Source organism: Pseudophryne corroboree, chromosome 8, assembly GCF_028390025.1.
Source record: "Pseudophryne corroboree isolate aPseCor3 chromosome 8, aPseCor3.hap2, whole genome shotgun sequence".
NCBI lineage: Eukaryota > Metazoa > Chordata > Amphibia > Anura > Myobatrachidae > Pseudophryne > Pseudophryne corroboree.
Genome location: NC_086451.1, coordinates 93,033,724 through 93,177,902, shown reverse-complemented (window position 1 = coordinate 93,177,902; position 144,179 = coordinate 93,033,724).

The window sequence follows — 144,179 nt, the reverse complement described above, 5'->3', positions numbered from 1 at the left end:
TGGAAGGATCTAGATTGAATCCTGATGAACTTGAACTGGCTGGGACCAGAGGAGACTGTACCGGATCTATGGACGAGACCAAATTAAGTCCAGACAACCTTGAACCGGTTGAGACCGGCGGAGACTTTAGACCGACGGATAGGACCGGATTAGATCCGAAGGTATTGGAATCGGCTGGAACCGAAGGAGGCTGATCCGGACAGACGGATGGGACCGGATTGGGTCCAGAAAAGCTTGAACCGGCTGGGACCGGAGGAGTCTTCGGATTGACGGTTGAATCAGCTGGAACTGAAGGAGTCTTTGGACCTACGGATGGAACCGGATTGGGTCCAGAGATATCGGAATCGGCTGGAACCGAAGGAATCTTCAGACAGACGGATGGAACCGGATTGAGTCTAAAGACAGTTGAATCAGCTGGAACTGAAGGAGTCAGAATCCGGTTAGAACCGGAATGAGTTGTATCCGAGTGTTCAGTTAGACCATCCTGGACCTGGTCCATGCTGGATGCCAACAGGGTGGTGCTCTCTGAAGACGGCAAACAGGAGGTCATAACTGCATCTGTAGCACAAAAATTTCCATCTGGGAACTTGGCTCTGGATACTTCCCTTGGGACTGAAACTTTGGTGACCCCTCCTGGGGTTGATGAATCAGACACCTCTCTCAGGGTTGTTTTCTCCAGCACCCCTCCTGGGGTTGACAGATCAGAAACTCCTTTTTGAGAAGACTCATATGCCCCTACTAGAGCTTAAACATTGGATACCCCTCATAGGGCTGTAGACACAGACGCCCCTCCTTGGGCTGTAGACACAGACGCCCCTCCTTGGGCTGAGTAAAGAGCATCATCATTCCAGGAAAGTTCGGACGCTAGGATCTGGTACTGTACCAGATATTTACCGACTGTTCGTGTCCCCTGACGTAGCCGGAGGATATCAGAGGAGGCAGAGGTCACACGATCTGGTTCATCAAAGATGCGCCTGAAGGTTGCCACGAAATCTGCATATGAAGAGAGCAGGGCATCAGACTTCTCCCATAGAGGTGATACCCAATCGAGGGCGGAGCCACTGAGGAGGGAGATGATGTAAGCAACCTTGGTGTGGTCAGTTGGGAAACTGCCAGGCTGTAACTCAAAATATATCTCACACTGATTTAGGAAACCCCGACAGGCTTTTGGGGAACCATCAAACTTGGCAGGTGTCGGTAAATGGAGACAAGGAGCAGAAACGGGAATGGTGGGTGGGGATACCACCAAAGGTACTGCAGGCGGCACACTGGACGCCCCTGAACCACGGAGGGTTACTTGTATTCCATCCAGCTGAGAGGAGAGGTCCTGGAGACAGCGGATCACATGGCCCTGTGCAGTCTCCTGACGTTCAAGGCAGGCTGCAAGTTCTTGCATCTGCCTGGTCGCTTGGACCTGGTCTCCGGCCGCATCCATTAGGTCAGTGCTTACTGTCACAACTGACGGCTGGTGCTGACCAGGGGGAAGCCTCAGTTGTAGGGGCTGAGGTATATGTGTACCTGGGAGGCAGTACAGGGTTCTTGGACATGCAGGGAACCTTTAGAACAAATGCCCGAAGGCGTGACCACGACAACAAGGGAAAGTTCAAAGGTTTTATTAAACACAGTTCAGAGGATACTGATGACTTGGTACTGGTAATAGGAAACACAGTTCAGAGAAATACTTGGGATTGATGATGGAACACCGATGGTGACTTGGAATCGATGACGGAACACCGACGGTTACTTTGGGATCGTTGGTAAGCTTTGAGTGAAGCTGGGGTTCGCAGATAGAAATGCACTATTGTACTTAGAAGCACAGGTGAAGCATGAAGTGATGCTGGGGATCGCTGGAGAAGAAGCTGGAGAATGGCTGCTGGGAAGCCGGAGTTCAGACACAGGTGAATCAGGGTAGACTGTAGAGGGTTAATCACTGGAGTGTCGGGTTACACTGCAGAGTATAATCACCAGGGAGTCAGGCTGTACTGCAGAGAAAGTCCATGGGAGAACTGCACACTGGAATCACTGAAGACAATTGAAGCACTGACATCTTTCCACCCCAGGAACAGGATATTTATACCTGCTGGGAAGCAGGGATTGGCTGGCTGATTAACCAGAGACCAGAGTGCAGCTGCTGTGTAATCAGGCTGAGAGCAGAGTGCAGCTGATAGGCTGAAAGGTAACATGTGATTAGGAAAACATGGCTGTGCCCATGGTAGCTTTTGGAGAGAAAGATTGTTTGTAACTTGAATGTGAGCTTTAACCATGAAGCTGCCAGAATCACAGTAAAGAGATTTGAGACAATGAGATGCAGCGTGCTGCACACAGACAGTGCAGATGGAATCCAGGCTTGGAACACTGGGACAGTCTCAGGAGGCATTTGGAAGGTAAATACCGATAAGGAATTACCTAGATCGTGACAAGCACCTTGTGCTGAGTGCGGTGGGTCCAGGGGTTCAGCTTCTATGATACCTCTGTCGTCTACAACTGCGTATCCAGTACACAAGTCTCCCGATTCTGTCTGTCTGTGGCAACTACCGTCAGTGTAAAAGGTAAAGTCTATGCCTTCCAGTGGGTTGTCACTGATGTCAGGTCTCGCAGTGAAAGTCTGATTCAGGTATTCCATACAATCATGCGTATCAGTCTCTGCACTTAATCCTCCTTCACCATCATTCTCATCCTCCACCCTTTGTGCCTGTCCAGGCACACTTGGCAAGTACGTTGCAGGATTTAGTGCGCTGCATCTCTTAATGGTGATGTTTACAGGGGCCATCAGTGATAATTCCCATTTTGTAAACCGTGCCGATGAGATATGTCTGGTTTGGGCGGAGTTTAGTAAGGCTGATACTGTATGAGGTGTATGGATGGTCAGGTTGTGTCCTAACACTACGTCTTCGCTTTTACTTACTAGCAAAGCTATCGCTGCAACACTTCGCAAGCATGTGGGGAGAGACCGCGCTACAGTGTCCAACTGTGCACTGTAGTAAGCTACCGGCCTGCTGGCATCACCATGTCTCTGGGTTAAGACACCTGCCGCGCACCCTGCACTTTCTGTACCGTATAATTCAAAGGGCTTCCCATAATCTGGCATACCTAATGCAGGTGCCTGTGATAGGCACTGTTTGAGTCTCTAAAATGCCAGTTCGGACTCATCTGTGTGCGAGATCCGATCTGGTTTGTTCGAAGAGACCATTTCTTGCAAAGGTAAAGCCAGCATGGAGAACCCTGGGATCCAGTTTCGGCAGTACCCACACATTCCAAGGAAAGTGCGGATCTGTTGCTGGGTTTGTGGCAGAGTCATGTCGCGAATCGCCTGTATTCTATCAGCGGTGAGATGTCTATGTCCTTGAGTCAAGCAATGTCCCAAATATTTTACCCTGGTCTGGCACAACTGCAACTTATCCTTAGAAACCTTGTGTCCTGTATGAGAAAGATGAAACAGAAGCTGTTTCATGTCTTTCAAGGACGATTCGAGTGAATCAGAACACAACAATAAGTCATTGACCTACTGTATTATCACTGATCCACTCTCAGGTTGAAAGGATTGTAAACAGTCTTGCAAAGCCTGGGAGAAAATACTTGGGCTGTCAATGAAACCTTGGGGGAGACGAGTCCAGGTGTTCTGTACTACCCTGTATGTAAATGCAAAGAGGTATTGGCTGTCAGGGTGCAGAGGGACAGAAAAGAAGGCAGAACAGAGGTCAATGACAGTGAAAAATTTAGCAGTAGGGGGAATTTGCATGAGGATGACAGTTGGATTGGGCACTACGGGGAATTGGCTCTCAACTATCTTGTTTATCCCCCTTACATCCTGCACTAGCCTGTAACCCTTCCCCCCACTCTTTTTCACAGGGAAGATGGGACTATTGGCCATGCTGGACGTCCTGACTAGTATGCCTTGTTGTAGCAACCGCTCTATGACCGGGTACACTCCTAATTCTACCTCTGGCTTCAGAGGATACTGGGGGACTTTTGGAGCTATCCTACCGTCTTTTACTTGCACTACTACTGGAGCTACATTCGCCATCAATCCATTGTCTTGTCCATCTTTGGTCCAAAGGGAACCTGGTATTTGTGAGATCATTTCCTCTACCTTTGCTGGACACTCGTCTATAACAGCAGAATGCGATATTAGCCTTTGAGGGGTATCTAATATATCTTGTACTTCCTGAACGTGATTCTCAGGTATATCCAAGAAGACACCCTCAGGAGTACAGTATATGACACACCGCATTTTACACAATAAATTTCTTCCAAGCAGGTTAGTCGGAGCCGCTGCAGCCAGCAAAAAAGAATGCTTGGTTTGCAAGGGCCCTATCGTAATCTCTGCAGGTCTACTCAAAGGGTAGTGTTGCACTGTTCCTGTTACTGCCTTTGCCGCAATTGTTTTACCCGTGGTTTTTATACCTACAGTCGAATTTAACACTGACCTGGCCGCCCCTGTGTCTACAAGAAAAGGTAATGGTATACCAGCTACATCAACCGTGACTTCAGGTTCACTACCAAGGCTAGCAATCAACTTCACTGGCTGCAGACTACAGGTGTGGCCCAACCCCTATTGTGTGGTGAGACCCTCCCGCAGCGCACTGGCAGCTACCATATGTGAGGGGGGTAGCTGAGAATTTTCAGAGGTCTGCCAGTCCCTCCTAGGTGGGTACCTCCTTGTTTCCCCTGCGTGTGGCTCGTAACTTCTCCTATGCGGTCCCTGATCCCAATTATGTGTATTGTAGTGTGGTCCATATCCTGGTCTAGGGGGTTGGTATACATTATGTGAACCTTTATTCCTACATTCCCTTGAGTAATGTCCTACCTTGTGACAATTATAGCATGTTGCTTCACGTGACTTACCATCTGGGGTCTGGGGTTTCGGCTGATGTCGCTTTGTGGTAAGTGCACCTATACTTACAGTCATCAGTTTTTCCCCCTGTGACTCCCTGTGTTTAACGATGTTCCTATCATGCTCGACAGCGGACTCTCTCAATGCAGCCACTGAGATACCTCTCCAGTTTGGTAGAGAGGTCTGTACCCTTGTCCTCAGTGTGTCCTTCAACCCGTCCATTAATACAGAAACGGCTACTTGCCTGTGATGTGTATTGTCCTTAATATCCTCAACCCCAGTGTATCTAGCCATTTCCTGCAGTGCTCGATGGAAATATTCAGATGCCATTTCACCTTCTTTTTGTCTTATGGAAAAGATTTTATTCCATTTGACAACAGTAGGAAAATATACTCATAATTGCAGATTTATTTGCCGCACATTCTCCTGAGTGTACTCCTCAGTGAGAGGTACCTCTGTGTCTAGGTTACAATCAGTTATGAACTTTGCGGGGTCAATATTGGAGGGTAAACATACCCGTAGCACTGTTCGCCAATCTTTGTTTGTGGGTTCGGTGGCGTTACCTAACTCTTTAATGAACCTCTGGCATGCGACTAGATCTTTTCTGGGATCAGGAAATTCTGACATAATTTACCTTAATTCTGTCCGGGACCGGGGACAATGCATGGCAATGTTCCTGACGGGAGTTACTCCCTGAGCGTCAGTCTTCCCATTGGGGACTGCAATCACCCTGACAGGATTTAATTCAATTACATCACTCTGGTTTGATTCTACAATGTGGGGTGCTATGGTTTCTGCATAATGTACGGTACCGTACTTACCTGTGGACACGACCTCACTTATCCCTCCGCTAGGGGGCCTGACTACTGCTCTTGTTGGTTGGGCTGTGCCCACCTGAGTTTCTTGTATGGTGGCTGCTAGAGAGAGTGCCGATATCGTGCTGGGCTCATCTTCCTGCTCGCAGTCCTGGGGAAAATTTTAAATAGGATACAACTGGCAAGGGTTAGCATTAGTACATTTATCAATTACACTCTTATCTTGTACCAATGTGCCATTGTCTGTAGCCACTTTCTCCCCCACAATATACGGTGGTGGTGGTGGTGGTGGTGGTGTGGTCGCCATTATTTTCCCGCTAGGTTTGGAACCTGCTGCACGAGCTAATTCTCTTTGTATATCCCCCTCTTGTTGCCATAAATTTAAACAATCTGTATGTCTAATCCTTTGTTTTCTGGATTTTATTAGACATATCCTTATCCTTAAATTCTGCAATACCTCTGGTTCAAAACTGCCCACTTTAGGGAATGGTACCCTATCTTTGTCAGTTATACGTACCCATTCAGACAAAAAGTCTTCAGTGTGTGATCCATATTTACCACACATAACAAACCTCGCTGACCCCTTGGGCCGCGGCACCTCAACCTGAACCCTGGTTAAACGTCCACCGCTTGTGCAATTGGATCCCATCGCTGACTTTTTCCTAATACGCAATCCCCAATGCACAATACGAATAGACGGTGACAGTTCTTAAAACGCTTTCACCCACTCCTTCTCCGCCGGGTACCACGACTCACTCCAAGAATGACCACCGCGTACCCAGTGAGGTCCCTATCTGATTTCTATTCACTGGAAGTGTTTAGGAGCGACTTACCTATTTCCAGTGAATATACACCGTTGGAGATTTTCCCGAGAGAGACCAGCGAAAACTCCCTATACACTTATACACAAATCACACTTGCGTATGCTCTATACAGTGCTAATGGTACCGCGATTTTACGCAAAGCACGTAAAGGGGTATCCAGTTGCGCTATATATATCGCATCCACAAATGGCGGTCCAATCGCACAGCATATAGGTACTTGTTACCTTTTCTGCCGTACGATCACGGGTCGTTGTACAAACTGGGACCCTCAGTCTGGAGCGTAATACTAAAAACCTTTTAACTTCAATACTTCGCAATACAATGCACTATCATGCTCCTTTACAAATCACCTCACGATTTGCGTTTTAAACCTTATACTAACGTGAGTCAGCCACCTCACGCCACCAAGTCTCCACTCACTTGATGTACCGCACGACGGGATCCCGAATTCCGGGGTTCAAATTTCCACTCGCTCCTACGTTCGCTCACTCAAATACACTTTGGCTTTTCTGTGCAGAAAATTATCATTCATTCAGACAAGCAGTTTTACTCCCAGAGGCAATACAGTAAATAAGAGTTTTATACTAAACTTTGGAAACTGGGCAATCTTGTGCTATTGTAGCGTGGCTACTGTCCCACCTTTAAACTAAACGAACTATCGTGTGGTTTTATTATGCGCACACCGCGCTACGCAAGCTTGCGTAATTACGCAACCTTGTGTACCTCTATGCCACGTGTGCGACCTTGCGCCACGTGCACGTTTTGTGTACACTGTCCTCACGTTCCGTACCACGTGTACCAATGTGCGGACGCAAAAAAACAACTCACACAATTTCTATAACTGTGAGCAATATTAACTATAATCGTTCACTTAAAACGCCACACAGTTTCTTTCTGTATAATCCTTTATAACTAGGCCAGACTGCGTTTGTGTTTTACACTTACTTCCTTAATATTTATATTATGAATCTAGCAATCAGTCCTATGGCAACAATGTGAGCGGGTGTACAAAGAGTATGGGTGTACGCTTTTGTTGTGTACGCATTTAGCGCCAAAAATAAATTCACAGATTTTAAATAGCTTTTTTTCTGTTTACCTTACGAGTTCTACCAGCATCCCTACAAACCATACAGAGCAGACGTCATCTAATCAGCAAATAAGTAGGGTTTCTCAGTACATCCACCGACCAAGAAAAGGATACGTAGGATACCTGTCCACCGTTTTGCTGATAGGTTAAGTCTGCTGTGACCTGTTAGGCTGTGGATATGTGGAAAACCGGACGATGCCCCCAATTGATAATGCCGATTTATAAATAGGAATGAAAAGCTATACCTTCTATACACTCTAAACACACTTTAAACCTTTAGCCGCTGCGGCCGCTATACTTGGTACACACGCTACGTACTTTTTACGCTATTAGCGTACATAGTCCCGTACGATGTACGGACTCTGTGTACAAATGCCTTGCTGACGGTACAATGCACCCGCAGCGCATACACACCCAATGAATACGCTTTAAACCTTATACAGCAATGCGTTACTAATACACTTTTAAACCATAGCGGGGAAAGGAAGACACAACACAGATTTGTAGTTAAATCACTGGGTTCCGACACCACAGCGTAATATTGCTGAAAGGGGGTTACAATATATATAATACAATATAAGACAATATAACAGAATAATGGCTACAGTCAATGGTACATACGTGAGTATATTCGCATGCGCTTCCCGGTCCGGTCCTCCGTAATCTAATAGATAACGTTGTGAGTCTTGTGTCAGACCAGGCTGCAGCAGGCTTTATTTATACAATTCTTCCAAAAGCATTACAATGGATACTGTAATCCCTTTGTCCATTGGACACAGGAATGCACTTTTACAGTACAGGAGAGGTCATAGGTCGATTTGAATTGGTGGGCGGTGTCTGTTCTAACTGCTCTTGTGGGTGGTCTCCTCTGGATTCCCGCCGCATACATAATGTACAGTAAATACAGTTTATATCTATATTTTGCTTCTGCACATAACTATCCGCAGGAACATGCGATCTTCCTCAAACCAACACCGGAATGTTACCCTTAAAATACCCTACAGCTGGATACCAAACACCACCTAATGACCTTGCTCTGTCCCCTCCTATTCTGTAAAGGTGAATCCCCTTGTTCTGAAACCATTTAAACTGTTGTTATTTTCTGGTGTGGTGCAGGGGGACTGTGTGTACATTGTGCACTATTTGGATTAAATATGTAATGTGTTTCGATAGCTCTCCATGCGTTCACAAACTCTACCGTAAATACCCATACCACGCACTGATGCGCACGACCGCGGGAGCGACCATATGCAAGTTGCGAATATGTGCATGCACAGCAGAACAAGTACACGCGCGGAGTCCATCTGTGTGTAGTTCGTACGTGATGTGTGTACTGCAATATTTTTCGACTTTGACACAATGTTGGCCTGGGTTCAGTGGGATGTGTGAGTGTAGAAAGAGAAACGTAGTTAATGTAAGTGGTTCTGGAATACGAAAGCTGCCTGAAGAGGTGAATTTTCAGGGAAGCTTAAAGGTTTGGAGACTAGAGGAGAGTCCTGCATGGGACCAGTGGTGGATTTCTCACTAGCACACGAGGCACGTGCCTAGGGGTGACACTTGCTTTGGGGCGGCACAGCATAATCACTTGCATGAGGACTCTACTAGGCTGATATATAAATGAGGCCCGGTGAGTCTTTCTGTTTTGTTTTTGTCATTCCGATTTTTTTTTTTAACTGGTGAGGGAGGAGGGAGCAATGGTGGTCATTCCCAGTTGATCGCTAGCTGCATTCGTTCGCTGTGCAACGATGATGCAAAAAAAGGCACTTCTGCGCATGCGTACGTATGCGCGACGTACTATTACAACTAACGATGTAGTTTCACACAGGGTCTAGCGAAGCATTTCTGTCGCACTGGTTGCCGCAGAGTGATTGACAGGAAGAGGGCGTTTCTGGGTGGCAACTGACCGTTTTCAGGCAGTGTTCGAAAAAACGCAGGCGTGGCTGGAAAAACGCAGGCATGGCTGGGCAAACGCAGGGCGTGTTTGTGACGTCAAAACGGGAACTGAACAGTCTGAATTGATCGCAAGCGCTGAGTAGGGTTTGAGCTACCCTGAAACTGCACAAAAAAACTTTGTAGCCACTCTGCGATCTTTTCGTTCGCACTTCTGCTAAGCTAAAATACACTCCCAGTGGGAGGCGGCATAGCGTGTGCACAACTGCTAAAAACTGCTAGCGAGCGATCAACTCGGAATGACCACCTATGTTCATTAAATTGTGGTGATGGAGAGGGAGTGAGGTTGGTGCTGCTTTGGTAGTCAGGAGGCCCCAACGTGAAGGGGTCAGTGACATGATGAGGGGGGGGCGATAGATAATGTTGTGCCTAGGGGCAACATGACTCCTAAATTCGCCCCTGCATGGGACCGCATGAAAAAAGACCTGTAACCACACCTGGGAGCAGGTAATGTGTATGTATGAGAGATTCAGATCTTGGGCCTAATTCTGAGTTGATCGCAGCAGCAATTTTGTTAGCAGTTGGGCAAAACCATGTGCACTTCAGGAGAGGCAGATATAACATGTGCAGAGAGAGTTAGATTTGGGTGGGGTGTATTCAAACTGAAATCTAAATTGCAGTGTAAAAATAAAGCAGCCAGTATTTACCCTGCACAGAAACAAAATAACCCACCCAAATCTAACTCTCCCTGCACATGTTATATCTGCTCCCCCTGCAGTGCACATTGGCCCTCATTCCGAGTTGCTCGCTCGCTAGCCGCTTTTCGCAGCAGTGCACACGCTAAGCCGCCGCCCTCTGGGAGTGAATCTTAGTTTAGCAGAATTGCGAACGAAAGATTCGCAAAATTGCGAACAGAAATTTCTTAGCAGTTTCTGAGTAGCTCGAGACTTACTCTGCCATTGCGATCAGTTCAGTCAGTTTCGTTCCTGGTTTGACGTCACAAACACACCCAGCGTTTGCCCAGGCACTCCCCCGTTTTTCCAGCCACTCCCGCGTTTTTCCCAGAAACGGCAGAGTTTGTGCACACACACCCATAAAACGGCCAGTTTCCGCCCAGAAACACCCACTTCCTGTCAATCACACTCCGATCACCAGAACGAAGAAAAAACCTTGTAATGCCGTGAGTAAAATACCAAACTTCTTAGCAAATTTACTTGGCGCAGCCACAGTGTGAACATTGCGCATGCGCAGTTAGCGGAAAATCGTACCGATGCGAAGGAAAATAACGAGCGAACAACTCGGAATGAGGGCCATGGTTTTGCCCAATTGCTAACAAACTTGCTGCTGCGATCAACTCAGAATTACCCCCCTTGTGCAGAATAGAGGGGAGAGCTGGGAGATATTGTGAGATATTTTACACGGAAATCTGTCAAATACAGGCAGCCAATGAAAGTACTGACAGTAGAGCAGCAAAAGATTAACATTTTGCAAGGTGGGCAAGAAGGGGTGGGGCTAGGGGCATGGTATATGAAAGGTGGGCAATAAGGGGAGGGTCTGGGACACGGTATCCACAAGGGAGCGCTGCTAGATGCGGTGAGTTCCGCCACCTCTCTTGGACCACTTTAAGCATTGCATATTCCGAATATAGGCTCCAAAATTTTGATTTCTAAGTGAATCTTTGACAATTGTTACTGAATATGGCTTTTGTGTGTATGGACACAACTGAGTGTATCACAACGTGGCAGAATAATCAGGTTTTAACAATATATACTGTATAAGTTGGGAACATATGACCTGTAATTTCAACAGTGTATTATACTTACGGCATGAAGACATGGATAAATGGGAAAGACATTTATACCGCCCAGAGTGAGACAAGTCTTATACTGACAAGTATTTATTTTTCTCTCCCTTTCACAATCATTTCTGCCCCCAAACAGGTGCTATTAATATGTTTGATGTTCATCACTGCCTTCGGTTGGAGAAAAGTTTCCACCTAGGTTAAAATATTATATATCATGTTTTCACAATGGTTTGGGGAATATTCTCATCTCTTGTAATTGTTTTTACATATTTTAATGTGTGTACAGGCTGGTGTTAAGAAATAAAAGTGTGTATTATGGTTTTAATAAGCATTCCCTAGTAGGAAAACTGTTATAAATTAGAATATATAGTACAATGTTAGATAACTATAGTGGCAATTCTGTCTTATCTGAATAGTTCTCACGGGCGCGAATCCTAGGGGAAATACTTTGTAAGCGAAATAATTGTTATAACGTTTTCTCTAAAAATCAGTGTGAATATGCAGAAATATGTTTGTTCTGTATTTTGGTTCATCTTTAATACAGCTTTAATACATGAATGCTACTAAATACAAATGCCCTTGTGCTATATTTACTATGCCAACTTTGACTGATACTGTAGTTTTATTAAAGCAATAGAAATTAATTCTAATCCAGGCAGGGACGCTTTAAGGGAGGAGGCCCGTATGCTGCCTCCTCCTTACGGGCCCCCTCCTCTCTGCAGGAGCGCTGTAGAGTCTGAGCACTAGAGGGCTCAGACTCTACTGCGCATGCACAGATCTCCGGGAAAATGACGCAGTGGCCATTTTCCCAGAGATTTCTCTACTGCGCATGCACAGAACTCTGTAAAAAAGGCAGCTGCGCCATTTTCATGGGGTTTTAACAGCGCCAGTGATATCGATGCGGGACTCTGGAGGGGTGAGTATTAAAAAAAATGGGTGCTGTGTGTGCGGTGTGGACCCCCTCTGGACTCAGGGTCCCGTGTGCACTGCACACACTGCTCCCATTATAGAAACGCCAGTTAATCCAGGCTTGTTTGGCATTGAGAGGGTTATTCAGAGTCCTTAGCAGTTATTGCTGAATTAGCAAAAACTGCTAAGGATTAACTCGCATGCTGGGGACTGCCCAGTAGAGGCAGAGCCGGATTAAGGGGGGGTTTCCGGGGGTAAGTACCCCGGGCCCCCCTGTCAGAAAAGGGCCCCCCGCCATGCGCCGGAGATCAGATCTCTAAATCGATCTGCTCCGCGGCACTGCACTTCCGTGCATTGCGCTCCCCTCCCCACTGACAGGTGACAGCGAGCCCAGCCACCGGCGCAGCAGAGCTAAATGAGCTACGGCCAACCAATAGGATGAAGTAAAGCTGCAGCCTGCGGCTGTGTAAAGCGCTGTTCTCGCTCACAGCCGCCAGCCGCCCTGCACTCTCCCCGCCGCGGTCCGTCTGCTCTGCTCCCTCCGGCCTCAGTCAGCTGCCGCTCAGGGCTCCAGGCTCCCTCCTTCACACGCAGCGCTGCATATAGCTGTTGCCCTCGGTTATATACATTGCTGGCATAGGCCAGCAATGTATATACCGTACCACTGGTCACCAATGGTTATGCTTTTTTTTTTTTTAGCCAGTAATGTATACATTGCTGGCACAGGCCAGCAATGTATATATTCCTTCTGTCACCACTTGCCACCAATGATCAATAAAGCAGTAATATATACATTGCTGACACAGGCCAGCAATGTTTATATTACTGGCACCACTGGCCACCAATGATCAATACAGCAATAGTCAGCCGCTCACTGCCACCAGGCGCCCGCCGCTCACCGTTGCCAGCCGCTCACCCGCAAAAAATGGCGGTCAGAGGGACCTCACCGCACCAAAGGCCTCCTTACCACCGCCGCTGCCCATGGGTGCCTCCGCCGACCGCAGTCAGGTAATGTTCCCCTGCTGTCACCCTCTCTCCCTGTCGTTACTGTCCCTGTCCCTACTGTCACTCTCTCTCTCCCTGTCGTCACTCTCTCTCCCTGTCGTCACTCTCTCTCCCTGTCGTCACTCTCTCTCCCTGTCCCTGCTGTCACTCTGGCTTTCCCTGCTGTCACAATTTCAGCTCATTCAGTGTGCTACAATGTGAATTTCGGCTCATTCAGTGTGCTATAATGTGAATTTCAGCTCATTCAGTGTGCTATAATGTGAATTTCGGCTCTCACAGTGTGCTATAATGTGAATTTCGGCTCTCTCAGTGCTACAATGTGAATTTCGGCTCATTCAGTGTGCTATATTGTGGATTTTGGCTCATTCAGTGTGCTATAATGTGAATTTTGGCTCATTCAGTGTGCTATAATGTGAGTTTCGGCTCATTCAGTGTGCTACAATGTGAATTTCGGCTCATTCAGTGTGCTATAATGTGAATTTCGGCTCATTCAGTGTGCTATAATGTGAATTTCGGCTCTCTCAGTGTGCTATAATGTGAATTTCGGCTCTCTCAGTGCTACAATGTGAATTTCGGCTCATTCAGTGTGCTATATTGTGGATTTTGGCTCATTCAGTGTGCTATAATGTGAATTTTGGCTCATTCAGTGTGCTATAATGTGAGTTTCGGCTCATTCAGTGTGCTACAATGTGAATTTCGGCTCATTCAGTGTGCTACAATGTGAATTTCGGCTCATTCAGTGTGCTACAGGGTGAATTTCGGCTCATTCAGTGTGCTACAGGGTGAATTTCGGCTCATTCAGTGTGCTACAGGGTGAATTTTGGCTCATTCAGTGTGCTACAAGGTGAATTTCGGCTCATTCAGTGTGCTATAATGTGAAAGGGGCACCAGTACTATATTGTATAAAGGGTTTACTACATGGGACACGCCCCTATTGGATGACCACGCCCCCTTTTGGGTGACCACGCCCCTTTTCTGGAGCGCGCCTTGACTTTTGCATACCCCCACTTCAAAATTTCCACTTCGACCACTGTATATATATATATATATATATAGTACTGTATATGCAAATATGTATGTATATATACACTATATATATATATATATATATATGTATATACAGTATATGTGTATATATATATATATATATATAATAGATAATTTATCCAAACTTCCCGATACTCCCCTACTTCAAATGATACAGCGTGTATAAAATATATATATATATATATATATATATAGACGAAGAGAAATGGGAGCACTCACCAGTCTTCATTATAGTGGTAATTTATTTGAATATCATGTCAGACAGAGCATCTGCTCTGTCTGACATGATATTCAAATAAATTACCACTATAATGAAGACTGGTGAGTGCTCCCATTTCTCTTCGTCTATATAATTTACTGGTGATTCTGTTTAAGATCCCCAGTTTTGGAAGGCACCCCAGCAGAAAATTTGAAAACGTGAGTGTGGACCAAACGTTTGATATATATATATATATATATATATATATATAAAATTTACACCTTAGGGCCCCCCTGTCTTAAGTACCCCGGGCCCCCCGATGCCTTAATCCAGCTCTGAGTAGAGGGCAAGGCCGCCCAGCATGTATGGCGCCACACTGTGTTGTGATCGCAGAGCTGCGTATACAGAATCACCGCTGACATGTTTCCCGTCGCAGGAAATGCAGGTGACGTCATCGGCCCACCCCAACAATGGCCGTGACACCCCTGAGTTTCCTGCTCCAGCCCCCACCAATGCCACGTTGCCACCCCTGAACACCCGTCAGCTTTCAATCATGGGTGGTCATTCCGAGTTGTTCGCTCGCTAGCTGCTTTTAGCAAACGCTAGGCCGCCGCCCTCTGGGAGTGTATCTTAGCATAGCAGAAGTGCGAACGAAAGGTTAGCAGAACTGCTACCAAATATTTTCTTGCAGTTTCTGAGTAGCTCCAGACCTACTCCTAGATTGCGATCAGCTCAGTCCGTTTAGTTCCTGGTTTGACGTCTCAAACACGCCCTGCGTTCGGCCAGCCACTCCCCCGTTTCTCCAGACACTCCCGCGTTTTTCCCTGACACGCCTGCGTTTTTTAGCACACTCCCGGAAAACGCTCAGTTACCACCCAGAAACGCCCCTTTCCTGTCAATCATTCACCGATCAGCAGTGCGACTGAAAAGCGCCGCAGGAACACCAGCAAATCTACTAAGTTTTGTATTAAATAACTTAGCGCATGCGCTCTGCGTACCATGCGCATTTAGCAACAAATCGCAGCATAGCGAAAATCGGCAACGAGCTAACAACTCGGAATGACCACCATGATGCGATCGCATAATGAAAGTTTGCACGATGCGGACGCAGATGGCCAAAAAAACATCCGTCTGCGTTTTCAGCAAAAGGCCAATCAGGTCTGAATACCCCCCTGAGCCTATTGCTGTTTTGAAACCATACGTAAATATAGTATACGTATATGTTTTTTACGCTTTGCATGCTTTTAGGAAATTAAAAGGAAACATATTATAAATTTAAAAAATGACTATAGGTCAGAAACCTGACCTTAAGATTTAACGTGGGATTTGGGGGTATATTTACTGGACTGCGGTTTATCAAAGCCAATCGGTGCCTTTGACCAATTGTATTAAAACAGCAATAGGAATCAGTGATAAGGCAAGCCTGGATTATCAACGATCTCTGGTGTCAATAATCCACAGCATGGTGTCACAAAAAGCAAACCGTTTCTACCTCACCTCTTTTTACTTGGGGCTGATTTACTGAAACAGTAATTTTGCACCAGATCATGGATTTACAGTATGTTCACCTTCCCTGTTTTTCTCATACTGGATAGGACAGAGGTGAACCAAGAAGACAAAATCTACCAAGAAGACAAAATGTAGGGATCAATATACTGTACATCACCAGGGCAGTAGAGAGTCTGGCTGCGCCCAGGTACTTTTCTGGGGGCGTAGCCTAATCACAGGAGGCGTGGTCATGCACCTGTAGGAAAAAATACAGAAAAAATAGTACTTTAATCCTTGGCTACACTGCATCCCAGCACACAGAAGTAAGAAGGGCTGCAGCTGCTGCTGCTGCCAGGTAATGGGGAGATGGACCTGGGCCCCTCCATCAGACCTGGGCCCAGGTAATTAGTACCCTCTCCATCCCTCTCGGCGCCACTGTACATCACCCACAATTGATCTGGTTTCTGACTTGCACCAATAAAACGTCAATGACACTGCAACAAAACCCTAGTGGAAGCTTGATTTTAGGTGCCACAGGGTAGGCTTCAGAATTACTTGTTAATATATTACAGAATTAGCATACCAAACTTTTAGTGAGCAGTGTACACATAGTAAAAGTAAAACATGACTTTTATATAAGATTAAACCAAAATAATGTATATAATAAAATTCTATATAGAAGTAGCTAAGAAAAGAAAGAGAAGGAATGGAAATAAAGCAGTCTAACAAATAAACAAGAATAAATGTAAAAAAAAAATGTTAAAAAAAAAATCAAATTGAAATTATTCATAGACAAATAGGAAAATAGTTGAAAGTTGAAAGCCCCCCTCCCCCCCCAAAAAAAAAAGCTTTGAACAGTTAAAGGTATAGAATTAAGTATTGCTTGGATAATTCACATTGGCATTGTGGTCATGCATTCTGCCATTTAGGGTAGGCCCATCCAGTAGATATGGGGTTAATGCAGGTTCTATAAACTGAGATCAAATGTTCATATTGCGTAGAGATGCTTACCTAAAGGCATGTCAGAATCCCAGGAACATAAAACGAGCAGTGACAACTGAAAAAGACTATGCATTTAAGAAAGGAGAGTAAATCAGAGGTTTGGCAGCCTGTTCAAAGAGAATTCCTATGCCCTCAAACAGAATTTGGAGATGTCTTATTTAGGGATGGAACTACAGAATGGTAAGGCGTTTCCACCTGTCATCACAAAACAGGTCAAAAGAAACCCAACAACTAGGATTTGGTGTCATTGCAAGCAGTTATATAATGAATTACAAGGATGTTCCATGGCCAGTGCTGTGGTATTGGGGTAGCATGTATTTAATCAGAAATAAGATATTCGGTGAATATACAATTGCAACATTGATAGAAACAGTTCTAGGAGTTAGTATTGGGGAAAATAAAGTATTATCATGTCAAAAGACTACAAGCAGGCCTGACGACAGGGGGGAAAAAGGGGACACACTTACCGGGCCCCAAGGTTTAGAGGGCCCCAAATATCAGGGTGCCAGGATTGGGACACGTGTGCTGGCAGATCTGCTGTGTGCTGTCAGGCTGCTGGGCGGATGCCCTAAGGAAGATTTTGGCTGGTGCCCGCTAGCACTGCCGCTACTTCCGCCTCAGACTCAGCACCACTCTCCTAGCACAGCACCCTTCACCTAGCAGCATAGATCACAGCAGCAGCTAGCATCACCCATCACCCCTCACCCATAGTAATCCTCATTTTGATGCCCTGTGTCAGCAAGAGCATTGGTGCCCCTATATTTAAACCTCCTATATAGTGAAATACAGTGCACGCCAAAGGCGTGTGGCCCAAAAGAGGGGCATAGTCTTGCTGGGAAGGGATATGGCCACACAATAGTACCTCCAATTCAAATTATTTCCTACAGTAGTGCAACCTTTTTCATATTATATCACATAATAATGTCCCGTATTCACGCTATGTCACACAATAGTGTCCCTTATTCATGATATGTCTCACAGTAGTGCCCCTTATTCATGTTACACCACACCGTGGGGGGTCATTCCGAGTTGTTCGCTCGTTGCCAATTTTCGCAACGGAGCGATTAAGGCAAAAATGCGCATGCGCATGGTACGCAGTGCGCATGCAGTATTTTAGCACAAAACTTAGTAGATTTACTCATATCCGAACTAAGAATTTTCATCGTTGAAGTGATCGGAGTGTGATTGACAGGAAGTGGGTGTTTCTGGGCGGAAACTGGCCGTTGTCTGGGAGTGTGCGGAAAAACGCAGGCGTGTCAGGGAAAAACGCGGGAGTGACTGGAGAAACGGGGGAGTGGCTGGCTGAACGCAAGGCGTGTTTGTGACGTCAAACCAGGAACGAAACGGCCTTAGCTGATCGCAATCTGTGAGTAGGTCTGGAGCTACTCAGAAACTGCTAAGAATTTTCTATTCGCAATTCTGCTAATCTTTCGTTCGCTATTCTGCTAAGCTAAGATACACTCCGAGAGGGCGGCGGCTTAGCGTGTGCAATGCTGCTAAAATCTGCTAGCGAGCGAACAACTCGGAATGACCCCCCGTATTGGCCCTTATTCACAATTACACTACACCATATTGCTCCGTATTCCCCGTATATACAGGAGTAATTCCAGAGTACTAAAAAAGAGCGAACGTAGTCCCACTGCACAAAAGTGGCTTCAAATGCTTATAGGAACTTGTTTCCATGTATCCTGTTGTGATATTTGCATCAGCAGTCTGAATTACAGGACAATAAATATTTTGTGGTGCCCAGCCAAGTAACCCCATATCATTTAAACGGGATGCGTTTAGCATTCCGGCCGTCGGGATGTTGGCGGGCATGTGACCAATGCCAGAATCCCGACACAAGGAGACCAGCGCCGGATCACCAACAGGTGACTATTGGGGTATGAGTTAGGGCCCAGAGGGAGGGGGTGGTAAGGGTTAGGCACTAGGGGGGGTTAACATTAACACTAGGGGGGGTTAGCCCTAGCTGCCACCCTCCCGAGGGTTAGCCGTAGCCGTCACCCCCCTGAGGGTTAAAGTTGAGGTAGGGGTCAAGGGGTGGGTGTAGAAAAAGTTACCTCCTCTGATATCGGGATCTTCAATATCAGGATGCTGCGGTCGGTCATGTGACAGCCGGGGGGGGTACAGTATGTTTCCCATTTAAACGACGAGTCCATTCAAAGGAGTCTGCTACATTTTACAATATACATTTTTTTGAGTCTAAAGGGCCAATTCGGGCCGATATATTGGGTGAAATCGGGTATTTTTGAGGTGTCTCCGGGCCGATCCGATCCAATGCGTGTACCCGTGAGCATTGGATCGGATCCTCCAGATTGAATGTGCTGCACATTCAATCTGGTCCGACCTGGGGGCATGGCTGGGATCGCCCAGGATACATCGGATGCAAAAGGACAGCATCCGATGTATCATGGCTAATCCTGCCCCCAGGGAGACTTCCGAGGTGATCACCTGCGATTGCCTCCAACATGAGGTCAGACAAGTGTATGGGGCCCTTTATACTAATTTTGTGTGGGATGTGTCTATTACTGTTGGTGACGGTGCTTGTGCCATGCCATCACACTTAATAAAGCTGCAATTGTGATATTGTTTTAAATGATGGTAAATGGAAGAGAGGGATATATAATGACATATAATATGAATAAATTCTAGACATTGACTATATGTCATAGAAGGTTTTAAGTGTAGGGAGAGGACGTGGTTTCTTCTATTTGTCCTTGCGGGGTAATCTGTTCATCCCCCTCATAAACTTTTCACTTGACTCAAGATCACACAAATTTGTTATTGCTTTAGGCATCCACCTGGCTCTTGCAGTTACGCAGATATGGTGTTCTCGCAGGAGAGCGGTGATCTGACAGCATAAATGCTATAAATAAAGTATTAGAGGTTCAAAGACAAGCATTGTACTTGTCAGCATTTACCTGTGCTAATTATCCATGCAAGGAGGGGCGGTGTTGTGGTTAGAGTGGAACAGCAGACAATCAGTATCAATCTAGCTGCTCTGTCAGACCTACCTAAAAAGATGACTTTCTTCCCAGTTCTCCACCCCATATATAACCATGTTCCCAGAGGCATAGGCAGATAAAGGAACTTTGTGTTTGTTAATAAAATGATTCTTTAAGACACTGCCCTGCTACGTAACATCTTTGTACTTGGCATACATTTAACATCATAAACTTAGGATTCTAATGTAGGCAAATGATTTATGTAAACGCTAACAACTTCATTGGTCACAACTCAAATATTGATATTACATATAGAGAGAGGAAATGTATTATAATGCGATGTGTTCAGCATCCCGGCGGTCGGGATGCCGGCGGCCATGTGACCGGCGCCGGAATCCCAACACCATTCAGGAGATCGGTGCCGGAACACCGACAGCCGTCACCCCGAAGGTAAGTGTTGGGGATCAGGTTGGGGTTAGGGCCTGGGGAAGGGGGATGGGGGGGTGAGGGAGTCTGGGGGGGAGGGGGGGGAGGGAGACACAAGGGGGGGTTTAGAATTAGGCACTAGGGTGGGTGGTTAGCCCTACCCAACCCCCGACCCCCCCCCCCCCCCCCCAGGGTTATCCCTAGCCAACACCCCCTAAGGGTTACGGTAGGGGAGAGTGAAAATACTTACCCCCTCCGGTGTCGGGATCTTCAGTGTTAGGATGGTGCTGTCGGTCATGTGACCACCAGCATCCCGACCACCGGTATGTCATACCGGACCCATCATAGTACACCATGGCTTAGGATTAATTGAAGAGTGTCTGCTCTCTTGTGATAGATCTCTGACTAGGTTATCCCAGGATATTTGGGGGAAAGATGTATCAAACCTTGGAGAGAGATAAAGTGGAGAGAGAAAAAGTACCAACCAATCAGCTCCTAACTGTCATTTTTCAAACACAACAGACTGTAGAAAGGTAAAAACCCTGCCTCCTACCTTACAATAGCTAAACAACTACATTGCTATGTAAGTTCTGCTGTTTCTACTAAAGCAGAAGACCACTACTCGTACTGGCCACGCGTGCAGGCGCTACTATTAGACAAACGTAAGTAGCTGCCACGGTTGCCAATGGTAAAAGGGTATCTAAGACATTGCATGCCACTCACCCATTGATTTTAATGTCTCCTTGGGGCCCACACACATATTGCCGGCCGCTGACATAAAGGAAAGCAGCCAGCAGATTATTACACATGATGCTGTTGGCGGTTGCTCCTCCATGCTGATATTGTTGTACATCCCAGCACCAGACTCCCAGTCTGAGAAGCAGCGAGGGTGGTTGCACCGCTTGAGTTCACTGACTATTAGGCTGCCTAGGGTTCACCTGGGTTTGCACCACACCTAGATCCCACTTGTAGTGACAAACAACACCAGCCTACACTGGTTGTGCTGTTTTAACAGAGAGAAAGCAAACATGTATCTCACTATATAAGAGTACATTGTACAGTCTAAGAGTACATAGTACAGTCTATTATGCTTTAGACTCATTCCACTGTTAAAAATACGATAATTATGAGCAGGCCAACCCCCTTTAACCTATAGAGTATTGGTCCAATGGTGAGTTGCACAGTTGGGTACCAGGGTGATCTACATAAAATAGAATGATAGACTATTTTGGCACTGCAAGGGCTTCAGTGGTCCCTATAGCACTCACATTGGAAGGGAAGAAGGATCTTTTCATACAGTACTATGATGAATTAGATTATATATGTACTATATATGACATTTGTACTGATTTGTGCTTGGAAGGTATTTCTGTAAAAACACCATAAAAATATTGTTTATACATGTGAAAAACACTGACCAGGGCGTTTATGTCATGGTCATGGTCCTGTTACGGTGTAGCCATGTCCCTCATCCTGAATTATCATCATCTGCTGTTGGAAGATATGGAGGCAATCATTGCTTTTCTGCAAATACCGAGGAGGGAATTGGTCACATGGTCAGCTGTAGGGTGTGTTTATGTCTTGTACTTAAATATGTAAATTTCATATTTCTTGTAGAAAATAAAGGAACACCATTTTGTTATTTACTCTTGTTTCTGTAGGATATGGAAGCCAGGCCTGGCTGTTGGTACTAGAGATGAGCGGGTCCAGTTCTCCGAGAACCGGCCCATCCGAACTTTGCATTCCCGCCAGACTCGGATCCCAAAACGAGGCAAAACGTCCCAGTGATCGGCCCCATTTTCACTCCAGATGCGAAGAGTGCACTTAATGGACGTGTCTGTCTCAGTGCTGGGGTTGTGTGCAGGGCCGGTTCTAGACCTTGTGGTGCCCAGGGCGAAAGTTTACTTTGGCGCCAGTAGTTGGGCCCCCTGCAACTGTGCCCCCATTAGTTGTGGCCCCAGTAGTTGTGCCCCCCTTAGTGTGCCCCCTGCAGCTGTGCCCCCATTAGTTGTGGCCCCAGTAGTTGTGCCCCCCTTAGTGTGCCCGCTGCAGCTGTGCCCCCATTAGTTGTGCCCCTGCAGCTGTGTCCCCATTAGTTGTGCCCCCTGCAGCTGTGCCCCCATTAGTTGTATAAAAAATACTTACCAGCCCCTTCCTGTTCCTGACCACTGCACTGTCTCCGCCGCCGGCGCCGCTCCTCTGATCTATTGGAGAGACATCATGACGTCTCTCCCATACCGCTGCACAGAAAGGTCCTCTCCGCAAAAGGAAACTAGACGCTACCTCACTGCGCGTCTAGATTCCCTTCGCGGAGAGGACCTTTTCAAACCCGCCGCCGCCAGCCTAGTTAGTAGCGGCTCTTGCCATGGCGGCAGCGCCCCTGGGACAGCGGCGCCCCGGGCAAAAGTACTGCTTGCCCGTGGCAAGAGCCGTTACTGGTTGTGTGGCGTGGGCGTGGGGCTGCTGGCTGCTGTAGGGCTGGTGTATCAGTCCAGGGGTGCTCTGTCTGCCGTCTGTTCAGGAGGGATGTAGTTATGTGACCGACGGTCACATAACCTCCCCCTGCATCCCACCCACTTAAAATACCGACTGTCGGCATGTCGACTAGAAGGGATGTGGACCGTCGGGATCCCGGCCGCAGGCGGCTCCAACCTGTTCAGAGCATCCTTAGGTTTTAGGCAAGATTTCAGCTTTTTAGCTCTTGTTTTAAAGATTTGTTCTGCAGAACAGTTTCTTCTTGTTCTCAGGAATTCACTTTTGAGTAGTAATTTTAGCATGATTGGATGGTGAGAGCTTTTGGCGTGGAGGATGCTATTGGTACGGTAGCTGTGGCTTACTGTACATATAGCATACCTCCCAACTGTCCCGAATTTCGTGGGACTGTCCCGCTGTCCCACCCGTGGGCAGCAGTGTCCCGCAGTGGGGGTGCAGTTGGGAGGCTCTGTCACTCGCTGCGATGAATAGAAACTGTTTGCATGCACAGAGAAAGGAGGGACAGGGGGCATGCCAGCAGCTCACAGAACGCTGGCCATGCCCCCATAGTGATGTGAAATGGGGGCATGGCTCGTGGTTGCAACTTTATCGCTAGGGCACGCCAACTTTTCTGATGTCATGCCTCCTACTCCGCGCAGGGAGTCCCTCTTTCTGCCTCCCAAAAGTTGGGAGGTATGCATATAGGGCCTAATTCAGACCTGATCTTAGCCCTGCAAAATTTTGCAGGGCTACGATCAGGAACACTGACATGCGGGGAAACACCCAGCACAGGGCTAGTCCGCCCCGCATGTCAGGCCCCCATCCCAGCAGAAGTACAAAAGCATCGCACAGCGGCGATGCTTTTGTACTTCAGGAGTAGCTCCCAGCAGCGCAGCTTTTGAGTGCTGGCCGGGAGCTACTCGTCGCTGCCCGGGTCGCAGCGGCTGCGTGTGATGTCACGCAGCCGCTGCGGCCTGCCCCCGCATGGTCTGGCCACACCTGCATTGGCCGGACTGCGCCCACAAATCGGTGGCTGCCGTGCCGCACCCGCCCAGCAACCGCCTCTGCCTGTCAATCAGGCAGAGGCAATCGCTAGGCAATGAGAGCCGTAGGCTATCAGCCATGCGCCTGCACGCTGCGGCGCGGGTGCATGCGCACTTCTGATCTGATTGCTCGCTGTGATGAACGGCAGCGTGTGATCAGGTCAGAATGAACCCCATAGTAATGCCCCGATAGGCTTCTATCCTTAGTTAGGGGTCTATTCATGAAACAGTGAAAAGAGAGGTGAAAACAGTGAAAAGAGAGGTGAAGTTGCCCATGGCAACCAATCAGCTATGTATAATTTTATAGAATGCACTTGCATACCTCCCAACATGACCCTCTCCAGGAGGGACAGAATGCTCTGCTTCTGATCTTCCCTCATAATATATGATTGCCGGCACCTGTGCAGAAACATTTTTTCTTATCCATTAACCTGTTCAATACAGGTGATGGCAATCATACATTAAGAGAAAAATCCAGAAGCAGAGCATTCTGTCCCTCCTGGAGAGGGTAATGTTGGGAGGTATGCACTTGCGCCAGCCCTCTGATGCCATCGGACTCTGGCTAGCAGGTTGATCAAGCGTGCCCTGGTGGGTTATTCCATTGTTATTGGTTTCTCACTGCTGAGCCTTTACTTCCAGCCCACGGGGCTGCTGCTGCTGCACAGCCTCATATACTGTACGAAGCTGACAAGCTCCTTCTGGCTCATATTCTAAGGGAAGTACTGCATACGACACCTGACCAATTCAGCTGACACTACCTTATCAAATTATGCAGACTATTGTCAGATATACGGACATTGCAACCATTCATTTTGCATTACTAAAGGGCCCTACACACCTACCCGCCGCCGATACAGCAGACAGGCGACCCGGCGGCGGTGGGGAGGTGATGCATACCTCCCAACATGACCCTTTCCAGGAGGGACACAGTGCTCTGCTTCTGGTCTTTTCTCTCAATTTAAGATTGTCAGCACCTGTGTTGATCAGGTAAATGGATAAGAAAGGTGTTTCAGCACAGGTGATGGCAATCATAAATGAAGAGGGAAGTCCAGGAGCAGAGCATTCTGTCCCTCCTGGAGAGGGTCATGTTGGGAGGTATGGAGATGTGGGGAGTGAAGTTTCTTCACTCTCCCCGTCACCCGGCTCCATAGCACTGCATGCTAATATGGACGAGATTGTCCACATTGGCCTGCATGTTTAAATGAGTCAGCACCAGCGATGAACAAGCGCGGGGCCGTTCATCGTTCATTGCTGGTGCCTACATACTGAAAGATATGAACGGTATCTCATTCCTTAATGAATCGTTAAGAGATCTTTCATACTGTGGGGCAGATGTATTAACCTGGAGAAGGCATAAGGAAGTGATAAACCAGTGATATGTGCAAGGTGATAAAGGCACCAGCCAATCAGCTCCAATATGTAAATTAACAGTTAGGATCTGATTGGCTGCTGCCTTTATCACCTTGCACATATCACTGGTTTATCACTTCCTTATGCCTTCTCCAGGTTAATACATCTGCCCCATTATCTTTCACTGGTATCGACCAGTGTGTAGGGCCCATAACACTTACACCAACTAATTCAGTACTGTTTCCTTTATAAAAACACTGGAATTATTCTTTCACGTTAAACAGAGCAGTCTTTTGGAGGATTAGTTACATCTTTACTCTTTAATATGTTTGTTGCAATATAATTGCTGCCACTTTAATACCTGTTAACTCTTGCAAGTGAAGCTCTTTATGTGTGCATAGCATATCAATGTTAATGACATTTTTACTCTTTTATTATATACATTCGTCCAGTTCTACCCTTCGGTAAGCCTACTATCGTGATCGATATTATTGTGGGGTTGATGTTTTCCCCTTTGCAGCTGCTGGTAAGCCCCATTATTATTATTATTATTATTATCCTTTATTTATATGGCGCCACAAGGGTTCCGCGGCGCTCAATTACAGAGTACATATGCACATAATCAAAACAGGAAAACATCGATTTACAGTTGAAGACAATATAGGACAAGTACAGGCAGAGTCGGACTGGGACATAAAGGGCCCACCGGGGGAATGCAGTGATAGGGGCCCATATTTATGGGAGTGGCCAGCCTACAAAGGGAGAGTGGCCAGCCTCCACAGAGACTTTAAATACACTATTGTCTTTTGCAGTGTAATGCAACATATCTACCATGTATAATACAAGTGCACAGGCTGGAATCTGATCCCTAGAGGAAGGAGTGGGCCCTAAGGCAGTGGGGCCCACCGGTGGTTTCCCCTGTACCCCTGTGGGCCAGTCCGACCCTGAGTACAGGGTAACTAAGCATAACTACATCAGTAGACGACATAGAGATAAGTTTCAAGGTGGCGGTACAAAAACTGCAGGATTTGGGCAGTTGGGATTATTAAAGTAAGAAAAGGATAAGCACAAGAGGGAAGAGGGCCCTACTCATGAGAGCTTACATTCTAAAGGGGAGGGGCAGACAGACAGGGGTGACAGAAATGGGGTAGACCGAGCATGGGACAGAGGATTAGGATGAGATTTGGGCTCTCATTCCGAGTTGATCGCTCGCTAGCTAATTTTAGAAGCCGTGCAAATGCATAGTCTCCGCCCACGGGGGAGTGTATTTTCACTTTGCAAGTGTGCGAACGGCTTTGCAGCCGAGCTCTGCAAAAACAGTTTGTGCAGATTCTGAGTAGGTCTGGACTTACTCAGCCCTTGCGATTACTTCAGTCTTTTTGGTCCCGAAACTGACGTCAGACAATCACCCTGCAAACGCTTGGACACGCACGCGTTTATCCAAACACTCCCAGAAAACGGTCAGTTGATACCCATAAACACCCTCTTTCTGTCAAACTCCTTGCGATCGGCTGTGCGAATGGATTCTTCGTTAAATCCATCACTCAGCAACAATCCACTTTGACGCGCCTGTGCATTGCGGTGCATACACATGCGCAGTTTTGCCGAGTTTTGAGCTGATCGCTGCGCAGCGAAAAATGGCAACGAGCGATCAACTTGGAATGAACCCCTTGGCTGGGTTTGGTAAAGAAGTGGGTCTTCAGAACCCGTTTGAAGTTCTATAGGGTGGTGGAGAGGGGATCCGGTCTGAAGATCGACAGTGTCTAGGTCGACAATGTTTAGGTCGACCACTATAGGTCGACAGTCACTAGGTCGACATGGATGGAAGGTCGACAGGGTTTCTAGGTCGACATGTACTAGGTCGACAGGTCTAAAGGTCGACATGAGTTTTTTAAAAAAATTTGGGGGGGGGATTTTTTCATACTTAACGATCCACGTGGACTACGATTGTAGCGGAGCGAAGGCACCATGCCCGAAGCATGGCGAGCGAAGCGAGCCATGCGAGGGGACGCGGTGCACTAATTTGGGATCCCGGTCACTCTACGAAGAAAACGACACACAAAAAAAAAATCCTTATGTCGACCTTTAGACCTGTCGACCTAGCACATGTCGACCTAGAAACCCTGTCGACCTTCCATCCATGTCGACCTAGTGACTGTCGACCTATAGTGGTCGACCTAAACATTGTCGACCTAGACACTGTCGATAAAACGAACCACACCCGGTGGAGAGTCTGAGGGGAGAGGTAAAGAATTACAGAGAAAGGGAGCAGCACATGAAAAATCTTGGAGATAGGAGTGGGAGGAAGTAATCAGAATACAGGAAAGTCGGCGTGCAGTAGCAGAGCGAAGAGGACGGGTGGGAAAGTAAAGGGAGATAAGGTCAAAGATGTAAATGGTAGAGGAGTGGGTGAGTGCATTGTAATCGAGTGTGAGAAGTTTGAATTGGATTCTCAAAAGGAAGGGAAGCCAGTGAAGGGCTTGTAGGAGAGGGGAGGTGGATGTAGTGTGTTTGGTGAGGAAGATGAGCCGGACTGCAGCATTGAGGATAGATTGGAGTGGAGAGAGGTAATTGTCAGGGAGGCCAGTTAGGAGGAGATTACAGTAATCCAATCTAAAAATAATCAGTGAGTGAATAATGGTCTTTGTAGCATCCTGGGTGAGAAAGGGTCTGATCCTGGAAATGCTTTTGAGATGAAAATGACAGGTTTGTGAGAGGTGCTGAATGTGTGGTTTGAAGGAGAGGGAGGAATGAAGGATTACACCAAGACAGCACACTTGGGGGCTAGAGGAGATAGTTGTGCCATTAATGGATAATGAGATTGTGGTAGGTGAGGTTATGCGGGAGGGAGGGAAGATGATCAGCTCAGTCTTAGACATGTTGCGTTTAAGAAAGTGCTGGGACATCCAGGAAGAGATAGCAGAAAGACAGTTGGAGATACGAGTGAGGAGAGCCGGGGAGAGATCAGGGAAGGAAAGGTAGATTTGAGTGTCATCAGCATAGAGGTGATATTGGAAGGTAAAAGAACTAATGAGTTCACCTAAAGAGGACGTATAGCGAGAGAAAAGGAGAGGACAAAGACCAGAGCCTTGGGGGACACCAACAGTTAGTGGAAGTGGGGGGGAGGTAGTGTCATGAGAGGAGGCATAGAAGGAACGATCAGGACAGCTAGGAGAGGGCAGTATCACGCAGACAAAGAGAGTGAAGTATTTGCAGAAGGAGAGGGTGGTCCACAGTGTCAAAAGCAGCAGGAGGTCAAGAAGAATAAGCATTATCTAGTTATATATTTAGAGGACATTAGATGCTACCGTTTTTTCTTTTTTTGTGATGATAATGTTTAGCACCCATCCATTCTCACCTACTCTGTCCAGGAGGGATGTGGTTACCATCCCGGAGGTCAGGATCCCGGCGGTCAGCATAGCGATGCCGGGATCCTGGCCGGCAGAGGGCCCATGACTATTTCCACTCATGGGTGTCCACGACACCCATTGAGTGGGAATAGAACCTGTGGCAAGCATAGCTAGCCACCGAGCCCGCAAGGGGTTTCATTGCGCTCGCCCCCCTGCCGGCATTCTAGTCACCCAGTCCCAACCAGTCCGGGAGACTCCAGAGGTGGCTCCCCAGGGAGAATAGACCAGTGTAATGCATTCTGCTTACTGCCACTGGCAAACTCCTGAGTGAAGTGGTCAGTCCAGGTGGCTTGATGATGTGCATCATTATGTCTCCACCCTCTAATTCACAATCACAGCTGTGGATGAAGCCATCTTGGCACCATGCCACCTGACCCACCCCCGCATTATCCGCATTAGCAAGTACGGTAACCACATTTTTGACAGCGAATTAATTGCCAGGAAGTTCAGGTTTGGTTGGAGATACATTGGAAATAGTGTACACTGATTTACATCTGCTTTTTGGCACCAAAATCTTCCTGCCTTAGTGCTGTTGGGAAACCTTGCTCCTTCTACTGTCTCACGGGCTATGGAATCCCCCCTCCCTATTCTCACCCTCACATTGGGGCAGATGTAGTAAGTCTAGAGAAGTGATAAAGCAGTGATAAGTGGAAGCTGATAACGCACCAGCCAATCATTACAGGTTTGAAAAATGACAGCTAGGAGCTGATTGGCTGGTGCGTTATAATCTTCCACTTATCACTTCTTTATCACTGCTTTATCACTTCTAATGGATGAGTAAGATATGGAGAGGTAATATATCAAATCTAAAGAGTGGAGAAGTTGACAGGTGGAGAAGTTGGCCCTATCAGCCAATCAGCTCTAGCTAGCATTGTCAAGTACATTCTATAAAATAATAAGTAGAAGCTGATTGGGTAACATCTCCACTTTTCTACTTCTCTTTAGAAGGTTTGATACTGTACATCTCCTCTGAGACTTGCAACCTTCAACCTTAAACACACTCTGGGGTACATTTACTAAGGTGTGAGTTTTTTTTAGAAGTGGAGATGTTGCCTATAACAACCAATCAGATTCCACTTAACAATCATCTAGCAGCTTCTAGAAGATTTTAGCTAGAATCTGATTGGTTGCTATGGGCTCACACCATAGTAAGTATACCCTCTGTCTCTATACGAGGTGCCATTTGCGATAAATATATTTTGTCTACAGTCTATTTGTCTACAAAATTAACTATATCTATGAACAAACATTGTAGCATTGTAACATTGTAGCAAAGAATGTATTTTGCGCACTTTCATAAATGGTTTTGCCCAGAGCCAGCCCTAGGCATAGGCAAACTAGGCAATTGCCTAGGGCATCTGGTATGCCTAGGGGCACAAGCAGCTTCTGCTGATTAAAATGATATGCGGCATGCCTATATTCTGTGTGTAGCATTTCGTATGCAGATACAGCCACAGTCGCACACAGTATAGAGGCATGACGCATATCATTTTAATCAGCAGAAGCTGCTTGTGCATCCAAGCCACATAGCAATGCAAATAAGATGCATTTTCATAAAAAATAGGCACCCGACATTAGCAGAGCTGCCGGTTGACTCACGCCAGGAACTACATGTGTCATTATGTATATAAGGGCATTAATAATGTGTAACATATGTGTAAGTGGCACTATGTGTGTCATATTTGTGTAAGGGCACTAATAATGTGCGGCATATGTGTAAGGGACATTATGTGTGTCATTATGTGTATAAGGGCATTAACAATGTGCGGCATATGTGTAAGGGAAATTATGTGTATAAAGGCATTAATAAGGGTTGGCATAATGTGTAAGGCGCATTATGTTTATAAGGACATTAATAATGTGTGTTATATGTGTAAGGGGCATTACTTTGTGGTATTATGTGTATAAATGCATTACCAATGTGTGGCATTATGTGTATAAGGTGCTCTACTGTGTGGCGTAACGTATAGAAAGGGCACTACTGTGTGGTCTAATGTGAATAAAGAAGCAATATGGTGTGGTGTAATGTGAATAAGGAGCAATTCAGTATGATGTTATGTGAATGAGGGGCACTACTGTGAGGAGTAACGTATATAAGGTGAAGTGGTACTACTGTGTGATGTAATGTGAATAAGGGACACTATCGTATGATAAATTGTGAATAAAGTTGCACTACTGTGAGGCATAAGTTGAATTGGGGGTACTATTGTGTAGCCATGCCCCTTACCAGCAAAAACACATACCTTTTTGGGCTGTACGCAGAATGTGCACACTGTTCTTATTTAATTTACAGGGGGTAGAGGAAAAAAAAAAAAAGGACTGCTATGGGTGGGGGGTGATGGTGCTGGGAAAGGGGTGCAGGGTCAGAGGCGGAACTAGCGGTGGTGCTAGGGGGCACCAGCCAAAATCTTGCCTAGGGCATCAAATTGGTTAGGGCCGGCTCTGGTTTTGCCATGTAGGTGCATGAATTCAGAGTTATGCAACAACATCCATGGTTTCAAAACCAACCTTATAGCCAGCAAATAAATTGTGTCAAATACTGTAAGTTATACAGAAATCATAAATCTCAACACAAAATTAATTGTGTAATAAAGGATTCTGTTGTGTTTACAAAATAAGTTTAAACCAGCTAAAGAGAGCAGATTCAAAAATGCCAATTGCCCAACAGTGTCATACAAAATCTATATTATACTGTACACTACACTGTGATGTACATCATCACATAATAATTACTGCCCAGTAGATTAGGGATTTCTGCAGATGGCCTTGAGCCATTATTGTAAAAAAATAAAAATATTTTTTTTTTACTTTTGTTTAACCATTGCTTGAGGCATGTTTCCATAGATTTCTACATAATCAATTTTGGTATAGATTTTCTTGTACAAGGTCAATCAGTCCAAGAAGCCAAACAAAATCTAAGTATATTTGGTTGTTATTTAGAAAGTGAAAATCTGAAAATGTGAATGTGATGTTCTATCCTCATTCAGGTTTTTCACCTTGATAACAATGGCCCTCATTCCGAGTTGATCGGTCGGTATTTTTCATCGCATCGCAATGAAAATCCGCTTAGTACGCATGCGCAATATTCGCACTGCGACTGCGCCAAGTAATTTAACAATGAAGATAGTATTTTTACTCACGGCTTTTTCCTCGCTCCGGCGTTCGTAATGTGATTGACAGGAAATGGGTGTTACTGGGCGGAAACACGGCGTTTTATGGGCGTGTGGATGAAAACGCTACCGTTTCCGGAAAAAACGCAGGAGTGGCTGGAGAAACGGGGGAGTGTCTGAGCGAACGCTGGGTGTGTTTGTGACGTCAAACCAGGAACGACAAGCACTGAACTGATCGCACAGGCAGAGTAAGGTTGAAGTTACTCAGAAACTGCAAAGTAGTTTGTAATCGCAATATTGCGAATACATCGGTCGCAATTTTAAGAAGCTAAGATACACTCCCAGTAGGCGTAGGCTTAGCGTGTGTAACTCTGCTAAATTCGCCTTGCGACCGATCAACTCGGAATGAGGGCCAATATGTCTCTGCCAGCGGTGTAGCCAGAACCATATGGGTCCCATAGCAACATTCTGAAAGGGCCTCCACCCTAATACTTCTAGAAAGACATCTGCCGGGTATGGGTTGTTGGGTCGACCCAACTTAGGTCGACACTCATTAGGTCGGCCACTGAATGTCGACATTGTCATTAGGTCGACATGGGCATTAGGTCGACATGTACTATGTCGACAGGTCAAAAGGTCAACATGAGGTTTTTGACTGTTTTTGGTGTCGTTTTCTCTGTAAAGTGACGGGGAACCCAAGTTAGTGCACCGTTTCCCCTTCGGGCAAGGTGCCTCGCTCTGCTACCGCTTTGCTTGGCACAGGTTACCATTCCAATCGTAGCCCACGTGGATCATTAATTATGAAAAAATCCAACAAATGAAATTTTTTTGTGTGATATACTCATGTCGACCTTTTGACCTGTCGACCTAGTACATGTCGACCTAATGGCCATGTCGACCTAATGGCATTGTTGACCTTCAGTGGTCGACCTAATGAGTGTCGACCTAAGTTGTGTCGACCTATTGACCGTAACCCACACTGCCCTCATTTCACATTACACCATACAGTGTCCCTAGAACATATTATGTCACATTGAAGTGTCCACAGTTTATAATGTCAAAGTGCAGTACTTCTAGTTCATATTATTCCACATTGCAGTGGCCCTAGTTAATTTTAGGACACACTGTTGTACCCCCATTTAATAATGCTACACTACAGTGCCCACAGTTCATATAATACAACATATTAGTGTGTATGCCACATATACAGTGCCCTCTGTTCATATTATGCCATACTATAGTGCCTCTAATTCATATTGTGCCACATCATAGTTCCCCCAGTTCACATTATGCAACATTACAGCGTGTCCCCCCTCCTCTACCATTATAACATCCGCTACATATACCATTTCCCCCCCCCCCCCCTTCATTTTCTAGGCCTGGCAATGGTAAAGACCCAGTTGCCTAGCAGCCAAGTCTGGGAAATTGGTAGACAACTACTGTATATGATCTGTGTCTGTGCCCCCCTAAACCTCTGAGTCCCGTCAGAGCTGGCCATAGGCATAGGCAAACTAGGCAGTTGCCTAGGGCATTTGATATGCCTAGGGGCATCAGCAGCTTCTGCTGATTAAAATGATATGCGGCATGCCTATATTCTGTGTGTAGCATTTCATATGCAGATACAGCCACAGTCTCACACAGTATATAGGCATGCTGCATATCAGTTTAATCAGCAGAAGCTGCTTGTGCATCCTAGCCACATAGCAATGCAAATAAGATGCATTTTCATAAAAAAAAAAAAGGTGCCCGACGTTAGCATTGATGCAAGATTTGTGAGGACACATCTGTATCCAAGCAGAGGCAGAGGTCACAGTGTTAGTGGCAGTGTGAGTGCTGTGTGCATGTGAGTGGGTTGGTTGTGCAGTAGTGTTCGGAATATGTGTTAGGAGCATTATGTGTGTCATATAAAAATGCATTAATAATGTGCAACATATGTGTAAAGGGCCACTATGTGTGTCATTATGTGTATAAGGGCATTAATAATGTGCGGCATATGTGTAAGGGACATTATGTGTAAAAGGGCATTAATAAAGGTTGTCATAATGTGTAAGGTGCATTATGTTTATAAGGACATTAATGTGTCTCATATGTGTAAGAGGCATTACTGTGTGGAATTGTGTATAAATGCATTACTAATGTGTGGCATTATGTGTATAAGGTGCTCTACTATGTGGCGTTGCATATAGAAAGCGCACTACTGTGTCGTCTAATGTGAATAAAGAGCAATAAGGTGTGGTGTAATGTAAATAAGGAGCAATTCAGTGTGATGTAATGTGAATAAGGGGCTCTACTGTGAGGAGTAACGTTATAAGGTAAAGTGATACTACTGTGGGATGTAATCTGAATTATGGACACTATCGCAAGATAAAATGTGAATAAAGTTGCAGTACTGTGTGGCGTAATTGGAATTGGGGTTACTATTGTGTGGCCATGCCCCTTCCCAGCAAAAAGATGACCCTTTTTGGGCTGTGCGTCAAATGTGCGAACTGTTCCTATTTAAAATATAGGGGTACAAGGACTGCTATGGGTGAGGGGTGATGGTGCTGGGAAAGAGGTGCAAGGTCAGAGGCAGAACCAGCGGTGGTGCTAGGGGGCACCAGCCAAAATCTTGCCTAGGGCATCATAATGGTTAGGGCCGGCTCTGAGTCCCGTCGCAATGGTACTCAATGCACCTTCTATTGCTTTGCCCATGGTCTCTGTCAGTCTTACCTTGCTCAATTTACCTTAATGTTGGTGGAATGCAGAAAATAATGACTATACGTGGAATCGAGTTCATATAAGACTTCTGTTCCATGTAACATATTTTAGTAGGGATGCTTATGCATCATGTTATTAGCAGCTGAAATTATCACACATTAAACTGTGACATCAAGATAACAGGATTAAGACAAGCCAAAGCAGTACAATGCCAATCCAGTAATGTACCATTAGAATCTATGCTACTCAATGTCTCGGCAGCAGGGCAATTATGATTTTATTTGTTTACCAATTTCAAGTAATCAAATAGGATTACATTCTTATCCTGGGGTACAAAAGGGTGTGAAAATAGTTGTTAATGAGAGGATAGTGCTGGTAATTATAGCTTTCTAGCTGTAATCACACAGTGATTCATTCAAAGGGAATGTAGACTGCCATATATTTTTCTATTTATTTATTTTTTACAACTGTGACTATTATTGCCATTTCTATTATCTTATTTAAATTAGCACAGAAAGTAGTAATCAATATAGAACTACAACCAGGGCCGGATTAGTAATGGGGCAGTTGTGAGGCTATAGCACCTTCTCAACATAAAAATAGGCCCAACGTCATGACAGTATAATGAAGACCCGCCACCAGGTCTGCCACCCACCGTTGAAGCTGGAACAGCTTGGCAAATATATGTGACTTAGACCCCTTTCACATCGCACAAATAACCCGGTACCGACACGGCATATTGCCGTGTCGAACCGGGTCAGTGTGCGATGTGAAAGCACACTGGGTGATTTAGCGGGTCGCCTGACCCGGTAAATCAACCCGGTAAAAAAGAAGGGTTTTACCCGGGTTGATTACCGGGTCAGGTGCGGTGTGAATGGGAGCCGTGTCGATGCGACACGGTTCCCATTCACAAGATAGGGAGAGGCGGCGCTGGAGATGAGCTCATCTCCCGACGCCGCCTCCACCCCCGCCCCTGCTGCTGCTGCGGCCTCCGTTGTCATGGCAACCGACCCGGTATATTGCCGGGTCGGGAAGCCTGCAACGGAGCGCAAATGCCGGATCCCACCCGGTAAGTACACGTTTGTCTTACCGGGTAGGACCCGGCATTTGCGGTGTGAATGCAGCATAAGGGGGTAATTCCAAGTTGATCGCAGCAGGAAATTTGTTAGCAGTTGGGCAAAACCATGATCACTGCAGGAGGGGCAGATATAACATGTGCAGAGAGAGTTCGATTTGGGTGGGTTATTTTGTTTCTGTGCAGAGTAAATACTGGCTTCTTTATTTTTACACTGCAATTTAGATTTCAGTTTGAACACACCCCACCCAAATCTAACTCTTTCTGCACATGTTACATCTGCCCCCCCCTGCAGTGCACGTGGTTTTGCCCAACTGCTAACAAATTTGCTGCTATGAGCAGGTCTGAATGACACCCTATGTAATTTCTGCACCCTACAAGGCAAATGTTGCTAGGTGTACCCATTCTTTCATTCCCCTGCACAATTGGGGCATGCTACCTATTTTCATATAGAGGATGTATGCAATATTTTCATAATGGGGCACCCAAGCACAGCATCTCCCTGTGAATAGAATGTGGCCCCTTAAGAGGACTTCTTGCATGTGGAGGGATCTGATGGACATTTAAAGGGCATGTAGGGACGCCTGATCGCATTATATATATTGCAGATTTTACACAAAGGCACACAGTGTGAGGGAAACCAAAAACAATGAAGCAGGTCCACAATTTTTTTTGTAATTTATTTAATTATGCACCATGGTGGTCATTCCGAGTTGTTAGCTCGTTGCCGATTTTCGCTATGCTGCGATTTGTTGCTAAATGCTCATGCGCAAGGTTCACAGAGCGCATTCGCCAAGTTATTTAACACAAAACTTAGTAGATTTGCTGGTGTTCGTGCGACGCTTTTCAGTCGCACTGCTGATCGGTGAATGATTGACAGGAAAGGGGCGTTTCTGGGTGGTAACTGAGCGTTTTCCGGGAGTGTGCTAAAAAACGCAGGCATGTCAGGGAAAAGCGCAGGAGTGTCTGGAGAAACGGGGGAGTGGCTGGTTGAACGCAGGGCGTGTTTGTGACGTCAAACCAGGAACTAAACGGACTGAGGTGATCGCAATCTAGGAGTAGGTCTGGAGCTACTCAGAAACTGCAAGAACATATTTGGTAGCAGTTCTGCTAATCTTTCGTTCGCAATTCTGCTAAGCTAAGATACACTCCCAGAGGGCGGCGGCCTAGTGTTTGCAATGCTGCTAAAAGCAGCTAGCGAGCGAACAACTCGGAAAGACCACCCATGTGCAATCACTGAGAACAGTGCACTCTACTCTCCAGAATGTCAGTCCTCCAGTTTAGTGACTCAGATTCAGCTTACATCCTGCAGAGTCTCATCGCTCGATGATGACACTGCCATTATTTGTAGATGGAAGAGTATCCAACTGACAGTACAGTAGAATTCCTGTCCAGATATCCATAAATCTTAAATATTTAAATAGTATTTCTATTTTCCTTACAAACCTAAGCAACTTTCTCAACTGTTACAGGGCTGGTGCTAGGTTGTTTGACGTCCCTCTGAAAACTTTAAATTTGCGCCCTCCCATACGTAATAAAGAGGTGTGGTCTCACAAGGATTTGGCATGGCCACACAATAGTAACCCCAGTTCAAATTACACCACACAGTAACACAAATTACACCACACGTAGTGTCCCTGATTCATATTGCACCGCAAAGTAGTGTACCTTATTCACATTACAACACACAGTAGTGCCCCTAATTCACGTTATGACACACAGCAGTGCCCCTTAGTCACGTTACGCTACACAGTTGTGCCTCTTATACAGGTTACACTACACAGTAGTGCCTCATACACAATGCCCATAGTAGTGGTTCCCCTTACAAATAACGCCCACAGTAGTAGTTCACCTTACATATAACACCCACAGTAGTAGTAGTGCCACACATAATGCCCACAGTAGTAGTGCCACATATAAAGCCAACAGTACAGGGGCATTTTAACAGAGGATGGGTGGTGGGCACCCTCCTCTCCATGGCACAGTAGGCGTTGGCAATGTGTCAGAGTCAACAGCGCATGCGCAGGTTTGCGGAAACATGGCACCCACCATGTCCTGGAGACTAATTACTGCTGCGCATGCGTGTCATCCATTTTGCCATTTATTTTGTCACAGCTGCATCATCTAACGCACACATTTCACCCATTATAGAAATGTCAGTGCCACAGTAGTAGCGGCCCTTACACATAACACCCACAGTAGTAGTGCCACACATAAAGCCCAAAGTAGTAGTGCCCCTTGCACAAAATGCCCACAGTAGTAGTGCCACACATAATGACCACAGTAGTGGTGCCCCTTACACATAATGCAACACAGAAGTAGTGCCCCTTACACATAATGCCCACAGTAATAGTGCCCCTTACACATAACATCCACAGTAGTAGTGCCACACATAATGCCCACAGAAGTAGAGCCCCTTACACATATGTCCACAGGAGGGGAGAGAGGCGGGGTGCGGTACTTACATGGGAGCTCAGCTTGAAGCTGCTGGCACCGCTGCCTGTCATAGAACTTCAAATCTGCAGAGGAGACTGAGAGAAGAGAGCCGGAGGGCAGGGCCATTTTTAGACAATATGGCCTCCAGTGTGAACAGTACAGTAAAAATGTGCACCCCCCTGGATATTTTCAAAACCCACTATAGTGAGAAATATTTGCATGCGCCGTAGGCATGCACTCTGAAAAATGGGGATGTCCTCACTACAAGGGGCGTGGCCTCTCAAGAAAAGACTACCTTACACTCCAGTTTTGAACTCTGCACCCCCAGACATTAGCTCCAACAGGATTAAGGGAACAGAGTAACTGATCATAGAAAGTGGATCTTAAAAAGTTGTTAGTAAAAATAAGACAGATGGGGAACCACAAACAAAATTAGTACCGGAATGTATAAACAGTCTTCAGACGTCTGGGTCCCCCATGCAGTCCATGAACCCTATGCAGAATCAGCAGGTGTTTGAAACTGAATCAGCACGGGTGATCAGTCAGTCAGCTCCGCAGCCCCACCGACCAGTCTAGCTCACCAAAGAAGCAGACAGGCAGCTGAACAAGCAATCGCCCCCCCCCCCCCCTTCCCTCCACTGCTGAGAACAGGCAACGGAATTCAGCACCAAACCGCAGCTGTTTGAGACCTGCAGTCACCCTCCAAACACCAGGGTATGGAGTGAGATTCCGAGGAGATGACAGGGAGATCTCTGCTGCAGGAAGCCAGACGGAGAGCTGCTGAGGGACCAGACACTGAAAGCTGCACTTTCCACTTCAGGCGTCACTGCCTGTCATACAATGTGACAAGCACAGGGGCAGCAGCAGGATAGCAGTGCGGAATGAGAGCACCTCCTGAGCCCAGCGCCTCCCTGCATAGCATACCCCTGCTGAGCATGTTGCGCCGGCACTGGTAGGGGGTGTAGATACCCACATGGCACTGACCACACCCACACAGCTCTTCTGCTTATCACAATAGACCCTTGATCATTTAAGTCACAGGGTGATGTGTCTGTTAATCCAGCAATGAAAACATTTAGGTCCACTTCTCTCCGCTTTCTCTGCATTGCTTAATTAGTTAATTTGCATGGCCATTGGACTCCTGTTGGCTCACCCCTAGCCAATCCTGGAATCTCACCAGCTCCCAGGAGGACAAGGATCAGTTCAGTGACCATAAGCCTGTTTATCTGCGGTAGTCCACAACATTAGAAATAGTGAACCTGTAAAGATGCACTATTGCCCAACTAGAGGCAAGTGTGTTGAGTTAATCTGAGCCTTACAAATTTTGCAATATAGGCACACCAACCCAAACTCATCACATCATTCCCCTTTCAATGGCTTACATTAGCAAATCAGTCATCGGTCGGTAGAATTTCAATAGGATCACCGGAAAGAAGATTTCCAGACGATGTTATGTCAATGAAGAAGACTGTGGTGAACCCAGATAGGTAAAGCATTCAAGAGCTGAAAACAGAGGAGCAGTGTTGGAGCCAAGATAGGGGGCAGCAGAGAGCTTTGAAAAATATAGCTTTTTCCAGCAGCATTTTAAGAAATGAGGAAGCCTGTGTGCAACCTTGGGCCTCCTCCACCACATCTCACTTACTGGTAGCTGCTTCAGTTCTTGTCTCCTGAACTGCATCTTGACACCGTGTAAGTCAGAGGTCCTATCCATATAAGCGGCCATATGTGACCTGGACAAAATCAGGGATCCACCCACATGGCTTCTATCCTGACGATAGCCTGGTGAACACTACTTTGTGTGTAGGGTGGGTGTACAGGGTCCACTTGATAAAAGGTCTTTGCCTAGGTGACAACAACCAGACCAGGTAAATGTTATATCTTTCTATTGGGGTCATCATTAGACCACCAGGAAATCCTCTTTAAAAAACAGCTATGGCCACAAACAGCCTCTAGGTCGTCCTGGCTCATTTATTTGGGCACTATGCCAGGCAATCTTTTAGGTGAGGGCATTAGGCCTGTCACTTTTCACACAGAAGCTCTATCTACTAAATAAAGGCAATAATCCTACCCCATTAGGCCTCATTAGTAGGCCCTATACAACCATTGACTTTCCCTGTGCTTTGCATATGAAAGGCACAAGCCCTCAGGTACAGATATTTTATACTGCAGTTGTTTGGACAGAGCATTAAAAACCATCGTTCTAAACACCAAGGAGTTTGTTTCTGGCCTAATAAGGCTCATCACACAGACCCTACCCTAAACCTTTTTTCCAACCAAAGCCGATATATTCTCCTGCCAAAACAAGGTGTGCCATATACAGTATGTATATAAAGGAATGTAAAAGATTACAAAATGTATTCAGCAGAGTACAAACAATCTAAACATAAGCACCAGATAGTTACTGTAGTAAAATATATAAAACATTACTAAGCATCAGCTACAGCCTTTGTCCATAATGTGCTAGACCATGTATCTACGCATTTCATCAATGAGGTCCTACTGTACTGTCACTGTTGCCTAGTAATGATTAATATCTCTTATATATTTTACTATCTGGTACGCATATTTGGATGATCTGACTGCTGAATACATTTTGAAATATTTTAATGCAATATGATGTGCAACCTTTTCTGCCATTTTTAGAATGTAACTTGAGCCCATGTGGATTCAGATGATTTATGAAAGGGAATCCACAGACTTTATTGGAAGTTCTAGTGTGGAACTGCCTAAATATATTCCTTAAGGAGTCCATTTGATTGCAGATGATTGTCTTTGGTGTTGATGTTCCACCTGTGTCCTGGACTATTGGCTAACTGTAGTGTATTTTATTTATATATATTTTAACAAGTTAACAGAAAATCCAGCAAAAATTTATATTTCTAATATTATTAGCAATTCCAACTGCCCTTCCATCTGTAGTTTTTATAATTTGTTCTCTCTCACTTCTCCTGCAGTATCCAAAAGTGGGTCTTATCTCATACCACCCTCTCTTGGTTCCCTGCATCTACTCTGACTCCAGTAAACTCTGCATTGCTCACTCATCCAGTCTTCATCTGAATGGCAGCATCACTGGGAACAGGTAACGCTACCGTTGGCAAGAGGGTATCGAGAGCCTCTTCAGGTGCTCGGAACAGGTACTGACTGTACCAATTCAGTGACGGCCTTGGCACTGAATGGGTAAGCCATGTCACAAAGACAGGCCATGGCAGGTCACAAACTCCTTTTTACTGCAATCACAAGGGCCTAAAGGAGGCGGGTCATTGGTGGGAACATCAGAGAGACTGGTCATGATGCAGTTCAGCACTCTATAGGCAGAGAGCAGATTTCTGGACACTAACCATACCTCCGGACAGGTCTTCTGATTTCCGGAGCAATATCAGACAGGTAACAACTCTAACAACACCTACCCCAGGTTTATTGTGCAGCTTTATTGGCCAGTGTATTGTTGTTATTGTTGGTCTTAGCACTTGTTGTGTCTTAGTATAGGTGAAGAACATTAATGAACAGTTAGTTTAGATATATTGTGGGAGGGCATTATTGTGTACATTACAGGTGTATTCATAACGTTGATATCACTATGTTGACAGTTATGTTGTCGACATTCTCAAAATGTTGAGAGGCAATGTATCAACATTGTCAGAATGTTGACAGGTTAATTCTCAACATTAGGGTTATGCTGATGGGAGAGTTACTGTTAGGCTGCGAGGTGAGGTTAGGGTTAGGCTGTGGAAGTGGTGTCAGAGCTAGGTACTAGAGGGAGGGATAAAGATAGAATAAAGAGGAATACTTAATGGAGACTGGGGGATCAGAGATCTGTCCCGGAAGTAATAATAAAATGACCGCCAGGACCCTGCTAAAGCTGCCTCAGCTAAGAACAAGGTAAGCTACTATTAGGCCACCAAGGACGATATGTTGATATTTTAACATGTCAACATTTCATCACTGTCTACATGATGAATATCAACAATGTCAGCATTCTTATGTCAACAGCCATAAAGTCAACATATTATAACCAACCCCTTTCCTGGCCCACTCATCAGTGTGAATAAGGTGTCCATCAGGGAGCCAGAACAAACCCGGTGAGTACCATGGTGAGCTATCCCAGCTCCGTACCATGCAAGTTTCTCATTATTATACTTTGTTTTTCAGGTGCCTTGTCCTGGTCACATATTCATCACGCCAAGTACTAGTAAACTGTTAGGGTCTCCTGCCCTGTGCTGCCACGTCGTCATGGCAACCGGGAGACAAGTGCTAGCGGAGTAACCTGAGCGCAGCTGATACTCCGGTTCGGGTCTTTTGCTGTGCAGTGGTTACAGGCTTTGTGCACGGCAGGGGATTCGGTGCTGGTTTTTGTGCTCACAGTCTGTGAGGTCTGAGTGGGGCGTGGACAGCACCTGCTATATAAACCCTCTTCTCAGGTTAAGCAGATGCTGCTGAATCTTTGTTGGTTAGTCAGTTCCTGAAAGTTAGCTAGTACTGTGTAGCTTTGTATTTGTTTGTTGCTTACTGCAAATAGGCCTTGGGATTTGGTACTACACTCTGCCAATCCAGACCTAGCAGTAAGACTGGAGTCAGTCGTTTAACTTGCTGGGGTTCTTTTGCTACTCTGTGAACTTAGCAAGTTTGCGGCTGTATTCTCAGACTTGCCTGCCAAAATCCTTTCTCACTGTGCAAGGTGTTCAGGTGTCAGTTTAGTGGCAGTAAGCTGAACCAGTGCACTGCAAGTGAGGACTAGGATTGTGGAGACTCTCCTTGTGTCTATTATTCCATCTCTGACCAAGGAGTTTACTGCCACACCCGTTGGTAACCCTTTAGGGTTTTGCTGTTGCCCTTAGCAACGGCATTTCGGGTTCTCTACGTATTAAATCACAACATCTCGCTTCTTTCCATCTGAGCATTCCTAATACTAGGGAGACACCCAGTTTCTTAGCCTCTGGGCTTCTCTGTTCACTTTGTGTTGATTTTGTTACCCTATCACCTTCTGTGTACGTAATGTCATATTCCCCAGTCTGTCTGTGAGTTCATTTGTTTTGCATCCCTCTCCGTTCAGACACCAGTACATTCCTGCAGGCACTGGTGTGCATAACATAAGCCACCTTATGTTAGCCAAGTTCAAATACAAATGTAGTTTCTAAGGTACAACAAGGTACCAGTCAAGATAGATATTAACTTAAACATCATTTTATGTATCAACCATTTGAAGCACCATTCTCCCAATATGATATGTTCTCATATCATAGGGTTCCTATTGATGAGATGACTTGTTCAAGTTGGTGTAATAAAGTTGTCTATAGTCTTGTACCTAGTCCTAAGGAGATATTGAGAAAGTCATCTGTTCAATTGCATTTAGATTTTAGGTGTTTCACTTGTTAAAGTTTTTGTTCAAATTTTAAAATTTTCCCAGTCTGTTGAGCTATAGTCGGGAGATTCCAGATTGAAGGTTGTTTTTGTTTTTTGTTTTTTATTTTTTTGTAAAAAAAAAAAAAAATTAAGCTTTTCAATGCAAATCATCCCAGTAAATCTAGAATCAGTTCAAAGCTGAAGAGTTAAACTTAACAGCCACACTGCTTGTAGTATGCATCTCTGGAGGCCAAAACATCCTTACTTTTAAGCAATCAATAGATTTCTTTAAAAAATAAAATTTACTTAGTTTGACCACCAGAAGCTTTGGACCCTTCTAATCTGAATTAATTAGACAGTTTAAATTGCAATTTCAATGCAGTTTTCTAAGTTTAATGCCGGTAACTACACAAAGTTGATGACTTAGAGCAGGCATTCCCAACCACGGTCCTCAAGGCACACTAACAGTCCTGGTTTTAGTGATATCCAGGCTTCAGCACAGGTGACTTAATTAGTACCTCAGTTATTTTGATTTAACCATCTGTGCTGCAGCCTGGATATCACTAAAACCTGCACTGTTGGTGTGCCTTGAGGACCGTGGTTGGGAATGCCTGACTTAGAGGGTAATTCTGAGTTGATCGCAGCAGGAACTTTGGTGGTCATTCCGAGTTGTTCGCTCGGTGCCGATTTTCGCTATGCTGCAATTTGTTGCTAAATGCGCATGGTACGCAGCGCGCATGCGCTTAGTTATTTAACTAAAAACTTAGCAGTTTTGCTGTTCTTCGTGCAGCGCTTTTCAGTCGCACTGCTGATCGGTGAATGATTGCCAGGAAAAGGGCGTTTCTGGGTGGTAACTGAGTGTTTTCCGGGAGTGTGCTAAAAAATGCAGGCATGTCAGGGAAAAACGCGGGAGTGTCTGGAGAAACGGGGGAGTAGCTGGCCGAACGCAGGGCGTGTTTGTGACGTCAAACCAGGAACTAAATGGACCGAGCTGATCGCAATCTAGGAGTAGGCCTGGAGCTACTCAGAAACTGCAAGAAAATATTTAGTAGCAGTTCTGCTACTCTTTCGTTCGATATTCTGCTAAGCTAAGATACACTCCCAGAGGGCTGCGGCCTAGCGTTTGCAATGCTGCTAAATGCAGCTAGCGAGCGAACAACTCGGAATGACCACCTTTGTTAGCGGTTGGGCAAAACCATGTGCACTGCAGGGGAGGCAGATATAACATGTGCAGAGAGAGTTAGATTTGGGTGTGGTGTGTTCAATCTGCAATCTAAATTGTAGTGTAAAAATAAAGCAGCCAGTATTTACCCTGCACAGAAACAAAATAACCCACCCAAATCTAACTCTCTCTGCACATGTTATATCTGCCTCCCCTGCAGTGCACATGGTTTTGCCCAACTGCTAACAAAGTTCCTGCTGCGAACAACTCAGAATTACCCCCTTAGGCCAGAGGTTCTCAAATGCAGTCCTCAAGGCTCCCCAACGGTCCAGGTTTTAAGTTTATTCATGCTTTGCCACAAGTGACTTAATTAGCACCTTAGCCAATTTGATTTAACCATCTGTGCTGAGCCATATATATACCTAGAACCTGGACCGTTGGGGTGCCTTGAGGACCCCGTTTGAGAACCTCTGACTGAGGCATAGGAAATGTATCATCAGTTTTGCAGAAAGCAATTAACTCATTGCTGTAGCCAGGTTGAACAGGATGAGGGGGATATTTGTGTACTGCTACAATCAGCTCCTAACCATGTTACAGACACTGGGGCAGATGTATTAACCTGCAAGGTGATAAAGGCACCAGCCAATCAGATCCTAACTATTCATTTACATATTGGAGCTGATTGGCTGCTGCCTTTATCACCTTGCACATATCACTGGTTTATCACTTCCTTATGCCTTCTCCAGGTTAATACATCTGCCCCTGTGTTTGAAAAATGACAGGAGCTGGTTGGTTGGTAGTTTATCACTGTCCACTTTGTCTCCCATAGCTTGGTAAGGTAAGGTAACTAGTGGTATAAAGTAGAGATGTGCAGCGGGCATTTTTCGGGTTTTGGTTTTGGATTCGGTTCCGTGGTCATGTTTTGGATTCGGAGGCGTTTTGGCAAAACCTCCCTTTTTCGAATTTTTGTCGGATTCGGGTGCGTTTTGGATTCGGGTGTTTTTTTTTTCAAAAACCTTAAAAAACAGCTTAAATCATAGAATTTGGGGGTAATTTTGATCCCGTAGTATTATTAAGGTCAATAACCATAATTTTCACTCGTTTCCAGTCTATTCTGAACACCTCACACCTCACAATATTATTTTTAGTCCTAAAATTTGCACCGAGGTCGCTGGATGACTAAGCTAAGCGACCCAAGTGGGCGGCACAAAACACCTGGCCCATCTAGGAGTGGCACTGCAGTGTCAGACAGGATGGCACTTAAAAAAATAGTCGCCAAACAGCACATAAGGCTAAAGGGGGGTACACACGGAGAGATCCGTGCTTAAAATCTAAGCAATCTTGCTAGATTGCTTAGATTTTAAGCACGGATCTGCCGTGTGTATGCCCTCCAGCGATAGCGATGCGCGGCCCCGCACATCGCTATCGCCGATGCTAGATTGAGCCTGCATGCAGGCTCAATCTAGCGAGTCGCTCACTTCACCGTTGTGTGAAGTGAGCGGCCCCCCGTCGGCTTTCCCCCTCGCTCAGCACATCGCGCTGTGCTGAGCGGGGTAAGAGATGTGTGCTGAGCGGTCTGTGTTAAGATCGCTCAGCACACATCTCTCCCGTGAGTACCCCCCTTAAGAGAAATAAATTAAAAAAAGACATGCAAGATGGAATTGTCCTTGGGCCCTCCCACCCACCCTTATGTTGTATAAACAGGACATGCACACTTTAACAAACCCATCATTTCAGCGACAGGGTCTGTTACACGACTGTGGCTGAAATGACTGGTTGGTTTGGGCCCCCACCAAAAAAGAAGCAATCAATCTCTCCTTGCACAAACTGGCTCTACAGAGGCAAGATGTCCACCTCTTCCTCATCCTCCGATTCCTCACCCCTTTCACTGTGTACATCCCCCTCCTCACAGATTATTAATTCGTCCCCACTGGAATCCACCATCACAGGTCCCTGTGTACTTTCTGGAGGCAATTGCTGGTAAATGTCTCCACAGAGGAATTTATTATAATTCATTTTGATGAACATCATCTTCTCCACATTTTCTGGAAGTAACCATCTACGTTGATCGCTGACAAGGTGACCGGCTGCACTAAACACTCTTTCGGAGTACACACTGGAGGGGGGGGGGGCAACTTAGGTAAAATAAAGCCAGTTTGTGCAAGCGCCTCCAAATTGCCTCTTTTTCCTGCCAGTATACGTACGGACTGTCTGACATGCCTACAGTGATGCTGTCACTCATATAATCCTCCACCATTCTTTCAATAGTGACAGAATCATATGCAGTGACAGTAGACGACATGTCAGTAATCGTTGGCAGGTCCTTCAGTCCAGACCATATGTCAGCGCTTGCTCCTGACTGCCCTGCATCACCGCCAGCGGGTGGTTTTGGAAATGTTATCCTTTTCCTGGCAGCTCCAGTGGCAGTAGAAAATGAAGAAGGAGCTGTTGGCGGGTCACGTTCCGCTTGACTTAACAAGTGTCTCAACAGCAGGTCTTTGAACATTTGCAGACTTGTATCTGCTGGAAAGAGAGATACAACATAGGCTTTAAACCTAGGATCGAGCACGGTGGCCAAAATGTAGTGCTCTGATTTCAACAGATTGACCACCCGTGAATCCTGGTTAAGCAAATGAAGGGCTCCATCCACAAGTCCCACATGCCTAGTGGAATCGCTCTATTTTAGCTCCTCCTTCAATCCCTCCAGCTGCTTCTGCAAAAGCCTGATGAGGGGAATGACCTGACTTAGGCTGGCAGTGTCTGAACTGACTTCACGTGTGTCAAGTTCAAAGGGTTGGAGAACCTTGCACAACATGGAAATCATTCTCCACTGCGCTTGAGTCAGGTGCATTCCCCCTCCTTTGCCAATATCGTAGGCAGGTGTATAGGCTTGAATGGCATTTTGCTGCTCCTCCATCCCCTGAAGCATATAGAGGGTTGAATTCCACCTCATTACCACCTCTTGCTTCAGCTGATGGCAGGGCATGTTCAGGAGTGTTTGCTGGTGCTCCAGTCTTCGGCACGCGGTGGCTGAATGCCGAAAGTGGCCCGCAATTCTTGGGCCACCGACAGCATCTCCTGCACGCCCGTCATTTTTAAAAAAATTCTGCACCACCAAATTCATTGTATGTGCAAAACATGGGACGTGCTGGAATTTGCCCAGATGTAATGGACGCATAATATTGGTGGCATTGTCCGATGTCACAAATCAACAGGAGAGTCCAATTGGGGTAAGCCAATCTGCGATGATGTTCCTCAGTTTCCGTAAGAGGTTGTCAGCTGTGTGCCTCTTATGGAAAGCTGTGATACAAAGCGTAGCCTGCCTAGGAACGAGTTGGCGTTTGCGAGATGCTGCTACTGGTGCCGCTGCAGCTGTTGTTGCTGCGGGAGGCAATACATCTACCCAGTGGGCTGTCACAGTCATATAGTCCTTCGTCTGCCCTGCTCCACTTGTCCACATGTCCGTGGTTAAGTGGACAGTGGGTACAACTGCATTTTTTAGGACACTGGTGACTCTTTTTCTGACGTCTGTGTACATTCTGTGTATTGCCTGCCTAGAGAAGTGGAACATAGATGGTATTTGGTACCGGGGACACACTACCTAAAGCAATTCTCTAAGTCCCTGTGAAGTAACGGCGGATACCGGACGCACGTCTAACACCAACATAGTTGTCAAGGCCTGAGTTATCCGCTTTGCAACAGGATGACTGCTGTGATATTTTATCTTCCTCACAAAGGACTGTTGGACAGTCAACTGCTTACTGGAAGTAGTACAAGTGGTCTTCCGACTTCCCCTCTGGGATGACGATCGACTCCCACCAGCAACAACAACAGCGCCAGCAGCAGTAGGCATTCCACTCAAGGATCCATCTGAGGAATCCCAGTTAGGAGAGGACTCGTCAGACTTGCCAGTGACATGGTCTGCAGGACTATTGGCGTTCCTGTCTAAGGAGGAAATTGAGATTGAGGGAGTTGGTGGAGTAGTTTGCAGGAGCTTGGGTACAAGAGGAAGAAGGGATTTAGTTGTCAGTGGACTGCTTCCGCTGTCACCCAACGTTTTTGAACTTGTCAATGACTTCTGATGAATGCCCTCCAGGTGACGTATAAGGGAGGATGTTCCCAGGTGGTTAACGTCCTTACCCCTACTTATTACAGCTTGACAAAGGCAACACACGGCTTGACACCAGTTGTCCGCATTTCTGTTGAAATAATTCCACACCGAAGCGGTGATATTTTTTTTGTATTTTGACCAGGCATGTCAATGGCCTTATTCATTCCACGGACAACAGGTGTCTGCCCAGGTGCCTGACTTAAACAAACCATCTCACCATCAGAATCTTCCTTGTCAATTTCCTCCTCAGCACCAGCAACACCCATATCCTCATCCTGGTGTACTTCAACAGTGACATCTTCAATTTGAATATCAGGAACTGGACTGTGGGTGCTCCTTCCAGCACTTGCAGGGGGGCGTGCAAATGGTGGAAGGAGCCACATCTTCCCGTCCAGTTTTGAGAAAGTCAGGCATCGCAACCGAAACAATTGGACTCTCCTTGGGGATTTGTGATTTAGAAGAATGCACAGTTCTTTGCTGTGCTTTTGCCAGCTTAACTCTTTTCATTTTTCTAGCGGGAGGATGAGTGCTTCCATCCTCATGTGAAGCTGAACCACTAGCCATGAACATAGGCCAGGGCCTCAGCCGTTCCTTGCCACTCCGTGTCGTAAATGGCATATTGGCAAGTTTACGCTTCTCCTCAGGTGCTTTTTATTTAGATTTTTTTGGGTCATTTTACTGCACTTTTGCTTTTTGGATTTTACATGCTCTCTACTATGGCATCGGGCATCGGCCTTGGCAGACGACGTTGATGGCATTTCATCATCTCTGCCATGACTAGTGGCAGCAGCTTCAGCACTAGGTGGAAGTGGATTTTGATCTTTCCCTATTTTACCCTCCAATTTTTGTTCTCCATTTATTAATGTTTGGAATTATATGCCAGTAATATATCTGGAATTAGACGGCAGCAATGTCTGGAATTAGATACCACTAGATAGATACCAGATATCACTGTGACTGGAATGATGATGACCTATGCACAGTGACAGGACACTACCACATCACCCTACAGCAGCAGGATGCAGCACAAGACACTGGACTTTTAGTAATGTACTGTAGTATACTGGTCACCACAATGCAGCACAAGACAATAAGCAGTGATACTGAGCACTGATGAGGATACTAGAACTGACACAGAGCAGCAAGATGCAGCACTGGACTATTAGTAATGTACTGTAGTATACTGGTCACCACAATGCAGCACAAGACAATGAGCAGTGATACTGAGCACTGATGAGGATACTAGAACTGACACAGAGCAGCAAGATGCAGCACTGGACTCTTAGTAATATACTGTAGTATACTGGTCACCACAATGCAGCACAAGACAATGAGCAGTGATACTGAACACTGATGAGGATACTAGAACTGACACTGAGCAGGAGAGACACACTACTAGTATTACTGAGCAGCAATAAGTAAGCACTGATACTGAGCACTGATATTGAGCTTTCCACTGAGAGAACGTAGCCACGTCCTCTCCGCTCTCTCTACAATGCACGAGTGAAAATAGCGGCAACGCGCGGCTCTTTATATGGAATCCGAATCTCGCGAGAATCCAACAGCTGGATGATGACGTTTTGCCTCGTTCGGGTTTTCCGAGTTAGGCGGGAATAACCGAGCCAGGCTCGAAACCGTGTTTGACACGTGGAGTTCGGTAGGGTTCGGTTCTCGGCGAACCGAACCCGCTCATCTCTAGTATAAAGAAGAGTTTTCCAAACGTCCAGGTTTTAAGGATATCCATGCTTGAGTCTAGATGGTTAAATCAAATTGACTGTGGTACTAATTAAGTCACCTGTGCTAAAGCATGGATCTCAAGCATGGATATCCTTAAAAACCGAGGGGTAAATTTACTAAGACGGGAGTTCTATTTAAGATGGGATGTTGGCCATAGCAACCAATCAGATTCCAAGTATTATCTTTAAGAAGGTGTTAGATAAATGAGAAGTAGAATCTGATTGGTTGCTATGGGCATCATCCCATCTTAAGTAGAACTCCCATCTTAGTAAATTTACCCCCTGGACTGTAATAGGGGAGTTTGGAAAACTGTGGTATAAAGGAATATTTGCATAGTGCTTTAAGTTCTCTAGTTTTTAGGCAATTCGATTAACTGTGATCTTACACGTAACACCCTCTCCCTCCACACTTTGAAATATTTAACTTCAACTGAAAATAAAGCAACTGCCCTTTTTGAATACACAGTTTGCCATTTTACTATCTGTGACACCTAAAGAACAGTTTCTATAGATTTTCAGTATACTATTATGCGGATGACTTCAGTCACTGAAATCTCCTGTGATGGGGTAGGTTGGTTTCATTTGAAATAATGGTAAATAAAAGTAAGACCTAATACCTGCAGCAATGGAACAGGTTGGTAGAATGAATGAACTGTATCCTGGGAGAATAGAGGTGTTTTAACAACAAAAGATAAAAGTAAGTATTTCAAAAGATTATTTTGAGTTTATTATAAATGTCAAATATATTAATTTAGTACTTGGAATCCCAACATTCCTGCTATACTGTAGGTAATTATAAATGAGAAGCAACAGTTCACTTTATTTGTATCTAAAAAGCATGAGTGACATTTCCCAATTATTAGCATATCTGTAGCGAGTCACATGACTGTTTACATTTGGAAAATAAGATTTTACTTACCGATAAATCTATTTCTCGTAGTCCGTAGTGGATGCTGGGGACTCCGTCAGGACCATGGGGATTAGCGGCTCCGCAGGAGACAGGGCACAAAAATAAAGCTTTAGGATCAGGTGGTGTGCACTGGCTCCTCCCCCTATGACCCTCCTCCAAGCCTCAGTTAGGATACTGTGCCCGGACGAGCGTACACAATAAGGAAGGATTTTGAATCCCGGGTAAGACTCATACCAGCCACACCAATCACACCGTACAACTTGTGATCTGAACCCAGTTAACAGTATGACAAACGTAGGAGCCTCTGAAGAGACGGCTCACAACAATAACAACCCGATTTTTTTGTAACAATAACTATGTACAAGTATTGCAGACAATCCGCACTTGGGATGGGCGCCCAGCATCCACTACGGACTACGAGAAATAGATTTATCGGTAAGTAAAATCTTATTTTCTCTGACGTCCTAGTGGATGCTGGGGACTCCGTCAGGACCATGGGGATTATACCAAAGCTCCCAAACGGGCGGGAGAGTGCGAATGACTCTGCAGCACCGAATGAGAGAACTCCAGGTCCTCTTTAGCCAGGGTATCAAATTTGTAGAATTTTACAAACGTGTTCTCCCCCGACCACGTAGCTGCTCGGCAGAGTTGTAATGCCGAGACCCCTCGGGCAGCCGCCCAGGATGAGCCCACCTTCCTTGTGGAATGGGCCTTGACAGATTTAGGCTGTGGCAGGCCTGCCACAGAATGTGCAAGTTGAATTGTGCTACAAATCCAACGAGCAATCGTCTGCTTAGAAGCAGGAGCACCCAGCTTGTTGGGTGCATACAGTATAAACAGCGAGTCAGATTTTCTGACTCCAGCCGTCCTTGAAATATATATTTTCAATGCCCTGACAACGTCCAGCAACTTGGAATCTTTCAAATCGCTAGTAGCCGCAGGCACCACAATAGGCTGGTTCAGGTGAAACGCTGACACCACCTTAGGCAGAAACTGAGGACGCTTCCGCAGTTCTGCCCTGTCCGAATGGAAAATCAGATATGGGCTTTTATACGATAAAGCCGCCAATTCTGACACTCTCCTGGCTGAAGCCAGGGCCAGTAGCATGGTTACTTTCCATGTAAGATATTTCAAATCCACCGATTTGAGTGGCTCAAACCAATGGGATTTGAGAAAATCCAAAACTACATTAAGGTCCCACGGAGCCACTGGGGGCACAACCGGGGCTGTATATGTAGTACTCCTTTTACAAAAGTCTGGACTTCAGGAACTGAAGCCAATTCTTTCTGGAAGAAAATCGACAGGGCCGAAATTTGAACCTTAATGGACCCCAATTTGAGGCCCATAGACAATCCTGTTTGCAGGAAATTCCTCCGTGGGGGCCTTCCTGGCCTCACACCACGCAACATATTTTCTCCAAATGCGGTGATAATGTTGTGCAGTCACCTCCTTCCTGGCTTTTACCAGTGTAGGAATGACCTCTTCCGGAATGCCTTTTTCCCTTAGAATTCGGCGTTCAACCACCATGCCGTCAAACGCAGCCGCGGTAAGTCTTGGAATAGACACGGTCCCTGCTGAAGCAGGTCCCGTCTTAGAGGTAGAGGCCACGGATCTTCCGTGAACATCTCCTGAAGTTCCGGGTACCAAGTTCTTCTTGGCCAATCCGGAGCCACGAGTATCGTTCTTACTCCCCTTTGCCGTATAATTCTCAGTACTTTTGGTATGAGAGGCAGAGGAGGAAACACATACACTGACTGGAACACCCACGGTGTTACCAGAGCGTCCACAGCTATTGCCTGAGGGTCTCTTGACCTGGCGCAATACCTGTCCAGTTTTTTGTTGAGGCGAGACGCCATCATATCCACCTTTGGTTTTTCCCAACGGTTCACAATCATGTGGAAGACTTCTGGATGAAGTCCCCACTCTCCCGGGTGTAGATCGTGTCTGCTGAGGAAGTCTGCTTCCCAGTTGTCCACTCCCGGAATGAACACTGCTGACAGTGCTATCACATGATCTTCCGCCCAGCGAAGAATCCTTGCAGCTTCTGCCATTGCTCTCCTGCTTCTTGTGCCGCCCTGTCTGTTTACGTGGGCGACTGCCGTGATGTTGTCCGACTGGATCAACACCGGCTGACCCTGAAGCAGGGGTTTTGCCAGGCTTAGAGCATTGTAAATCGCTCTTAGCTCCAGTATATTTATGTGAAGAGACATCTCCAGGCTTGACCATACTCCCTGGAAGTTTCTTCCCTGTGTGACCGCTCCCCAGCCTCTCAGACTGGCATCCGTGGTCACCAGGACCCAGTCCTGTATGCCGAATCTGCGGCCCTCTAACAGATGAGCACTCTACAACCACCACAGAAGAGACACCCTTGTCCGTGGCGATAAGGTTATCCGCTGATGCATCTGCAGATGCGATCCGGACCATTTGTCCAGCAGATCCCACTGAAAAGTTCTTGCGTGAAATCTGCCGAATGGAATCGCTTCGTAAGAAGCCACCATTTTTCCCAGGACCCTTGTGCAATGATGCACTGACACTTTTCCTGGTTTTAGGAGGTTCCTGACTAGCTCGGATAACTCCCTGGCTTTCTTCTCCGGGAGAAACACCTTTTTCTGGACTGTGTCCAGAATTATCCCTAGGAACAGCAGACGTGTCGTCGGAAACAGCTGCGGTTTTGGAATATTTAGAATCCACCCGTGCTGTCGTAGAACTACTTGAGATAGTGCTACTCCGACCTCCAACTGTTCTCTGGACCTTGCCCTTATCAGGAGATCGTCCATTTTCTTTGAAGAAGAATCATCATTTCGGCCATTACCTTGGTAAGGACCCGGGGTGCCGTGGACAATCCAACCGGCAGCGTCTGAAACTGATAGTGACAGTTCTGTACCACGAACCTGAGGTAGCCTTGGTGAGAAGGGCAAATTGGGACATGGAGGTAAGCATCTGTCCCGGGACACCATATAGTCCCCTTTTTCCTGGTTCGCTATCACTGCTCTGAGTGACTCCATCTTGATTTGAACCTTTTTATGTAAGTGTTCAAATATTTCAGATTTAGAATAGGTCTCACCGAGCCGTCTGGCTTCAGTACCACAATATAGTGTGGAATAATACCCCTTTCCTTGTTGTAGGAGGGGTACTTTGATTATCACCTGCTGGGAATACAGCTTGTGAATTGTTTCCACTACTGCCTCCCTGTCGGAGGGAGACGTTGGTAAAGCAGACTTCAGGAACCTGCGAGGGGGAGACGTCTCGAACTTCCAATCTGTACCCCTGGGATACTACTTGTAGGATCCAGGGGTCCACTTGCGAGTGAGCCCACTGCGTGCTGAAACTCTTGATACGACCCCCCACCGCACCTGAGTCCGCTTGTACGGCCCCAGCGTCATGCTGAGGACTTGGCAGAAGCGGTGGAGGGCTTCTGTTCCTGGGAATGGGCTGCCTGCTGCAGTCTTCTTCCCTTTCCTCTATCCCATGGCAGATATGACTGGCCTTTTGACCCTTTGCCCTTATGGGGACGAAAGGACTGAGGCTGAAAAGACGTTGTCTTTTTCTCCTTTATACGGCAATACTTCCATGTGCCGTTTGGAATCTGCATCACCTGACCACTGTCGTGTCCATAAACAACTTCTGGCAGATATGGACATCGCACTTACTCTTGATGCCAGAGTGCAAATATCCCTCTGTGCATCTCGCATATATAGAAATGCATCCTTTAAATGCTCTATAGTCAGTAAAATACTGTCCCTGTCAAGGGTATCAATATTTTCAGTCAGGGAATCCGACCAAGCCACCCCAGCGCTGCACATCCAGGCTGAGGCGATCGCTGGTCGCAGTATAACACCAGTATGTGTGTATATACTTTTTAGGATATTTTCCAGCCTCCTATCAGCTGGCTCCTTGAGGGCGGCCCTATCTGGAGACGGTACCGCCACTTGTTTTGATAAGCGTGTGAGCGCCTTATCCACCCTAAGGGGTGTTTCCCAACGCGCCCTAACTTCTGGCGGGAAAGGGTATACCGCCCATAATTTTCTATCGGGGGAAACCCACGCATCATCACACACTTCATTTAATTTATCTGATTCAGGAAAAACTACAGGTAGTTTTTTCACACTCCACAAAATACCCTTTTTTGTGGTACTTGTAGTATCAGAAATATGTAACACCTCCTTCATTGCCCTTAACAAGTAACGTGTGGCCCTAAAAGAAAAATACGTTTGTTTCTTCACCGTCGACACTGGAGTCAGTGTCCGTGTCTGTGTCTGTGTCGACCGACTGAGGTAAAAAGACGTTTTAACGCCCCTGACGGTGTTTGAGACGCCTGGACAGGTACTAATTGGTTTGCCGGCCGTCTCATGTCGTCAACCGACCTTGCAGCGTCACGTAATTCCTTAAATAAGCCATCCATTCCGGTGTCGACTCCCTAGAGAGTGACATCACCATTACAGGCAATTGCTCCGCCTCCTCACCAACATCGTCCTCATACATGTCGACACACACGTACCGACACACAGCACACACACAGGGAATGCTCTGATAGAGGACAGGACCCCACTAGCCCTTTGGAGAGACAGAGGGAGAGTTTGCCAGCACACACCAAAACGCTATAATTATACAGGGACAACCTTTATATAAGTGTTTTTCCCTTATAGCATCTTAATATATATAATCATATTGCCAAATAAGTGCCCCCCCTCTCTGTTTTAACCCTGTTTCTGTAGTGCAGTGCAGGGGAGAGCCTGGGAGCCTTCCCACCAGCATTTCTGTGAGGGAAAATGGCGCTGTGTGCTGAGGAGAATAGGCCCCGCCCCCTTTTCGGCGGGCTTCTTCTCCCGTTTTTCTGAGACCTGGCAGGGGTTAAATACATCCATATAGCCCCAGGGGCTATATGTGATGTATCTTTTAGCCAGTATAGGTATTTCATTGCTGCCCAGGGCGCCCCCCACAGCGCCCTGCACCCTCAGTGACCGCTGGTGTGAAGTGTGTGACAACAATGGCGCACAGCTGCAGTGCTGTGCGCTACCTCATGAAGACTGAAAAGTCTTCTGCCGCCGGTTTCTGGACCTCTTCACTTTTCGGCATCTGCAAGGGGGTCGGCGGCGCGGCTCCGGGACCGGACTCCATGGCTGGGCCTGTGTTCGATCCCTCTGGAGCTAATGGTGTCCAGTAGCCTAAGAAGCCAATCCATCCTGCACGCAGGTGAGTTCACTTCTTCTCCCCTAAGTCCCTCGTTGCAGTGAGCCTGTTGCCAGCAGGACTCACTGTAAAATAAAAAACCTAAAAACTTTTTCTAAGCAGCTCTTTAGGAGAGCCACCTAGATTGCACCCTGCTCGGACGGGCACAAAAACCTAACTGAGGCTTGGAGGAGGGTCATAGGGGGAGGAGCCAGTGCACACCACCTGATCCTAAAGCTTTATTTTTGTGCCCTGTCTCCTGCGGAGCCGCTAATCCCCATGGTCCTGACGGAGTCCCCAGCATCCACTAGGACGTCAGAGAAATGGGGATGAACATTATACAAATGTCACTTCCCCCCCTGTAATAACTGAGTGTCAGACTCTAAAATGTCCCTAACATCATTAGACTGCACTTAGTTTCCACTGAATGTTCATGTTTAAAATTTTAGTCACTTAACAATCATTTACCAAGATGAAAGTAATGTCACTTTTATGCAGGACCAAATAATAGGTTCATTTAGAACACTGAGTCCTGTTCAGCTCATTCCAACCTAATCTCATTACCCCTCCTGAAGTCTGTCAATGACCTGTTGACAAACAGGACATTTTTTGCAATTTTTATTGTCTGTAGCTTTCATCAGCTAAACCTGTGCTTCTGTTTTTTTCACCGGAGCACAGGGGCTGTAAACTTTGACCTTGGTAAAAATATATGCACTAGTATTAATGTTATTCTGGTGGTTTGTTAGGCTGTGGGGTTTTGTTTTTTTTAACAAAATTGGATAGAGAACAAATGAGAAAAGAACTAAGTAGAAAATAATGGGTGTAGCAGACTAGGGGGACATGTACTAAGCAGTGATAAAAGTGGAGAAGTGAGCCAGTGGAGAAGTTGCCCATGGCAACCAATCAGCTGCTCTGTGTACTTTTATAGTGTGCAAATTATAAATGTTACGTCAATGCTGATTGGTTGCCATAGGCAACTTCTCCACTGGCTCACTTCTCCACTTTTATCACTGCTTAGTACATCTCCCCCTAAGAGGGAGATCTACTAAGCCTTAGAGAGAGATAAAGTGGACAGAGATAACGTACCAGCCAATCAGCTCCTAACTGCTGCTACAGGCTGTGTTTGAAAAATGACAGGAGCTGATTGGCTGGTACTTTATCTCCGTCTACTTTATCTCTCTCCAAGAAGCTGGTTGGTTGGTACTTTTCGTCTACTTTATCTCTCTTCAAGGCTAAGTACATAGATCCTTGAGTGTGTAGGACAATTATGAAAATCAGTTTACAGATAATTGTGGCAAAAACAGTTCTGTAACTCATGACAACCAATCAGATATTAACTTTCAAACCTACATTTCAGCTCAGTCATCAAACAGTACTTTTCGCGTTTCGTCCATTACTTTAGATGCGTGGCTAAACCCGGTCTGTTTGGGCATGACGTGCATTAAAAAAAATCATTCGAATATCGGCCCACGATCTCCAATCACTTTAGACGAAGCATCAGATGTGAAAAAATAATTGAAATGCCGCCCCTAGATTCTAATTTCCAATGTAAAAATAAAGCTGCCCAGGGTCTGTGGGCTACAAAAAGCAGCAAGTATTTATCCATGGGATTTAGTCATAATGTCGACAATGAAAATATAATCGATACCAGAAAATAAATAAAAATATAGTCGAGACCAAAATGTCGACAACCAAAATGTTGACATGAACATGAGGTTGACATGGTCTGTGTTGTAAACGTCAATATAATAAACCCATATTTGCCTACTTTCCTGGAAGTTGTGGGAGGCTCCCGGGTTTTGGGGAAGCCCCCCGAACCCCTGGAAGAGCAGGCAAATCTCCCAATCATCCTGCCCATATTATAGTAAAGATAGTCAAAATTGATACTTATCCAAAATCGCACATAGGGGTTCATTCCGACCCGATCACTCGCTGCAGTTTATCGCAGCGCAGCGATCGGGTTGGAACTGTGCTTGCGCCGGCGCCGCAGTGCGCCAGCGCATGCCAGACAGCCGAAGTCCATTGTTCCCTAGCAATCACCTCTGCCTGATTGACAGGCAGAGGCGGTTGCTGGGCGGGAGGGGGCGGCACAGCGGCGTTCGGCCGCCGTTATGGGGGCGCGGTCCGGCCTCTGATTGACAGGCAGAGGCGGTTGCTGGGCGGGAGGGGGCGGCACGGCGGCGTTTGGCCGCCGTTATGGGGGCGCGGTCCGGCCTCTGATTGACAGGCAGAGGCGGTTGCTGGGCGGGAGGGGGCGGCACGGCGGCGTTTGGCCGCCATTATGGAGGCGCGGTCCGGCCTCTGATTGACAGGCAGAGACGGTCGCTGGGCGGGAGGGGGCGGCACAGCGGTGTTTGACCGCAGTTATGGGGGAGCGGTCCGGCCAACGCAGGCGTGGCGGACCGTGCCAAAGTCCATAGTTCCCTAGCGATTGCCTCTGCCTGATTGACAGGCAGAGGTGGTCGCTGGGCAGGAGGGTGCGGCACGGCGGCGTTTGGCCACCGTTATGGGGCGTTATTCGGCCAACGCAGGCGTGGCCGGACCATGCGGGGGGCGGGCCGCAGCGGCTGCGTGACATCACACCCAGCCGCTGCGACCAGGGGCAGCGACAATCAACTCCCGGCCAGCCGCTGGAGCTGCGCTGGCCGGGAGTTACTCCACAAGTACAAAAGCATCGCCGCTGTGTGATGCTTTTGTACTTGTGCAGGGGGGGGGGACCGGACTGACATGCGGGGCGGACTAGCCCTGTGCTGGGTGTCCCCCCGCATGTCAGCGAAGATAATCGTAGCTGTGCTAAATTTAGCACAGCTACGATCAACTCGGAATGACCCCCATAGTCAGTATCGGAAGCACAGTCATTATGTGCTTGCGATGCCGACCTAGCCCCTGTCGCATAGTGAGAATCAGGCTTAGCCCGAATCTCACTGTGTGTATGCACCTTAAGAAACATAGACATACAAGACAGAAAAAAATAAATGCAGATGTAATAGAAAAAAAGCTGACTGTGTATAACTGTGTAAGGAAGCCACAATGAACCTGTGAACAATACAGGCAGAATGAACTATGCAGATACAGATATTTTACTGTGTATATCACAGCCACACTCCTGTTTGCATAAAACAAACTGTGCTCTTGTGTGTTTTATGTCAAGCTCCTATTCATTTCAGAGATTAGACTTGGTAATATATCAGGCACATTTTTACTAGGTTTACTAATTCATCCAATAACAAAGCTACCGTTGTCCTATTCCTGATATCAAATACCACGTGCCAGGCCCCAAAAATATGGAGCTTATCTCCTGTTCTCAGGAAGTATTTACAAGCTTTGAAACTAGTTGAACATTAAGATTTGGGCTGATTTCTGCCGGTCTCCTTTACTATAAGCCAGAGCTCCGCAAACTCCACCACTACAGTCCAGGTTTAAGGATAACCATGCTTGAGCACAGGTGACTTAATGAGTGCCTCAGCCAATTTGATTTAAATACCTGGATTAAAGCATGGATATTCTTAAAACCTGGACTGTAATGGCAGCGTTTGGGAAACTCTAATATAAGCATATGTTCTGTGACCTCTGAAATAATTAGTGATGAGCGGGTTCGGTTCCTCGGAAACCGAACCCCCCCGAACTTCACCCATTTTACACGGGTCCGAGGCATACTCGAATTCTTCCGTATGTCTCGGTTAATCCGAGCGCGCCCGAACGTCATCATCCCGCTGTCGGATTCTCGCGAGATTCGGATTCTATATAAGCAGCCGCGCGTCGCCGCTATTTTCACTCGTGCATTGGAAATGTTAGGGAGAGGACGTGGCTGGCGTCCTCTCCGTTTATTAATAATATTTGTGCTTATTGCTTAATTGTGGGGACTGGGGAGCAGCTGTATTATATAGGAGGAGTACAGTGCAGAGTTTTTCTAACCAGTGACCACCAGTATACATTGTCTGCCTGAAAAACGCTCCATATCTGTGCTCAGTGTGCTGCATATATCTGTGCTCACACTGCATTATTGTGGGGACTGGGGACCACCAGTATATTATATAGGAGGAGTACAGTGCAGAGTTTTGCTGACAGTGACCACCAGTATACTGTATATAGCAGTACGGTACGGAAGGCCACTGCTCTACCTACCTCTGTGTCGTCAAGTATACTATCCATCAATACCTGTGGTGCATTTCAGTTGTGCGCAGTATATATAGTAGTAGGCCATTGCTATTGATACTGGCATATAATTCCACACATTAAAAAATGGAGAACAAAAATGTGGAGGTTAAAATAGGGAAAGATCAAGATCCACTTCCACCTCGTGCTGAAGCTGCTGCCACTAGTCATGGCCGAGACAATGAAATGCCATCAACATCATCTGCCAAGACCGATGCCCAATGTCATATTAGAGAGCATGTAAAATCCAAAAAACAAAAGTTCAGTAAAATGACCCAAAAATCAAATTTGAAAGCGTCTGATGAGAAGCGTAAACTTGCCAATATGCCATTTACGGCACGGAGTGGCAAGGAACGGTTGAGGCCCTGGCCTATGTTCATGGCTAGTGGTTCAGATTCACATGAGGATGGAAGCACTCATCCTCTCGCTAGAAAACTGCAGTGCCACTCCTAGATGGGCCAGGTGTTTGTGTCGGCCACTTGGATCGCTTAGCTTAGTCACACAGCGACCTTGGTGCACCTCTTTTTTTCTTTGCATCATGTGCTGTTTGGGGACAATTTTTTTGAAGTGCCATCCTGTCTGACACTGCAGTGCCACTCCTAGATGGGCCAGGTGTTTGTGTCGGCCACTTGTGTCGCTTAGCTTAGTCACACAGCGACCTTGGTGCGCCTCTTTTTTTCTTTGCATCATGTGCTGTTTGGGGGAAAAAACTTTGAAGTGTCATCCTGTCTGACACTGCAGTGCCACTCCTAGATGGGCCAGGTGTTTGTGTCGGCCACTTGTGTCGCTTAGCTTAGCCATTCAGCGACCTCTGTGCAAATTTTAGGACTAAAAATAATATTGTGAGGTGTGAGGTGTTCAGAATAGACTGAAAATGAGTGGAAATTATGGTTATTGAGGTTAATAATACTATGGGATCAAAATGACCCCCAAATTCTATGATTTAAGCTGTTTTTGAGGTTTTTTTGTAAAAAAACACCCAAATCCAGAACACACCAGCATCCGACAAAAAATTTCAGGGAGGTTTTGCCAAAACGCGTCCGAATCCAAAACACGGCCGCGGAACCGATTCCAAAACCAAAACACAAAACCCGAAAAATTTCCGGTGCACATCACTAGAAATAATAAATATACAGTACAGGATGTTCCCAAACTCCAGGCACCCTAACAGCCCAGGTCTTAAGAATATACATGCTTGAGCACAGCTGAATAACCATGGATATCCTTAAAACCTCTACTGTTAAGGTGCCTTTAGAGCTAAATTGGGAAAATATACGTCATTTTTTTTTACATTTTAAATTGTTCTTAGAATAAGCTCTAGTACAGGTTGAGTATCCCATATCCAAATATTCCGAAATACGGAATTTTTTGAGTGAGATAGTGAAACCTTTGTTTTTTGAAGTCTCAATGTACACAAACTTTGTTTAATACACAAAGTTATTAAAAATATTGTATTAAATGTCCTTCAGGCTGTGTGTATAAGGTGTATATGAAACATAAATGATTTGTGTGAATGTACACTCACTTTGTGTAATGCACAAAGTTATTAAACATATTAGCTAAAATGACCTTCAGGCTGTGTGTATAAGGAGTATATGTAACATAAATGCATTCTGTGCTTAGACTTGGGTCCCATCACCATGATATCTCATTATGCTATGCAATTATTCCAAAATACGGAAAAATACGGTATCCAAAATACTTCTGGTCCCAAGCATTTTGGATAAGGATTACTCAACCTGTATTTGATAGAGGTGGGAATCTGCAAGAGCACTTGATGTTGCGATCATGAACACCACGCCCCCATACCGCCTCTTATGCCTTGCCCCACCCCCTATGAGGTGACATACTGGCCCGCTCTATTCCCCCACCCCCTTTCCCCCGCTGTGTCATCCTCTCCAGGAGGGGGCAGCCAGAAAGTCAGCAACCATGGTTTATGTCAGAGGTTCTCAAATGCGGTCCTTATGGCATTATCACCTTGCACTTAACACTGCTTTATCACTTCCTTATGCCTTCTCCAGGTTAATACATCTAGCCTTGTGTTCTTTACATAGTTGAATGTGCTGACAACATAATCACACAAAAATTATCAATGGAAATCAAATTAAAATAAGTCAAAATGAGGCTCAGTAGTGTGTGTGGCCTCCACGTGCCTGTATGACCTCCCTACAATGCCTGGGCATGCTCCAGATGAGGTGGCGGATGGTCTCCTGAGGGATCTCCTCCCAGACCTGGACTAAAGCATCCGCCAACTCCTGGACAGTCTGTGGTGCAATGTGGCGTTGGTGGATGGAGCGAGACATGATGTCCCAGATGTCCTCAATTGGATTCAGGTCTGGGGAACAAGCGGGCCAGTCCATAGCATCAATGCCTTCGTCTTGCAGGAACTGCTGACACACTCCAGCCACATGAGGTCTAGCATTGTCTTGCATTAAGAGGAACCCAGGGCCAACCGCACCAGCATATGGTCTCACAAGGGGTCTGAGGATCTAATCTCGGTACCTAATGGCAGTCAGGCTACCTCTGGCGAGCACATGGAGGGCTGTGCGGCCTCCCAAAGAAATGCCACCCCACACCATTACTGACCCACTGCCAAACCGGTCATGCTGGAGGAAGTTGCAGGCAGCAGAACGTTCTCCTTGGAGTCTCCAGACTCTGTCATGTCTGTCACATGTGCTCAGTGAGAACCTGCTTTCATCTGCGAAGAGCACAGGGCGCCAGTGGCGAATTTGCCAATCTTGGTGTTCTCTGGCAAATGCCAAAAGTCCTGCACGGTGATGGGCTGTAAGCACAACCCCCACCTGTGCACGTCGGGCCCTCATACCACCCTCATGGAGTCTGTTTCTGATCGTTTGAGTAGACACATGCACATTTGTGGCTTGCTGGAGGTCATTTTGCAGGTCTCTGGCAGTGCTCCTCCTGTTCCTCCTTGCACAAAGTCAAAGGTAGCGTTCCTGCTGCTGGGTTGTTGCCCTCCTACGGCCTCCTCCACGTCTCCTGATGTACTGGCCTGTCTCCTAGTAGCGCCTCCATGCTCTGGACACTACGCTGACAGACACAGCAAACCTTCTTGCCACAGCTCGCATTGATGTGCCATCCTGGATGAGCTGCACTACCTGAGCCACTTGTGTGGGTTGTAGGGAAGTCATACAGGCACATGGAGGCCACACACACTACTAAGCCTCATTTTGACTTGTTTTAAGGACATTACATCAAAGTTGGATCAGCATGTAGTGTGTTTTTCCACTTTAATTTTGAGGGTGACTCCAAATCCAGACCTCCATGGGTTAATAAATTTGATTTCCATTGATAATTATTGTGTGATTTTGTTGTCAGCACATTCAACTATGTAGAGAACAAAGTATTTAATAAGAATATTTCATTCATTCAGATCTAGGATGTGTTATTTTAATGTGCCCTTTATTTTTTTGAGCAGTGTGTATATATATATATATATATATATATATAAAAAGTGATCATTTAAATATATCAAGCACAGAAAGCCAGAGAGGGGATCGGTCAAAATCCCAGCAGTCAGCAGACCGACTGCAGGATCCTGATGGTCAGAATCACGACACATCCCAACAGTATGTAGCGAGGTTAGGGTTAGTCACTAGTGCTGCACAGTACAGCACTGGCACTTTGTTTAGCACTATCAGTAAGTTTTTTGCACACTTACATCACTGTAAGCCTGTGTGCCATCACACAGTGAATTGCCTTACCACAATGTCTTCAGCGGAAGCTGACCCAGGTGATGCCTTAACATACATTCTTCAATGTGACACATATGAGACATTAAGTTTTTCGGATCTACAGGCAGAGCATATATTGCTCAAGGAGCCAGCATTTGAAGAAAGCACAGGGTCCACTAATGAAGAATTATACCGGGAATTCTACAAATTGAAAAAAAGAGAAATAGACTTCACATATCATGGTCGGACACTTTCTGATTACTACAGAAACAAACAAATTCCACGGGGGTTTCGAGTACAAAATTCCCCCACCATTGGACGTCATAACACCAATTTCTGCAAGCGATGGATTTCAGTCCTCAATAAATGTGCGATGGACTTGATGCTTCTCGTTATTGAGGAGTCCACCCGTGAAGTAAATATCACAAGGGACAAACTCAAAATATTTGAAGAACAACATCTGAATTCCCTAAACGGGGACACATCCACAAATTGGCTTGACAAGCTAAAAAATCAAACAGACACATACAGAATGGAATTGGTCAAGTTCAAGAAAGACAAATTGAAGAAAGCTCAAGCAGATTATGAACAGCACTGCGTATACACATGGCTATACAGCAATGTGTCATCCACTTCTCAAAGGAAAACCATGGGTCCACGGAGACAGCGGATGCAACGGACTCAGTATAGTACATCAGCAAGTGAGACGGCAGATTCTACAGTTCAGACTAATACGTTTTCAACACAAGGAGCCCCTTTAGGGGTAAAAACCCGGGCGGTTACGTCTGGACGAAAAAAACACCCACCCGCAGGGGCGGCCAGTCAAGGCGGCAGACGGGGCGGCAGACCCCCCAGATCGACTCAAATTTAATCTTCAATTTATCTTCCACCACTTTAACCACAGCTGAATTATCTGTTCTATCTAAGGGGCTATCATAGGTCCCCACCAAAGCCCCAGATAAGTTTAAATGGAAAGTGGAGACGTTCAAGTTAAATAGAACATTGAACTTAAGAGAACACTTTAAAAAATCCACAGAGTCCTCCACCAAACCGGGTCTTCCATCTCAGATCCGTAGATTGGGGACCACGTCCAAGTTTGACCCTATATCCGTAAATCCGTCCATTAAGACCTTCACCCGCATGATGGAGAATTTGTTGGACGATCCTCCCCCACAAGTCTATAAAAACCTTACAATTGAAGAACAGTTGGCTCTCAAGTCCTTACAGGACAGACAGGACATCATCATTAGAGGAGCTGACAAAGGGGGAGGTATCGTGGTCATGGACACTGACCAATACATCAGAGAATGTGACCGCTTACTGGCTGACATCAACACATACAGTCCGCTGCAAGCAGACCCTACTAGGGAATATAAGGCAGAACTAGATGGGATCTTGGAAACAGCATTTGCAGAGGGACTAATTTCACAGGATATATTGAATAAACTCACATGCATGCATCCGGTGATCCCCATCTTTTATGCCATACCCAAGTTACACAAAGATGCCAGACAGGCCCCCGGCAGACCAATTATTTCTGCCAGGGGGTCGTTATGTGAAGCCATTGCCATTTTCTTAGATTCTTACTTACAACCTTGTGTCCAAGCCACATTTACACACCTTAAGGACTCAAATATGATATTGAAAAAATTTATGTCACTTGATTCCGTACCAGAAGGCACCACACTCGCTACACTAGATGTAGCGAGTCTATATACATGCATCCCGCACCAAGCGGGGCTGGGTGCAGTTAGGCATCTCATTACACATAACACACTATATACTGGGCCGGATATTGATCTATTCATAATTTTACTTGAATTTACGTTGACACACAATTATTTTTTGTTTAATGGTCGTTTTTTTAATCAAAAGACAGGATGTGCCATGGGGTCAGCTGTAGCGCCATCTTTGGCTAATGCTTATATGTGGAAAATTGAACGCAATCTATTCTTTGAAAATGTGTCTATTACAGAACATGTCTCATTGTATTTCCATTACATAGACGACCTGCTTCTATTCTGGACACATGACCCACAGGTGCTGTCCGTAATGATTGAAGAACATAATAATTCAGTCAGTCCCGTTAAATTAACCCTCACTACACACCCCAGTGAAATTTGTTTTTTGGATATTAAAATCACCATTCACAACGGTTTGATCCAGACCTCGCTATACAGCAAGCCCACGGACCGCAACACTTTATTGCGGTACGACAGTTTCCACCCTAGGTCCTTGGTGAGAGGTCTCCCATATTCTCAATTTCTCCGAGTCCGAAGGATCACTAGTGACCCTAAGGACTTGGAATGTCAATTAAATATAATGACAGAGAAGTTTATCCAGAGGGGATACCCTAAGGAGATATTAAAACAGGCACGTGATAAGGTGCTCTCCTTAGATCGGACTGAATTATTATTGAACATTAGAGCCAGACCCACAAGTGAGAAGGTCACTTAGGTCAATGAGTACAACACAGCCAGTGATAGAACCAGTAAACGTATTAAACAAATCTGGCCAATTGTTACTACAGACCCCAACCTATCTTCTCTCAAACAGAGCAAAATTATGCCTTGCTACACACGTAGCTCTAATATTAAAGATCTGGTTGTTAAAAATGACGTCACTGGCTTTAAAACTTTACCAGTGGCACCACATTTTTTGAGCCGTAAACCAGGATGTTTCAAATGCCTGGGATGCACGACCTGTAGCTATATGCTTACAGGGGATTCCATCACGCATCCGCATACAGGCAAAAAAATTAACATAGTTTGGCCACTGACGTGTAGTTCCTCATTTGTCATATATGTTTTAATTTGCCCGTGCAGCTTATATTATATAGGCAAGACGCAGTGCCTTTTCAAAGAAAGGATGGCCCAACATAGGTCGGCAATTAGGGCAGCACTGCAGACGGGCAAAAGCGACCAACCGGTCACCAGACATTTTGCCCAGATGAAACATAGTCTAGCATCAGTAATATACAAGATCGTGGATCATATTCCAGATGCTCCTCGTGGGGGTAATAGGGCCACTAAGCTAGTACAATTAGAGGCCAGGTGGATTTTTAGACTCAACACTATCCACCCCAGAGGCTTAAACGATCAGTTAAATTTAAATTGTTTTTTTATTGTCGTTTTCTTAAAATATGGTTTATTTATAAAATAGGCATCTCAGCGTAAATTCTAATTTACACTTAATTCTATCCATTTCTGTTCACACAGAATAATTCATGATGGCACCATACAATAACACAGGCGTTAGTGATTGTTGTTTAGTTTAGTTTAGTTTATTTTATCATATAAAGTTCACCATGTTTTTATTAAGTACTTTACAGTGTGTATTTGATATTTAATATATTTGTTTCTACTCATCACCGGTTCACCCATCACGTTGATTTATCACACTGCTGGTCAGTGTGTCTTATGACTACACATTTGCATCAAGATGTTGATGTTTTGTATATTATCAGACATTAGGTGTTTTTATTACTCATATGTATGTATGTTTGTTTTTCTGTGAGACGATACACGGCGCTTCAGGCAGACTGTGTATCGTCTCCATGGTAACCTGTTCCCCTCTGTCTACAGCCGCGTCAGAAGCGAGTCCGTGTCGCGGGATTACGCGACTTCCGGCAGTCGGGCATCACACGTGACCGGAGGCGCGTTCCCTGTGTACCGGACAACGCGGACGCGGCGGGAGATGACGGGGACCAGGAGAATCAGGTATTTAAGTTGTTTTCTTGTTGCTTGTCACTTGTTTGCAGTGTTCTGAGGAAGGAGGTTCATCCTCCGAAACGTCAATAAATGCACATGGCTTTTTCACTTTAATTGAGTGTGCAAGACTCTGAGTGCCGCCTACATCTTCCAGTCTATATTGGGGTCATCCCACCCCTAGGAAGGCACCCGAGCACATATCCCTTTGGGGACAGCGGAGTGCCGGGCTACTTGCATGGACTATATATATATATATATATATATAGTGATCATTTAAATATATCAAGCACAGAAAGCCAGGGAGGGGATCGGTCAAAATCCCAGCAGTCAGCAGACCGACTGCAGGATCCTGATGGTCAGAATCACGACACATCCCAACAGTAAGTAGCGAGGTTAGGGTTAGTCACTAGGGGAAGGGTTAAGTTGGGTACACACTGGGCCAATATTGGCCTGATATGTCATTTTGGGCCAATTTGAAACAATGTATCGAGCATATCTCTCAGTGTGTATCCCCTATTGCAGGTACCCGCAGCCGCTAATGACGTTGCCAGGTTTGATGTGCTGCACATCAAAACTGTCAATAAAGCTAGCGACCATGGCATGTGTAATGAAGGAGCCACATGTCACTCCGACCGCCATTACATCTTTCATGTTTATCCAGGATCCAATATGTCGTCCCATCATCCCAGTGTGTGCCCAGCATTAGGGTTAGGTTGGGCAGGTTAGGTTTAGGCTGCAGGGAAGGAAGGGATGAGAGATATTTTCAGTTAGGCTGCTGGAGGGAACGGTTAGGGTTCAGTCAGTTGAGGGAGGGAATGGTTAGTGTTCAGTTGCGGAAGGTTAGGGTGACACTGCGGGATGGCTGGGTTAGGGAAAGGAGTAGTGTTATAATACTTACTGGGATGCGTCGGGCTCCCAACTACCTGGATTTCGCACCCAACCCCCTGAGAGAGAGGGCACGGGACGCCTATGTTAACAGTGCTCTGCTACAGTGATGCAGTCATACTACTGTATGGGGAAGCGTGACACGGGCCTGGTGTACCCCTGGAGAGATTTTACTGTATATCCCTTTCTGAATAGAATCAAGCAGTGAAACAGGGCTTTTCACTACTACATGAGAACCCAATGGTTGTGACATACTTACCTACTTTGATCATCTCCGAAAGGAGAGGCAGGTGGGGCTTGACTATTCACCCCAATAGGCTCCACCCCCTCTGTAAAATGCTGTGAATAGCATGTCTTGAAGGGGAGGGTCCAGATGATTCTACTGCATAATTGGCACCACCCCCTCATCACATACCATGATTCCCAGCATTTTTATCCCCAACCCACCCACTTCATTAGAAACTGTGCAGGATGTAGGAGGACCATAAACCATACTTAAAGGAGGTTGTTTATGAGGGGACTGGCGATAATGTGGAGTCACTATGGGTAGAAATCTCAAGTGGAGGTATTGATGGCAAAAAACTAGTCATAGGCATGTGCTACAAACAGCCGGATATTAGCATTCATGAGGAAGAGCAACTCTTGCAGCAAATCGAAAGGGCTGCGGAATTGGGGGACATCATAGTGATTGGGGATTTTAATTATCCGATATAAATTGGAGTAACGATTTATGTGTTAAAGTGAGGGGCAACAGGTTCTTAAATATGTTAAAGGATCACTACTTGTCTTAATTAGTCGAGGACCCAACTAGGGGTAAAACTACTCTGGATCTAGTAATTACTATAATGTGGACATTACATCGAACACTAAAGTTGGGGAGACTTTGGGTAACAGTGATCACTATATGATCACATTCGACATCAGTTTCAGGAAACATAGCTATAAGGGTTCAACCAAAACATTTAACTTTAGGAAGGCTAATTTCAGTATGCTGAGATGTGCACTTAAAGACATTGAGTGGGAAGTTTTGTTTCATAACAAGAACACTTCGGAAATGTGGGATGCTTTAAAAGGGTTGCTAGATAGCAATATTCACAAATTTATCCCCATGGGCAGTAAACGCAGGAGTACTAAACTCAAACCGATGTGGCTTAACAAGAAGGTCAATGCAGAAATGGATAACAAGAAGCATGCTTTCAAAGCATTTAAATCTAATGGAAAGGAGGAGTCATTCAAGTATTACAAGGAATGCAATAAAAAATGGCAATAAGCAATAAGAGCAGCTAAAATGGAAAATGAAAAGCAAATCGCTATAGAGTAAAACCAATCCTAAAAAGTTTTTTAAATACATAAACAGTAAAAGGTAAAAAAAAAAAAAAAAAGGAGAATATAGGTCCAATAATGGATGAATTTGGAGTATTGATAAATGATGACGAAATAAAAGCGGAAATACTGAACACATTTTTTTCATCAGTGTTCACCAGAGAAGAACTGATGGTGGGAGGAGTGCATAACGATAGTGACAGTAATGATTGGTGGTTAGATACTTGTTTAAGTGAAGAAGTAGTCCGGGAGAGACTAAGCAAAATTAAGATTAATAAATCACCTGGGCCTGATGGACTTCACCCGAGGGTTCTTATGGAGCTTAGGTCAGAACTAGCAAGACCCCTATACTTGATTTTCAATAGTTCAATTAGGCATGGAACCGAAGGATTGGCGTATAGCTGAGGTAGTGCCATTATTTAAAAAGGGATCCAAAAATCATCCGGGTAACTACAGACCGGTTAGTTTGACATCTATAGTGGGGAAAATATTGGAAGGAATTCTAAGGGATAGCATACAGGAGTATCTACAGACCGCTATGATTATTAGCAAGAACCAGCATGGGTTTGTGAGGGATAGATCATGTCAAACTAACTTAATTAGCTTCTACGAGGAAGTGAGCAATAATCTTGACCAGGGAAAAGCAGTGGATGTGGTCTACTTAGATTTTACAAAAGCCTTCGATACAGTGCCTCACAGGAGACTGATCGTCAAATTAAAGGAGCTTGGCCTAGGAAAAACTATTTGCACATGGATTAGTAACTGGTTGGATAACAGGGTACAGAGAGAAGTGGTCAATGGGAAGTCCTCAAGCTGGACCCCAGTAGTCAGCGGAATACCACAAGGGTCCGTACTCGGGCCACTACTGTTCAACATATTTATCAATGTCCTAGAAATAGGCCTGGAAAGCACAGTGTCAATCTTTGCAGATGATACTAAACTGTGTAGGATAATTAATTCGGAAATAGATGTGGAGTCTCTGCGGAATGATTTATCTAAACTTGAAACCTGGGCATCTAAATGGAGAATGAGGTTTAATATAGAAAAATGCAAAGTTATGATTTCGGGACTAAAAACAAACTTGCATCCTACATATTAAATGGGGAAAGTCTAGGGGTAACAGTATTGGAAAAAGATTTGGGAGTACTTATTGGGGGTAATTCTGAGTTGATCGCAGCAGGATTTTTGTTAGCATTTGGGCAAAACCATGTGCACTGCAGGGGAGGCAGATATAACATGTGCAGAGAGAGTTAGATTTGGGTGGGTTATTTTGTTTCTGTGCAGGGTAAATACTGGCTGCTTTATTTTACACTGCAATTTAGATTGCAGATTGAACACACCACACCCAAATCTAACTCTCTCTGCAAATGTTATATCTGCCTCCCCTGCAGTGCACATGGTTTTGCCCAACTGCTAACAAAGATCCTGCTGCGATCAACTCAGAATTACCCCCATTGATAATAGGCTTAATAACCGTACACAACGTCAAAGCGCAGTAAAAAAAGCAAGTAAGGTGCTAGCATGCATAAAACGGGGAATTGAGACAAGGGACGAGGATGTAATCCTGCAGCTGTATAAATCATTGGTACGTCCGTACCTGGAATATTGTGTTCAGTTTTGGGCACCACTGCATAAAAAAGATATTGGTGAACTCGAAAAGGGTTCAAAGACGAGCTACTAAATTGATTAAAGGGCTAGAGGGACTGGATTACGAGGAAAGGCTTACGAGGTTGAATGTGTAAACACTGGAAAAGAGGCGTCTAAGAGGAGACATTATTAATATGTTCAAATATGTAAAGGGGCATTACAAAGAGTTATCAGAGGAATTATTTATTAAAAGAACTCTGTTTAGGACACGTGGCCACTCGCTGAGGCTGGAGCAGAAGAAATTCCGTACACAACAGAGGAAAGGGTTCTTCACTGTTAGGGCAATAAGGATTTGGAATTCACTGCCAGGGAAGGTAGTAATGGCGGATTCTGTAAATGCATTTAAAAAAGGATTGGATACATTTCTGATTGAAAATGATATTCAAGGTTGTAACATTTAAATTAAAATATTGACGTTAATCTGGGTGTAACATGATTTACAGTTGTTAACTATTCATAAAACATTACTTCAGCAGGTACATTATAATCAACAGAACTACAGGTTGAACACGATGGGCATTTTGCCTCTATTCAACCTCAATTACTATGTTACCACCCATTCCTCCAGGAGACTGGGGGAGTCTCCCGGAGGTTTCCAGGAGAGTAGGTAAGTATAGCTTGGGACCAGATATGGTCCAGTGAGCCTTATAATAATGTAACATAAAAATCTGACATTCATACATAAATAACCTAAAAATACACAAAAACCAAATTAAAATAAATATTATTAAATAAAAAGTAAACTATACACGCAGCCCATGTGACATAATTGTATTAGAATGGAGATAAGCCGAATGAGAGGTGCCTGCCCCAAACACGCATCTCCCCTCTGGGCGTCTCCCAGTGAGAAGACAGTAAAAGTCAGCCGACATGCAGTCCTCACCATCAGCGAGCACTTGCGACAACCCTATACCATGATACACATTTTAACTTACGTTTTACTGTATAGCACGCAGCTGTGTTGACACAGCTCTCATTGAAGTTTGCCTATGTAAAACGCCCCATTCCCACCGATGTCCACCTCTTCACTCATACTGATAGAGCATTCTTTATCTTGGCCTTTAATAGGATTAATTGAGCCAGGGCAGTCGGACTTAATCCACTGATGTAATGACTTAATCCCCTGATGTATTGTTCTCTCTTATTGTATTGCAGAGGAGAACAATAGATGAAAGGCTTATGCTAATAAACCATGGTGTGACTAGGCGCAGCATAGAAGCCAAGATGATCGTGGCTCCATCTGTACATGTGGATGCAATCTAAAAACATGTGCATTGCCCATATATGCGAGTACTCACTCACGGAGTATGCACAGTGTGGGAACACGCTTGATGTACCCTGCGTCGGATCCATTCCAAGGTGTTATAAGGAACAATAATATGCAATCATTCATGGCATTATATAAAGTAGGTGATGGAGAAGCAATTATAGCAACTAGTAACAGAGAAAAATGACTGTCTTCGTCAGTAAACAATCTGTTTGGCACCAGGTTTACAGCAGCTGTTACTGTAAAAGCAGTCCCATTACCATTCTAGAACAGCTTGCACATCACTGCCATGTCTCTTGCATCCCACTGAGGACAGAATCTGGAAATATTACCCTGAGCAGCCTCAGGTAATATCTGATCAGAGAATGTAAGCTCCGTCTGCCTCAGTCTTTGCAGAAGGAACTCCGGGAAATGTTGATTAATTAAAACATGTGGGTCACACAGCCAAAGAAAACTGAGAAACTGACCTAAAGGGTGGACTGTCTTGAGGGTTAGCCAAATGAGGGCTGAGAAAGGACCCGTCTAAGAAAAGAGATTCCTTAAAAAATGTACTGTATGTAAAATGAAAATGCATTTTTTAGATTATTTATAGCAATATGTAACAATACATGAACATTTCTTGAACAGGGCAAACAAAAAGTAGATTTAGAGCCAATCAGGAGAGAGTTCAGAGAAAGGATATACATATTGTGTAACTAGCACAACAGGGGTGAATTGACATGTACACAAAATATAACTACAACAACTTCTTATAAATGAACAAGATCAGGTAATGTCCGCCCATCAAGCCTGTATACCAGTGGTTCCCAAACTAGGAGGCAGATGTATTAATCTGGAGAAGGCATAAGGAAGTGATAAACCAGGGATAAGTGCAAGGTGATAAACACACCAGCCAATCAGCTCCAATATGCAAATTGACAGGAGCTGACTGGCTGGCGGGTTTATCACCTTGCGCTTATCACTGGTTTATCACTTCCTTATACCTTCTCCATGTTAATACATCTGCCCCTAGGTGTCCAGACCAAATCAAATTATTTATGGTCAATGTTAGAGGCAAAACCAGTGCTGTGGCTGCCAATCATAAATTCTGTTAAGTAAAATATTACATGTACAGTATGTAATAATGTTTGCTGAATTTCCCAATAAGAAACTTTTGGCCTACTGGTAGCGTGAACATAATGCTAAAACTCTAGGGTGCCGGGATTCAAGAACGCTTGGGAACCACTGCTCTACACACACAAACATCTATCTATGCTAGATAGAGAGAATCTGGTTGCTGTGGGTGACATCGCCACTTCTAAAAACCCACACTTTAGTAAATATACCCCTAAAGATATACCAAGCTTTCTAAAAAGGGTAAGTGGAGAAGTTGCCTATAGTAACCAACCAGCTTCTACCTACCATTTTAGAGAATGTATGATGGTTGCTATGGCTACTTGTCTTCTTTAGAATGTTTTCTACATCTACCCCTAAAACTCAGCAACATGTTTTGATAGACTTTCTGTCTGCTGTATCTTGCCAAAGTGTAATCACAAAAGAACAGTCTACGGGTGTAGAATGCCCCTAAATGTGCTTTAGCAATGGGTGGATCTGCTGCTATTGAGCAGTAGGTTCTCCCAATGTTGCCATGTCTAATGTTTTATCGCTAGACACCAAGCCATTGCATGTTTTGCTGTTGAATTATTTTAAATCTAGTATATTAGGTCACTTTATTATTACACTGAATCATTACACATTTCAACTCCATATGGTTTAAGCAAAAGCCATCACTTTCAGTAAAACACATAGGGGGAGATGAATCAAGCCTTGAAGAGGGATAAAGTGCAGAGAGATAACTAATCAGCTTAAATTAATACTTTATACATAGAATAATTGACTGGACTATTGTTGTGTGGAAAGTTGCAATTCCTGATGTGTGACAGTCAGTACACATTGGGGTACAACTAATAATCGGTGCTTCAATGTAAATAAAGCAGCATGGAAGGGGAGCCACATCTGCTGCCGGTGTATAAGGCGCTCATCATTTTATTGTGATCACTTACACTTTAACTTTAAGCTAGCTTAGCACTACAAATAAAGACACGGACACCAATAGCTAGATTTAAAAGGTCAGACGGTGTTTATTGATGACTGACCGGAACTTTAAACTAGATTTTATGTTGGAGGATGGCAAAGATAAAGGCGCTACCAACGCCAGCTCCAGTCATCTGATTATATCACCGAAACTGAGGAGGGGACTACCACAACAACCACCTCCTACATGCCTAACTCGCATTGTGCAGGACCCACCACTCTTTCCTCTGGCAAATATGAATGCTCCCCTAGGGGAGCGTTCGATTGTCCAACCGCAGGGTAAGGACACACTCGCCGTCCATTCCGAAAGAGGGTGCCCCACAATGACCACTTAGGCCTATATGACCGCTGGCTGGTAGCGACTTTTCCGCCACAATGAGGTTTACCAAACCACGACCGCCATCCCCAGAAAAAACATAAAAACAATCATGTAAGCTAAGGCAAAACCCAAACATCCTATCAAGAAAACCACCGACCCCCCGAGGAAGAGACTAACATGCTTAACATTGCAAAATACTGTGGGACCAGAGGACCAGCAAAAGGAAAACCGCCCTTCCAAACCACCGAAAGCTACAAAACAAACCCGCAGAACCACCGTCTCCCGGGCCCGAACAGACAGCAGAGAAACACGCTGCACCGCTACAATAACAACGAAGCATAATCCTCCCCGGCCAATGACAGCAGAACGCCGCTGAACAGCCAGTAAGTGCATGGAGCAACAAAAGAGAACCTGATAGCAAATATGAGGCAGAAACCTACGAACACGACCCAAACACAGTACCGACTAAGGTCAGGACACCTAAACGGGCGACACAACCTACCTACCCAACCAAATGACTCCCAGGCAAGCCACGAGCTCCGTACCCAGGGACCACCACGTGACCAAAACCACAGCTGTTCCTCTTGCCATAGGATGCAAAGCCGCCCAAAATTCCATTTTAGTTAAAAAATTGGCCCAACAGGCACACGCTCCTGAAAAGAAAAGAACACCGGTGCTAGAACAGACAATAATATTACACGATAAACAGTAGCAAAACAAAAACCCAAGTGAAGGAGAAAACTCAGAAAACCTCCCGTGGACCTGTGATAAGCCAATTGTAATTAGGCCCCCTCGGAGGAAAATGTAAAAATTCGCTTCACACCCTCAATTTCTGAACGCTATCCGTTCAAAAACTGACCGGTAAACACAGTTTTTGGGTTTGCGCAGCAGGCGCAACTGAGACAATACAAATAAACACCAAACTGAAACAACGCAGAGGCCCAGCACCCGAATCGCAGCTGCCACAGTCCGCGCAGCTGCCCCAATCCGTAAGGAATTGGTACCATTGCCATGAAGCCCATCCACACGCCATCAGAAAAAGGAGCGCTACCGACCCACCAGCATCAGTCCACTAGCAGAAAACTGAATAACCTAGGAGGGAACTCCCCACCCCTCCGAAAGCTTAATCCGCATTGTGCAGGACTCACCATCCCTTACTCCAGCAGAGCAATGGACGAAACCGCACGGTAATGTTCGTAGTCCACCCGCAGGGAGAGGACGCTCGCCGACCTACCAAAAGGGGGTGCCCCACAATGACCACTTATGCACACCCTTGACCGCAGGCTGGTAGCGACCTGATGCCAAACCGCAATACTACGCACACACTCATCGGCCCCGGACCTGAATCGCTTCTGCTGAAGAAACCGCCGCCGCAGCATGCGTAACTGCCCCCCTTCGCAAGGAATGGGTACCATAGCCCGAAAACGTATCCCACGTACACCAGTCGGACACCACGCAGACGCCCAGCACTGGAATCGCTGCCGCTGCCAAACCTGCCACCGCAGCATGCGCAGCCACTTTAATCCGCAATGAACGTCACCCAAGGTGTAAAACACAAAACAAAGCAAATCCCCAGCGGCCTAGGAACCGAAAACGCTGCCGCAGAAGAACCCGCCACCTGCAGCATGCGTAGATGCCCCCATCCGCAAGGAATGGGTACCCCAGCCCTAAAACACCATACAAAGCACCGTCCCCGCGGCCCAGCACCCGAAGTGCTGCCGCTGAAGAACGTGCCGCTGCAGCACGCGCAACAGCCCCCAAACCGCAAGGAATGGGTACCAGAGTCCGAAAACCTTATCCAAACGTACAGAAACTGCATAGCACACAGACTCCCACCAGCCCAGCACCCGAAGCGCTGCCGCTGAAAAACCCGCCACTGCAGCCCGCGCAACAGCCCCAAACTACAAGGAAACGGGTATCAACAGCCCAACAACCCTACCCCAACGCACAGAGGCTGTATACCACGCATATCCCCAGCAGCTGTCACCGAAGAACCCGCCGCCGTAGCAGGCGAAGATGTCCCCATCCGCAAGGAATGGGTACCCCAGCCCTAAAACGCCATGCCATGCACCGTCCCCGTGGCCCCGCACCCGAAGTGCTGCCTCTGAAGAACATGCCGCTGCAGCACGCGCAACAGCCCCCAATCCGCAAGGAATGGGTACCAGAGCCTGAAAACCGTATCCAAACGTGCAGAGTCTGCATAGAACACAGACTTCCATCAGCCCAGCACCCGAAGCGCTGCCGCTGAAAAACCCGCCACTGCAGCCCGCGCAACAGCCGCAAGGAAACGGGTATCAATAGCCCAAAAATCCTACCCCAACACACAGAGGCTGTATACCACGCATATCCCCAGCAGCCCAGCACATAACGCTGTCACTGAAGCACCTGCTGCCGCAGCAGGCGTAGACGCCCCAATCCGCCAGGAAATGGGTACCCGGGACCCCCCAACTGCAAGCCCCCAGCAACCACCATAGCCATAATGCCACAGAAACTGCAAAACCAGCGAAGAGGACCCAGGAGGGTACACAAAAGAAAAACGGCCATCCCCCAAAAGCATCACCGGACACAGACACACGCCAGAGGCAATGTGTCATCATCTGTAAGCGCCTGCGCTCTAAAAGGGGGAAACTAATGACCCCGGCCATCCCAAGCCCTCGCAGAACCCGCAAGTCTGCACAGGAAAATGGAACGCCCCCGATCGGCGTGGCATCCATGCAGGGGCCATGCAAATCCTGTCTGCATCGCCCCACACACAGTGTCCACGCTGCCGAACTGACCACCATCTGGGCCCCTGCCAGAAAACACCACTGACAGGCAAACCGGAGTACAAGACGACCAGTCACCGGCCACCAACCCACTGACTGGGAACGTCCGATGAAAAAAACAGTGCAAAAGCTGGCCTGAACAGCGCCACTTCACGAACCACACTACTCCCCGCCTGGCCGGGCACGAGCGGGACCACCAAACATCACCTTAGTATACCGAAATTGACGTGCCCACTCAAAAGCTGCAGCCATAGAATGCCCCGACGCCTAACCCATAAAGGCCATGGATAGCACGAAAGACCTGACAGAGCAGCCAGCAGCAGTAGTACGGTGAAAAGAAGAGCCCGCAAGGGCAGATGCCCTGGCTGCCCCGGACCCGCCATCCCGGGAAAAACCCAGCAGACCAAGGCCCTCAAAGCACCTAAGGTGACCAAATAAAAACTACCGCGTCGGAGTGAACAAAACCACCCAAGAAAGCCAATGAACCCCCGCAATCGGAGGCATCGTCCGGAGCATGGGAGGAGCCACACCTAGCCCGGCCAAGTAGCTGGACAATGCGGCCATCCGCCAGATGCAAGTCAAACACGAAAGAAACATCAACAGCCGCCCCAGGCACCAATGCACGTAATGTAGCATAGGAGGCGCAACCACACCTCGCCACCCCAGGTGACATGCCCGGGTAGCAACGCCGGGAAACAAACGTTGCGCCACCAACGTATGGGAACGAGATGACATACCAGGTGGAGGGCCGAGGGGGAGGAAGGACGGCGATCATGAAAAGCGTAAACCACCCCCGGAGGCACCCAGAGAAAGAAAACAAGGCCCCGAGCCATAACCGGAAGCAGCTGCAAGCATACATGCAAAAAACGCGCGGAATTAAACCAACAGGTGAACAGAACAACTGACGCAGAAAAAACTGCCCCACAACAGAAAACCCAGACATCGAAAAAACAGATACCGGGGAAAGGGAAGAAGGGGAAAAGCGGACGCGACAACCAGCTCCAATCAGCAGGAAACACGACCGCAATGTCCCCAAACGCAGGGACTAGTCAAAAGACAGAAAAGGCGTGAGTGGCCCTGAGGCAGGGGAAAACGCTGGGCAGCAGGGCTGGAGAGGGGGAGAATGTTAAGGAGAGGGAGGGGGAGAGGAGGAAAAAAAGGGGGGGAAGCATAAAACAACGCGGAAAGGATCACAGCAGCCATAAGAAAATAAATAAAAACCAGGCACAGAGCCTGTGACCCTAAGGGTGTGTACACACGGTGAGATCCTTGCTGTGCCCGATTTTTACTTGCGATTTCCCTTGAACTCCCCGGAGCCCAGATAACACAGACTTTGACTAACTTTTCGGGATCGCAAGGTGACTATCCCCTTGCGATCTGCACTAACTTTTCTTACGATTTTGACTATATAGTCGAAAGAAAATATCTCACCGTGTGTACACACCCTTAGCTTTCCAAATGGCAAGAGGAAGTATGACGCACATGACCCAAGCTTTTATATGCACTGAAGCCGACACCCACAAATCCTGATGGACAAGGAAAACAACCTATAGAAAATTCCCAAGGTCCCTTGGAAAAACTACCTAGCAACTGCTTTGTCATAAACCAACCAATCACAAAAAAATGGGGCTCTTATATGGTCTCGTGCTTATTCAGCCCTCATCTAATCTAATGGTAGCTATTCCAATGTGAGTGGAGCCGCACTGATTACTAATAGCAACCCTAGTGAATAAATGTGTAGTTCTTCATAGTATATACCAGCTGGTGGATGGTTAATTACCTGTCGTGAATACCAGAATAGGAATCCTCAAATAGCTGCCGGGAAAGCCAGAGTGAGCACCGCTATAAGCCCCTGTTAGATGCCGTCACACTCACTTTTGACAGACAGAAAAGCTATGTGATACTATCTCCCTTGCTGCAAGTGGCACTGCCAGGTGGCACCTCCCCCCACCCCTTCCCCCAGGCAGCACGAATAGGTCTTGCATACTACAGCCCGATGACCATACCCTGCCTGTTACTGCCCGGTGACACTCTGTCATGCTGGCATTGGTAGCGGTAATGGGATCTGCCCTCGGAGTACCAGCACTGCCCGGGTTATCACAGTGGCATTAGTAGAGGTGTGGGATCTGCATGGGGGTTGGCAGCACTGCTTTATTTATAGCCCTCCCATTTAATTTCCCCATGGAATATTATTATTCTACAGTGTGTGCACTGTGCATGCTCTTTTTCTTCCTTTGCATTGCACCAAGCTTTATCTGTAGGTTTTACGAAAGTATTTTTGGCTGTTCTAGGGTATAATATTGAGTGTAAGGGGCAATACTACTGTGTGGGGCATAATATTGGATGTAAGGGGTACTATTACTGTGTTGAGCATAATGGGATGTAAGAGGCACTACTACTGCGTGGGGCATAATATTGGGTGTAAGGGGCAATACTACTGTGTGGGGCATAATATTGGGTGTAAGGGGCACTACTACTGCATGTGGCATAATATTGGATGTAAGGGTCACTACTACTGCGTAGGGCATAATTTTGGGTGTAAGGGGCACTATTATTGCATGGGGCATAATGGGGTGTAATGGGCATTACTACTGCATGGGGCATAATATTGGGTGTAAGGCATACTACTGCATGGGGCATAATATTGGGTGTAAGGAATACTACTGCATGGGGCACAATATTGGGTGTAAGGGGAACTACTACTGTGTGGGGCACATTGGGGTCTAAGGGACACTACTGCTGCATAGGGCATAATGGGGTATAAGGGGCAGTACTACTGCATAGCCTCATTTATTATAAGGGGCACTACTGTGTGGCGTAACATGTATATGGGGCACTGCTGTGTGGCGTAGTGTCAATAAAAGGCACTGCTGTGACATAATGTGAAAAAGGGGCATTACTGTACGGTGCAATGTGATGAAGGTTGCACTAATGTGTGGCATAATTTGAATTGGGGGTACTATTGTGTGGTTATGCCCCATCCCCGTGAGACCACGCCCTTAAGGGGTAATTCCAAGTTGATCGCAGCAGGAATTTAGTTAGCAATTGGGCAAAACCATGTGCACTGCAGGGGAGGCAGATGTAACATGTGCAGAGAGAGTTAGATTTGGGTGTGGTGTGTTTAATCTGCAATCTAATTTGCAGTGTAAAAATAAAGCAGCCAGTATTTACCCTGCACAGAAATAAAATAACCCACCCAAATCTAACTCTCTCTGCACATGTAATATCTGCCTCCCCTGCAGTGCACATGGTTTTGCCCAATTGCTAACTAAATTACTGCTGCGATCAACTTGGAATTACCCCCTTAGTGCGTACTCTCCCAACTTGAAATGTGTAGGGGGGAGAGCAATGCTCTTTATTGTTCACAGGGCAGTAAGGGCACCAAAATGTGTAGTTATGACTCTGCTCTGGTGTGCACGGATATGTCCTCCTCTTTGCTCAGCACCCCTGTCCTAAATAATTGCTAAAGTGAACACTTTCTAAACTTCGATAGCTGCTAAGCCAGGGTTTGATCAGTTGGGAAAATGCCTTCCCTGTTCTTTGTGTGTGACCTACACCAGTGGCGGATCTAGACTTAACTTTTAGGGGGGGCGGTTTAAGAATTATGACTCCTCCCCCTAATCATAGCCCCTCCCACTTAGTAATGCCCTTCCCGTTCGCTTCTAAAATTTCCTATTGTTGCCATTACTAATAAAATGTTGCCAGTTAGTGGAGAGAACCCTGCGCACTGGTGATACAGACTGGCGAATCGCCATTCCTTCCATCAGAGGTGGTAGAGGCTAAGACAGTAGGGCAATTTAAACATGCATGGGATAGACATAAGGATATTCTTACAAAGAAATAAGGATCAGATAAGGTTAGAGATAAAAATAATGTAAAAAAAAAAAGGGGCAGACTAGATGGGCCAAGTGGTTCTTATCTGCCTACAACTTCTGTTTCTACAGCACACAGAATGAGCCGAAATTCACATTATAGCACACTGTATGAGCTGAAATTCACATTATAGCACACAGAATGAGCCGAAATTCACATTATAGCACACAGAATTAGCCGAAATTCACATTGTAGCACACAGAATGAGCCGAAATTCACATTGTAGCACACTGAATGAGCTGAAATTCACCTTGTGGCACACTGAATGAGCCAAAATTCACATTGTAGCACACAGAATGATCCGAAATTCACATTGTAGCACACTGAATGAGCTGAAATTCACCTTGTGGCACACTGAATGAGCCGACATTCACATTGTAGCACACTGAATGAGCCAAAATTCACATTGTAGCACACTGAATGATCCGAAATTCACCTTATAGCACGCTGAATGAGCCGAAATTCACATTGTAGCACAGTGAATGATCCGAAATTCACCTTATAGCACGCAGAATGAGCCGAAATTCACATTATAGCACGCGGAATGAGCCAAAATTCACATTATAGCACGCGGAATGAGCCAAAATTCACATTATAGCACGCTGAATGAGCCAAAATTCACATTATAGCACGCTGAATGAGCCAAAATTCACATTATAGCACGTGGAATGAGGCAAAATTCACATTATAGCACACTGTATGAGCCAAAATTAACGTTATAGCACACTGAATGAGGCAAAATTAACGTTATAGCACACTGTATGAGGCAAAATTAACGTTATAGCACACTGTATGAGGCAAAATTAACGTTATAGCACACTGTATGAGGCAAAATTAACGTTATAGCACACTGTATGAGGCAAAATTAACGTTATAGCACAATGTATGAGACGAATGATGCAAAATGCACACTGAATGAGGCAAAATAATGCAGGGAGAAGAGAGAAATACACACACACCTCTACACACACACACCTCTACACACACACACACACACCTCTACACACCTCCTCATAGGTAGAGGCCTGGCCGGGTCCCGCCGCGGTATTGGGAACGGGTGGAGAGCGGTGCAGTGCGGCAGGGAACGTAGACAGAGAGAGAGCGTCTTGACGTGCGTACAGGGAGGAGGGGGCGTGCTCAGAACAGAGGCCGCTGTACGCACGTCAGGACGCTCCTCTCTCTCCTCCTCCGCGCTGCACCGCTCGTCAGACTCCAACCCGTTCCCAATACCGCGGCGGGACCCGGCCTCCATCCCGCTGCCGGTATATGTAGGGGGGGCGTTCGCCCTAATTGCCCCCCGCTAAATCCGCCACTGACCTACACCAATGAAGTGCCAGCTTTACCTAACAGAACCAACCAAATACAAAATGTCTGAATATGGCACATGTCTGAATCCCTTGCAGGATGAGCTCTGTTGTGTGTATTTTAATACAGACAATGATGTACACTTGTATGTTGTTCTACCAGGGTTATCTTGTCTTCTTTGTAGTCTTCTTTATGATCTGATATTAATTTTGTAAGAGCATATACTAAGAAGGAGGAGGAGTCAGGAATAGAAGGGGAGGAGTCTATGCCAGGAGCCAGCTGCTGACAGAGGTAGGAGGAGTCAGGAATAGTAAAGGGAGGAGCTTATGCCAAGAGCCAGATTATAATGCCGAAGAGGGCTTGTGTGCTTTAAATGCCAGGGTCTTTTTTTGGTCCTAGTCTGGCCCAGTACATTGTGTAAGATAAAACAGTGTCTGATTAGTGATGTTAATAAATGTAAAAGTCAGTTTTCCATGTAAAATCAAATTAAATAAATGAAATACCCAATACAAATACAAATACAAAATAAAAGCGCATATTAAAATTAGTTAAATACAAACGTGTTATCTTTCCTTTTTCAAATCAAAAGGGAACATTCTTAACTGCCATGGTGCAAAATGCAGATATCAAGTGGTGCAAACAGATTACTGTAACTTCATACAATAGATTATAACAGAGCAGCCACACTACACTACTGATTTATAGATTACTATTAGTGAGGGAGGGGTTCAGACAATCAGCCAATTAGAGGCTAACCACAAAATATGTGGATGTGCAACATTTAGAATTGTGCAGGTGCCTTTATTTGATGCCCTTAGCATAGACATAGGCGCAGACCCATTTCTTGACTTTAGAAACCGTGATACAGTACAGTTGTTACACTGCCATTTCGTTTTCAGCTTGGACACACGCCTCCCAAATCAGAATCTCTCTACACATTTTAAATCTGCCCCACCTGCACTACAGCATTGTTTTACCAAGGTGCACAGTTATTTGCACCTTGTGTTATCACAGGATATCGCTATTAACCACTTCATAACTGCTGTTACCTGTCTACACGTTGATACCAATAAACCAGCAACTTGGTTAAGGACTCTGTGTGGCCTAACATTTGCTTTCACATTCTGCCTATTGTGGCCACCATCCCAAAAGGGTACTGTATATCAATAGTGTATGTGCAAGGGAAGTCACAGGCTGGGTGATTGTAGTGCAATGTAAAAATGTATTTGCTGTATTATTGCACAACAATCTATTTTGTTTACCAAGATGGTCACTATTTGGTCTTCGGCGCACGCACATTGCCATATAATCACTGTGTTAGAGTTCAACAGTGGAACACGGATGTGTTCTGCATTGGGCTGATTCTCTGAGTCTTCCCTTCTGGTCCATTTATGCCAGGACAATGTTTAGGTGCACCCGGTTCTCTGCACTCACACCTGCATCCTGCATTTACCTGCCATGCAGGTAACGGGTGTAAAGAGCCGGGTGCATCTAAACATTGTTCCGGCACAAATGTACCGGAAGCAAATCACCAGTCAACCAGTCTAATGCTGGACATGTTCCACTTCACTCTCAGAGTGCCTGCGAAATCCCAGAGATAGCCGTCACCAAGCCATGCTGCTACTGCTTGTATAAGCACCACTACCCACATACATCACCGGCTGGTGTTCAGTATGTTCCATTCAAACTAAACTACATCCAGATACTGAGGGGTATATTTACAAATAACCCGGGCTGCTGGAGGGGCCCAAATTCGATAAACCCCCCCCCCCCCCCCAGTATACATGTTGGTGATCTCTTCAGTCTCTGGCACTGTTCCGAGCCTAGAGGCCAGCGTCATCTTCCCAAATACTGTATCACTGTACACCAGTTTGGAGAGTATGCTTTTAGAAACTGTAATAATTATATATTGACCACCAATGCCCATTGTTTTTATTAAGATATATCCATTGCTGACCAGATGGTGCAGACTGATGCAATGATGCTATTTGCTGGAAATGAGCAGGACAGCACGGATAAACTGCTTCTTCAGGGCATAGCCATACGTACAAGAGCAAGAGCGTACTGTTCTAGTCACTATTTTGTTTTTTTTACGATGAATTCTATAGATTTAAATGAACATTTAAACACTTTTAAAAGAAACCAATTTGCTGATATTGGACAGTTTATAAGACAAGCCCAATACGTCAATAATTCAGGATGTATTTTTCTTTGCCTGATAGTGAAAAGTATTGATCATTCCCTTTTCTTTGCAGCAAAGTGAATGGAGACAAATGCATCAATCCTCTGTAATAAGAAAACATATTCTGAGATTGCATACAGCGACACCATTCAGTTTCAGTGAGATCCTGTCACCCTGTACCTTGTGTTCTTCTTCTTACTTTTGCCTTTACCATATTTGATTATACCCTCATTCATCTGGGTAGTGTTTAGGTTCTAGTATTATGATCTGCAGGACCACCTACGTTATATGATGCAGTATGAATTGCAATGTTTATCAATACATTATGCAGATTTCTTTAGATTTCTAAATATATAATGTATAATTTTTTGTTTTTATAATTAAAAACTTAATGGGAAGAGTCAATAAAAAAAATCAACCATTGTGTGGAAACATTGAATTGACTTGATAAGGAACATTTACCTGAGGAATATAACTCATCTGAGGGAGAAGAATAATGTTGGATGCTATATTCTGCTCTGTGACAGGACTTTAAAAGCCACAGACTGTTCTATGAGAGTGATGTAGCTGGTGGAGTGGACAGTGGCTAATGCACCAAAAGTTGCTTGCCTATAGGCTCCAATTAGGTAAAGTCAGCAGCGCACAAAGCACAGTCTCTCTGCATTACGTCACTGTTAACCTATTTTGTTCTACATACAGTATTTTATATTTATTTATTTAAAAGTGGATGGCACAGATTGTGAGTCTTAAGTAAAACGTTAAAGAGACTAGCATGGTTCCATGTCAGCACGGCACTGACAGAGAATAAAGGGAAATCAGTTTGAAGAACTCAGCAAGAGTTGCCTGGTTGCCTATGAAGTTAACTGAAACAGATCTTCTTTTTTTTTTTAAGAGGGAAATTAGTTATCTTGGAGAACTAACGCTGCCATATTGCCTCCATTACCACTTCTGTGCTGATGACGCCAAAATCTGCGTTTTCTAGTATAGGTTCTTCAGTCTCCAAAACCTGCTGCCTTAGTGTAACAATTCACTCCTCCCTCCACTCCATTTAATTTATTCCTCCTATCCAGTGTTTTCCCTTTACTGACACCACCACCTGCCAGGATATTGGCAGAATATGCCTTTTCCTTACCCAAGGTATACAAAGATGCATATCCACTCTCTTTTGATCTCCCATCTTGTCTACTGCATTCCTCTCTTCCATCTATGTCCACTTCAAACCACCAAATGCCACAGGAAGACTGATCTTCTCCCTCCACTCCCCACTCCACATCTGCAAAACCACTTTCCAAACATGTACACTTGTAACCTGTATAAATCTAAATTCTCATCTCAAAATAATGTACTTCCCAGCCTCTTAAATCTACCTATGACCTGCATCTTGTCTTCTCTCTGGAAACTACTTCCAACTAATGCCTCCAAGACCTCTTCTTTTCCACTACTCACTTATGGAATTCTTTACTGCACCTGCTGAGACTCTCCCACAGCCTTCAAATCTGTAAACGCTCATTGAAAACCCATCTCTCTATTAGCACTTACCCTACTCTTACCCGTACCTCCCACTCTAGTGTTCCCAACAACTACCCCAATCTCTGCTCTTCTTTCACCTCCTCTAATGAGCAGAATCCTCTCTACCCTTTGTTTTCATAGCTATATTTATTGTGTCTACCTAGTATTTTTCTGTTTTATGTATGTTCTGTTTTCCCCACCATTCTGTCTTGTTATTTTAATGTAAAGCCTATTTGATCTTCATAAAATGTTCTATACTCATCGGTGGAGAATCAGTAACTGACATACTGTACATGTGATATGCCGTGTTTTGCAGTGAAAGTTAAACCACCCTCAGCTACTGTCAGAATCATATGTCACCCTGTATATGTGATAATAGGGATTGACTGTGATCCCATCCAGTAGCAGCCCTACTGTAGAGCAAGGATCGAGGACTGTGTTTTCCAATCAATATCCCAAGTCTGTACGCACTAAACAAGAAAGTGGCAGCTTGCTTATTGCCTCATTAAAAGGCCACCAAGATGGCCTGACCTTTGTCTACATAACATTGGATGTGGGACAGCTGGAAGTGATGTATTGTAGTCATTCAGCAGTGAGAGCTGTGTTTAGATGTAACCTTTCAGAAGGTTAGTTACGCAGTAAATTCTTGTACCTATTGCTGTACTTTTTCCTTTATCAGGACACAGTGGATATTAAGATGCTATTGATTGCAAGCAAAAACACAGGCTAAGATTAATGGCGTACATTACAGAAAAACCGTGTTTTAGGATACAATTCACTGGTAATTATTAGTAAATTTGGCACTTCCAGTATATAATAATTTAATTGAAGAGTACAGTATAGCTGAAACCCAAGTTGTCCGTCAATCAAATGATAGTTACAAATATGAGAGGACATCTTTTTGCTGGTACGTTTCTTCCCCTATCACCACGGAGTGCAATGACTATAACATCCACCATCACCCATATTTCTAAATTAAATTAATTAATTTTACACGATAATTAAAAAACATTAGTTATTTTTTAATGATAGATATCTGCATAACACACCTGTTCCCTGACTGAATACAGTTTCCATATAAAATAGGGAAAAATAATAACTAACAAAAGAGTGAGTTACAACCATATGTGATATAGAAGGTTGCTATAAGCATGATGGAAAATAAACATTTAGGTTGAATCTGATTTGCATGCAATATTTGTAGTTAAGAGTTAACAATGACGTGTGTAGTTGAGTGAGTGTGAAGGACCCAGTGAGATTTGTTATGGGTGTGTTCAAGTGGGGTCTATTTAAGGAAGCATGTGACTGCCTGGTGCTCCCTCCTACCCTGTTTGGTTGGGCATTCCTGTGTGGTGGATGTAAGCCACAAGTTGTCAAATGCTGTCCTCAAGGCACCCCAATGGTCCAGGTTTTAAAGTTGTCCATGCTTGGCCTAAGGTAACTTAATTAGCACCTCAGTCAATTTGACTTAACCATCTGTGCTGAGCCATGGCTATATCTAAAAGTTAAAACTGGACCATTGGGGTGCCTTGAGGACCACGTTTGAAAACCTCTGATGTAAGCCACACCAAGCAGAAGTAGGTATTGGTACTAGCGATGGCTGAGGACACTCTCCATTATGGTGGGATAGATTGGCTCATTGATACCACCAGTACAGGATTTTTGGACACCACCCCTACAGGGGTCCACGAGCATTGTGGTAAAGATAAAGGGGCTTGTGATAAAGACTCAACAGAATAAAGAAAAATTAAATGAATGAGTTAAAGCAATTGCATGGTTTCTCTGTCACCAGCTTTTAGTTTAGTTATATATCAATACATTTCTAATGTATTTGCCACATTTCACGTATCTGTGTTTTTTTCTTTTTAGAACAGTTTTTTGTAAATGTGTGTCTAATCGTTATTGCTTGGTAAGGAGGATTTCATCCAATATGTAGTTTATTGGTACAACAATTTAACATGGTCTGCCGTTCTGAAAGTGGCTTTCACTGATATTCTTTTAGGTGAGACTAGAGAAGAATAAAAATATCATAAAGAACCTTGGCAAAGTTACTGGTTTGGGCCTTCTTCTATCATTGAAGACATTCCTTTTCTAGATAAACTAGCAATAATCAGCTGGTTCTCTGAGTCCTCAGATGCATAAATGGGGTGTAGTATGGTATGCCAGCTGCCGGGCTCCCGGCAACCAGCATACCCGCGCTGGAAGCCCGACCGCATGACAAGCACAAATGAGCCCCTTGCAGGCTCACTGCGCTCGCCATACTGCGGGCAAGGTGGCATGCTACGCGCCACGCTATTTATTCTCCCTCCAGGGGGTCTTGGACCCCCACGAGGGAGAAAAAGTGTCGGTATGCCGGCTGTCGGGATTCCAGCGCCGGAATACTGTGCACCGGGATACTGACAGCCGGCAACCTGAAGACCACCCGCATAAATGTTATACTGTATATATTAGTCTTAGAATAGGTGCTTGTAAATTATGCAAGGACCACTGTAAAAACTACTGTAAGTAGACACTCCCATAATAACATTAATACCCTCCACTAATAACATTAATACACAAACCTAAATTCTTTTCTTGTGTAACCCTGACTCACCTACTGTGCAAAGATGACTATTCTCCACCAGGGGTTATTCTTCATCCAACAGCTGATCAGTCTGCTGGTGGTAGTGCTTTAATACAGAGCTCTGAATGTGAACCAACAATTCACCACAGATTGGCCTGGGATAGACCTTATTCCCTCTGAACTAAAGGAGTAGTGGATTAGTTTTTAGTTTAAAATACATAGACACCATAAACACAACTGTATACTAAATAAAGGATTGGTTATCTTTATTATTTAGCCCAAAGGGATAGGACCATCTAAACACTATCATGTAAAATAATATATCTAAATATTAGGTTCATTTTAGTTTTGAATAAAGACATCTATAGATACTATGGCCCTCATTCCGAGTTGTTCGCTCGGTATTTTTCATCGCATCGCAATGAAAATCCGCTTAGTACGCATGCGCAATGTTCGCACTGCGACTGCGCCAAGTAACTTTGCTATGTAGAAAGTAATTTTACTCACGGCTTTTTCATCGCTCCGGCGATCATAATGTGATTGACAGGAAATGGGTGTTACTGGGCGGAAACACGGCGTTTCAGGGGCGTGTGGCTGAAAACGCTACCGTTTCCGGAAAAAACGCAGGAGTGGCCGGAGAAACGGTGGGAGTGCCTGGGCGAACGCTGGGTGTGTTTGTGACGTCAACCAGGAACGACAAGCACTGAACTGATCGCACAGGCAGAGTAAGTCTGAAGCTACTCCAAAACTGCTACGAGGTTTGTGATCGCAATATTGCGATTACTTCGGTCGCACTTTTAAGAAGCTAAGATACACTCCCAGTAGGCGGCGGCTTAGCGTGTGTAACTCTGCTACATTCGCATTGCGACCGATCAACTCGGAATGAGGGCCTATACCCGTACATCCGGCTCTGATGTTCCTACTTTGTCCAAATGATATATTAATATACGTCATCCTTTTCTTTACCTCTTCTATTACTCCTCCTGCCACCAGAAAGATCCCTACTATTAATACTTATGGCACCATATAGTTTATTCTATATCTAATCCCTATGACACAGCTTAAGTCCTTCTGCAGCCCAAATGGGTCCTGCGTTGTAAGATACTTTAGTCTCTTCTCATTTCTTGGTCATCTCGGTCTAGGGCTTATCTTCCCATGCTTGGCGGCTACTTGCTTTTGGGCGGTATCCGGTCTCTAGGTCGACCGCACTTAGGTCGACAGTCATTAGGTCGACCACTGTTAGTCGACATGCATTAGATCGACATGGGAAAAGGTCGACATGAGTTTTTCACCTTTTTTTTTAAACTTTGTAATACTTTACGATCCACGTGGACTATGATTGGGAATAGTAACCTGTGCCAAGCTCAGCGGCAGCGGAACGAGGCACCTTGCCCTTCGCTCGCCATGTAAGGGGACACGGTGCATTAATTGGGGTTCCCGGTCACTTTAAGAAGAAAACGACACCAATTTTTTTTAACTCATGTTGACCCTTTTCCATGTCGACCTTGTTCAGGTCAACCTGATGACAGTGTTGACCTATATCAGGTGTCGACCTAGTCACTGTCGACCAATAGTGGTCGACCTAATGACTGTCAATCTAAGTGGGGTCGACCATATGATCCACACCCTTTTGGACTTCCCCCTTTCTGTTTTCAGTTCTAGACCCTCTCAACTATTTCATAGCTCCTGGCTGGGCCTCCCCTCAGCACCCGGACCTCTGCACCAGTCCTCTCAGCAGTACCGCTCTCTCTAAGGTATCTCAATGAACTCCCAATTGTCCCAGGGGATGCCTGTACATAACCTCTGTTCTTTAGCTTCAGCCCTCTCCTGCCTGTTCCTGTGCCTTCCCATTACTCCCTTACAATGGAGTCACAAGGGTTTTCTCCATCTACCTAGGCTTGTGCTGGCCATTAGCACTGTCTCAGTTTAAAAAATGTTAAAACATTGAAATGTATTGAAATAAACAGCAACATACCTTAAATACATAAGTAAACATACATATACAATATATGGATAAAAGTATTCATACACCTGACCATTACACCAACAAGGACTGCAATGACATTGTATTCAAATACATACTGTATACTTTAATATGGAGTTGGTCCCCCTATTATAGCTATAACAGCTTCCACTATTCTTGGATGCTGTCCACAAGATTTTGGCTTGTTCTATGGGAATTTGTGCCCATTCATTCTGTAGAGCATTTATGAGGTCAGGCATTGATGATGGACAAGTAGACCTGGCTGAATCTCCGTTCCAGTCCATCCCAAAGGTGCTTGATGGGGTTGAGGTCACGGCTCTGTACAGGCCAGTCAAGTTCTTCTACACCAAACTTATCCAACCATGTCTTTATACAGTTATGTGGGAATAGAAAAGGGCCTTCCGCAAACTGTTGCCACACAGTTGGAAGCATACCATTGTCCAAAATGTCTTGCTATGCTGAAGCATTAAGATTGCCCTTCACTGGAGATAAGGAACCTAGCCCAAACCCTGAAATACAGCCCCATACCATTATCCCTCCTCCACCAAACTTCCCAGTAGGCATAACACAGAAAGACAGGCAACGTTCCCCCAGTATCCGCCAAACCCTGAATCAACCATCTGACTGCCAAACAGAGAAGTGTGATTCGTCACTCCACAGTGTTGGCAACTTTTACGCACCACGCACCTTAGCAGTCGTTGCCCCCGCTCTGTGATTTTACGTGGCGTTGTTCTTAAACGCTTCCACTTTCTAATAATATCACTTACAGTTGACTGTGGCATATCCAGCAGGGATGAAATGTCACAAACCATCTTATTGCAAAGGTGGTATCCTATCAGTACCACGATTGAAGTCACTGAGTTCTTCAGAATGACCCATTTTGTATCAAAGATGTTTGCAAATGGAGACTGCATGGCTAGGTGCTTGATTTTATACACCTGTGGTCTGATTGGAACACCTGAATTCAATCATTAACAGGTGTGGGCAAATACTTTTGTCCATATAGTGTGTATTCTTCATTATAGATCCTTATCCATCTTCCCTAAATAAATATTAACATTGCATAACTAATTAGTAGAAGGGGGCTACATTAGCCTTAAAGAAAACACTTTGGTCTCTGCATCAGACAGTGTGCAAAGCACAGGAATAGCGTGGAGAAGGAAGATGTGGGTTGTCGAGGGCAGGTGAAGCAGTTGGAGGAATGTACCTTTGATACTGGATGCAGTGCACAAGAGAAAGGACAGCCACTTGGAGAAGTCCTTTAGGCCAGGGCCAATCTTGATTATAAAAGCAATGTGGATCACCCGCCAGGTCTGACAGTGGTGGAACCACCAAGTTTCTAGTGGAGCCCAGGGCCAACCGTGACTTCCTCTACATTAACCAATATATAATAAAAGAATTGGAGATGTTCATTGGGTTACTTGTTCTAAATGTTTATTTGTTAGTTTATTTATTTATTATGTTTCTTCTTTTTTTTGTACCTTTTAAAAATTTGGCATCTTTTTACATTCTCCAAATTATGTTATGTCTAAAAGGGGGTACACACATAGTGATGTGTGCTTAAATTCTACGCAATTTGACTAGACCGCTTCAAAATGAAGCACACATGTGTGTATGCCCCACAGCGATAGTGATGCGCGGCCCCACGCGTCAAAATCGCTGACTCTAGATTGGCATGCATGCAGGCACAATCTAGTTAGATTGCTCAATTCACCGCTGGGTGCTGAGTGTGGGGAGAGATGTGTGCTGAGCGTTCTGTACTAGATCGCTCAACACACATCTCTGGACACATCGCTACGTGTGTACCCCGTATAAGTCACTTTGACTCCCTGGGCCAAATGTAATAGAGTGAGAGTTTCAGAAAGTGAAAGATTTGGAAAGGTTTTGCAGTTTTTTTTAAAGTGGCAATCATTTACACAGCAAGATCAACCTGGTTTTGCAGTGTAAATGATTGCCACTTTAAAAAAAAAACTGAAAAACCTTACCAAATCTCTCACTTTCTGAAACTCTCACTCTATTACATTTGGCCCCATGTGTCCAAATTACCAAAAATAAAGTGTAAGTTTTGGGAAATTATATAAAAAAATGTATTTGGTACAATTTAAATGATTAATTGGAGTAATAGGAAGGCCATCTAATTTATTTATTACCAGTTATTTATACAGCGCATACATATTCCGCAGCGCTATACAGAAAATATTTAACCATTCACATCAGTCCCTGCCCCATTGGAGCTTAGCTCTGTTCACTAGCACATGTATACGCACACATATATACACACTTGGGTTAATTGGCTCCTGACAGAAAATAACCCATCAGTATATTTTTGGATTGTGGGAGGAAATTGGAGTAGCGGGAGGAAACCCACGCATATACGGGGAGAATATACAAACTCCACAAAGTTAGGAGCGTGGTAGGAATCAAACCCACGACCTCAGCACTGTGAGGCAGTAATGCTAACCATTGCACCATCTATGCCCAAAGCCACAATTGCCTACCCTTCCACATTCTGCAGGAGACTCCCTGAAATAACAGCAATCTCCCTGACTCCCTGAAGAGACCAGCAATCTCCCTGATTGCACCTCAACTCCATCATGTAGCTGTAACATTCTTGGGGGGGGGGAAATAAATCAGAGATACATACATTCAAATGGGTTCATCAGTGCCAATTCCCTGCATTAGTTATAAGGCACAATGGGGTAGATGTATTAACCCGTAGAAGGCATAAGGAAGTGATAAACCAGTGATAAAGCAGTGTTAAGTGCAAGGTGATAATGCACCAGCCAATCAGCTCCTTACTGTTAATTTACATATGGGAGCTGATTGGATGGTGCGTGTATCACCTTGCATTTATCACTGGTTTATCACTTCCTTATGCCTTCTCCAGGTTAATACATCTGCCCCAATGATCCCTCTGGCTTGTTTCTTGTGGCCACTTACAGTATATGGAACGTCTTGTAAAACACAATACACAAACAATTCCTGAAAAATATCAGTGTCTTTTCCTCAACAACTAGATCTTAAAATTGTGGGGCTAATTTAGATTGGGATGTAAGTCATTTTCATGACACGCCTCCCAGATGTAACAGTACACGTCTGCGCTGATACAGTAGGTGCTACTTTTACAAACTTCCTGAGAAGCTTTTTCAAGAGTAAAGGGGGGTACACATGGAGCGATAATCTAAGCAATCGGACTAGATTGCTTAGATTTTCAGCAAGATCGCTCTGTGTGTAGCCCTAACAGCGATAGCGATGCGCAGCCCCGCGCATCGCTATCGCTGCTGCTAGATTGGCCTGCATGCAGGCCAATCTAGCGGGTCGCTCACTTCACCCGCTGGGTGAAGTGAGCGGCCCCCCGTCTCCCCCCGCACGCTCAGCACAGATCGCGCTGTGCTGAGCGCCGGGAGAGATGTGTGCTGAGCGGTTCGCTCAGCACACATCTCTCCTGCATCGGGCCGTGAGTACTGGCCTTAAGCAAGTATGCCCAAAGCCTTATTAGTGAATGGGTTCTGGTATGAATGGTCGACCATTTCAAGGTTGACATTCATTAGGTCGACCACTATTGATCGACATAGACATGGTCAACATGGACTAATAGTCTACATGGGACAGGTCGACACGTGGAAAGGTCAACATGGATTTTTTAACTATTTATGGTGTCATTTTTTCTGTAACATGACCAGGAACCCCAATTAGTGTACCGCGTCACCTTGCATGGCTCGCTATGCTCGCCATGCTGCGGGCAAGGTGCATCGCTCCGCTACTGCTGCACTTGGCACAGGTTACTGTTCCCAATCATAGTCCACATGAACGGTAAAGGTTGAAAAGGTATAAAATCTATTTTAAAAAAAAAGCTATGTTGACTTTCTCGTGTGTCAACCTGTCCTGTGTCGACCATATGTCCACGGCGACCATGTCAATGTCGACCAATAGTGGTCGACCTAATGACTTTCGACCTTAACATGGTCAACCATCCAAATGGATACCGAGTGAATGCCCCACTAGGATCAGCAACATGACACACGTGGATAGTTATGAGCTCAAAAATTCAACAAGATGCAAAGACAGGTCCACCTTAATAATGTTCTATTGTGATTATTTGTTTAGTAACCTAAAACAAGTACATGGATAATAAAACACATCAATATATTCATCAAAGCCACAGGAGATGAAATACAATGTGGCAGTTCTCAACAAAGATCTCCAAGGGTGGTTGTGATGTCCTGCAATTTGTGGATTATGGTTACTCTATAGTATTGCAAAATGATACATAGAGACCTCTGCACAGTGGTGTGCACTACAGAGTGAACAGTTATTCTGCAGGGTTGGGGAAGGGGGGTTTAATAAACAGATGAGGGTTGATCTTGTCCTTTGTGGCACAGGAGCAATATTACACTGCAATATCACACTACACAATATTACACTGCACTGATATATCTTGCTCTTCGGAAATGACCCCCAGTGATCTGTATAAAACTCCTGAAGCTGGTAAAACATCCAAATGAAGGCAAGGTAATAGTGAAAATGTCAGGAATACTTTTTTTTTTAGGGTTTGTTTCTCTTTAATATAGACCCTGCTATACATTTGATGTTTTGTGGGCTTTTTATTTCATGATTTTAAACACGGACAAGATGTTAAACAATAAAATAGAATCGTATACACATCTTGGAGAGTGATGAATGATCAGTACACTATATGGCAAGCCAGCCCATCATTCATTCTGTGGGTGTATTGTGTTTTTCCCCGCATGCTGATATGATCACTTCTACTGATAAACACCATCCGAACATCTCAAGCTTACATCCCTCAAGAAAATTACATTCAGTCTGCAACCAGAATATTATTGCATTTTTTTTTTTCTGGATGAAAGTGCCTGGAAGAAGCTGTATGTGATGAAAGATAAAGGTAACCACAGGCTAGGAATCTGGCATCAGTTTATTTTCACAGCCTGTTACAACCGTGTGTTACTGTACTAGTCTTGGTCTTTTAACCCATTTGCATCGGGGGGAAAAAAAGCTCTAAATGTTTTCATTTAAATGTCACACATTTTATTAGTTTGTAAAGGAAGGACGAGAAACTCTTAATTCGTTGCATATTATAGTGGACCTGTCATTTCCAATAAACCACCAAAATATCAGTCTATATTGAGGCAGCTGCGACATGCACAAGAGGTTAAAGGTCAGCAAACTGTACAGTATTCATTTAAAAATTGTGTTTTCTCGCTGTCAAAAGACTGATTAAGAGGTGTATACCTAGTTGATGGATTTAATTGTAATAAAGGTGTTATTGCTAAAACTACAATGATGCAAATGTGTTCTATATGCTTGACTCATGTAAGGGCCATGGCTGGACCCCACATCCTCCTCTAGGAGTCAGTAACTTGGTGGAGCAGGATCATGGGCGAATTTCAGTGCTTGGTTTGCTTCTATGGAAACTAAACCGAGATTAGCCATCTTGCCAGTCAGAGTTAGTGGTCCTGACGGGTGTGGTAGAGAAGATCTACAATGTCTAGGTGGACAGTTATTAGGTGGACCCCATATGGTCGACATGCATTAGGTTGACATTGGTAAGGGTCGACACAACTTATTTTTGGGGGAAGGTTGGTGTTGTTTTCACTGTCAGAGCACAGGTAACCCCAATTAGTGTACCGTGTCCCCTTGCATGGCTTACTTTGCTTGTCCATCCACGTCACTGGTGTTTCTATAATGGGTGCAGTGTGTGCAGTGCACACGGGCCCCTGAGTCCATAGGGGGCCCCCACCGCATACGCTGCACCCATTTTTAAAATACTCACCCCTCCGGAGTTCAGCACCGGCATCCGCATCGCTGTGAAAACACAGTGAAAATGGCTCAACAGCCATTTTCACAGAGTTCTGTGCATGCGCAATAGAGAAATCTCAGGGAACATGGCCGCCGCACCATTTTCCCGGAGATCTGCGCATGCGCACTAGAGTCTGAGCCCTCTAGTGCTCAGATTCTAAGCGCTGCCGGCAGAGAGGAGGGGGCCCGAAAGGAGGATGCTGAACACGGTCCTCCTCCTCTATTAGAGCGCCCCTGATCCACGTGGACTACTATTCCCAAACGTAGTCCACGTGGATGGTAATTTATAAAAAAGGTGTAAAAAATGCAAAAAACCCTTAAAAAGTTGTGTCAAAATGTATCAACCATATATTTGTGTTGACAATTCCCATGTCAACCATTTGAACCTGTCAACCTTTTCCAGTGCCAATATTTTGTCAGTGTTGACCTACTGCATATCGACTTTTTGTTATTGTAGATCTAATGCATGTCGACCATATGGGGTCAACCTAATGACTGTCGACCCAGACATTCTGTCTATATATTGGAACACACCCCTGTCCCCTCATGTATAAATGCAATGGGCCCTGGCCATTGCATGTTCTCTCTAATGGCTGGCCAGGTATGGTGGCTGGCCCCTCCCCTTAAGCATTCTTCGGTGGGCCCTTCCTGTTTGTGCGCCATGTCAGTTGCCAACCAAATGCTACCTAGGCACATCGCTGATCTATATTACATACTGTATCATACTGTAAGTATGGTAATCTCAAATTTCTTTATATTGTGCCTAGCACTAAAATGGACGTTGCCTGCCCACAAGTAAATATCAATGACAAAATAAAATAATTAGCTATTTAAAGGGACTACATTCAATAGGTTTACAGTAATAGTAATAATACATGTACATTGTTATAATAACAGACATTGGCTTATAATGCTGATTTAAAAAGTATCAACAAACAAATGCTGAAGGAAATGGAGGACTTGATAAGTACTACAGATGATATGGTGTGAATGGGTTGGGCCCATAAGCTAGAACAGAAAAGTCTTTAAGAACATGAGCAGGTTGAGGAGCCCAAAGAGTTGAAAGATAAAGTGAGTGTTACATGTTAGCCAATGAAGTGAAGACTCTTCTAGAGAACATGATGGTGGATACAGGGGAACAATGCATGTTTATTGCTGACGTGTGTGTAAGGCAGGAGGCCTTAGAAAAGGCTAGAAGGAGAGCAGCTTTGTGGATTTGATGTTTATCTGTAACCATGCAAGTATTACTTACCAAAAAGAAATAGAATACATAATCTTCATACTGCATGATCCATTGAAATAAAGATATGTACATCAGGATATAACATCCAGGTCTTCAGAGACTGCTGAGAAGAAGACTGTTGTCTACAGGTCTGCATAAGGCAGAAAGTCTGAAGAGGCTTCTCTGGGCAGAGTGCTGACAATGCAGCTAAGCAGGGGCAGTGGAAGCAATCTGCAGAGAGAAACTGCAGCTAGTCACTGAGGAGAGAACCTCAGAGGGAAAGGAACTGGGATATCTGTGTGTTAAGCCGTGACAAGTAAAGTGTTAAGCCCATGAGTTGCACCTGTGTTAATGTCCTAGAAGTGAGTTAGTTCCCTCAGTGGGATCTAGGTAATTATTTTTTTTTTATTTCTTTATGCTGTCAATAAAACCATAATTTATGTTTTAACTAGAGATGAGCGGGTTCGGTTCCCTGAGAACCGAATCCTACTGGACTTCACTACCTGAGCCCGGCTCAGGTTTTCCCTCCTGACTCGGAAACCAGAACGAGGCAAAATTTCATCATCCCGCTGTTGGATTCTCGCGGGTTTTGGGTTCCTTACAAGGAGCCGCCCATCACCGCCATTTTCACTCCAGTACCGGAGAGTGTAACGAGAGGACGTGTCTCCGTCCTCAGTGTCTGTGTGGGAGGGAAAGTGGGGTGGCGATTCCAGTGCTGTCTTGTGCTGCTCAGTCCAGTGTAGTGTCTTATGTTGCATCAGTCCAGTCGCAGTGGTGGTGTCCTCTGCTGCCATATGTCCAGTGTAGCTGTATAAGTCCAGTGCATTTGTGCTGTGTTGTCCTGCATCAGTACAGTGGTAGTGTCTTGTGCTGCATCAGTCCACTCACAGTGGTGGTGTCCTCTGCTGCCATATGTCCAGTGCTGCAGTATAAGTCCAGTCCAGTGGTGCTGTGTTGTGCTGCATCAGTCCAGTGGTGGTGTCCCTGTGCTGCCGTATAAGTCCAGTGGTACTGCCGTATATGTCCAGTGGTACTGCCGTATAAATCCAGTCCAGTGATACTGCCGTATATGTCCTGTGGTACTGCCATATAAATCCAGTGGTACTGCCGTATAAATCCAATCCAATGAAACTGCCGTATAAATCCAGTGATACTGCCGTATAAATCCAGTGATACTGCCGTATATGTCCAGTGGTACTGCCGTATAAATCCAGTGATACTGTCGTATATGTCCAAGGGTACTGCCATATAATTCCATTGGTACTGCCGTATAAATCCAGTCCAGTGATACTGCCGTAAATGTCCAGTGGTACTGCCATATAATTCCAGTGGTATTGATGTATAAATCCAGCTGTACTGGCACATAAATCCAGTTCAGTGATACTGCCATATATGTCCAGTGGTACTGCCGTATAAATCCAGTGGTACTGCCGTATAAATCCAGTACAGTGATACTGCCGTATAAGTCCAGTGATACTGCCGTATATGTCCAGTGGTACTGCCGTATAAATCCAGTGATACTGTCGTATATGTCCAGTGGTACTGCCATATACTTCCAGTGATACTGCCGTATATGTCCAGTGGTACTGCCATATAAATCCAGCGGTACTGCCGTATAAATCCAGTCCAGTGATACTGCCTGTTTAAATCCAGTGATACTGCCGTATATGTCCAGTTGTACTGCTGTATAAATCCAGTGATACTGCCGTATATATGTCCAGTGGTACTGCCATATAATTCCAGTGGTACTGCCATATATGTCCAGTGGTACTGCTGTATAAATCCAGTCCAGTGATACTGCTGTATATGTCCAGTGGTACTTCCGTATAAATCCAGGCCAGTGATGCTGCTGTATAGATCCAGTGATGCTGCCGTATAAGTCCAGTGATACTGCCGTATAAGTCCAGTGATACTGCCGTATATGTCCAGTGGTATTGCCGTAAAAATCCAGTGGTACTGGCGTATAAATCCAGTCCAGTGTTACTGCCTTAGAAGTCCAGTCCAGTGGTACTGCCATAAAAGTTCAGTGGTGCTGTCCTGTGCTGTATATTATTTACTCCAAATAAAGGGGTTATTAATATTTAATCCAACATTTTTTTACAAGGTTTGCCCTATGTGGTGTAGAGGTATGCTCTCCTTTGCTGCATTTTGTTATATAACTCCAGAAAAATAATGCAGACACAAAAATTTGGAGGATAAAATAGGGAAACCACTCCTCCTACTGCTGCTACTGCCACTGCTGTTGTTGCTGCTGGGAGTCGATCGTCATCCCAGAGGTGAAGTCGGAAGACCACTTGTACTACTTCAACTAAGCAAATGACTGTCCAATAGTCCTTTGTGAGGAAGATGAAATATTACAGCAGTCATCTCATTGCAAAGCGGATAACTGAGGCCTTGACAGCTACAGTATGTTGGTGTTAGACATGCGTCTGGTATCTGCAATTTGTGCAGTGGGACTCCAGTGCCAACCCTAGATGGTCCAGGTGTTTGAGCCGCATACTTGTGTCGCTTAGCTTAGCCATACAGCTACCTTATTACACCTCTTTTACTTCTTTGCATGATGTGCTGTTTGGGGACTAGTTTTTTTTAAGTGCCATCCTATCTGCCACTGCAGTGCCACTCCTAAATGGGCCAGGTGTTTGTGCCGCACACTTGTGTCACTTAGCTTAGCCATCCAGCGACCTTGGTGCACCTCTTTTTTTCTTTGCATCATGTGCTGTTTGGGAACTAGTTTTTTTAAGTGCCATCCTGTCTGACACTGCAGTGGCACTCCTAGATGGGCCAGGTGTTTGTGCCACACACTTGTTTCGCTTAGCTTAGTCATACAACAAACCTCATTGCACCTCTTTTTCTTCTTTGCATGATGTGCTGTTTGGGGCCCAGTTTTTGAATAGTGCCATCTTGTCTGCCACTGCAGTGCCACTCCTAGATGGGCGAGGTGTTTGTGCCGCACACTTGTGTCGCTTAGCTTAGTCATACAGCCACCTCGGTGCAACCTTTTGGCCTAAAAACAATATTGTGAGGTGTTCAGCATAGACTGGCAGTGGAAATGAGTGGAAATGAATGTTATTGATTGAGGTTAATAATACCGTAGGATCAAAATTACCCCCAAATTCTGTGATTTTAGCTGTTTTTATGTTTTTTTCAAAAATCATCCAGATCCAAAACCAAAACCAAAACACAAAAGGGTAGCTTTGGCAATACCAATCCAGATCCAAAACACGAGCATGGAACCAGAACTAAAAGCAAAACACAAAACACGAAAAGTGCCCGCCGCGCATCTCTAGTTTAAACTTGGAGTTAGTTGGTAGGAGACCCCTTTGTGTACACCAGAACACAAGCAGTGCCGTCTTAACAGCAGTGTAGGCCCCTGGACACTGCAATGCACTGGGGTCCCTACCCATCCCCCACCGGTAGGGATGGGGGGCGCTATCAGCGGAAGCTTTGATGTCCTGCGGGCAGAAGGGGGTGTTCTATCTTCTGCTCAGCATGTAGGACCTGAAGCAGTAATTTCTGCTAATTATTCCTTTACTGCACAGATGGTGGGAGATGGGGCGGGAGGGAGAACACAAAACTGTAGAAGAGGGCATTGGGCTAAATGAAGGGACCCGGTACATGACTTCCAGGGTGGTAGGGGGTGTTCAATACGTAGGGAAGAGGTGCATAGTGGAGTTTGCTTGACTGCAGATATCTCAAGTTCCTGGAAATAGATTTCTTAGCTATGAATGGGATAAAAAAAAACTAGAGAGTCCCACCTTTCAGGAGTTACTGGGGACTTCGGGATCAGAGTTCAGGAGCTAGAGCAATCCACTGACGAAAATATAAAACTGCATACCAGACGTGTGGAGCTGGAGCAGAGACCACCTGCTGGAAGGCTGATATCTCTGGTTCTGGGCGTAGTTGAGACAAGCTGCTAGTGTTCACCAATAAGGGAGAGTCTCAGTTTTTGGAATATACCCATCAGATAAACTCTAAATCTGACAGAACCTGAGATATCTGTCTGGGAAGAGCAATTAACAGGCTTGGATGGGGAGCACTGCTTTGACATCGGCTATCTCCAGTTTCACAGGGCCGGTTTTCAGAAATCTGGTACCCCTGGAAAGAGGGGACCATCAGCTATCAGCCTAGGGCCCTCATGCTTCTGGGGCCCTTGGGCAAGTGCCCATTGAGCCCATACGCAAAGACGGCCCTGAACACAAGTGCTACCTCCACAGGCTCTGGTTGCAATGGGCCTGAGTCGGACACATCAGCAGATGTTTTTTCCTTTCTTTTTTAATTTTTATGCAAAGGAGGAGACTCCATCTGTACTGTATATGTAAGCAAGGGGTTTGCCTAGAGCGCAGCAGTATTTGTGTCTTGTTGCGGGGGGCTGCTGGTATCCGACGAGTTGTCCAGATTCCAAATGGCTAGTTATATTGTTCAGATTTTTGATACCTGCGCCCAAACCTATACTCGGTGTTCTATGTGAGAAACAAGTGTCTATATGGTCTGTAAATACTTTTATTTTTACAGTCACAATGCTCAGTATAACAGACAATACAATACTGCATATATATTAGTACACACGTAATAGAGTGATCACACAGTATTATCTATGTTCATAGCAGTAGCATGCATGCAGTGTGAACAAACCGATGTGTAGAGAAATGAATGCAAACTTGATGTCGTATGATGAATACAGTAATGAATAGTCTTGAGAGCAAAGAATGTCTCTATTCCGGATATACCAAGTGGCAGTCTTTTCCTAAAGGGACTTCCGTGTCCCCCAGTATAAGTCCGAGCAACTGTGCCCAGAAGCAGTTCTCTCTCAGTGAATGGTTTCTGATGGGGGTCGTGTTCTGGGAGGCCAGCGTCCCAGCCTGCCAGCAGTAGCGGATCTTGCCACGGGCAAGCAGGACTTTTGCCCGGGGCGCCACCTTCCGGAGGGCGCCGGCGCCATCCGGAGGGCGCTGCACCATGGCCAGATCTGCTACTGTGCCCCCCGCTGCCGCTTGCCCCTGCTGGTCCCCCGCTGTGAAGGGAACTAGACGCTACCCGTCTAGTTTCCCTTTGTGGAGAGGACCTTTGCTGTGCGGTGCACGATGACGTTGTGGGACTGGCACAGACGCTAGGGGTCATAATTGACCTCTAGTGTCTTTGCTGTGCTATGGGAGAGACGTCATGACGTCTCTCCCATAGATCCAAGGAGAGGAGAGGAGCGGCGCCGGCAGAGGTCTGCAGCGGTCGGAAATCAGGAGCGGGGATAGTAAGTATGCTTTTTTTTTATCTTTTAGCAGTGCTACTCTACAGGAGGTACAACTGGCGTAACTGACCACGCCCCGTAGGAAGCCACGCCCCTATTTTTTGCCCTTGATGCCACAAGGGCTAGAACCGGCCCTGCTGCTAGGTGCAACTTACCCTCACGATGTGGTGCCTTGTTCCCATTGCCCTCTCTGCGGTGAGCCACTGTGTAGCCGCTTGTGGAAGGAGAGAGTTGAAGCTACACAAGCGGTTACACAGAGGCTCAAAAAAATGTCTGCTACCGCACAGCCGCAGCATGCTATGCTGTGTGCAAGCAGACATTCTTTTAAAAAACAAGTCACCACAGGTGTCGGAGGTAAGCGCTCCCCCTCACCAGCGACTGTGCCTGTCATATTTGGGGGGAACATGCTGCCCCCTTGCCCCCCAACCTCCCGTTCCGACCCACTGGTTGGGTGCAGGTGTCAAAAACCTGAAGAATGTACTGTATATGTCACAGATCCATACATCTGCACGTGGAAGCCTATCCTGCCTACAGCTTGTATATCTGCAGCTGAAGCCATCATTTTCAGAATTTGGACTTGCACTCATCCCATGATGTTTGCAAAACATAAATTTTAAACAGGCATACGATCGAGTGCGGAACCCGGCATATTTGCAATTAACAGCAATAAGGAATCTTTATTTTCCGAGATATACCATTGGGGAGTCACTGGGACAGGTTCTCCAACAAGAGCTAATCCCAGCAACCACTTAGAGGTAATGTGATCGCATTGCAATCCCATTACTTACTCCTTTGCCCCCTCGGCTGTGCTACTGTGCATGTGCTGACAGACGTTGGAACATGTGCAAGCAGGAGCCACCAGGGGGTGTGGAGGGGTGAGCACCGGGCACCTGGCATGAATTTAGGGGGTAATTCAGATCTGATCGTAGATGTGCTAAATTTAGCACATCTACGATCAGTTTCACAGACTTGCGGGGGGACGCCCAGCACAGTGCTAGTCCACCCCGCATGTCTGGCCCTTCCTTCTCCCCCCCGCACGGGTGCAAAAGCATTGCACGGCGGCATTGCTTTTGCACCCGGCGATTAGCTCCCTTCCAGAGCAGCTACTGCAGGGAGCATCCAGGGTCGCAGCAGCTGCGTGTGACATCACACAGCTACCGCGCCCCCTCCGCAACAGACCGAACATGCCTGCGTTGTACGGACCGCGCCCGACAATGGCGTTCTAACGACGTTGGCACGCCCCCTCCCGACCGGTGACCGCCTCTGCCTGTCAATCAGGAAGAAGTGATCGCAGCCCAGAGATGCTGTCAGCATCTCACTGGGCTCCCCTGGGTGCACTCCATAAAAGGATTCAGACTGCGATCGCTGCAGCGATCCAGTCTGAATTACCCCCTTATGCCACTGCTCCAAGATTCAGCATCATTCCTCAAATCTCCTTCACCGTGAACACTACTTCCTCAGTCTTCCAAGCACACTGCCTTGGGGACTCTACACTCTGCTGTATTCATCCCACGCAGTCTGTCTCCCAGTCATGTTGTTTGTTTCCACCTCAAGAATGTTGCCAGAATATACCCTTTTCCTCTCCAAGATGCTCCATATGTAATTCTCTAATCATCTCCCACCATGACTATTGCAGCCTTCTCCTACAGTATCTGACATTCCCTCACCCATCTATCCCCCCTTCAATACATATAAAGTGTCACAGCAAACACTGATCTTCCTGTTTTACAAATCAATGGCCCTTTACAAGTCGCTGGAAGATGCTCAGCTCCCTAGTGATGCTGGATGGCAGTGGAACATTTCTTGGTAGATTGCAGAAATAAAAGATTTTCAATCGCTGTGATAAGTTTTAAAGTAAAGGCAGTGGTTACAGTGAGCTAGAACAGAGCGGAACTATGTTCCGTTAGTTCCATTTGGAGACGGAATCAGTTCCACCTACTCCGGAGAAGCAGGGAGATGCGGGCACTCACTGGTAAGAAAATCTCAGCGGGCGCTGAGATTTTCTTACCAGTGAGTGCCCGCATCCCTCCCCACAGAGGCAGCCGGAGGCAGGAGTTCACTCCCAAGCTCCAGCTTCCAGCTCCCACATTGTGCACTATGGGAGAGATATCATGACGTCTTTAGTTCTGAGTAGCAGATCATCAGTGGCCGGATGCAGGATTGGGGCTTAAGGTAAGTTTTGTGAAGGGGGGTTGGGTTTTTTTTGTGTAAGGGGCACTACTATAGGGGGCATTACCACTGGGGGCACTACTTCAGGGGGCATTACTACTGGGGGCACTACTACAGGGGGAATTACCACTGGGGCACTACTTTAGGGGGCATTACTACTGAGGGCACTTTTAATGGGGGCATTACATAGGGGGCACTGCATAAGGGGCACCACTCCTGGGGGCACTGCATAAGGGGCACCATTACTGTGTGCTCTGCATAAAGGGCACTACCACTACAGTAAGCATTGTATAAGGGGCACTACTGCTGTGGGCATTATGTGTATTAGGGGCACGACTACTGTGAGCATTGTGTATAAGGGGCACTAATGTGGGTGTTGTTGTGTTAAAGAGGCACTACTGTGTGTCATAACATGAATAAGGGATACTCCTATGTGGTGTAATGTGAATCAGGGGCACTATGTGCAGTGTTATGTGAATAAGATTGTGGTAGTGTGTGGCGTAATTTGAATTGGGGATATTGTGTGATCATGTGCCTTTATTTTTGAGACCATGCCCCTTTTTGAGACCACCCCCCCTTTTTTTAACTTGCGCCGACTGACCACAACTTCTCTAGGACCACTTTAAGCACTTTACAAAAGGAGAAATGTACAGTATCAAAACTTGGAGAGGGGTAAACACCAGCATCTAACAGTGATAGGTAAATGATAGCTAGAAGCTGGTTGGTTGGTTGGTTGGTTGGTTGGTTGGTTGGTTGGTTGCTAGGAGCAACATCTCCACTTTACGTCTCTCGAAGGTTTGATACAACTTCCCTAAAATCATTTCTACTTTCATAGATTGATAAATAGATCCCTTTAAACTTTGGATTCCTTTCTTACAAGAAAGTGATAGCTAGAATTATTACTTGATATCATGGGGTTTCCAAATGCTGTTTTTGTTGTCAGGAAATATTTTTTCCTTCTGTATAAATAAAATTGGAGTTTCTGAATGGTTGAACTCGATAGACTTGTAACTTTTATTGCAACTTTCCTTATTATGTAACTGTAAAATGTGAATCTAATATTAAGAAGATTAGCCATTAAAATGCTAACTTGATAGAATTAAGACTGAAATTGATTTCATATTTCGTTCGTCTTACAGCAATTCTGAAATTACAAGAAACATGGGCCCTCATTCCGAGTTGATCGGTCGCAAGGCGAATTTAGCAGAGTTACACACGCTAAGCCGCCGCCTACTGGGAGTGAATCTTAGCTTCTTAAAATTGCGACCGATGTATTCGCAATATTGCGATTACTAACTACTTAGCAGTTTCAGAGTAGCTTCAGACTTACTCTGCCTGTGCGATCAGTTCAGTGCTTGTCGTTCCTGGTTGACGTCACAAACACACCCAGCGTTCGCCCAGGCACTCCCACCGTTTCTCCGGCCACTCCTGCGTTTTTTCCGGAAACGGTAGCGTTTTCATCCACACGCCCCTGAAACGCCGTGTTTCCGCCCAGTAACACCCATTTCCTGTCAATCACATTACGATCGCCGGAGCGTTGAAAAAGCCGTGAGTAAAATTACTTTCTACATAGCAAAGTTACTTGGCGCAGTCGCAGTGCGAACATTGCGCATGCGTACTAAGCGGATTTTCATTGCGATGCGATGAAAAATACCGAGCGAACAACTCGGAATGAGGGCCATGGTGACTTTTGCTAGAAATGTTATATTAAGGTGCTTTTAAGGACAAAATATTTTTTTGTAAGCTTTTTCAAGCTTCGTTAGAAGGAAGGGCAAATTTTGCCCCTATTAATAACCCTGATCGGCAAGCAACACAGTTAATTAAACTCTTAAGATGCTTCGCTCTTCACCTGCAAGATGGTCTGTCCTCATAATTATATTTTATAGGGACTGGGTATGCAAGGATGGAGAGGGGTGCTTATTTTTCTTTTGTGAGATACAATAGCTCTTCTGAATTTATTGAATACTGCGAAACACTACATACATTATATCCTTGCAAGATAGCCCGATAAGTGCCAGACACCTGCGAGAGGAGGAGGAGGATTAGATTTCATTTTAACAATTGTAAATCCGAGGTGTTGACAGGCACTGCAAGCACCTGCATTTATGTAACCATCAAACCGTATTCTTTTCTAACATTCCTTCATTGCCCTAAAATACCAGGTCCTGAATAGCCGGCTTCTTACATTGCAAGACAGCAAAGATCTTACCCCTTACCTGTGCCTCGGTGGGAATAAGATGGGGATTCCAAATTCCTTGCACATCTTCCCAAATAAACACTGCTTATATTTTACTACATTCACAGTCTCTGAGTTACTTTAATGCCAGAGAAATCGGCTAATTACAAAATAGCGGAATTACTGTTTATCATTTATTTATTTATAGTTTATTAACTAGTATGTATAAGGGGGAGTCAAAAATCTGCACTCCAGTTATATTAAAACTTCTGTTGGCCGTATTGTCTTATCAACGCTTTCTGTTCTAGGTCGCTGTTTCCCCGGTTACTGCGGTGCAGGTTTGAACGTGTTACGTCAGTTCATTTGTAACTGTAGTGAAAAAAAAAAAAGTTTGGCTGCCCCACTTGTGATTTGCACAAAAGAAGAACAGTGTGCAGTGGTTTGTTGTCTGTGGCCTGAGGGTGTGTCTGGTGCTGATATTTATCGAAGACTTTGTGCACAGTATGGAGAAAGTGTTTTGTCACGAAGAAGTCTATGTTCATGACTGATGAGAACATTGGTGGTCATTCCGAGTTGTTCGCTCGTTGCCGATTTTCGCTATACTGCGATTAGTCGCTTACTGCACATGCGCAAGGTTCGCAGAGCGCATGCGCTTAGTTATTTTACACAAAAGTTAGGTATTTTACTCACGGCATAACGAGGATTTTTCATCGTTTTGGTGATCGTAGTGTGATTGACAGGAAGTGGGAGTTTCTGGGCGGAAACTGGCCATTTTCTGGGAGTGTGCGAAAAAACGCTGGCGTTTCTGGGATAAATGCGGGAGTGACTCTGAAGAAACGGGGGAGAGTCTGGGCGAACGCTGGGTGTGTTTGTGACGTCAAACCAGGAACGAAACTGACTGAACTGATCGCAATGTAGGAGTAAGTCTGGAGGGGATCGGTATGAAATACCTCCAATCAAAATCCCGACACCAATTGACCGATGGTCAAAATCCCGACAAGGTCAAAATCCTGACATGGACAAAATACCGACATTTAAAATACCGACAAGGATACCATATAAAGTGTACCGCGTCCCCACGCATGGCGAGCGCTTCGGGCACGGTGCCTCACTGCGCTCGGCACACTATTATATTCCCCCTCCAGGTCCACTGGGATGGTGAAGTATGAACAAGTCGGTTTCAATGAAAAAAATCATGAACAACTCATGTCGGTATTTTGACCTGTCAGCATTTTACATGTCGGTATTTTGACCTTGTCGGTATTTTAAATGTCGGTTTTTTGTCCATGTCGGGATTTTGACCTTGTCGGGATTTTGACCATCGGTCAATTGGTGTCGGGATTTTGAACGTCGGGATTTTTATTGGAGGTAAACTGACTGCATCCTGTCTGGAGCTACTCAGAAACTGCTAAGAAATTTCTATTCGCAATTCTGCTAATCTTTCGTTCGCAATTCTGCTATGCTAAGATACACTCCCAGAGGGCGGCGGCTTAGCGTGTGCAATGCTGCTAAAAGCAGCTAGCGAGCGAACAACTCGGAATGAGGGCCATTGAGCATGCACGTGAACTGATTCTGTTGGATAGACGAGTGACAGTGGATTATAGTAACATAGTAACATAGTAATTGAGTTTGAAAAGAGGCAAATGCCCATTGTGTTCAACCTGTATTCTGTATTAAGTTGAGTTGCTTTTACTGTACCTGCTGAAGAATGTTTTATGACTAGTTAACAACTATAAGTCATGTTACACCCGAATTAACAACGTCAATATTTTAAATGTTTTAACCTTGGATATCCTTGTCAATCAGAAATTCCTCCATTCCTTTTTTAAATGCATTTACAGAATCCACCCTTACCACTTTCTCTGGCAAGGAATTCCAAATCCTTATTGCCCTAACAGTAAAGAACCCTTTCCTCCGTTGTGTACAGAATTTTTTTTTCCTCCAGCCTCAACAAGTGATTATGTTGCAAATCATTTGCAAAAAAGCCATGGCTTCACCTATGCAACAATCCATGAGAGACTTGGGTTTCAAAACGTTTGTGTTAGATGGGTACCGTAAATACTCACAGAATGAGGGAGTACGAAAGCTTGATGACAGATGGACAAAGTGTATTGATAGCAGATAGATTATGTAGAAAAATAATGTATTTGTCTTTTCTGAAAGTTGATTAAAATAAATTGTTACAGAGTACCCAGACCAAGGACTACAAGGGGGCCTGGGAGTACAGGGGAGGCATTGCTATGCTACCAAGATGGGGAAGTGACACACTACTTCAGCATATGGCCGCCAACACGGTAGAGTAATGACCCCATACATGGCCATTCCCCATCAACACTGGACCCCACACAGCACTTGACAACCCTGAAAAAAGCCACTTCATTAAATTCATGGATTATACATGTTACTTATACTGCTTTCAGATTGCAAATGCCGGATCCCACCCGGTAAGAGAAACGTGTCCTTACCGGGTGGGATACGGCATTTGCTCTGCTTTGCTGGCTTTCCGACCCAGCAATATACCGGGTCGGTTGCCATAGCTGCGGGGGGGGGGGCGCAGCAGCAGCAGAAGCGGGGGTGGAGGCGGCACTGGGAGATGAGCTCATCTCCTGCGCCGCCTCTCCCTATGCTGTGAATGGGAGCCGTGTCGCATCAAAACGGCTCCCATTCACACTGCGCCTGACCCGGTATTCAACCCGGTAATAACCCTTTTTTATTACCGGGTTGAATTACCGGGTCAGGCGACCTGCTAATTCGGCCAAAGTGCTTTCACATCGGACACTGACCCGTTTCGACACGGCAATATGTCGTGTCGATACCGGGTTATGTGTGCGATGTGAAAGGGGTATTAGTTATATAAGAATATACAATACTCATTCCCATTTCAAAGACTGGACACCTGCAATAGAGAAACACCAAATAAAGTCTTACTACATCCGGCGACGCAGGACCCATACTGCATATGGGCAGTACGGGGTGCTACACACGCGCAATGTACTCAACATTGGTACACTGCGTCTTTTCCCTATCTGCGACCAGACCTGAATCAGGCTCGTAGGTAGGAAATAAATACATAACAAAGTACACTAGACACTAGTTAGCACCTGAATAGAACATTTATAGAGGTGTGAGCAAGACCACAGGTGGAGAACAGCCCTTATCATTGGCTAAACTGTTTGATAGATATAATTTATGTTACGACGAAGTTTGAGGGCTGACAAAAGACAAAAGTTCATCAAATTCTCCCTATTCGGGATGCGGTCAAGATCCCGCCGGACGGGATCCCGGCGGTCGGAATCCTAACACCGGGATCCCGACCGGCACAATCCTGACATATTCTCCCTCTGTGGGTGTCCACAACACCCATAGAGGGAGAATAAATTAGTGTGCCGAGCGCAGTGAGGCACCGCGCCAGCAAGGGGCTGCGTTGAGCTCGCCCCTCTGTCGGGATTGTGCGGTCGGGATCCCGGTGTTGGTATTCCGAGCGCCGGGATCTCGCCCGGCGGGATCTCGTACTGATCCCCCCTATTCTTATATGAGCTGCACAAAACATCATGATCCCTTCCTTCAATAATAAAATGCTAGTACTGTGTATCTCAGTAGATTTCTGCTCCACATTTGGGAGACAGTAAGGTCACAAAGAGGGACACGGAAACTTTTGGGGATTTTTCATAACAAAGTTTAAGGCGATTTCATTACTGTCTAAGACAAGGATTATTCTTTGATACCTTTATTCTGATAGCATCTTACATTGTTTTATTCTGTACAAGCATCAAATATTCATGGAAAATTACTTCATCGTATCAAAACAAAGGGACTTTTATTATTTTATTTTTCATACTTTTTTTATCCTCTTGATAAAATATGGTCATAAGTCATGGCCCCTATAAATATGGCATATAGTCACTAGTTACATACAGTATGGTATATATGATTTATGTACATTTGTCATTATAAAAACAGGGCATTGCATGTGTGCCCAAAAGGGGGTGCGGCCTCATGGGTATGGGGCATGGCCTCACATCATCCCCCTGTTTGTCTCTCTGGGGGTGTGCCCAGAGTCCCTGTATTGTGTAGATGCTGTGTGCTACGCAGAGCAGCCGTGTGATCGCCCCAACTGCCCCCCAACACTCACCGCGGGACACTGAGGTCGGTGGGTGGACCAGCGGGACATGCCCAGAAAAATGGGACTGTCTTGCATAATGAGGGACTTTTGGAAGGAATATATGTATAAGGCTGTCCCACCTCATAATGCGCACGCAGTGAAAGTCATGATGCGCACCCCAATGGCTAGCATTGAAAGCGAGGGAGACGGGACAAACCTGCAAGAGTAGAGCAAGTAAGTAAAGGATGGGAGTGGGAGAGGGGGATGTGAGAAATCAAGGAGGGGTGGAGTCATGATGGGTTCTCTGTTCTCTGTGGCGCATGCACAGTCTATAAGGAATCACTAGATGGGGCCGCATTCATGCTTACAAACAAAGCTTATGGCACATGCAAGCAGAAATGATGTAATAAGTCCAGGGACATTCTAGATTTACATTTACAATGACAGATTGGTGCAGCCACCTGACTTAACAAGGTATTAATGTGACAATAATGTTTACTAACCTGTTCAGTGAGGCACAGTCTTGGGATAGGTGGATGCTCTCCAGTGAGACACAGTCCTGAGATAGGTGGATGCTCTCCAGTGAGGCACAGTCCTGAGATAGGTGGATGCTCTCCAGTGAGGCACATTCCTGAGATAGGTAGATGCTCTTCAGTGAGGCACATTCCTGAGATAGGTAGATGCTCTTCAGTGAGGCACAGTCCCGAGATAGGTGGATACTCTCCAGTGAGGCACAGTTCTGAGATAGGTGGATGCTCTCCAGTGAGCCACAATCCTGAGATAGGTGGATGCTCGTCAGTGAGGCACATTCCTGAGATAGTTGGATGCGCTCCAGTGAGGCACATTCCTGAGATAGGTAGATGCTCTTCAGTGAGTCATAGGCCTGAGATAGGTGGATGCCCTCCAGTGAGGCACAGTCCTGAGATAGGTGGATGCTCTCCAGTGAGACACAGTCCTGAGATAGGTAGATGCTCGTCAGTGAGGTACAGTCCTGAGATAGGTGGAAGCTCTCCAATGAGGCACAGTCCTGAGATAAGTGGATGCTCTCCAGTGAGGCACAGTCCTGAGATAGGTGGATGCTCTCCAGTGAGGCACATTCCTGAGATAGGTAGATGCTCTTCAGTGAGGCACAGTCCTGAGATAGGTGGATACTCTCCAGTGAGGCACAGTTCTGAGATAGGTGGATGCTCTCCAGTGAGCCACAATCCTGAGATAGGTGGATGCTCGTCAGTGAGTCACAGTCCTGAGATAGTTGGATGCGCTCCAGTGAGGCACATTCCTGAGATAGGTAGATGCTCTTCAGTGAGGCATAGGCCTGAGATAGGTGAATGCTCTCCAGTGAGGCACAGTCCTGAGATAGGTAGATGCTCTTCAGTGAGGCACATTCCTGAGATAGGTAGATGCTCTTCAGTGAGGCACAGTCCCGAGATAGGTGGATACTCTCCAGTGAGGCACAGTTCTGAGATAGGTGGATGCTCTCCAGTGAGCCACAATCCTGAGATAGGTGGATGCTCGTCAGTGAGGCACATTCCTGAGATAGTTGGATGCGCTCCAGTGAGGCACATTCCTGAGATAGGTAGATGCTCTTCAGTGAGGCATAGGCCTGAGATAGGTGGATGCCCTCCAGTGAGGCACAGTCCTGAGATAGGTGGATGCTCTCCAGTGAGACACAGTCCTGAGATAGGTAGATGCTCGTCAGTGAGGTACAGTCCTGAGATAGGTGGAAGCTCTCCAATGAGGCACAGTCCTGAGATAAGTGGATGCTCTCCAGTGAGGCACAGTCCTGAGATAGGTGGATGCTCTCCAGTGAGGCACATTCCTGAGATAGGTAGATGCTCTTCAGTGAGGCACAGTCCTGAGATAGGTGGATACTCTCCAGTGAGGCACAGTTCTGAGATAGGTGGATGCTCTCCAGTGAGCCACAATCCTGAGATAGGTGGATGCTCGTCAGTGAGTCACAGTCCTGAGATAGTTGGATGCGCTCCAGTGAGGCACATTCCTGAGATAGGTAGATGCTCTTCAGTGAGGCATAGGCCTGAGATAGGTGAATGCTCTCCAGTGAGGCACAGTCCTGAGATAGGTAGATGCTCTTCAGTGAGGCACATTCCTGAGATAGGTAGATGCTCTTCAGTGAGGCACAGTCCCGAGATAGGTGGATACTCTCCAGTGAGGCACAGTTCTGAGATAGGTGGATGCTCTCCAGTGAGCCACAATCCTGAGATAGGTGGATGCTCGTCAGTGAGGCACATTCCTGAGATAGTTGGATGCGCTCCAGTGAGGCACATTCCTGAGATAGGTAGATGCTCTTCAGTGAGTCATAGGCCTGAGATAGGTGGATGCCCTCCAGTGAGGCACAGTCCTGAGATAGGTGGATGCTCTCCAGTGAGACACAGTCCTGAGATAGGTAGATGCTCGTCAGTGAGGTACAGTCCTGAGATAGGTGGAAGCTCTCCAATGAGGCACAGTCCTGAGATAAGTGGATGCTCTCCAGTGAGGCACAGTCCTGAGATAGGTGGATGCTCTCCAGTGAGGCACATTCCTGAGATAGGTAGATGCTCTTCAGTGAGGCACAGTCCTGAGATAGGTGGATACTCTCCAGTGAGGCACAGTTCTGAGATAGGTGGATGCTCTCCAGTGAGCCACAATCCTGAGATAGGTGGATGCTCGTCAGTGAGTCACAGTCCTGAGATAGTTGGATGCGCTCCAGTGAGGCACATTCCTGAGATAGGTAGATGCTCTTCAGTGAGGCATAGGCCTGAGATAGGTGAATGCTCTCCAGTGAGGCACAGTCCTGAGATAGGTGGATGCTCTCCAGTGAGACACAGTTCTGAGATAGGTGGATGCTCTCCAGTGAGGCACAGTTCTGAGATAGGTGGATGCTCTCCAGTGAGCCACAATCCTGAGATAGGTGGATGCTCTCCAGTGAGCCACAATCCTGAGATAGGTGGATGCTCGTCAGTGAGGCACATTCCTGAGATAGTTGGATGCGCTCCAGTGAGGCACATTCCTGAGATAGGTAGATGCTCTTCAGTGAGGTATAGGCCTGAGATAGGTGGATGCTCTCCAGTGAGGCACAGTCCTGAGATAGGTGGGTGCTCTCCAGTGAGACACAGTCCTGAGATAGGTGGATGAGCTCCAGCGAGGCACAGTCCTGAGATAGTTGGATGTGCTCTAGTGAGGCACATTCCTGAGATAGGTAGATGCTCTTCAGTGAGGCACAGTCCTGAGATAGGTGGATACTCTCCAGTGAGGCACAGTTTTGAGATAGGTAGATGCTCTCCAGTGAGCCACAATCCTGAGATAGGTGGAAGCTCTCCAATGAGGCACAGTCCTGAGATAGGTGGATTCTCTCCAGTGAGGCACATTCTGCAGATAGGTAGATGCTCTTCAGTGAGGCACAGTCCTGAGATAGGTGGATGCTCTCCACATACACATCAGACAGCTAATAGAGTACTCTTAGGTGAGGCAGAGTTAGCGGCAAATTGGGAGTAATATATGCTCAAGAAAGCTGTACATAAAACTGTGTATATTTATGTACACCGGCAGAGACTTCTCCAAATGTGTGACGTTTGGCTCTATTAGCATACAGTATGTGCCCAGTTTACGTCACATACACTTATATCTATGTTTTTAACTATTTTCCTTTCAAAAATATATTTGCTATTAGGCCTCAATAAACCTACAAAACCCTCTCTCAAATACAGGAGAAGCAACTTTAATTGCTAAAATCCACACAAATGCATAATACAGGTACTGTGTACATGCATGATAATCTAACATCCTTCGCGAATGTCGTCCACATATTCACCATAAGCACCTGCCCCTACCAATTTTGCAAATGATGTGGTTTTCTGCACTTGCTCACAATTGCACCCACATGCCCTGACTTTAATTGGCATAAATTAGATCACCCCGTCTCTCCCCTATCACACCTCTCCAGATGCAGAGGTAGAGTGGCAAATTAATCCACCCCGTCAGCTGTCCCGAGTTTCTGAGGACAGTCCTGTTTTTCAAGTACTGTTCCATCATCACATCTGCAGGACAGTGCTGGGAAAGAGTGTGGAAGCCCTCTCCGAGTGACAGAATACCGTGGGGGGTGGGAATGGAGGGGGGGGGGGGCGTGACTAGTTGCCATACCCCCCATCTGACAAACAGAAGTCAGTGTGTGTTCACTATCTGTGAATGGGGGTCATTCCGAGTTGATCGCTCGTTGCCGATTTTCGCAGCGGAGCGATTAAGGCAAAAATGTGCATGGTACGCAGTGCGCATGCGCTAAGTATTTTAACACAAAACTTAGTAGATTTACTCACGTCCGGATGAAGAATTTTCATTGTTGAAGTGATCGGAGTGTGATTGACAGGAAGTGGGTGTTTCTGGGCGGAAACTGGCCGTTTTCTGGGAGTGTGCGGAAAAACGCAGGCGTGTCAGGGAAAAACACGGGAGTGTCTGGAGAAACGGGGGAGTGGCTGGCCGAACACACGGCGTGTTTGTGACGTCAAACCAGGAGCGAAACGGGCTGAGTTGATCGCAGTGTAGGAGTAAGTCTTGAGCTACTCAGAAACTGCTAAGAATTTTCTATTCGCAATTCTTCTAATCTTTCGTTCGCTATTCTGCTAAGCTAAGATACACTCCCAGAGGGTGGCGGCTTAGCGTGGCAATGCTGCTAAAATCTGCTAGCGAGTGAACAACTCGGAATCACCCCCATAGTTACAATCAGTTAGTGAGTGTGTGATACAGGTGCGAGACCAATTTATTTATTTATTACCAGTTATTTATATAGCGCACACATATTCCGCAGCGCTTTACAGAGAATATTTGGCCATTCACATCAGTCCCTGCCCCAGTGGATCTTACAATCTATGGGGGTCATTCCGAGTTGTTCGCTCGCTAGCAGATTTTAGCAGCATTGCACACGCTAGGCCGCCGCCCTCTGGGAGTGTATCTTAGCTTAGCAGAATAGCGAACGAAAGAGTAGCAGAACTGCTACTAAATAATTCCCTGCAGTTTCTGAGTAGGTCTGAGTAGGGGGGGGGGGGGAGCGGACACATCGTAGAGGGCTTGGGGCGGAGTGGGAACATTGTTGAAGGCTTCGAGGGGAGTGGGCACGTCGAGGAAGGCTGCAGGGGGAGCAGGCAGACCATGTAGAGGCTGTGGAGGGGAGCGGGCACACTGTGATGAGGCTGCAAGGGGAGCGGGCACATCACTTTTCCAAAAAGCTGTCTTCGCAAAAGAAGCAGTTTTTTGGAAGGGATACTTTTATACATGATGAATTCTGAATTATTTTTAAATATTTTCATAATGAATATGCCCCAGAGAGACTGAAACGTAGGATGGGATAAAGGATCACTTACCTGCATAAAATAAGTCTTCAGAGTGCAGTCTTAAATAGAGTCTCTCTCTCTCTATATATATTTTGTATATACGTTTAGCACTCTTTGGGCAATACAGTATACAAGGTGATTCATCGCGCCCTACGGGTGCTCTTCACACCGTCGTGAGGGGCAATGCCCCCTTAACCCTTGCACGCTCTTGTGGCGTGCAATAGTTGTATTATATGGAGTATTACCTCCAATCATAATTGTGTGAGTGGTTCAATATTGCATTGACAAAGGGCGTGTGACGGTTAAGGGGTCGTAGCCCCTTGCAACGGCGTGAACAGCGCACACAGGGCCTGATGAATCACCTAGTAGGTGCTGTGGTTGGGAGAGTGGCGGATGCGGAAGAGACGCGGATGTGGGAGGGGGGCCGGGGGGGCCGCGGGTGGGGGAGGGGTGGTGCGGGTGGGGGAGGGGAGGGGAGGGTGTCGCGGTGGGGGTCCGGAGCCAGTGTCAGTGTCAGCGTCCATATTGCCCTTTATCCTCTATTTAAACACTGCTAGTATACATGATTGGAAAGAATTCATGTAAGGGTTTCAATAATATTTAATTTCAGGTTGCTACGAGATGTCATTACTTCTGAGTTTAGTGCTCCCTTTATTTATTTGTTTGTTTGTTTGCTTTTCATCCAGAGACTGTTTTTGTATTATATTTTTATAGTGATTTTCTTTTGTCAGGGTATTTAACGTTAATAATCCTGGTTCCATAATTGATGTTTTTGTAAATTGTTGCTGCGCAGAGCATAAACTAGACTACTCTTCGCATTCACAGCAAATGCCTTTCTGCTATCAGATCAAAATTCAAATGTGCGTGAAGCAATCTTTCATTTTTTTGACAAACTATCTGATTAAGAACAATTGGACAGCTAAAACTGCAATCACGATTCATGAGGCTCAGTTCTAGATTCATGTGATGGTGCGGAAATGTAAGCATTTATTCAGAAACATAAAAAGGTGGATGCAAGCGTTAGCAACTTTATAAAAAATGTCTGAATGCTTACAGTCTCATGATAATTGGGTTTATTTATAGTTATATGACTTTTTTGCAGCAGAGCTGTACTAGTTATGAAGATTGAGGTTAAGATTGTAACTCCTAATAAAAAAATAAAAAAAATCCCTCTCTTTAATTAGCCTCAATTCTATCATCATTACTTGGTTAATAATATTAATATTTTTTTCAGATTATACCTTCCACAGTAGGTATATAGGTGCGGGGCTATGTGCTCTAGGTGCCGGATTTATGGGGCGCAGGTTGTCCCACCTCCCCCCACATCCGAGTGGGTGTGGTATGTTAGGTAGATTAGATTTAGGTTGACAGTGTCTAGGTCGACAGTAAGTTGGTCAACATGGTTTCTAGGTCGACAGGGACTCTAGGTCGACATGTACTAGGTTGACATTAGAAAAGGTCGACATGAGTTTGTTTTACTTTTTTTGGTGACATTTTCTCCGTTCAGTGCCTGGGAACCCCAATTAGTGCACCATGTCCCCTCGCATGGCTCGCTTCTCTCGCCATGCTTCGAACCAGGTTACCATTCCCAACTGTAGTCCATGTGGATCGTAAAGTATTAAAAAGTATAAAAAAATGATTTTAAAAAAAAAACTCATGTCGACCTTTTCTCATGTCAACTTAGAACATATCGGCCTAGAGTCCCTGTCCACCTAGAAACCATGTCGACCTACTTACTGTCAACCAATAGTGATCGACCTAGACAGTGTCGACCTACTTACGGTCGACCTAAAGAGTGGATCCCCATCCGAGTAGCTGAGCATGTTGTGATGGCTTTGGTGGGCGTCTCTGTTCACTTGTGGACAGGTGCTATACTTGCGATGACTTGCAGTTCCCTACTGTTCTTCCGCCGCATTGAGACCAGGGCCAGTTCTGGGTATTTTGGCGCCCCGGGCGGAGAATAGGGGCTTGGCTTCATACAGGGGGCGTGGTCAGTTACGCCCCCTGTAGAGTTGTGCCCCCTACGGAAGGCGGCGCCCCGGGCAAAAGTCCTGCTTGCCCGTGGCAAGATCCGCTACTGATTGAGACCGCATCTGAATCTGATCTCGTATACCTGACTCTACTTTCAACCAGTAGCAATCGATCCTGCTGCAGATCTCCCGGGTTAAAATAATCCTGAAATATTGCCAACATTTTAAACATTTACCTAAATGTTCCTGAACAATCTAAGATCATCTGGATGATGCTCACATGATTCTGAATAATATTATTTGTAATAGACAGTGGTTAGCAGAATAACGTACAGCATATAGCAAATCGCACAAATAGGCTATTTTATATCGTACAGACACGTTCTCTCTTAATTATTAATTTTCCTATTTTTTTTCTAATTGTAATATATAACAAACACATAGGTAATAGCCGGTCTGTCAGGCATATGTTCGTAATGCAGAGAAACACATATCATTATAATATAAACATGAAATAAAAGGGGGGGAGGGATCCCCTAAGCACACCAAAGGATATCAGTAACAAGACTTGAATACTACATGGCACATACATCTATATACCTAAATTGAGAGGAAGCTCATCTGGAGTCACCCCATGATCCTCCAAATGACACTACAGGAACCAGCATGCTTCCCAAATGTTGGTCCCATCTGTACCTATCTAAACTGCAATTTAAAATGGTAGTTGCTCAATCAGTCTAGTAATACCCCTCAGGTGCTGAAAGGGAGGGGGTATTCTAGGCAACAAACAAGGAGGGGGGTTCCCTGGCACGCCAAGGGTTATCAGTAAGAAGAGTTGAACACTATATGGTAGGGTTCAGTATGAATGATCGCCGGACAGGTTGCTGGCGGTCACAATACCAACACTGGCATCCTGATCTGTGAAATCCCGACACGGGGAATGTAAGTATGTTCCCCCCTTTCCCCTACCCCCTAACCCTTCTGTAGCCACAGCCTAACCCTAAACCTAACCCACCTGCTATGCTTACAGTCGGGATGCTGGCTGTCAGGATTCCAGCGTCGGTCTCCTGAACCAGTCGGGATTTCAGTGTTGGCATTCTGACGGGTGTCAGGATTCCGGCGTAGGTATTCCGACTGCCGGGATACCGACATCCGGCATCTTAACCGAATCCCATATGGTAATAGAAAATTCAGAGATCTTCATTACATATATTTGCAAAAATATGGTTATGCATAATATTATTTGTAACAGACATTGGTTAGCAGAATAACTTACAGTATATAGCAGTGACGTGCAGTGGGGTGAGGCAGAGCCTTTCCTGTCATACTAACGTTTGCACCAGAGTTTTGCCTGTTTAAAGTATATGAAAAATACAAACAATATGTAAAAAAGATCTTCTTTGTATTAGAGATGAGCGGGTTCGGTTCCTCGGAATCCGAACCCCCCCGAACTTCAGCCTTTTTACACGGGTCCGAGGCAGACTCGGATCTTCCCGCCTTGCTCGGTTAACCCGAGCGCGCCCGAACGTCATCATCCCGCTGTCGGATTCTCGCGAGGCTCGTATTCTATCGCGAGACTCGGATTCTATATAAGGAGCCGCGCGTCGCCGCCATTTTCACACGTGCATTGAGATTGATAGGGAGTGGACGTGGCTGGCGTCCTCTCCATTAGAATAGATAGAGACACTTGAGTTGATTTACTACTAACTTAGTAATTTTGGGGAGCATTAGGAGTACTCAGAGTGCAGAGTTTTGCTGATAGTTACTAGTGACCACCACCAGTTTTATTTATTATTTAATATAATCCGTTCTCTGCCTGAAAAAAAACGATACACAGTCACATACCATATCTGTGCTCAGCCTCAGTGTGCTGCATGATAATATCATCTATGTATATCTGACTGTGCTGAGTGCTCACTGCTCACACAGCTGAATTGTGGGGGAGACTGGGGTGCAGTTATAGCAGGAGTACAGTGCACACTTTTGCTGCCAGTGTGACTGACCAGTGACCACCAGTATATTGTCTGCCTGAAAAAGTTAAACACTCCTGTGGTGTTTTTTTATTTTATTCTATAAACGCATTCTGCTGACAGTGTCCAGCAGGTCCGTCATTCATTATATTATATAAATATTTACCTGCAGTAGTGTTATATTTTTTTTGTTCATCTCTATCATCTTTATCATCTCTATATTAGCAGACGCAGTACGGTAGTCCACGGCTGTGGCTACCTCTGTGTCGTCAGTGCTCGTCCATAATTGTATACCTACCTGTGGTGGGGTTTATTTTTCTATCTTCTTCATACTAGTAGTTTAGGAGTCTGCTGACAGTGTCCAGCAGGTCCGTCATTATATTATATATACCTGCAGTAGTGATATATATATATTTTTTTATATCATTATCATCTCTATACTAGCAGACGCAGTACGGTAGTCCACGGCTGTAGCTACCTCTGTGTCGTCAGTGCTCGTCCATAGTTGTATACCTACCTGTGGTGGTTTTTTTTTTCTATCTTCTTCAACCACCACCAGTTTTATTTATTATTTAATATAATCCGTTCTCTGCCTGAAAAAAAACGATACCCAGTCACATACCATATCTGTGCTCAGCCTCAGTGTGCTGCATGATAATATCATCTATGTATATCTGACTGTGCTGAGTGCTCACTGCTCACACAGCTGAATTGTGGGGGAGACTGGGGTGCAGTTATAGCAGGAGTACAGTGCATACTTTTGCTGCCAGTGTGACTGACCAGTGACCACCAGTATATTGTCTGCCTGAAAAAGTTAAACACTCCTGTGGTGTTTTTTTTTTTTATTCTATAAACGCATTCTGCTGACAGTGTCCAGCAGGTCCGTCATTAATTATATTATATAAATATTTACCTGCAGTAGTGTTATATTTTTTTTGTTCATCTCTATCATCTTTATCATCTCTATATTAGCAGACGCAGTACGGTAGTCCACGGCTGTAGCTACCTCTGTGTCGTCAGTGCTTGTCCATAATTGTATACCTACCTGTGGTGGGGGTTTTTTTTCTATCTTCTTCATACTAGTAGTTTAGGAGTCTGCTGACAGTGTCCAGCAGGTCCGTCATTATATTATATATACCTGCAGTAGTGATATATATATGTTTTATATCATTATCATCTCTATACTAGCAGACGCAGTACGGTAGTCCACGGCTGTAGCTACCTCTGTGTCGTCAGTGCTCGTCCATAATTGTATACCTACCTGTGGTGGGGGTTTTTTTTCTATCTTCTTCATACTAGTAGTTTAGGAGTCTGCTGACAGTGTCCAGCAGGTCCGTCATTATATTATATATACCTGCAGTAGTGATATATATGTATTTTTTATATCATTATCATCTCTATACTAGCAGACGCAGTACGGTAGTCCACGGCTGTAGCTACCTCTGTGTCGTCAGTGCTCGTCCATAATTGTATACCTACCTGTGGTGGGGTTTATTTTTCTATCTTCTTCATACTAGTAGTTTAGGAGTCTGCTGACAGTGTCCAGCAGGTCCGTCATTATATTATATATACCTGCAGTAGTGATATATATATATTTTTTATATCATTATCATCTCTATACTAGCAGATGCAGTACGGTAGTCCACGGCTGTAGCTACCTCTGTGTCGTCAGTGCTCGTCCATAATTGTATACCTACCTGTGGTGGGGTTTATTTTTCTATCTTCTTCATATTAGTAGTTTAGGAGTCTGCTGACAGTGTCCAGCAGGTCCGTCATTATATTATATATACCTGCAGTAGTGATATATATATATTTTTTATATCATTATCATCTCTATACTAGCAGACGCAGTACGGTAGTCCACGGCTGTAGCTACCTCTGTGTCGTCAGTGCTCGTCCATAATTGTATACCTACCTGTCGTGGGTTTTTTTTTTCTATCTTCTTCAACCACCACCAGTTTTATTTATTATTTAATATAATCCGTTCTCTGCCTGAAAAAAAACGATACACAGTCACATACCATATCTGTGCTCAGCCTCAGTGTGCTGCATGATAATATCATCTATGTATATCTGACTGTGCTGAGTGCTCACTGCTCACACAGCTGAATTGTGGGGGAGACTGGGGTGCAGTTATAGCAGGAGTACAGTGCACACTTTTGCTGCCAGTGTGACTGACCAGTGACCACCAGTATATTGTCTGCCTGAAAAAGTTAAACACTCCTGTGGTTTTTTTTTTTTTTTTATTCTATAAACGCATTCTGCTGACAGTGTCCAGCAGGTCCGTCATTCATTATATTATATAAATATTTACCTGCAGTAGTGTTATATTTTTTTTGTTCATCTCTATCATCTTTATCATCTCTATATTAGCAGACGCAGTACGGTAGTCCACGGCTGTAGCTACCTCTGTGTCGTCAGTGCTCGTCCATAATTGTATACCTACCTGTGGTAAGGGTTTTTTTTCTATCTTCTTCATACTAGTAGTTTAGGAGTCTGCTGACAGTGTCCAGCAGGTCCGTCATTATATTATATATACCTGCAGTAGTGATATATATATATATTTTTTATATCATTATCATCTCTATACTAGCAGACGCAGTACGGTAGTCCACGGCTGTAGCTACCTCTGTGTCGTCAGTCACTCGTCATCCATAAGTATACTAGTATCCATCCATCTCCATTGTTTACCTGAGGTGCCTTTTAGTTGTGCCTATTAAAAATGGAGAACAAAAATGTTGAGGTTCCAAAAATAGGGAAAGATCAAGATCCACTTCCACCTCGTGCTGAAGCTGCTGCCACAAGTCATGGCCGAGACGATGAAATTCCATCAACGTCGACTGCCAAGGCCGATGCCCAATGTCATAGTACAGAGCATGTAAAATCCAAAACACAAAATATCAGTAAAAAAAGGACTCAAAAATCTAAAATAAAATCGTCGGAGGAGAAGCGTAAACTTGCCAATATGCCATTTACCACACGGAGTGGCAAGGAACGGCTGAGGCCCTGGCCTATGTTCATGGCTAGTGGTTCAGCTTCACATGAGGATGGAAGCACTCAGCCTCTCGCTAGAAAAATGAAAAGACTTAAGATGGCAAAAGCACAGCAAAGAACTGTGCGTTCTTCGAAATCACAAATCCACAAGGAGAGTCCTATTGTGTCGGTTGCGATGCCTGACCTTCCCAACACTGGACGTGAAGAGCATGCGCCTTCCACCATTTGCACACCCCCTGCAAGTGCTGGAAGGAGCACCCGCAGTCCAGTTCCTGATAGTCAGATTGAAGATGTCAGTGTTGAAGTACACCAGGATGAGGAGGATATGGGTGTTGCTGGCGCTGGGGAGGAAATTGACAAGGAGGATTCTGATGGTGAGGTGGTTTGTTTAAGTCAGGCACCCGGGGAGACACCTGTTGTCCGTGGGAGGAATATGGCCATTGACATGCCTGGTGAAAATACCAAAAAAATCAGCTCTTCGGTGTGGAAGTATTTCAACAGAAATGCGGACAACAGGTGTCAAGCCATGTGTTGCCTTTGTCAAGCTGTAATAAGTAGGGGTAAGGACGTTAACCACCTCGGAACATCCTCCCTTATACGTCACCTGCAGCGCATTCATCGTAAGTCAGTGACAAGTTCAAAAACTTTGGGCGACAGCGGAAGCAGTCCACTGACCAGTAAATCCCTTCCTCTTGTAACCAAGCTCACGCAAACCACCCCACCAACTCCCTCAGTGTCAATTTCCTCCTTCCCCAGGAATGCCAATAATCCTGCAGGCCATGTCACTGGCAATTCTGACGAGTCCTCTCCTGCCTGGGATTCCTCCGATGCATCCTTGCGTGTAACGCCTACTGCTGCTGGCGCTGCTGTTGTTGCTGCTGGGAGTCGATGGTCATCCCAGAGGGGAAGTCGTAAGACGACTTTTACTACTTCCACCAAGCAATTGACTGTCCAACAGTCCTTTGCGAGGAAGATGAAATATCACAGCAGTCATCCTGCTGCAAAGCGGATAACTGAGGCCTTGGCATCCTGGGCGGTGAGAAACGTGGTTCCGGTATCCATCATTACTGCAGAGCCAACTATAGACTTGTTTGAGGTTCTGTGTCCCCGGTACCAAATACCATCTAGGTTCCATTTCTCTAGGCAGGCGATACCGAAAATGTACACAGACCTCAGAAAAAGACTCACCAGTGTCCTAAAAAATGCAGTTGTACCCAATGTCCACTTAACCACGGTCATGTGGACAAGTGGAGCAGGGCAGACTCAGGACTATATGACTGTGACAGCCCACTGGGTAGATGTATTGACTCCCGCCGCAAGAACAGCAGCGGCGGCACCAGTAGCAGCATCTCGCAAACGCCAACTCTTTCCTAGGCAGGCTACGCTTTGTATCACCGCTTTCCAGAATACGCACACAGCTGAAAACCTCTTACGGCAACTGAGGAAGATCATCGCAGAATGGCTTACCCCAATTGGACTCTCCTGTGGATTTGTGGCATCGGACAACGCCAGCAATATTGTGTGTGCATTAAATCTGGGCAAATTCCAGCACGTCCCATGTTTTGCACATACCTTGAATTTGGTGGTGCAGAATTATTTAAAAAACGACAGGGGCGTGCAAGAGATGCTGTCGGTGGCCAGAAGAATTGCGGGACACTTTCGGCGTACAGGCACCACGTACAGAAGACTGGAGCAACACCAAAAACGCCTGAACCTGCCCTGCCATCATCTGAAGCAAGAAGTGGTAACGAGGTGGAATTCAACCCTCTATATGCTTCAGAGGTTGGAGGAGCAGCAAAAAGCCATTCAAGCCTATACAACTGACCACGATATAGGAGGTGGAATGCACCTGTCTCAAGCGCAGTGGAGAATGATTTCAACGTTGTGCAAGGTTCTGCAACCTTTTGAACTTGCCACACGTGAAGTCAGTTCAGACACTGCCAGCCTGAGTCAGGTCATTCCCCTCATCAGGCTTTTGCAGAAGAAGCTGGAGACATTAAAGGAGGAGCTAACACTGAGCGATTCCGCTAGGCATGTGGGACTTGTGGATGGAGCCCTTAATTCGCTTAACAAGGATTCACGGGTGGTCAATCAGTTGAAATCAGAGCACTACATTTTGGCCACCGTGCTCGATCCTAGATTTAAAACCTACCTTGGATCTCTCTTTCCGGCAGACACAAGTCTGCAGGGGTTCAAAGAACTGCTGGTGAGAAAATTGTCAAGTCAAGCGGAACGCGACCTGTCAACATCTCCTCATTCACATTCTCCCGCAACTGGGGGTGCGAGGAAAAGGCTCAGAATTCCGAGCCCACCCGCTGGCGGTGATGCAGGGCAGTCTGGAACGACTGCTGATGCTGACATCTGGTCCGGACTGAAGGACCTGCCAACGATTACGGACATGTCGTCTACTGGCACTGCATATGATTCTCTCTCCATTGAAAGAATGGTGGAGGATTATATGAGTGACCGCATCCAAGTAGGCACGTCAGACAGTCCGTACGTATACTGGCAGGAAAAAGAGGCAATTTGGAGGCCCTTGCACAAACTGGCTTTATTCTACCTAAGTTGCCCTCCCACAAGTGTGTACTCCGAAAGAGTGTTTAGTGCCGCCGCTCACCTTGTCAGCAATCGGCGTACGAGGTTACTTCCAGAAAATGTGGAGAAGATGATGTTCATTAAAATGAATTATAATCAATTCCTCCATGGAGACATTCACCAGCAGAAATTGCCTCCACAAAGTACACAGGGAGCTGTGATGGTGGATTCCAGTGGGGACGAATTGATAATCTTTGAGGAGGGGGATGTACACGGTGATGAATCGGAGGATGATGATGAGGTGGACATCTTGCCTCTGTAGAGCCAGTTTGTGCAAGGAGAGATTAATTGCTTCTTTTTTGGTGGGGGTCCAAACCAACCCGTCATTTCAGTCACAGTCGTGTGGCAGACCCTGTCACTGAAATGATGGGTTGGTTAAAGTGTGCATGTCCTGTTTATACAACATAAGGGTGGGTGGGAGGGCCCAAGGACAATTCCATCTTGCACCTCTTTTTTCTTTCATTTTTCTTTGCGTCATGTACTGTTTGGGGAGTGTTTTTTGGAAGGGCCATCCTGCGTGACACTGCAGTGCCACTCCTAGATGGGCCAGGTGTTTGTGTCGGCCACTTGGGTCGCTGAGCTTAGTCATCCAGCGACCTCGGTGCAAATTTTTGGACTAAAAATAATATTGTGAGGTGTGAGGTGTTCAGAATAGACTGAAAATGAGTGGAAATTATGGTTATTGAGGTTAATAATACTTTGGGATCAAAATGACCCCCAAATTCTATGATTTAAGCTGTTTTTTAGGGTTTTTTGAAAAAAAACACCCGAATCCAAAACACACCCGAATCCGACAAAAAAAATTCGGTGAGGTTTTGCCAAAATGCGTTCGAACCCAAAACACGGCCACGGAACTGAACCCAAAACCAAAACACAAAACCCGAAAAATTTCCGGTGCACATCTCTACTTTGTATTATTCTAGTAAAAAGTCTACGGCAGGTGAGGTTTATCTATTCCGCACATCTCTGATCAAAACCCACCAAATTTCCAGGAGTTTATACTGATGATACACATGTGTATAATGCCCACATGTACCGTACCCTTTGACTCTGGTACTAGCCAGTGCCTCCTGAGAAATTTACCTCACCGCACGTCCCTGCTATATAGCAAACCGCACAAATAGGCTATTTTATATCATACAGACACGTTCTTACTCAATTACAAATTTTCCTCTTTTTTTCTAATTGTAATATATAGCATACACATAGCTTATAGCCGGTCTGTCAGGCCTATGTTCGTCCTACAGAGAAATATAATGTACAGTATAAACACACCTGGCACACTGCAGCCTTTAGTAAGTGATTTTTACAATCGATCTTTCTCTGCACAATATCCGCTATCAGAGACCTCAGTCTCCTGGAGAGTAAGGGAAAAAAATAAAAAGAAGAAAGCAATAAGAGTTTGCAGATTTCATCACCCAGCAAATTCAATAAAAACAATGTTTATTTTATAAGTTCAATAAAGGCGAGAGGGCCAACTCGCATGGAGAACCTGTGTGCCTCTCAGAAGTCAATAGCTGCTCTTTAAACCTCAATATATGTGGATTTGCACTCAGTATTAACTCCTAAAGCAATGTGCTCACATGTCTTTTAGATGATGGGAAGTATTTATACATCAAGTAATACGGTAGTGTCATATAAATGTATTCATTATGTTTATCCTGTATCATGTAATAATATGCTAGGGTTTATCCTGTAGCTGTATAGAGGAGAACACTGTACTGTCTACTCTATCTTGCCAAAGATACAGCCAGACTTAACTTGATGGTATGCAATTTGTGTCAAACAGAAACTAGGGCAGGACTGCCCTAAGGGGGAGATTTATCAATGCATGGAAAGAGATAAAGTGAAAAGAGATAAAGGCCCGGATTTATCAAGCCTTGGAGGGTGATAAATTTCACAGTGATAAAGTACCAACCAGTCAGCTCCTGTCATTTTTCAAACACAGCCTATAACATGGCAGCTAGGAGCTGATTGGCTGGTACTTTATCACCATGCTATTTATCACTCTCCAAGGCTTGATAAATGGGGGCCTGTGTTTGAAAAATTAGAGGAACTGATTGGTTGGTACATTATATATCTCTTCAAGCTTTGATAAATCTCCCCCTAAGAGCCACATGGGCCTGGAACTGAAAATTTTCAAGAGAATTGAGGAGGTGTGGCCAGTGATGTGTGGGTGTGGCCAGAGTAACATGGGCGTGTACAGCCCCTAAACTATCAGCCTCATTGTCTCTTTAAATAGGCTAAATAAAATAGACAAATTCCATCATTTTGTGAATAAATTAGAAATACAATTTTAATACTTATGATTTATGTCTGCCAGAGTGGTCAGCTAGACAGCTGGTCATCATCGTTCTGCCATGATGATGGGCCTATTTTTATGTGGAGGCCAGGAGCTGCAGCTCCATTCACCCTATGTGACTCTGAACTAGGGTGCGCTACACCATGAATAATGTCATGTATGCCAACTGTCAGTTAATTTACTGACATTCTGTAAAAGATGAAATCAAATGTTACATTTTTACGTGTTTCAAGATTTTCACACAGTGGTAAGTAAGCGCAGAAATGTGATTCACTATTGAAGTGCATTAGGAAGGTACATAGTGCATCTCAAGTCTAGGACAAGGCTTATAGCTACTGTAAAGCGCAAGTCATTTTGTGGAATAGACATTACGACCCCTTGACCCCATCATCTCATTTCAGTGAGCGGATTCTCCACATTACAGTTTTGCTGAGTGATTTGAAGCAATTAAATGTCTTATTGCAAGTTCAAATAATGGGGGTCATTCCGAGTTGATCGCTCGCAAGTGAACTTTAGCAGAGTTGCTCACGCTAAGCCGCCGCCTACTGGGAGTGAATCTTAGCATCTTAAAATTGCGAACGATGTATTCGCAATATTGCGATTACACACCTCGTAGCAGTTTCTGAGTAGCTTCAGACTTACTCGGCATCTGCGATCAGTTCAGTGCTTGTCGTTCCTGGTTTGACGTCACAAACACACCCAGCGTTCGCCCAGACACTCCTCCGTTTCTCCGGCCACTCCTGCGTTTTTTCCGGAAACGGTAGCGTTTTTTCCCACACGCCCATAAAACGGCCTGTTTCCGCCCAGTAACACCCATTTCCTGTCAATCACATTACGATCGCCAGAACGATGAAAATGCCGTGAGTAAAATTCCTAAGTGCATGGCAAATTTACTTGGCGCAGTCGCAGTGCGGACATTGCGCATGCGCATTAAGCGGAAAATCGCTGCGATGCGAAGATTTTTACCGAGCGAACAACTCGGAATGACCCCCAATATAGGGGTCTATTTACTAAGCCTTAAATGGAGATAAAGGGGATGGAGATAAAGTACCAGCCAATCAGCTTCTAACAGCGATGTTACAGGCTGAGTTTGAAAAATGACAGTTATGAGCTGATTGGCTGGTACTTTATCTCCGTCCCCTTTGTCTCCATCCAAAACTTAGTAATTAGACCCTATAGTTTTTTAAGAGGATTTTTAAAAGTGAAAACATGTAATGCAAATCTGTTCAATTTACTGATTATTAATTGTCATTTAGAATTCACATTTTGATAAAGGTGTGATTTTTTTTGTCAAAAAATATCTCTTAATATAGGCTGCATATGATTATGTTAAATTTATGGAGAACAAAGTCATTTTCTGGAGTGAGAGATGGACTGTATCTAGAAATACAGTACTCCCTAATAACAAACAATTATAATTGTGTAAGACACATGTCCTTATTACATCTATCAACACAATAGAACCAATTTTCCTTATCAATCAGGAATTTAGCCTTTTTATTAACTACACACATACTGTATTACTGACCCCCCTCCTCTCCTAAACCAATTGCCTGGAGAAGCAGCTATGGTGCTCCTCACTACATACACTAGTGTTTCCCAACCACGGTCCACAAGGCACTCTAAGAGTACAAACTTTAAGGATAGCCATACTTGAGCACAGATGTCTTTATTAGTGCAACTTAACCATCTGTGCCCGACATGGATATCCTTAAAACCTGGACTGCTAGTGTGCCTTGAGAAACAAGGTTGGGAAACAATAATGTGGCAGTACGGATGGTGTAACGGTTAGCATTACTGCCTCACAGCACTGAGGTCATGGGTTCGATTCCCACCATGGCTCTAACTGTGTGGAGTTTGTATATTCTCCCCGTACTTGCGTGGGTTTCCTCTGGGTACTCCGGTTTCCTCCCACAATCCAAAAATATACTGGTAGGTCAATTGGATCCCAATAAAAATTAACCCCAGTATGAATTTGTGCGTGGTAGGGAATAAAGATTGTAAACTCCAATGGGGCAGGGACTGATGTGAATGGCCAAATATTCTCTGTAAAGTGCTGCGGAATATGTGTGCGCTATATAAATAACTGGAAATAAATAAATAATAATAATGTACCATACACACTTCTCCTAAGCATATCCATAATGTCCTTTATGACTGAAAAAGTAAAGAAGGAGGGGAAGAGAGACACCAAGATTTGGGTACAAGCTAAAATTAGAAATCAGAGAATAAGGATAAAACATAATAAACAGGCATCCAATCTTTATCCAGCTTAAAAGAGAAACTCATAAACAAAACAAAAACAAAAAAATGAAGTCTGCAATACTTACCATCTGAACACAGATCTATTTTTAACTAACTAGTTTGATCCTCTACTTAGGGTTTGCTAATCAGCCTCCTGGAACCTCACATTAGGGCAGAGGCGGAACTACCGCCAGTGCAACCAGTGCGTTGCACTGGGGCCCGCCTCTGTCCAGGGGCCCAAAGCATGTAATGAGTCAAACTGACTCATTACATGCCGCTGTGCACTGCGGGCAACCGCTGCCCGCAGCACACAGCCGCCCGGAGAGAGGAGAGGAGCAGCGGTACGGGGGAAGGAGGAGGAGGGAGGTGGAGGAGGGAGCCGCAGCAGCGCTTTGTTACTGGTGGAGGTGCTGCTACTGCTGCTGCCCCTCTGCTTCACTATAGGCTGTCTTCCGAGAACAGCCTATAGTGAAGCAGAGGGGCAGCAGCAGCAGCGCCTCCACCAATAACACAGCGCTACTGCGGCTCCCTCCTCCACCTCCCTCCTCCTCCTTCTCTCCTGCCCGGGAATCGTCAAGCTGCACCGAGGAGCCTGAGCCTGCGGAGAGGGTAAGTATAATTCTTCTTTCTTTCTGTCTCTTTATTTCTTTCTTTCTTTCTTTCTGTCTTTGTTGGGACTGCCTGCCGCTATGTGTAAAAATGGGGGACTGCCTGCCGCAATCTGTAAAAAGGGGGAATCTGCTTGCCGCTATGTGTAAAAATGGGGGACTGCCTGCCGCTATGTGTAAAAAGGGGGAATCTGCCTGCCGCAATGTGTAAAAAGGGGGAATCTGCCTGCCGCAATGTGTAAAAAGGGGGAATCTGCCTGCCGCAATGTGTAAAAAGGGGGAATCTGCCTGCCGCAATGTGTAAAAAGGGGGAATCTGCCTGCCGCAATGTGTAAAAAGGGGGAATCTGCCTGCCGCAATGTGTAAAAAGGGGGAATCTGCCTGCCGCAATGTGTAAAAAGGGGGAATCTGCTTGCCGCTATGTGTAAAAATGGGGAATCTGCTTGCCGCTGTGTGTAAAAATGGGGGACTGTCTGCCGCAATGTGTAAAAAGGGGGAATCTGCCTGCCGCAATGTGTAAAAAGGGGGAATCTGCTTGCCGCTGTGTGTAAAAATGGGGGACTGTCTGCCGCTATGTGTAAAAAGGGGGAATCTGCCTGCCGCAATGTGTAAAAAGGGGGAATCTGCCTGCCGCTATGTGTAAAAATGGGGAATCTGCCTGCCGCTATGTGTAAAAAGGGGGAATCTGCCTGCCGCAATGTGTAAAAATGGGGGACTGCCTGCCGCTATGTGTAAAAATGGGGAATCTGCCTGCCGCTATGTGTAAAAAGGGGGAATCTGCCTGCCGTAATGTGTAACAAGGGCACGCTGTCTGCCGTAATGTGTAAAAAGGGGACGCTGTCTGCCGTAATGTGTAAAAAGGGGGACGCTGTCTGCCATTATGTGTCAAAAGTGTACGCCGTCTGCCGCTATGTTTAACAAGGGCACGCTGTCTGCCGTTATGTGTAAAAAGTGTACGCTGTCTGCCGCTATGTGTAACAAGGGCATGCTGTCTGCCGTTATGTGTAAAAAGGGGACGCTGTCTGCCGTTATGTGTAAAAAGTGCACGCTGTCTGCCGTAATGTGTAAAAAGGGGGACGCTGTCTGCCGTAATGTGTAAAAAGGGGACGCTGTCTGCCGTAATGTGTAAAAAGAGGAATCTGTCCGCCGTAAGGTGTAAAAGGGTCTCTACCTGGTGTAGTGGTGCTACTGTGCGGCATAATTTGAATAATGGAGACTACTGTGCACTGTTTTATGAATTGGTATTATTTTGTGGCCACACCCCTTCCCCACGAAGCCACGCCACTATGTATTTTTGCGCGCTCCTGCGGCGCGCACTGCCCCTGTTTTGCATGCAGGGGTGGGGCTCCAATGCCGTTTCTTGCACACAGTGCTAAAATGTCTAGTTACGGCACTGTTGCTAGGTATCCATTTCTCTGGCCCTGAGCAGGTCCCCCTCACCAGATCCTCTCCAGGGGTGAGGGGGTGGACTTGGATGGGATGTGGGGGGGGGGGGGGAGCAAAGCATTTTGTCGCACCCAGGCCACCGCTCGCTAGTTCCGCCACTGCATTAGGGAAATAGTTTGAGGGGCCATTACTCTTCCCAACCCTTTTACTCTGTCAGATCCTGGGCCCTAGCAACCACAATTTATTTTTTAACTATTGTCAGCCCAGTATAAGAGCAAAATATTCCTGTCTAATAAAAAAGTGTCACAACAAATAAATGTGAAAAGGACATCCCAGGAAATGGTAACTCTTGTCATCCTAACTCCTCTGTGCTTTTGGAGCGATAAAGTTGACCAAATGAGGTGGATCTTTGTAAAAAAAAGGGGTGGCACTTGATATGCCGGCTGTCGGGATCCCGCGCTCAGCATATCGGCGCCGGAATCCCAACAGTTGGCACACCGACAACTAATTTCCCTCTTCGGGTGTCCACAACACCCCTGGAGGGAGAATAAATAGCGTGGCAGGCTTAGTACGCCACTGTGCCCGCAGCATGGCGAGCGCAGCCAGTAAAAAAGTCATAGACAACACATGAATATTATTATTAAAATGTATTTATATAGCGCAAACATATGACGTTTGCACTTTACAATTGGGCTCAAAATAACTTGTGTCTAATTTATAATGAGTGACCAAATTTTATGCGGTTTGGGACTTTTGGGATTAGCTTTTCCCTTCTTGATGAAAACAATTTGGTTGTACAGGTTTACTATCGACTCTTGGGAACTGGGCAAGGAAGGACTAAAATAATGGTGATAGTTAACTTTATTATATGATGTTTTCTTCGTTATTCTCTTTTCTATCTGTTGAAAATGTATGTATGTGTGTGTGTGTATATATATATATACAAAACGAGTTCCTGCACTCTCACAATAATGTAGTCAACTGCTGGGGTGCCCATCAAAGTCCAGTCACAAAAGAGACTGGGCCCATAGTACAATACAGGAAATCCCACCTGTGTGGGAAAAGATAGCACTCTCCAGACTAAGTATTCAATAAAGCCAAAAGTAAATTTAATGCAAAAGGTAGTCTCACAGTTCATATGAGGTCTCAAACGATCTCCAGCAGTGTCCAACGTTTCGGTCCCTGGCGGGGCCTTTTTCAAGGAACAAACAGAGTCAACAGTGACAGCAGTGCAACATCAATTCAGCCTTGCAGGAAAACTGGAGACACAGATGGGGCCTCACCGGCCCCTGCTAAATACCATAGTAATTGGCGCTAGCCACGCCCCCAAGATGGCCGCCGGCCGTATGGAACGCAGAGCTGGACCGCATGCCTGTCACCTCCCCCGGAGGTGGGCTGCATCCAGCTAATGATAGTAGCAGTGTAACATCCTTGTTGTTAATGCCAGGGACAGAGCCGCGTGCGAGGTGCCTCGCGTCACTTCCGGTGACGCGATATCACCATAGCAGCGGCTCCGAAACCCGGAAGCCGCCAGCGTCAGTCACTGGACCGCATATGGAACGCACCGCGTCACTTCCGGTGACGCGATGTGCCGAGCAACTGTAGTTTAAACAAAAGACATTAGCGTTAACTGCTGGTGGCGTTGTGTTAGTATGGCTGGCCACACTCAATGGGGATATAGGGCTGCAGTGTGAACATTAGTTTCAGGTCTATATTGCACATTTTGCAGTTGCAACAGAGTAAATACAATAAAATAATATATAATGGTATAGCAAAGGCCAGTGAGTACACTCAGGGGGGTACATACTATGTGCAGTTAGGTGCAAATACGAGGTGCAAGATAGCATGTGATATTCAATAAAAATATAAATATATATATATAACAGTGGTTTAAACATGCAGTGGGAAAATTGTCATTAACAAGGTAAACAAATAATGAATACATGATGCATGACCCTGTAACAGAACAATGGTCATGTACTGTTATAGCTAATACGGGAATAGGTAATCCAAGCTCTACTTCAGGAAAATTGACAAGGGGTTATTTTCATTCATGCCCCTCGGGGCTATCGTATCAAGTCTATGGATCCACATACTCTCCCTTTTCTTCAATAGTAGGACACGGTCTCCACCCCTGGGTGGTGGCGGTATCCATTCAATCAGCTTAGATCGTAGGTCAGAGACCTGGTGTTTAGAAGTCATAAAATGCCTGGCTACAGGTAGGACTGCCGAACCTGTGGCAATAGCCTGGTGTATAGATGTCCTGTGGTTTGCCATGCGATCCCTAAACCGTCTTGCGGTCATTCCCACGTAGTATAGCCCGCAGGGGCAGGTCAAAATGTAAATCAAATGGTCCATGGCACAGTGAAGTCTGAATTTGATCGCTATGGGGCGACCCGAGTGTGGATGCGGGAAATGTGAACCCGTAAGCATGGCCCTACAGGTTGTGCAGCCAGTGCATCTAAAGCAACCCGGCCGTCTCTCGTGTAGCCAAGTGGCACTTTGTGTCCCTCCTGCGCTGGCCATAGGTCTCAGAAGTAGCTGCTTCAGGTTAGCTGATCTACGATAAGCCATCATAGGTGGCGGGCACCTCTTCAATTTGAGGCGGTCATCAGTGGTGAGAATGGGCCAGTTTCTCCGTATGGTACCCTTGAGTTTATTGGAGACATGATCATAGGTGGTTGTAAAGACCATCCGCTCTGGTGTGTGAATAGGTAGTGTAGGCGTCACAGGTGAGTCAAATTTATTTCTTGCTTTGGCGAGACATCTGAGAACATTCTTCTTCTCATATCCCCGTTCAAGGAACCTTGCAGTCATATCAACCAGTTGGGTCTCCATAGTGCTGCTGTCAGAGTTATTGCGCATAACTCGTAGGAACTGCGAGATCGGGAGATTGTCCTTAAGTGCAGGCGGGTGCTGACTGCTGGGATGGAGAAGTGTGTTCCTATCAGTAGGCTTTCTGTAGAGACTTGTACTAATACGACCCCCCTCAAAGGAGATCGAAATATCCAGAAAATTGACACTATGCGGGTCAACATGGAATGTAAATTTTACCGGATTCTCCAATCCGTTCAGTGAGGAGATCATCATCTTGAAGGCTTCCTTCGTACCCGTCCACAGCATAAAAATGTCATCTATAAACCTCTTATAGAATAGTATATGTTCTCCGAACTGGGGTAGGATGTGTTGTTGTTCGTATTCAGACATGTAAATATTAGCGTATGCCGGCACTAGGTTCGATCCCATCACTGTCCCCTTCTGTTGTAGGTAGTAGCTGCCTTGATACAGAAAGTGGTTCTGTTTGAGAACAAAGCTTGTCAGCTCGAGCAGGAAGTCTGATGGTGGCCCAATCGGTGGTTGTTGTCGCCAAGCATTAGCCAATGCTTGTAATCCCTGATCATGTGGGATAATAGTGTATAAAGAGCAGACGTCCATAGTCACGAGGAGAATATCATCCAACACATCCGGGATGGCTCGGAGCTTCTGTAGGAAGTCTGTGGAATCGCGTAAATAACTATCTCCCTGTTGTACTATGGGCTGAAGAAAGCTGTCTACATAGATAGCTAACGGTTGTAATAAGGATTTCCTGGCCGAAATAATGGGCCTGCCCGGGGGTTGAACCAATGTTTTATGCACTTTTGGAAGAGTGTATATAATTGGACATACTGGGTGTTCAACAGTCAAAAATTCAAGCGTATTTTTGTCAATATAGCGCTCTCTAAGGGCCCTAAGTAGTGACTGATCAACCGCTGCTTTGATGTCTTTGATAGGGTTATGGTTTAGACAGACGTAAGTTGTTTCATCAGACAATTGTCTCATAATCTCAGAGTTATAGTCAACCCAGTCCTGTATCACGACAGCACCCCCCTTGTCAGCGGGTCTAATCACTATGCTAGTATCTTTTTTCAAAGAGTTAAGAGCTCTGCGTTCTGCTTGGGATAGATTATCAAAACGTCTTTTAGATACAGGTGACAAAGCATCACGTTCAATCATACGAGTGAACGTCTTGATGCTTGCGTTGGAGGAGGTTGGGTCAAAGGTGGAAGGCTTCCGGAACTGAGTTTTATCAGTGCCCATATCGGTGGCAAAATGCTCCCTCAGACGGAGCTTCCGGCCAAACCTATAGATATCTACCGTGGAGTCGAATTGTTTATGGGGGGCTGTAGGTATAAAAGACAGACCCCTGGAGAGGAGTTTAACCGTAGCCTCATCCAGTGTCTTACTCGAGAGGTTAAAAACTAGGTTCTGGTCTTGTCCCTGCACCTTCGCCAGGTATCTCCCCTTCCTTGGGTGCGGCCTCCGTGATTTGAAATAGGAGGAAGGTCGGGAGTATTGGTGTGTTCTAAAAAAGGCCTCTGTGATGGACGGTTGTCTGATAACTCTGTATCGGAGGCTGAAGCCGAGGAGCCAGTGTCTTGGGTGTACACTTGTCTTCGCCCCTGTCGTCTTTGTCTAAATGGCCTCTGTTGTCTATTTGATCTTGGGTCACCAAGGAGCCACCTGTAGACCGTGTGGTTCTGGTAGTCGGATGTTACAGTGTTAAGTTTGCTGCGCTTAAAGGCGGTTATCTCTTTTTTATAGTTATCAATTTGAGTTTGCAGTTTCTCCACTAAGTTACTTGTTTTGTCATTTCTAATCGTTAACAGGTGTAAACCGTTAAACGCCTCAATCTGAGATTTAATTTTCTTTAGTTCAATACCCACTTCCTCAACTACCAGTAACACCAGGTCCAGAGAGCATTTATTTAAAACTCCGCACCAACGACTACAGAAGGTGGGGTTATTCCTGCCCAATGTAGGAATATTATTAATTCTAAAGCCCCTGGGTATTTGCTTTTTGCGGTAATATTCGGAATATTTTTATTATGCAGGTACTTTAGGCACATGATTCATCACTCATTGGGGATACCTACACGTGTGGGACTGTGCACCTTGGTTTTTCCTCCGCAGGTATTTGGCTTAAGGTTGTGTATTCTCCATTTACCGTCATACCGCACTGGGCAAGCCCAAACACCACCCGAACTTGGAAGCTAATCAGTGCTGGGCCTGGTCAGTACCCACAGGGAGACCTTGGGGAATACCTGGTACGGTAAGTATCCTACTACATCACCTAGTGTCTGAACAGTATACCTATTGGCATGGCTCATAGCCAGGTTGGCTTTCTCGATGATAACCTCCTTGCACAGGCTGAACATGGTGTGATCTCCCTCACGGACGATGACGCTGACAAGGTCCTGTTTGACCAGTCTGATTTTGAAACTCTACCTGCAGAAACCCCGACAGACCTCTATCACCAATTGTTAAGACTTAGAAAAAGGGAGATAGATCTGACCCTTCACGGTCAATTTTTGTCCGAATATTACCGCAAAAAGCAAATACCCAGGGGCTTTAGAATTAATAATATTCCTACATTGGGCAGGAATAACCCCACCTTCTGTAGTCGTTGGTGCGGAGTTTTAAATAAATGCTCTCTGGACCTGGTGTTACTGGTAGTTGAGGAAGTGGGTATTGAACTAAAGAAAATTAAATCTCAGATTGAGGCGTTTAACGGTTTACACCTGTTAACGATTAGAAATGACAAAACAAGTAACTTAGTGGAGAAACTGCAAACTCAAATTGATAACTATAAAAAAGAGATAACCGCCTTTAAGCGCAGCAAACTTAACACTGTAACATCCGACTACCAGAACCACACGGTCTACAGGTGGCTCCTTGGTGACCCAAGATCAAATAGACAACAGAGGCCATTTAGACAAAGACGACAGGGGCGAAGACAAGTGTACACCCAAGACACTGGCTCCTCGGCTTCAGCCTCCGATACAGAGTTATCAGACAACCGTCCATCACAGAGGCCTTTTTTAGAACACACCAATACTCCCGACCTTCCTCCTATTTCAAATCACGGAGGCCGCACCCAAGGAAGGGGAGATACCTGGCGAAGGTGCAGGGACAAGACCAGAACCTAGTTTTTAACCTCTCGAGTAAGACACTGGATGAGGCTACGGTTAAACTCCTCTCCAGGGGTCTGTCTTTTATACCTACAGCCCCCCATAAACAATTCGACTCCACGGTAGATATCTATAGGTTTGGCCGGAAGCTCCGTCTGAGGGAGCATTTTGCCACCGATATGGGCACTGATAAAACTCAGTTCCGGAAGCCTACCACCTTTGACCCAACCTCCTCCAACGCAAGCATCAAGACGTTCACTCGTATGATTGAACGTGATGCTTTGTCACCTGTATCTAAAAGACGTTTTGATAATCTATCCCAAGCAGAACGCAGAGCTCTTAACTCTTTGAAAAAAGATACTAGCATAGTGATTAGACCCGCTGACAAGGGGGGTGCTGCCGTGATACAGGACTGGGTTGACTATAACTCTGAGATTATGAGACAATTGTCTGATGAAACAACTTACGTCTGTCTAAACCATAACCCTATCAAAGACATCAAAGCAGCGGTTGATCAGTCACTACTTAGGGCCCTTAGAGAGCGCTATATTGACAAAAATACGCTTGAATTTTTGACTGTTGAACACCCAGTATGTCCAATTATATACACTCTTCCAAAAGTGCATAAAACATTGGTTCAACCCCCGGGCAGGCCCATTATTTCGGCCAGGAAATCCTTATTACAACCGTTAGCTATCTATGTAGACAGCTTTCTTCAGCCCATAGTACAACAGGGAGATAGTTACTTACGCGATTCCACAGACTTCCTACAGAAGCACCGAGCCATCCCGGATGTGTTGGATGATATTCTCCTCGTGACTATGGACGTCTGCTCTTTATACACTATTATCCCACATGATCAGGGATTACAAGCATTGGCTAATGCTTGGCGACAACAACCACCGATTGGGCCACCATCAGACTTCCTGCTCGAGCTGACAAGCTTTGTTCTCAAACAGAACCACTTTCTGTATCAAGGCAGCTACTACCTACAACAGAAGGGGACAGCGATGGGATCGAACCTAGCGCCGGCATACGCTAATATTTACATGTCTGAATACGAACAACAACACATCCTACCCCAGTTCGGAGAACATATACTATTCTATAAGAGGTTTATAGATGACATTTTTATGCTGTGGACGGGTACGAAGGAAGCCTTCAAGATGATGATCTCCTCACTGAACGGATTGGAGAATCCGGTAAAATTTACATTCCATGTTGACCCGCATAGTGTCAATTTTCTGGATATTTCGATCTCCTTTGAGGGGGGTCGTATTAGTACAAGTCTCTACAGAAAGCCTACTGATAGGAACACACTTCTCCATCCCAGCAGTCAGCACCCGCCTGCACTTAAGGACAATCTCCCGATCTCGCAGTTCCTACGAGTTATGCGCAATAACTCTGACAGCAGCACTATGGAGACCCAACTGGTTGATATGACTGCAAGGTTCCTTGAACGGGGATATGAGAAGAAGAATGTTCTCAGATGTCTTGCCAAAGCAAGAAATAAATTTGACTCACCTGTGACGCCTACACTACCTATTCACACACCAGAGCGGATGGTCTTAACAACCACCTATGATCATGTCTCCAATAAACTCAAGGGTACCATACGGAGAAACTGGCCCATTCTCACCACTGATGACCGCCTCAAATTGAAGAGGTGCCCGCCACCTATGATGGCTTATCGTAGATCAGCTAACCTGAAGCAGCTACTTCTGAGACCTATGGCCAGCGCAGGAGGGACACAAAGTGCCACTTGGCTACACTAGAGACGGCCGGGTTGCTTTAGATGCACTGGCTGCACAACCTGTAGGGCCATGCTTACGGGTTCACATTTCCCGCATCCACACTCGGCTCGCCCCATAGCGATCAAATTCAGACTTCACTGTGCCATGGACCATTTGATTTACATTTTGACCTGCCCCTGCGGGCTATACTACGTGGGAATGACCGCAAGACGGTTTAGGGATCGCATGGCAAACCACAGGACATCTATACACCAGGCTATTGCCACAGGTTCGGCAGTCCTACCTGTAGCCAGGCATTTTATGACTTCTAAACACCAGGTCTCTGACCTACGATCTAAGCTGATTGACTGGATAGCGCCACCACCCAGGGGTGGAGACCGTGTCCTACTATTGAAGAAAAGGGAGAGTATGTGGATCCATAGACTTGATACGATAGCCCCGAGGGGCATGAATGAAAATAACCCCTTGTCAATTTTCCTGAAGTAGAGCTTGGATTACCTATTCCCGTATTAGCTATAACAGTACATGACCATTGTTCTGTTACAGGGTCATGCATCATGTATTCATTATTTGTTTACCTTGTTAATGACAATTTTCCCACTGCATGTTTAAACCACTGTTATATATATATATTTATATTTTTATTGAATATCACATGCTATCTTGCACCTCGTATTTGCACCTAACTGCACATAGTATGTACCCCCCTGAGTGTACTCACTGGCCTTTGCTATACCATTATATATTATTTTATTGTATTTACTCTGTTGCAACTGCAAAATGTGCAATATAGACCTGAAACTAATGTTCACACTGCAGCCCTATATCCCCATTGAGTGTGGCCAGCCATACTAACACAACGCCACCAGCAGTTAACGCTAATGTCTTTTGTTTGAACTACAGTTGCTCGGCACATCGCATCACCGGAAGTGACGCGGTGCGTTCCATATGCGGTCCAGTGACTGACGCTGGCGGCTTCCGGGTTTCGGAGCCGCTGCTATGGTGATATCGCGTCACCGGAAGTGACGCGAGGCACCTCGCACGCGGCTCTGTCCCTGGCATTAACAACAAGGATGTTACACTGCTACTATCATTAGCTGGATGCAGCCCACCTCCGGGGGAGGTGACAGGCATGCGGTCCAGCTCTGCGTTCCATACGGCCGGCGGCCATCTTGGGGGCGTGGCTAGCGCCAATTACTATGGTATTTAGCAGGGGCCGGTGAGGCCCCATCTGTGTCTCCAGTTTTCCTGCAAGGCTGAATTGATGTTGTACTGCTGTCACTGTTGACTCTGTTTGTTCCTTGAAAAAGGCCCCGCCAGGGACCGAAACGTTGGACACTGCTGGAGATCGTTTGAGACCTCATATGAACTGTGAGACTACCTTTTGCATTAAATTTACTTTTGGCTTTATTGAATACTTAGTCTGGAGAGTGCTATCTTTTCCCACACAGGTGGGATTTCCTGTATTGTACTATGGGCCCAGTCTCTTTTGTGACTGGACTTTGATGGGCACCCCAGCAGTTGACTACATTATTGTGAGAGTGCAGGAACTCGTTTTGTATATATATATATACACACACACATACATACATTTTCAACAGATAGAAAAGAGAATAACGAAGAAAACATCATATAATAAAGTTAACTATCACCATTATTTTAGTCCTTCCTTGCCCAGTTCCCAAGAGTCGATAGTAAACCTGTACAACCAAATTGTTTTCATCAAGAAGGGAAAAGCTAATCCCAAAAGTCCCAAACCGCATAAAATTTGGTCACTCATTATAAATATATATATATATATACACAATTGCTGTGGTGCGGCACTCGGCGTTTGGCTCACCAACCATCACCATGACAACACATAAACAAGAAAACGAACCTGCATCAGGGAAAGTTTCAGTTAGTCAGTTCTGGTACGCTATTTCTTTTATATGATTATACATATGTATTGCTTTTTCAAATTAACATGAACTTTCTCTAATGCAGGTTCGTTTTCTTGTTTATGTGTTGTCATGGTGATGGTTGGTGAGCGCAAACGCGCTGACGTCACACGTTATTGTTTCCGGGACGGGACCCTGGGCGGGTTTCCCGAACCGGCGTCTTTCACACGGGTGTTGATCATATAAAAGGTATGTGTATGTTATTCTTCTTTTAACCTGATGATAGTGCAATAAATGGAGCACTGAAACGTTGTTATATACGCCAGTCTACTGATCATTCTTTCCAAGCCGAGTGCCGCAGCACAGCAATTGTATGTATGTATACCGAGGTATATGTGAGGGCACCAGCTGATTACTTTACTCATCGGAGTGCCGGTCTAAGTACTGTATATATATATATGCTTGTTCCTGACGAAAATCCGTAAAGGATTGAAACGTTGACTATACCTCAACTGGTGTCTGTGATTCTTTTCAAAGTGTTCGTGAGTGCCGCATCCTTGATTGTATATATATATATATATATATCGTTGTTCACCTTGACAAAGGTATTTGAAATACACTTTTTTTTTATTAAGACTCCAAGTGCCGCAGGTGTTTTCCGTATGTAGTATCCACTGTATTCTGAGGGCACCGAAGCAACCAAGATCTTACAGAGGGCGTGCCGGTCCACAAACATCTTGTTATATATATATATATATATATATTTAAAACTATATTTTATTTACCCATATTGCTATATTGCTTGGGTGCAGATTTGTCCTTTTTTCTGTCCCCCTTCATAAGACATTGATCATTTAAATTATACTGTAGGCAGATTGCTTTCTATATGGATAAAGCTCATTTTCTACATCTACACACAGTAGAGTCTG